The following is a 104189-nucleotide window of genomic DNA, read 5'->3' as shown; positions in this document are numbered from 1 at the left end:
TAAAACAAAACAAAGTCAAAAATACAACAGAAATACATATATATACAGTGTGTGCAAATGTAGCAAGTTATGGAGGTAAGGCAATAAATAGGCTATAGTGCAAAATAATTACAATTAGTATTAACACTGGAATGATAGATGTGCAAGAGATGATGTGCAAATAGAGATACTGGGGTACAAATGAGCAAAATAAATAACAATATAGGGATGAGGTAGTTGGGCGGGCTAATTTCAGATGGGCTGTGTACAGGTGCAGTGATCGGTAAGGTGCTCTGACAACTGATGCTTAAAGTTAGTGAGGGAGATAAGTGTCTCCAGCTTCAGAGATTTTTGCAATTTGTTCCAGTCATTGGCAGCAGAGAACTGGTCAAGAAACTACTACTACTACTAGAAAGGTCAAGTTAAAGCTGGGCAGGAAGTAGATCTGCAGGACAACCCAGATCCATCTGGGCGCCACAGTAACAACAGGGCAGCGAACCACAACAGGGCATGAATCACTGGGCGGAGCAACAGTGAAATGTGTCACCTTTTGCAGCAGATCAATGATAATTACCTCCCTGACACGAGTACAGTTATTACTTTACAGGATCAGGGACAGAGGGAGGGAGGGCTGGGGAGAGGACCACTGAGCTGGTCGATACTCTCTGAGATATGGCTCCTGCCGGCCCCCGGGCCTGGCCTTATAGCAGCTCAACAAGCCATTACTGCCTTACCTGGTCTGGTAGGAAAACAGTGTACCAACCGTGTGTGTGTGTGTATTTTGCATTTTAGTAATTTAGCAGACGCTATCCAGAGCGACTTACAGTTAGTGCATTCATCTTAAGATAGCTAGGTGGGACAATCACATATCTCAGTCATAAACCACGTTTCCATCCACAGTTTTTATGCGAGTAAAGTCATATTGTATAAAAGAAGATGGAAACAGGACGTTTCGGTGTAATTTTATAAATGCCGACAGATAATTTGTTCATTCGACATGGTGGGATCTTTTTGTGTCTGTAAAATGTATTATGCAGGAAATGTCGGTGGAAATGCCATTATGCGCAAATATGGGTACCGTGGGATTATTTAAAATACTTTTTGATGAGGTAGGGTTTCAGATGTTTTGGGGAATATGGGCAGGGACTCTGCTGGATTGCTCAGATCTGTAATGATCAGGTATTTACTTTACAGGAATAAGAGCGGTAGAGAAGGGAAGCCATGTAATGTCCTGCTGTGTACAGTAGGTGATATACAAGCATTATGTCACAGTTTCTCAGTGCCTAAATTTGACTTGAGGCTGTGTGTAACGCATAACACTTTAAAAAACCTTCCATTACTTCCTAATGATTAGTGCTATGGCTGTTACACATACGTGTGATACAATTTAGGAACAGATCCACTGTGGACCAGGGTCAGTCCTCCTTCTCCTGCCTCTTGTAGTAGCAGCCCAGACCAGGGCAAACTGGCTTCATCTCTCCACCTATCCTCTTGGGTGCTTTTCCCCTTGCCTTGTGTGAGAGAGAGAGAGCTGGGCGCTTGATGGTTGGTAGGCTGCATAGCGGAGGCTCTCGGTCTCCAAGACGGGATTTGGATTGTTCTGCACTGCTGTGAATCCGGGGGGGTTAGCGGAGAGAGGCGGTCTGGCCAATCAGAAGGCCCTCCTCTGTAGGGGATAGAGGTCAGAGGTAATATACATAGATCCACTACTGTTATTATGCTTTTATAGAGTATCTTTATACGGTAATGTCAATGAAAATTGCGTAGATACATAACCTCTTTTCCAAATCTAATGCAATTGTATATTGGACAACTTTGTGACAACTCAACTTGGACAAAGTTTTCTGTTCAATAGTAAACATACTTAATGACATTTAAAGTAAGTTTGATTTTAACTTTCATGGCTAGTTATATGGTTGTATATTATACAACTCTGTTGTCTCTTTAACTGTAGTTCAAATAAAGTGTTACCCGGCTAACAACCACTCCAACTGACAGTTTGTATGCATCTTAAATACTGGATACCAGTCTCTTTTGTTTTAGCATTTTATCTGCCACTTTTTTAGACTAATTTGCAATTCTGGCCAGGCTTATGGCTGCATCTTCTCTTATAACTTAAGAATATTTTGTTATTATCTGTTTCCATTTGGAAATCTTAAATTTTAAGACTTAAAACTCTAAGACTTGGCTGTGTTGGCCAACTCTGGGCTTAAGTTATTTTCTCTTAAAGTAGTTTAGTTTATTTTAATGTCCTACTAATTAAAATTGTCCATCTGTCTCATTCCATTATAATGCAATTGATAAAGGAAGTCATACCTTATCAAAACTTGATATACTTTTGGTGAATTTCAGACAAGAGAACCTAAATGGTATTCTGTACTGTAGTTAGCTATTTATAAAACTGCACACAGTTTGTTGTGTGTCTGAATATGACTATTGCCTGTGGTGTGCACATTTGACCGTAACACATACAATGTAAATTTATTTTACAGATGGGGGATCTGAAAATGAGCGCAGTTATCCATCTTGGAAAGTAAATCACATTTCCTCCTCTTCTGATACGGAGCTCAGTACTGGGGATTTTCCCACCTTCCCTCAGTACTGGGGATTTTCCTCACAAACACAGTCCCAGATCTTACTCTCCTTCTCTCTTCTCTCTATCCTGATCTCTGTCCCCTCTCTCTCCTCCACACTCGGCCCCTCTCTCACTTCATTAAATGGCCTGTCTGCCTGTGTATGCTATCTGTCCCTGGTGGCGCTGTATGCTAAATTCCATCATTAAAACCCATTACCCAGCTATCAAAACCCCCTTGTAATTCCAGCTAATGATCTAATTTCCCTAAGTGTCACCCGTGTCAGTCAGCAGCAGGGACGCTTGCGCTGGCAAACGTCCAAAGGGGTCCGGTCGGAGTACCTCATACCCCTCCCCACCATCCACCCCTCTCTCCTCCAAAAAATAGGTTAGAGAAATCAGTGGCCTACCAAAAATGACACAGCAAGGTGGCGAGGGACAGTGTGTGTGTGTGTGTGTGTGTGTGTGTGTGTGTGTGTGTGTGTGTGTGTGTGTGTGTGTGTGTGTGTGTGTGTGTGTGTGTGTGTGTGTGTGTCAAATATTCCACTTTAATAGCTAGGCCAGATCAACTAGCGGCCTGATTTCGGTACAATGAAAAGGCGGGAAAAAGAGCGAGCCAGGTAAGAGGGAGAAATGGCTGCTGTTTGACAAGAGGCCATTCTAAATCCCATACACATCCATCATAAGTGAAGGTTTATGTACTCTGAAGGGTTGATAATAGCATTTAGCATTTTAATAATATGCCATTTTCACACAGCTTCCTGTGGTCTGGATTTCAGTGGAGAGAAAGTGGGGTGAAGAAAGTGGAGTAGGGGACGCAGGTCGTTTCCTTTCCCTCCTTCCTCCTCCTCCTCCTCTTCCTCTTCCTCCTCTTCCTCCTCACAGTCTCCTTCCTCTCCTCTCCCACTCTTTGGGAAATGATTCCCTGAATTGGAAAAGGGGCCCTGGGGCCACCGGGGCGCCCAGTCACTCGTTTTTTCAGAGTGGATAATTGACTCCCTTCGCCTGGTAATTCATCGCCTGCATATGCCAGCTAATACATCAGTGGGAGAGAAGCTGCCGACCTCCCAACATTGTCTGCTCCCCCCTCAACACACACACACACACTCTAACCTCACACACACCAAGCACACGCACACACACACGCCAACCTCACACACCCCACTCTCCAACCTCACATACACATACACACACACACACATACACACACACAGGGCCAAGGCCGGGCCCCTCCTTACCAAAGAGCCAGGAGCTGGGAATGAGAAGAGGGTTCGAAGAGGCTGAGGAAAAACCTGAGATGATACATGGGGCGCATTGTGGCATTATGATGAATTATGCCTCCCAAATACCTTGAGCAGTGCAGACTGTAAGCCTGTATCTATACTAATCTGGGAGCAAATATGACTGTTTACACATTAAAGAGTGCAAAAGAACCAGCAACGGAATTAATTGAGCAATCAGGACATTAGAAAGAAATGTCGTACATGGCCTCTCTATTGCCGAGACCACATTTATCATCGCCGAGCTGGCGGTTCCATTCTTTTCTGTTTTCCCTCTCCTCTCACTTATTATTTTAATGTAACCCATCACCAAACAGATTAGGATTATTGCGACAAAACATTGGTATTTTATGTATTTTCGATAGTGGTGTCAACACCTGATGCATTTATCATGGGTGTTGCCAAGACCTTTTCTCTTCAACTTTCGCATCGTGCTCCATTTTTCTCTCAGTGTGGCACCATCTTGCCAATGGAGTGAATGGCGTTACAGTGTTTATAGTCATTTGATTATTGTTAGTGCCATACTTGATAAACTTATGTTGAGGTCATTTTTAGACTAATAAAAAGCATGAGCTGGCGCACACCCAGAGAATATCACTTAGTGTAGAGGTGCTGACTATCGGCGAATAAACTGTAAACTATAAAAACAAATAAACAGAGTCGCACTCTCTATGTATAAACTCCCAGTAATTTATTGGGTAAGAAACCACCAACGTTTCTTACCCAATAAATTACTGGGAGTTTATACATAGAGAGTGCGACTCTGTTTATTTATTTGTTTTTAGAGGTCATTTTTAGACACATATTCACAGATTTATAACAATTGATGAGCTTATTTTTATTCATTAAGACCTCAATTAATCGTTAATGTATTTGTTTATCTTTATGTAAGTATATTTATGAATGTGCTCATAAAGTATCAATTGAGCATGTCACCTTTCATTTGTTTTGTGCAGGCTGCTGTATATTTGAGAAATATTTGTTTTGTATTTTGTATTTTCCTTTACATTTCTATGTCATTCCTCAGCTACTAGTTAAAAAAGTGTATATTTTTATTTAGTTAAATCATTGGCTCTAAGTATATAATCTCCCTTACAGAACATTTTCAGTAGTAGTGTTAGCCTACAGATGTAGGATCTTAATTTGATCACCCTGTGACAGGCGAACTTTCCTACAATACAGGAAATGTAAAACTTGTAGTATATTTGAGGTTTAAAAAGGCTTCCGAAGTTTGTAATCAACACTCTAACATTTCAGACTTCATTTTCCCTTACGAAAAATTTATCAACCCCTACAAAAATGTCCATTAATTATAATCCACATAATAATTCACACTTCCTATTGCTGCAGGATTATTTTCCTGCTGTAGCAAACTGGCTCAAATTAAAATCCTACATCTGTACCACTAATATAACGCAAGTTGAGGTAGAAGTGGTGGCGGTCGTGCTGTACAATAGCGTGATTTATCATCTGATGGTCCTGTATGGAAGTACATTAGGCTCCCTCTCTCTGGTGTAGACTGGTGTAGGCTCCAGGCCACAGTGTTAACCTTGCCCTTGTTCCAGGCTGCGGGCTGGAGGAGAGACTAAAGTAAGAGGGGAGCTTTGAGCTTTTGCACATTACAAAAACTCCCTGAGGTTCATTAGACTCATAATAGCTTCTACTTTGATATAGCATGCAAGGGTTCCCTTCAGTAATTACATTCATATGACATACTCTCATATTTTGATTGTATGGATTTCCCATGTAAAGTAAGGGCTGCTCAATATCCCACAATAGTATACATAATAGACTGTATACACGACTCTAGGGTTTTCATTTTGACAATAGAAAATATCAAATTTCCATTGGGATGGTATTAGAAAATGTGTTATTATAAAATGTGTTATTATAGGTATAATACTATTCGCCTAAACAGTCTACTGGAGCTAGGAACACAAGCATTTCGCTACACCCGCAATAACATCTGCTAAACATGTTTATGTGAAAAATAACATTTGATTTGATGATTTGGTCATTTCCAAATAATGTATTTGTTTTAATAATTAATAATTACAATAGTAATGCGTAAATGTGTAACCAAAAGCCCACGGAAATGAAAGTATAGGTAGGCTTGAAGCGGTAAAGCTGGATATTCTCTGAGAAAAACGGATGGCATCAAAAGACCAAGATCAAAGTTGTTTTCGAGGACTGAGCTTCATGCTGCTGCTCTCTGATCAATGAAGCTCTAGCTCCCTCTAGTGTATAAAAAGGGACATTATAAAAAATTAATAAATAAATAAATTGGTCATTTAGCAGACGTAACGATGGACATTATATGAAAGGATCCAACTGTCAACGTCTATAAATGTGTAGGTCTACAAGACAAGACATTTAAACACTTAAACAAAATCTAAAAACTATCACAGAGCTGCCAACTCACGAATTGTCCGTGAGACACACGCATTTGACCCTCTTCTCACGCTCTCTAGTCACACCTCTTATACCTCACGCGTTGAAAAATACTGCTTTTGTTTTTCTAATTAGTCCATTGTATAGTCTGCGCGTTAACTTTTCAACTGTGCTTCAAATCGTTTTGAAATCGGAGCATCTGCGCCTGATATTGAACATCACGAACCTCTATCATTGTCCTGTCTTGCTACAGCACTGTGAACCGCGGCACATTGAAGCATATGATTGGTCTAGTTATGTAAAGGATCAAGGGGATTGGATGCATGTTTTAAAGAAACGCCCCTCAAGATTAGAGTGGAGATTAATAGAGAGACAACGTTCTCTGCTGAGTTTATATAACTGTAACATGCTATCTAAACCGAGCACGCGCGTGCTTCCTTGTACATCCACACCAGACGCGATCCAAGACACACAGGCTGAAACTCTGAACAAACTATATTAATTTGGGGACAGGTTGAAACACATGAAACATTCATGGACATGTTGTTAGCTAATTTGTCCTGAGATACAAACATTGGGTTGTTATTTTTTTCCCACGGGGGGGCAGTATGAAAATATAAAAAATAATGTATGCACTAACTGTAAGTCGCTCTGGATAAGAGCGTCTGCTAAATGTAAAATGTAGTAGTAGTCTTCTTCTGTGGACTTTATATGTCGGTTGGCAACCAACTGGACTGGAGTGTCAGCTTTCAATCACTCACGTGGGTATATGCTCCTAACAACCAATGAGGAGATGGGTGAGGCGGGACTTGCAGTGCATCAAGCGTCAAAAATAGTACCAAATTCTATTTTAGCGCCTGGGCTACGCAGACGCTCGTTGACGTGCACGAGCAGTTTAGATGAAATGATTGAATAACATCTATGTGTACATTTATTTTGCACGCAGCGTGAGCGGTGTGGTCAGCATGTGGTAGAAGAGCAGCACCATAACACTGTTTTATGTACAATGTTGTCAACAAAATGAGGTTGCTGTTGCTCCCGTCCCTATTGCAGAATGCAGCCTTTTGAAGTAGATTTAATCCACGCTTTAGCATTAGTCCCGTCGTTTGTTGATTGGCATTTAGGCTGTGACAACAAAAGGGCAGCAGACAGAAAGACCTACATTATGTTTTAGCAGGGAAGTTTGGTAGGGTGATCTGATTTGTAACTATGAAAATAATTTTGTCAAACAGATTGTGAACCCAAAAGTGTACATTTGAATCAAGAGGTGGGAGAATAAATTGAAAAATAATTTGGTTAGTGTGTAGGGGCAGATTTATGTAATGTCTTCAGGAGATTGTATCATCTATTTACTTGATTTAGTCTGATCAGTGGAACAATTCTCATTCGTAACGATGGGCTAAAATATTGGGTAATTACGGTGCTTGTCAGCAAGAACACGACTGTTATTCCCCACATTTATTGTATTATTCCACTTATTCCCAGTGTTGCCAGTGTAATCCCATATTTGAAATCTGATTTGCCTACCTGTGTCTGAACATTAATTATATGAGGTTATGTATTTTTGCAGCCAGTTTTGAATAAGTCATACAAATAAGCATTGGATATTAAATGCTCCAGGAATCAAACATAATTGTTGAAATTTTAGAATTGTCCACACGCTAGGCAGAGATGGGAGGGGGACTCACAGCTTATAAACACATCATATTTTGTCTATGTAGCGTAAGATGATGGCAAGGATCTTCAACTATTAGGCATAAACCACCTGAATATTGATATTCATTATATTTTTCTTGAAGGTTGGGTGATTTTGAGAAATTAATTGTTATAACAACAAGAACATTTTCAAACACCCAGCACTTGGGAAAAATAGTTCAGGGGTGGCCAGCCCTCCTGGAGAGCAAGCAGGATTTTCTTTCAGCCCTATTTTAAAGAGAGAGTTCACCCAAATTACAAAATACAAAATGTTTGTGTCCTTACCTTGAAAGCAGTCTATGGACAAGGAGACTGCAATCTATTATTTGATTACCCACTGCCATCAACCATTAATATTACAATTTCATGTGCAAAGCCTTGGTGTAGTGGTAACACTCCCCTGCACGTGCTGCATATAACTTTACACCTGAGAACAGGGCTCAATCCCTGCTTCCAACCTTCCCACTGTTTCTAGAATTTGACATGTCTCCCTATCTCAGTTCATTACTGTTTGAATAAAGTGTCAAACCACCTAAAAAATGTTTTTTTTTAAAGATTAGCATACTTTAAATTTCATCCCCCAGGTTTAAATTTGGTACCACCTGGACTCATTCTCCCAGGTATGCATTTGCATCAAATAGGCTGTCAAATTCAGACGACAAAAATACAAATGTGTAAAGATGACTATATAGGGGCAAAAGAGTGGGGTTTGAACCAGATAAAACAGGCATAATAGATTGCAATTCTTCACCTTTCCTGTTTGAAGATTGGACTCTAAAATGTAGGCCTTTATTAAAATTCTTAAACTGTATTAAGTGTATTTGATCGGATGTATTTCAACAGAGAAAAATAAAACAATCATATATTCATTGACCTTGACCCATATCTTTCTTCTTGCATGCATAGTTGTAGCATATCATTTACCTCACATGATTCTCATCCTTCTCGAGCCAATCTTTTGTAGGCTACTCTCTCCTCCAGGAGTCGCGGTTTCGCACGCTCTGCCGACTGTCCAATCAGAAACTGTTTGGTAGCGTCTCGTTGCTTTATCTTCACACGCGGCTCTTTCTCATGACAGATGGGTTTGCAGAATTTTCTTAGCAAAATATAGGTGAACAGAGCATCAGATGTAGACCATTTCAATTTTCAATAATACAATTGCTAAAATATTTGTTTCTTCTGGTTGATGAACTTGACTTCTTGACACGCGTCATCCTATGATGTTTAGCATTCAGAGTAGCCTAGTAGCCTCTTGATACCACGCTTTACTTTTCATCGTGTGTCATGTTCTTCACACCCTTTGGATACTACTATACGTGTTTGTGTATGTGGGCACATCATCTTTAGGTTACTGAAGCAAATGTGTTACTGAAGCAAATGTTCTCAGACCAGATATAGCACAAGTAGGCTGCTACATGCTTTCTTGTGTTCTTTTTCCAAATGCACAAATCAACACTGACAGATAGGAATGCAATAAAACATTTGCATTAAGCTAACTTTTTCAATATTTCTTTCGTTTATCTTGAATAACTAAATTATCCTTCACATTTTGACTGGTTTCGTAACATGCTTACACTACCTCAGATACAGTAGATGCAACAGCTGGAGGCAGACCGCGCCTCTCTAAAATAGTCTTCCAATCAGATTATCTCATTACTGTTGCTACCAGTGGTTGCTACTAATTTTACAGCCATTCCCTATTCGGAAAGGTCTTGGTAAATTAGCATGTGGCCAATGATCTTAAGTATGCAAATGTTTGACATTACTCCAAATTATTGCCAATAGTATCTGCGTGGACACCAGTTGAGTTGCTTCATTTTCAACAGCGAACGATAAGCGGAGTACACTATAAAAAATTCGCTAGCACAAAAAGTGACATATCAGCAAGCAATATCATTGTTTCTATTTGGATTTGATGTGCAAGATGACATTTGAGGAACTAAGTGGGGATTATTCTACAGAAAGGTAAACTATACTTTTAAGCGCTTTTACTTTTGTCAATGTCAGTACAATTTGCTAGTGAGTGACTATTCTGTCACTTCAACTTGTCAATCAAGCCATGCAATCATTCAAGTTTCGAAAAAGAATGCGCAAAACTTCAATGTATTTTTATTCAGATATTTAACTACAGTTAACTTTACCTAAACTTTGATATGGTTTGGTTAGTTAGCTAGCTAGCTAGGTAACATTAGCTAGCTAGCTTGGCTTGGTTGAGCTTTTTGCAGTATTCGAATATGTAACGTTAGCTAGTCAACGCCAGCTTTTCTGTTGAGCTCACGAGACACTGCAGTTTAGCCTACTGTAACGCCGGTGTCAGGTAATTTTAGGGAAGCACACCTTTGACCTGAACTAAAAGTTTCAGTGTATTTGACTATCATTGTACTCATCATACAATCGTATTTAGTCAATTATGGAGTGACATGCAACGAAAATCAAACGCGATTTGAGAGTTTCAACATGCAAATCACTTTTACTCGCAGCTAGCTCAAGGTACAGTAGCTACCTACAGTACTGTTAGCTAGCTAGCTAATGCTAGTATACCAAAGCCGGCTCCTGCGCTTGGCTGTAGTCTGCCAGGCTGACTGATTAGCCCTTGGCATTACCTCCTTTTGAAGAAGTTGAGCTTTGGCCATGAATATGTGAAAGTTGATGTGAGTTTGATGTTAATTCTAACAATTCGTTCCTTTCTCTGTTGTAGGATGGATACAGTGGCCAAAGCCTTGGAAGAGGTTCTCTCATCGGCATTACCCCAAGGATGCATAACAGTAGGGGTCTATGAAGCAGCAAAGTCATTGAATGTGTAAGTAGGCTACGCTTCTTTAAAACTGTAATGATGTAGTTGTTGTCTATGCATGCCTGTTTAGAATGTCTGCAATTCATGTGCTATTACTGTGTTACTAACCAAAGGTCTGTTACTTTCTTCACCAGAGATCCAGATAATGTGGTTCTGTGCATCCTGGCAACGGATGACGAGGATGTAAAGGACGTGGCCCTTCAGATCCACTTCACCCTTATCCAGGCATTCTGCTGTGAGAATGACATCAACATCCTGCGAGTGAACAACACCAGGCGTCTGGCAGAGATACTTGGCGGGGGAGGGAAACAAGGGGGAGAGCCCATGGACCTGCACTGTGTCCTGGTCACTGTAAGTATCCATTTCCACTCATATACACTAAAATATGTTAAATGTAGACTTCAAAGTGACTTTAAAACAGATCAGGGTTCTAAAAATGGCTCCAAAGTTATTTTAGTTTACTGATGCACTTGAGACACTCATGCTCTGAACTTGCCAGAACATGTCCACACCCAGTAATTACTCACTCCTTGTGTCCTGTAGTGCACCACATAGTCTTGCCATCTAGACTTGCCACTTGTGGAATTTTCATTTAGGCAAATAACTTAATTGCTCGTAGTCTTGAAACCCCCTGGTTTCTATCTATTCTATTGTCATATTAGGCCTATAGGCCTACAGGTCATAAAATCAGGCATTAGGATCCTTGTGCAATTATTGACTCATACTCTCTTTTTCTCTTGTCTTTGCAGAGCCCACACTCCTCGTCCTGGAAAGACCCGGCCCTGAGCAAAGTTAACCGCTTCTGCAGGGAGAGCCGTTGCATGGACCAGTGGGTGCCCATCATCAACCTCCCAGAGCGCTGAAGGGTCCCCCTTCCCCCCAACAGCAAGGCCTGCGAAGTACTCTCTCTGCACGGGAGTAGTGTGATCCCTGATGGACACACTACCCTGGGGAAATTCCTGATGGAGGAAAAAGAAGATAAACGACAACAAAATAAGGCATTTCGAGAAGAAAAAAAGATCAGACCCAGCCGTCTAGATGGGATAACAAGGGGAAGGATATCCACTGGGACTGGTGGAGTTGAACTCTCGGCTATGGCAGTCGAGGCGAGATGAGGCACATTTTGTGTTCGGTCACGAGACCGAAACCGACGTCTGTGCTTTTTAACAGAATATGGACACACTGTATAAAATCATGTATGGCTGAGCACTTCACCTCGTGGGGACTTGAAAGAGGGATAGCAACAAAAATAGGCACTGTTGTTAAGAGGACCAAGGCCTTGGACTCTCTCTGCAGAAACAGAGCACTTGTAGAAACACTGGACTTTTGCAATTTCATTTTTTATTCACACTGTTGATGTTGTCGTTACTTTTGTTTTGTAATTATTTAAAAAGGGAAGGGCTAAATATCCAATGAATATTCAAGATACTATGCAATCAGTCAGTGTTTCCAATGCCAACTGTTTTTTTACTCAAGTGAAAAGTTCTTTTTTTTTTTTTACAGTTAAGTTATTTCTTATGATATTTAAATGTATTTATGTTTGCAATTTTTTACCATTATCTATATGCAATTCTCAGCAAAAGCACAAATTTATTATTGTGGTCAATAAAAAGTATTTTTGGAGCCAGAACTCGATGGTCCCTCTCATTCATTTTTTTCTACATTTCTGGAAATGTGACAAAGTTAGTTGAACTTTGACCCCACAACACTTGTATAGGGAATCACGTGCAGATCATGGAGGTCACACTGGCCTCTATGCACTCAGTGACATCCTCGTGCCAGGTGACAATAGCCCCACCCCCACCACACTTTGTTCTGCTTGGGTCAGCATGATCGTGCTCATTCATCCGTATGGCTTCCCCTTTTCACCCGTCCTGATTTCAGCCCACGGTTTAGCTGAGAGCCCTTCCCGCATACCTCTTTGAATGCCTCACACCTACCTGCTGCCTCGCTAGGAAAAGTACTGCACATGTGCAAAGTGCACACACAGTGCTCACGTGCACATTTGATGATCCAGGTTTCTGCTCAGTACACATATGCTTTGATTGTTCACTTGCATGCAGAACTATCTATTGAACAAGACAATAGTGAGTGCTCAGGTGAATAAAGGTAGAATGGAAAATAAACAAAGTTCACTGCTTCAACTAATAGTGCATATCCAGGGGGAACATAGTACATATCATTTGCGTCATATAACAAACATATTACAAAACCTCTGCTGAGTGAGGTTATAGCGTAAACTATACCCCAGTTATCAAACACATGCTGCTTGCAAGGCTGTTTGAGCCGGTTTCTGTTTATTAGCCTTTGACACGGAAGGTGTGGTGGAGAGCGCATTACTTTACATCCTTGGAAAGTTTTGTAAGGGAGGCACTGCTGTGCATGTAGGTTGTATAACCCACTCTCCTCATTCCTTCCTTCACAAGCTATTGCTGGTATTGTGTGTGGATGATGTCAGAGCTGATGCAAAGCAGGCTTTCCCCTGGTTAATCATGATCACAAGAGCTTGTCACCTTTGTACAGGAAAACCCCGTTTCTGAGTGACCATCTGATATGAGGAGAATGAACCATTGCTCTCATGTGCTCATTGTAGATGAGTTTAAGAATCTTCTAGAATAGGTTTAATGATATAACAACTCATGATTTTATTGGTGTTTTTTAAAATAGTTGTCATATTTTTTCACTCAGACTGCAAAGTATTTTTTTTACATGGATTCTATGATATTTTCATCAATAATAATGTATATTATATATTAATAACACAGGACTGGATAGACCCTCCCAACAGCACTGTTAAAGGTTACCATGTCGTAACTAAGGTGTGTGACCGACCGGTTGAGGGTGTGACACTGATGTCATGTGGTATTGTGTTGGTGGTGTTGGGGGAAAGGTTATTTTTAGATAAAAGTAGGTGAGGTGTGATGTAAGGCTTTTGTTGGTACTGGAGGAGTCCAAGTCAGTCACAGGAGGAATTTTACATTCCCCAACCCTTAGTAACTACCCAAACGGCTCCTTGGGTACCCCTGTGCACTCAGGTTATTACCATCGACATACGCAGAAGGTTGTATAGGGGGTTTTAGAAGATTGTATGGGACAATAAAGACTCAGGTCATCAAAATAATCTGAATAATATTTTTCACTCAATGTAACTGTGCAGAATACATTTAGAGATTTTTATTTTCACTTACAGGTTACTCAACAGATTACACTCAATATGTTACACTTACTCAACAGATTACAATCAACATGTTATACTTACTCAACAGATTACACTCAATATGTTACACTTACTCAACAGATTACACTCAATATGTTACACTTACTCAACAGATTTCAATCAACATGTTATACTTACTCAACAGATTACAATCAACATGTTACACTTACTCAACAGATTACAATCAACATGTTATATTTACTCAACAGATTACACTCAACATGTTACATTTACTCAACAGATTACACTCAATATGTTACACTTACTCAACAGATTACACTCAATATGTTACACTTACTCAACATATTACACTCAACATGTTATACTTACTCAACAGATTACAATCAACATGTTATATTTACTCAACAGATTACAATCAACATGTTATACTTACTCAACAGATTACACTCAACATGTTATACTTACTCAACAGATTACACTCAACATGTTACACTTACTCAACAGATTACACTCAACATGTTACACTTACTCAACAGATTACAATCAACATGTTATATTTACTCAACAGATTACACTCAACATGTTATATTTACTCAACAGATTACAATCAACATGTTATACTTACTCAACAGATTACACTCAACATGTTATACTTACTCAACAGATTACACTCAACATGTTATACTTACTCAACGGATTACACTCAACATGTTATATTTACTCAACAGATTACAATCAACATGTTATACTTACTCAACAGATTACACTCAATATGTTACACTTACTCAACAGATTACACTCAATATGTTACACTTACTCAACATATTTCAATCAACATGTTATACTTACTCAACAGATTACAATCAACATGTTACACTTACTCAACAGATTACAATCAACATGTTATATTTACTCAACAGATTACACTCAACATGTTACATTTACTCAACAGATTACACTCAGTATGTTACACTTACTCAACAGATTACACTCAATATGTTACACTTACTCAACATATTACACTCAACATGTTATACTTACTCAACAGATTACAATCAACATGTTATATTTACTCAACCGATTACAATCAACATGTTATACTTACTCAACAGATTACACTCAACATGTTATACTTACTCAACAGATTACACTCAACATGTTACACTTACTCAACAGATTACACTCAACATGTTACACTTACTCAACAGATTACTATCAACATGTTATATTTACTCAACAGATTACACTCAACATGTTATATTCACTCAACAGATTACAATCAACATGTTATACTTACTCAACAGATTACACTCAACATGTTATACTTACTCAACAGATTACACTCAACATGTTATTCTTACTCAACAGATTACACTCAACATGTTATATTTACTCAACAGATTACACTCAATATGTTACACTTACTCAACAGATTACACTCAATATGTTACACTTACTCAACAGATTACACTCAACATGTTATATTTACTCAACAGATTACACTCAACATGTTATACTTACTCAACATATTACACTCAACATGTTATATTTACTCAACAGATTACACTCAATATGTTACACTTACTCAACAGATTACACTCAATATGTTACACTTACTCAACAGATTACACTCAACATGTTACACTTACTCAACAGTAACATGTTATATTTACTCAACAGATTACACTTAACATGTTACACTTACTCAACAGGAACATGTTATACTTACTCAACAGATTACACTCAACATGTTACACTTACTCAACAGATTACACTCAACATGTTACACTTACTCAACAGGAACATGTTATACTTACTCAACAGATTACACTCAACATGTTACACTTACTCAACAGATTACACTCAACATGTTACACTTACTCAACAGATTACACAAATAATACAAGAAATACTGCAGAATAACAGTGTAGATAGCTAGAGAAAATAACACGTCAAATACAAATGCTGAATAACTTGTGTAACAACAGTGTAACAATATCCTCGGGGTAGTAGACAGTAGATCAGATGTCATGGTTGGCATGGTCCACTGCACTGTTGAATGGGGTGAGTGAGTGGCTTGGCCTAACCGAGGGGCTGTGCGGGGGTGGGACCGTCAACAGTGCAGAGGACTGTGCTGGGATGGGTTCAACGCTGCCCCCCTCCCTCCCCGTCTCACCCACATCAGCACATTCCAACACACTGACACTGTAACTGCCAGGCTTTCACCAAGGGAGGCACGCGGTCAGTGGGCCTGCCAGGCCTTAGCAATGTGCCCACCAGGCTCGCCCTGGAACACAATGACATTGTGCTTACCAGGATTACATTGTATGCTTCACATCTGATACGCCTGCTTAGCACTGATATCAATACACTGCTACTGTGCAGCCAGGCTTCTGCAGGACACGGCGCCTAAAGGCATCCACAGTGACTGTACTTACTGTGGCTTTCCCAGCTGCAGAGATTAACCATGTGCAAGAGAGAACAATAGCTCAGATGTCTCTTTCGGTTACGATCCACCACTTTCCTCATAGTGAAAAAAACATGTTTACCCACCAGCTGCCCGAAGACAAGGTCAGAAAATCAAGGGGAACAAGCTTCAGGCTGACAAATCCTCAAAATAGCGCCTCCTCTCTCGATAAGTGGAAACCCGGGTTTCGGCACCTTCTATTTTTAGCTCTCTCCAGTTCCTTGGGCCCAGACGGACGTGGGCCGAGACCTATTCTAGTCTCACCATGGTAAGGTTTAAACACACACCCCACGTAATGAGAGGAAGCAAGGCTAGGCTATAGATAACTCTCAGTAGCTTTCTTTAGGCCACATGGCTGGAGTAGAACCAAACTGCTGAATGGGTAGGAATCCTATGGCTGAGCTTGGTCTGCATCCCCTTTGTACAGATGTAGAATCTTGTTGCAGGAGAACTTTCCTGCAATGCAAAACTTGTAGTGTATTTTAGTTAGTAATTTCCTCTTTGAAATTTCAGACTTGATTTTCCCTAACGAAAAATGTATCAACTGCTACAAAAAGATCCATTATAATCCACATAACCTGTCACTGCTGGATTATTTTCCTGCTGTAGCAAACTGCCTCAAATTAAGATCTGTATTTGTTAATTCTTTCCTTCATATATGAGTGACATTGAATGCTGCATTTTAATAATATGCTTCAATTCATTGTTAGATTGTCTTAACATAATGGGCACAATGGATTCTTGCACATGGTAGTAGAATTACATTTTAGTCATTTAACAGACGCTCTTATCCAGTGCATACATTTTACGTACTTTTTTGCAGTGGTCCCTCGTGGGAATCGAAACCACAACCCTGGCGTTGCAAGCGCTATGATCTACCAACTGAGCCACACGGGACCATAGTACCCATCATCAGACTAACAATTAAAAAATACTAGCATTTTAAAGTGAGAAAATAACAAAACTAAAGACTTCAAAGAAGCAGAGAAGACACAAGGTGCAATTATAAAGCCATGTTTAATAACAGCAGGAAAGACTGTACTGCAGCAGAGAGAGAGACAAAGGCTCCATCACTTGTTATAGAGCAAAACCACATACAGATGTCTTTAATACACCAGGTTCACACAGAGGGTCAGGGAAAGGTCACGTAAGAATCTCCTAAAGGTATATAAAGGCCATTGCTGGTATGCTGGTTGAATCAGAATTGTCTGGTGATGTCACACAAAGTAACAGTAGGCTGATTTAGCATATTGTACGTGTAAACCCACTGTTAGAGAGAAAAGTAGTCAAGATACAATTGTCATCGCTCAAGAATTCATAATGGATTACTGGGTCTCCCTGTCTCTGATTTCAAGACCTTTATGATGAATGAAGTACCTTTTGGAGGAAGCTAACACCAACAATACAAACAGTAGCACCAGGTAAGTACAATCAGACATGTTTTCTTTTCTCTTTTGCTAGTGACAAGGCATAGACAAAACAATGGCACGATTCAGTTAGAAATCACTGTAAATCAGCACAGAAAGATCCATTTAATTTAATGAATAAAAAAAAAAATCTTCACACCACAATGCAAACACTTGTAAGGCTTTGCGTATGCAAACATCATTTTACTTTCCTGCCTATCTGTGCTAACCACACCGATACAGCTGGGTCGTTTTATGTTCCCAACAGCTAACTGACAGGGCATACAGGACATTCAATTTTTTACTGTCCAATAGGACAGGGTTTCACAAACTGAGTTACAGTTCATAAAAGGAAATCAGTCAATTTAAATAAATTCATTAGGCCCTAATCTATGGATTTCACATGACTGGGCAGGGGCGCAGCCATGGATGGGAGGGCATAGGCCCACCCACTTGGGAGTCAGGCCGACCCATTGGGGAGCCAGGTCCAGCCAATCAGAATTAGTTTTTCCCCACAGACAGAAATACTCCCCCCAATCGTGTTGTGTGACAAAACTGCACGTTTTAGAGTTACTTTTTATTGTCCCCAGCACAAGGTGCACCTGTGTAATGACCATGCTGTTTAATCAGCTTCTTGATATGCCACACCTGTCAGGTGGATGGATTATCTTGACAAATGAGAAATGCTCACTAACAAGGACGTAAACAAATTTGTGCACAGAATTTGAGAGAAATACGTTATTTGTGCATAGGGAAACATTTCTGGGATCTTTTATTTCAGCTCATGAAACATGGGACCAGCACTTCACGTTGCGTTTATATTTTTCTTCAGTGTAATTTGAGTGTCCCGGATTTACGTTTACTATGTTACTTCTAGTCTATGAGACCAGGCTGTTCAAATACATGGTATAGTGCACATAGTTGGAGTGAAAATAATTTATTACACCATTAATAGCAACCCATGTGCCCAGCTGATGCCCCTTCTATGGTCTCGCCCAACAGAATACTTGTACCTGAAACCCCTCTTTAAAATACCAACCTATACATTGATTATATGATCACTATCGTAAATATGTTAAGGCGACTTGGCTCACAGTGTTCTGTTATGTAACACCTGGTTTAACTGGCTGGGTGGAGTGCTGTATACTGAGGTTGTGAATGACCTGTCTCAGCTGTACAATGCAGTTTCTCATCCGACAATTGGCATTGAGTTAAAATATCCTCAGCACTAACCAAACACTTCTGCTCTTTACATTAATAGAAGGTTGAGGGCTCTGATGATGTCTATGTTGGAAAATATTTGTCCCTGGGTCTACTTCCTCTATTGCTGAACCAGGAAGTTATTAATAAACAGCATGAAGCTGCGTTCACATGCTAGTCCGAACTAGGTTACTCTGACATTTTCGACTTGCTAACTGGTTGTAGTTATACACATGCCCTGTTCAACCAGTTAGCAAGTCGAACATTTCTGAGTTTCCTATTTCCGACTAGCACGTGAACGCGGCACGAGTCAATGGGAAGAAGACAATACAGCCACATGTCCCAACCATGACTCCAAAGCCTGAAATATATTAAATTAGGTCATTGTAATACAAATTACAGAAGATATGATTAAAACAGACTTGTTAAAGGGGTGGACGAAAACCACTGAGCTAAATCAGACACACATTAAAACTCACTGTCCCAAGGTATATTTGAACTATGTATTGTATCGATGCACTGTATGTTATGTCTGTAACTATGGCAAATTCAAAGTGAGTGATAAAATACAATGTTTTCATTAAAGGGCTTTAAGGCTTTAAGGCATGATGGGTGGATGAGTAGAAAAAAAGAAATACAGGAACATTAAAAAGCAGGTACATAAAGGGTACATAAAGGGGTCATTACAATATAGTGCAGGGCTTTTTGTCCTTGAAGGGGTTCTCTGAGGCAGGTATGCCCATGAGCAGAGGGTCGTACTTGGCATGTTCGCCACAGTAGTGCATGAGGTCCGCTGAGGCCTTGGATACCTACAGGAGATATGAGAGAGTGTGCATGAGTGTGTGGGTGAGAGGGTTCTGCTCACACGGGAGTCTGTATGCTCACACTCATACATGTATGCACACTATGCTTGGGTGGCATACCATATATACCATATACCGGGGTATTTGGAAATAGCCACAGGATGGTTTTTCAATACCATCAAAACGATTTATTTGTTTGTTTAAAAAAATTAAATAATAATAATATTTGTAGCTACCTTTTAAGTAAATACCTGCAGTCAACTTGTGCAATACGTTAGGAGATGAAGATTGTGTTCTTTATTTCACCTGTCAAATAATTTTTCATTATAAAGCTTACCGGTAGTCCCAAGTCAAGTGGTGTTTGTATACAAGCACACAATGATGAGAGACTGGAGCCTTGCGAGTCACTCACTGTTGTGCAGCATGCGCCAGGTGATCTAGTTACAGTATGGAATTCACAACTAAATGTTTGCCAGTTAGATATCTTATAATTATTAAGTTAACCTTCGAAAATGTTTTAAATGCTCTGCAGTTGTGCATTTGGTTTGGTAATTTAGTAGCTAGTTAGCTATTTAGCTAAGTGGTTAGCTTCTTCCAAAATCAAGCTTTGTTTGGTAACAGCAGAGATACCGCTCCTGGATCAAGAGCCTTCCTGTCTAATATTTGTTTTGTGCATGCAGTAAACTGTGGTTGCATTTTTTTGTTACTTGTATAGCTTTAGGAGCTGGGATGTCTGTCCTGCAAATACTTTAGGTCAGAGACTGTATAAAATGTTCGCATTGCGCTTGTTAGCTTTTAGTTAGCATTCCCTATGGGTTTGTACATGTACTTGTTAGCATTGCTAACCTTCGGATTACAGAGGATCAGTGGGGTTTGAAAAAAGTGGCCCTTGTATTCAGTGCCAGTATTACCGAATTTCCCGGTATTGCACAAGGTCAGTATGAAGGTATGACAATCTTGATACCGCCCAAGCCTAATGCAGACTCCCAAGCACACATACACGTGCATACACAGACACACACACACTAACAACAGATCATTGGGCTATCCTTAGTAGCAAGTCGGTGTGCATTTAGGGAGACATTTAGGTAAGGACCAGTAAAATCTACTTTGTTACTCAGCACTGCTTTCTACTTTCAGCATGCCGTACCTTTATCCTCTCAATACTGGCCTCTATCTTTAGCTGTTGTACTGTCCTCCTGGCCTGAGTTATGTTGTTAGAGCTTGGCATCTTCGATGACATCTTGGCCTCCACACCACTGCATGGAGGAAGTACACAAGAGAAAAGCTAATATTATAGAATTTGTCATGAAACACAACGATATGGCAAAGGTATAGCCATTCTATAGAACATTTTGACAACACTTACCGCGTCAAATATTTTGAAATCTTATGAAATCTGAAAGAAAACCTGCAAAATGAAATAACAGGGATTTTTAGAACAGGGACTGGGACAGAACATTCCACCCCTCAAACTTTCCCCAGACATACATCCTGCTATCTGACGGTAATTGTGTCAACAAAGTGTGATTTCAATCAGTTCTCCATTATGTCTTTGCTTGATATAACCATATGTTTTATTGGAGGCATGTACAGTGCATTCGGAAAGTATTCATACCCCTTGACTTTTTTCACATTTTGTTACGTTACAGCCTTGTTCTAAAATTGATGTTTTTTTTTATCCTCATCAATCTACACACAATACCCCATAATGACAAAGCAAAAACAGGTTTTAAACATTTTTGCACATTTACAAAAAATAAAAAACTGAAATATTACATTTACATAAGTATTCATAATCTTTATTCAGTACTTTGTTGAAGCACCTTTGGCAGCAATTACAGCCTTGAGTCTTCTTGGGTATGACGCTACAAGCTTGGCACACCTGTATTTGGGGAGTTTCTCCCATTCTTCTCTGCAGATCCTCTCAAGCTCTGTCAGGTTGGATGGGGAGCGTCGCTGCACAGTTATTTTCAGGTCTCTCCAGAGATGTTCGATCGGGTTCAAGTCCGGGCTCTGGCTGGGCCACTCAAGGACATTCAGAGACTTGTCCCGAAGCCACTCCTGCGTTGCCTTGGTTGTGTGCTTAGGGTCGTTGTCCTGTTGGACGGTGAACCTTTGCCCAGTCTGAAGTCCTGAGCGCTCTGGAGCAGGTTTTCATCAAGGATCTCTCTGTACCTTGCTCTGTTCATCTTTCCCTCGATCCTGACTAGTCTCCCAGTCCCTGCCGCTGAAAAACATCCCCACAGCATGATGCCGCCACCACCATGCTTCACCGTAGGGATGGTGCCAGGTTTCCTCCAGACGTGACACTTGGCATTCAGGCCAAAGAGTTTCTTGGTTTCATCAGACCAGAAAATCTTGTTTTTCATGGTCTGAGAGTCCTTTAGGTGCCTTTTGGCAAACTCCAAGCGGGCTGTCATGTGCCTTTTACTGAGGAGAGGCTTCCGTCTGGCCACTCTACCATAAAGGCCTGATTGGTGGAGTGCTGCAGAGATGGTTGTCGTTCTGGAAGGTTCTCCCATCTCCACAGAGGAACTCTGGAGCTCTGTCAGAGTGACCATTGGGTTCTTGGTCATCTCCCTGACCAAGGCCATTCTCCCCCGATTGCTCAGTTTGGCCGTGCAGGCCAGCTCTAGGAAGAGTCTTGGTGGTTCCAAACGTCTTCCATTTAAGAATGATGGAGGCCACTGTGTTCTTGGGGACCTTCAATGCTGCAGACATTTGTTGGTACCCTTCCCCAGATCTGTGCCTCATCACAATCCTGTCTCGGAGCTCTACGGACAATTCCTTCGACCTCATGGCTTGGTTTTTGCTCTGTCATGTACTGTCAACTGTGGGACCTTATATAGACAGGTGTGTGCCTTTCCAAATCATGTCCAATCAATTGAATTTACCACAGGTGGACTCCAATCAAGTTGTAGAAACATCTCAAGGATGATCAATGGAAACAGGATGCACCTGAGCTCAATTTCGAGTCTCATAGCGAAGGGTCTGAAAACGTATGTAAATAAGGTGTTTCTGTTTTTAATTTGTAATACATTTGCAACAATTTCTAAAAACCTGTTCTCTCTTTGTCATTATGGGGTATTGTGTGTAGTTTGATGAGGAAAAAAATGTATTTCATCAATTTTAGAATAAGGCTGTAACGTAACAAAATGTGGAAAAAGGGAAGAGGTCTGAATACTTTCCAAATACACTGTATACTTTAAGAGGCAGTACAGCTGGCTGCACTCAATGGTGGGAAAAATACCCAATTGTACTACTTGAGTAAAAGTAAAGATACCTTAATAAAAAATGACTCAAGTAAAAGTGAAAGTCACCCAGTAAAATAATACTTGAGTAAAAGTCTAAAAGTATTTGGTTTTAAATATACTTAAGTATCAAAAGTAAATGTAATTGCTAAAATATACTTAAGTATCAAAAGTAAAAGTACATGTATAAATAATTTCAAATTCCTTATATTAAGCAAAGCAGATGGCCACATTTTCTTGTTTTTTATTTTATTTACAGATAGCCAGGGGCTCAATCCAACACTCAGACATAATTTACAAACAAAGCATGTGTTTAGTGAGTCCCCCAAACAAGAGGCAGTAGGGATGACCAGGGATGACAGGTCCCCTGTAGCTCACTTGGTAGAGAATGGCACTTGCAACGCCAGGGTTGTGGGTTTGTTTCCCACGGGGGGCCAGTATGAAAAATGTATGCACTTGTAACCGGTGTGAAATGGCTAGCTAGTTAGCGGTGCGCGCTAGTAGCATTTCAATCGGTGACGTCACTCGCTCTGAGACCTTGAAGTAGTTGTTTCCCTTGCTCTGCAAGGGCCGCGGCTTTTGTGGAGCGACGGGTAACGGTGCTTTGAGGGTGACTGTTGTCGATGTGTGCAGAGGGTCCCTGGTTCAAGCCCAGGTAGGGGTGAGGAGAGGGACGGAAGCAACACTGTTACACACTCACTAACTGTAAGTCGCTCTGGATAAGAGCGTCTGCTAAATGACTAAAATGTAAATGTAATGTTCTCTTGATAAGTGTATGAATGAGACCATTTTCCTGTCCTGCTAAGCATTAAAAATGTAACGAGTGCTTTTGGGTGTCAGGGAAAATGTATGGAGTAAAAATTACATAATTTTCTCTAGGAATGTAGTGAAGTAAAAGTAAAAGTTGGCAAAAATATAAATAGTAAAGTAAAGTACAGATACCCAAAAAAACTACTTAAGTAGTACTTGAAAGTATTTTTACTTAAGTACTTTACACCACTGGTTGCACTTTGCAACAAGGGTAATCATTAAAAAAAAAATATATTATATATAGTTTATTTTTTTATATATATGTATTTTTTTTACACTCCATATACAAACATATAAATACGAACAACAACTTACAGACACACACAAACAATGACTACATCTCATCTGCCCAGACCCCCATGCTCACACTACCATCCCTAGTGCCTCAATTATTGTTTGCCACTTGGCCTTAAATTGTACCAATTTGTTTTTCTCGGTCGCCCATGCTATTTCAATATTTCAATAATAAATCATTGCAACAAGGATAATCATGAGTGTCAACAGCTTCCGCTCACACACTTCCTCTTCTTAGACTTTTTCCCATAAGTGTCACAAGGGTGTCCTCATCGTGCACAGTCACAAGATACTTGAGAAGGGTGAAATTGCGCAATTCGGGGCGTTCCTGCATGTGGCTATATCTGCAGGAACCCCTCTTTATACTTCTATTGGTCCATTTTTTAATTAGGGACAGGCGGGAGGCCGGGGCGCTCCAGTACAGTAGGTGGCGTTAATGCACAATAACGTTGGATGCCAGCCACAGATAAACCTCACAGAAGAAGGGCACTGCTTTCCCGCAGTTCTGTTAACGACGGCGGGGGCAGCTGTTTGGCTGGCGGGAGCGAAGGACACTGTGTGCTAGCTTAGCCAGCTAGTCCTAAGGAGGACACTGGTACACAGCAAGCGGGAGGCGGGGGCGACACCGTGTGCTAGCTAACTAGCAAGCTAGCTAGCACACTGTGTCACTAACTATCAAGCTAGCTAGTAGTCGTTGTCGCCCTAGCCTCCCGTCTACCATGCTAGCTAACAAGGAGGACTCCGGTAGGCGGGGGCGAAAAAACTCAGATAATACTTTTATTTCCCTTTTGACAGACATTCAAAAGTGTCACACAAGCATGAAGATGTAGTGTATTCATGCAGGAACCAATGGGGTGCTGGAGGAGGATGTGGGGGGGTGCACCAACATAGAGCAGAGAGTAGAGTCCTGAGTAAAGTAAAGTGGGATAAAGTTCACAGTCGTTTAGAGGAGACATTCCCTCTGAGCTCTAATTCCACTTCCTGGTAATCATTTACAGGGACGATGGGAACATGCCTGGACACATCCTCTCCTCTGCTTCCTGGGATCTCTGGTTTCGATGTCTTTTTCACTCCCTCTCTCTCACTCTCACACACACATACACACTTCATTTTTACTGCAAGAGACAGGAAGCTTTGAGCACTTTTTCTCAGAACATATTGTGTAATAAACAGAAACACCACATGTGCAACAACGAGGCCCACAATAAGGTCGGCCTGGTTTACCTTATTCCAAACTGTATAAGCTGAGAACATTCTTGTTGCTAAAATCTTCAACTAAGCCAATCAGCATCCAGTGTTAAAAGTCCTATGTTCATACACACTGCAGAGGAATTAAAGCAGAGTGAAATGTAAGAACTATTGTCTGCAATAAGTGAATGCTTGAGAATGTTCCAGGAGAGTTTGAAAAAAAAGAAATGGGTAGAATCAGTAAAGAATATGAATGCAATTACACACAACTTAATGATCAAAATACAGAAGTGTGCAGTGTGCACTGGACCAGAGCTAGGATTCAAATGATCCTGTTCCTCCATTAGAGTGATTGGGTTGTTTCGTTTGACCCCTGTGCCCAACAGGATGTGGTTCCGTCTAAAGTCTTTGATGCTACGACAGGAGTCCACTGTATCTCTCTTTGTGTCCAGGAAGGAGGGAAGACTCTCATTTCCTGGCCTTTGCTTTGGGATGACTGATTAAAGCACGACATTTCAGAGAAAAAATAGCTGGACAATGATGGCGCTGCAAAGCTTTGTTGCTGCATTTAGACCTGGGTCAAATACATATGTCAGATACTTTCAAATACTTTCTTGATTTAGCTTCCCCGGTACAATGCAACCAAAGGAAAAATCTGTGCCACAAGTACAATCTCTGCCTACCCTGCATTCCAGTCAAGCCAAATCAACCTGAATCCAAAAACCCCCAATGCAATTATGATTCAAAACTCTTCCAGAGACACTTCAAGCCAAGAGTTCTGAGAAAACACCCACCCATTTCCCACCATGTCAGGTTTTTGGTGGGTCAGTTCCTGGTGTTAAACTGACACAATGAGTCAAGCTAACAGAGCTGAACAGTCAATGACCTGAGGAAAAAAAGGATGTAACATCATCCTCAGACAGAACAGAAGCATGATAACTTCCAAGTGAATCGTAACAATATAATGAATAAATTAGAAAACTGATTTGTCCATCTTCTGGTAATACATCACTAGCTCTCTTAACTTCATAAATAGTAAAGACGTATGTAATATTGCAACTTTGCACCACGACCTTTACAGTCAACATGACAGAGAATGTTGTTAGGGTATCGCGGGCTAAAGTAAAGATCCCTCCTGGGAGCAGTAAACAGCAACCGGATATTTATTTTCTCTTCTTGGAAAGAAGGAAAGGTAGGCCTGAGGAGTTGAGCTAATGTGTTCTGCTGTTCCTAGCAAGAGGAAGAGAGTGCTGCATTAAAACCTGAGTCAAACGGGGCTCTTTGGGTTCTGATGGAGCTGCAGTCAGTTGATGTTGGCTGTCACTTGTCAATATTTATATTTTAAATTCAACCTGAAATTCTTAGAAGTTAGGGTTGAATAGAGTTCACAGTGCATGCTTACAAATAACAGAACATGGTTATCCAGCACCAGCTTACCAAATGACTGTGTGTAGCAGAGGTAAGCTGGTCCTGGATACCGTAGCCTCGTACAGCGATGGTAGGCCTGTATTAACTGTCGCCCCCGAACCATAGAAACTCTTCTGTGGCTTCGAAACACCAGTTCAACCAGTCTGCAGTGAAAGGGAGTTTTTCTGACCCGCTCAACATTAGTATTTTTTTAAACAGTCCAACCCAGGCTAGCAAGCCCTCTGATCTGATGCCAACCGCCACCACCATCCGAATTGACTTTGGGAGGGCACCCTCATCCCCCTGCAGTAACGCCAAGACGTGGGGCCACACAGCCACCATACTGTAGTTCTACCACCTAGGATCAGAGAGAGAGAGACCACCCCATAACATAGACCACCCCATAACATAGCCCACCCCATAACATAGCCCACCCCATCGCCCCCCACCACCACTCTCCAGCCCTCAACAGGACCACCAACAGTACTGAATACAGCAGGCCCACTACTGTATTGTACCCTACACACACTCACCCACACACTATTAATTAACATTACATTCGAAGCACAACGCTGGGGAGTCCTTTGTGAGTCACTAGAATGAATAGAGTTTTCTATGAATAGGCTGTGTTAATTAATCTGATATAGTCAGGCCACTGTGAATGCTATTGACGCTGACTAATCCATGTTAAGTGCATTGCAAGATAATGGACCGTGTCAACTGGTTGTGTGGTCCTTTAGTGTGAAAGTTAGCAAAAAGTAGGTAGCATGCAATAATACTTGACACCTCTGACAATAAATATCCCCCTATGGCTGCAGCTGTACAGCTTTGCCTGAAGCCAGGACTCATAAACAAACATTTTTGCAGGTCATATAACGTCAGCATGATTATATCTAAAGAAGGCTATGGCCTATTGAAATGTGTTCATATGGGTTGTCTATAGACATTGTCTGGGGCTATGGCCCACTGCCAGAAAAGAGGTGACGCCAAAGTCGCCACTCTTTTGCATGGAAACAGTGTAACGTGATATTTGGAGTCTAGACAGAGGTCTGCCTCTTTGAACTTTCCTGAGTTCAAAGCCCTGGGCTGCAAGCCAGAATTGATTTCTCTCTCACACACACACTCTACGCTTGCTGCAGGAGTTATTTTGTCTGCACCCGAAAGCTAAAAGTAGCTGTTCACACTGCTGGAGCCATGCTCTTTAGCCAGTATCAGCACTTTCCAGCTGAGTCTGTGAATAAAATAAAACAGTTTTCTACTACAAGACCCACATTGTGGCTATTTGAAGATCAGCCCTGCTGGTAACTTCTTGTTTACAGTAAACACTGAGTTGTGTTCACTTGGTTACCCAGTTTATCGAACCCCATAACAAAGACACCATTGGTTTTGCTGAGTAAAGTAGGATAACTTTATGAGTCGGTGAGAGAAATGGAGAAGCTGCTGATGGTGGGAGCTTGTCTTTGTTAAAGTGTGAGAAACATTGAGGCACTGAAGAACTAGAGAGGATGACATCATTCCAATCCCACCAGAAAACCTGCTCAGAGTTGTTCAGCCTTTACACTCTTATAAAAAAGGGTTCCAAAAGGGTTCTTCGGCTGTCCCCATAGGAGAACCCTGGTAGAAAGAACCCTTTTAGGTTCCATGTAGAACCCTCTGTGGTAAGGGTTCTACATGGAGCCCAAAAGAGTTCTACCTGGAACCAAAAAGGGTTATTTAAAGGGTTCTCCTATGGGGGCAGCCAAATAACCCTTTAAGGTTCTAGATGGCACCTTTTTTTCTAAGAGTGTAGCTTGCCAAGCAACTGTTGTCATGCACACTGGTTGGGACTGCATTGGTCCAGTCTTTCTGTTGAATATCTTTTGTAACCTAGGGCAATCAAACAGCCTAGACAACTCAAACAGAAGTCAGTGGATGTAGAAACTACAAACATTACATCACAAATATAACTCTTTGTTTTCAGTGCGGTGAGAGTTCAGTGACTTTATAAATCATGGTGGTTATCTGAGCTGTTCCAGTAGTAGGTAATTGACTACACGGGAGAAAGCTACAGGGGTGAGACATAGGTCACTTCAGTTCTGGGGTATGAGGAGAGTGAGAAAAGCACACCATCCAAAGAAGAGGGCATGCTAACAAAGATAACTTAGCTAGGGTGACCACACCCAGTCTGGTGTCAGCGTTGGTGTCAGACTGGAGAGTTGAATGCTAATTAATCATTAAGTAAAAATACAAATTAAATTATCCGCTTCAGGCCCCCTCATGCTCCGCTCGAGGCATTATAAAGAAATAATAATAAAAATCCCCATCAAAATCCGTCAGTTTAAGCTAGAGATATGTTTTTTTGCATGGGTTGCGTCTCAATCCATCGCATCTGCCGATGTCGTCCTTCCGCATCTGCGGTGGAAGGTGGCTAAGCTACAGCTGTGTTTGTCAGACCAGGGGATGTCCTAGAGCTGGCCGCCCGGCCAAACTGAGCAATCGGGGGAGAAGGGCCTTGGTCAGGGAGGTAACCAAGAGCCCGTTGGTCACTCTGAGAGAGCTCCAGAGTTCCTCTGTGGAGATGGGAGAACCTTCCAGAAGGACAACCATCTCTGCAGCACTCCACCAATCAGGCCTTTATGGTAGAGTGGCCAGACAGAAGCCACTCCTCAGTAAAAGGTACATGACAGCCTGCTTGGAGTTTGCTAAAAGGCACCTAAAGGACTCTCAGACCATGAAAAACAAGATTCTCTGGTCTGATGAAACCAAGATTGAACTCTTTGGCCTGAATGCCAAGCGTCACGTCTGGAGGAAACCTGGCACCACTACGGTGAAGCATGGTGGTGGCAGCATCATGCTGTGGGGATGTTTTTCAGCGGCAGGGACTGGGAGACTAGTCAGGATCGAAGGAAAGATGAACGGAGCAAAGTACAGAGAGATCCTTGATAAAAACCTGCTCCAGAGCGCTCAGGACTTCAGACTGGGCAAAGGTTCACCGTCCAACAGGACAACGACCCTAAGCACACAACCAAGACAACGCAGGAGTGGCTTCGCAACAAGTCTCTGAATGTCCTTGAGTGGCCCAGCCAGAGCCCGGACTTGAACCCGATCGAACATCTCTGGAGAGACCTGAAAATAACTGTGCAGCGACGCTCCCCATCCAACCTGACAGAGCTTGAGAGGATCTGCAGAGAAGATACCCAAGAAGACTCAAGGCTGTAATTGCTGCTAAAGGTGCTTCAACAAAGTACTGAGTAAAGGGTCTGAATACTTATGTAAATTTGATATTTCCGTTTTGTTATATAAATTTGCCAAAAATTCTAAAAACCTGTTTTTGCTTTGTCATTATGGGGTCTTGTGTGTAGATTGATGATTTTAAAAAATGTGGAAAAATTGTGGAAAAAGTGAAGGGGTCTGAATACTTTCTGAATGCACTGTATATATATATATATATATAGCAGTAAAGCCAAATTCAATGTTTCATCAAATCATTTTTATATATATATGTTTTTATACCTATCGGGGTCCTAATATTCAAAATCAAATATCTAAATGATCCTTGGTAAGACCATCTTAAAACAATTCCATATGTTAGCCTAGTGGTAACCCAGCCTTGGGCCGTCTAGGGGGATACAATACGCACTTCTGCAGTAAAAAGACAGCTGCTGCTGATAATCCTGCCATCATCATTGAGGCAGAGTACATGTACAGTGAGGGAAAAAAGTATTTGATCCCCTGCTGATTTTGTACATTTGCCCACTGTTTATTTGAACAGTGAGAGACAGAATAACAACAACAAAATCCAGAAAAACGCATGTCAAAAATGTTATAAATTGATTTGCATTTTAATGAGGGAAATAAGTATTTGACCCCCTCTCAATCAGAATGATTTCTGGCTCCCAGGTGTCTTTTATACAGGTGAGGAATCAGCCCAGAACTACACGGGAGGATCTTGTCAATGATCTCAAGGCAGCTGGGACCATAGTCACCAAGAAAATAATTGGTAACACACTACGCCGTGAAGGACTGAAATCCTGCAGCGCCTGCAAGGTCCCCCTGCTCATGAAAGCACATATACAGGGCCGTCTGAAGTTTGCCAATGAACATCTGAATGATTCAGAGGAGAACTGGGTGAAAGTGTTGTGGTCAGATGAGACCAAAATGGAGCTCTTTGGCATCAACTCAACTCGCCGTGTTTGGAGGAGGAGGACTGCTGCCTATGACCCCAAGAACACCATCCCCACCGTCAAACATGGAGGTGGAAACATTATGCTTTGGGGGTGTTTTTCTGCTAAGGGGACAGGACAACTTCACCGCATCAAAGGGACGATGGACGGGGCCATGTACCGTCAAATCTTGGGTGAGAACCTCCTTCCCTCAGCCAGGGCATTGAAAATGGTTCATGGATGGGTATACCAGCATGACAATGACCCAAAACACACGGCCAAGGCAACAAAGGAGTGGCTCAAGAAGAAGCACATTAAGGTCCTGGAGTGGCCTAGCCAGTCTCCAGACCTTAATCCCATAGAAAATCTGTGGAGGGAGCTGAAGGTTCGAGTTGCCAAACGTCAGCCTCAAAACCTTAATGACTTGGAGAAGATCTGCAAAGAGGAGTGGGACAAAATCCCTCCTGAGATGTGTGCAAACCTGGTGGCCAACTACAAGAAACGTCTGACCTCTGTGATTGCCAACAAGGGTTTTACCACCAAGTACTAAGTCATGTTTTGCAGAGGGGTCAAATACTTATTTCCCTCATTAAAATGCAAATCAATTCATAACATTTTTGACATGCGTTTTTCTGGATTTTTTTGTTGTTATTCTGTCTCTCACTGTTCAAATAAACCTACCATTAAAATTATAGACTGATCATGTCTTTGTCAGTGGGCAAACGTACAAAATCAGCAGGGGATCAAATACTTTTTTCCCTCACTGTATGTGTAGCCCATGTATCTGATGCTGTTTGGCCAAAAGGATTATGGCATGTCAGACAGCATCAGATACATGGGCTACATAAAGTAAGACAGAGGGGCGCTGTTTCGCTCGCTCGGATGCTTTCTCCGGTGAGATAGTTTCAGCCACTTGCAAATTGAAGGAAAGTTGGCGGGTGCAGAGTTCACTGTTTCGGATGCTGGAATTATTTTGGATGAACGTGCAAAGGTAACGTTTAAAAGATTGACGTTTCGAACTTCAATGGCCTTCTTCAGACTAATCACAAAGGGAATGGACAAGTTCATTTCATATTTCTGTTTTCTCACACAAAATACACTTTTCCAGTACTGTAAATGTACAGTCATTCCCTTGTCCACACATACCTTCAGACATGCAGTACATGCACACACACCGGCTTTATTGAAAATGGTCCTGTTGCTTATACAGGTTTCACTCTCTAAGCTCTGGTTCAGCAGCACAGCACAGCTCTGTCTAGACAGTCGCCTCTACACTGAACTCATTTCTGAGGAATCCACAAATCCCAAATTCCTATGTAATTACTATAGGCTCATTTCTAACCCGCTCCCCAACCCATGTTGATTCTATACTGACAGAGCAGCCATAGAGGTAGAATGCTAGCCTCTAGGTAGCATTGCTAGCCTGTTAGCTAGATTATTTATACATTCAGGAATGTCTGCATTCTACATGTTTGGCATGAAAATGTCTCATAGGCTAATGCATGAAAGACCGGCACCCGGTTCGTAAAACGCATTAGGAGTAAATCCAAACTTGTCTTGTTCTTGCTTCATATTCAACATGATAAAACTAGGTTTGATGTTCTCGCATGCGATTATACAAGCAACCCATGATTGTGTGAGTGCAACACCATGCTGTGCATCCAGTAGTAGTGGGTTAAGTAGGTACATAGTTGAAGAGCACAGAATGTGTTTGGAGTCTGACGGACTGACTGACTTGAAGAGATAACATGTGATAACACAGGGATATGTGGTATGTGTGGATTAAGCTGAATCCAGTCTGACTCATGACTTAGCCACGCATTAACAGTAACAGACTGGACTCTGCCCATTCCACCTCACACGCTTCTACTCTGACCACATACTGAGTAACATGTCCAGGCCCTGTTCATACACTTAAAATAAAAATGCATCATTTTTTACTTGATGTAGGCCGAAGCATCTGATAAAACAGTTTCCACCGTTTCAGCATTCCAACCAGTGATATCTTCAAGAAAAGAAGGAAGGATACATTGTTTAAAATATTCTAACAGGGCACCCGAGACTGTACACACAGTGTTGTCATGGTCTACTAGAATAACTACATTTCTGGGCAGAATCGTTTTCCCAGACTGTGGAAGAGGGGAGTTTTGGGCCTTTGAATCATTGAAATATAATTATTCTTCAGCATTGGGGATAAACAGTACGGAATTTTCCTATTGACCCATTCATGGAATTTAGTTATAAATAGCTTGTGTCAACTGACAGTTTCTTCTCCATGATCTAAGTGAAGGGGAATTCTGGCACCTGCCCCACATCACAAGACCACAATCACAAGGAGGAAGGGGGAGAGAGAGAGAGAGAGAGAGAGAGAGAGAGAGAGAGAGAGAGAGAGAGAGAGAGAGAGAGAGAGAGAGAGAGAGAGAGAGAGAGAGAGAGAGAGAGAGAGAGAGAGAGAGAGAGAGAGAGAGAGAGAGAGAGAGAGAGAGAGAGAGAGAGAGAGAGAGAGAGAGAGAGAGAGAACGAAAGAGAGAGAATGACTTTGGAAAAGGGATTTTGCTGTCTATTTTTATTGATGCAACTGTCATCTGAGTTGTTCACAATCTTTCCAAAGAACAGGCTAGGCACCACAGATTAGGCCTAGATGAAACAGAAACCTAGTACATGACGGTAAGGTCTCTTCAGTACACCAAATCTTCAGACACATCCCACAGCTTCACACACAGGACGTCAAGTGTCCTATTACACGGTGAAACACTGATACAAAACCCAGTGAACGCGATGACATCATGAGCACAAACAGCCCCATACAGCAGGTCCTAAAAATAGCCTGGCCAGTGGCTACCGTGGAGTAAGCAGGGAGCAGGGGGAGTTGCCAGCTGGGTAGGATCCAGATTGTAGACAGTGGGTCTTCCAGCCAAGAGCACAGGAGCCCTTATTCTCCAGTAATGGGGCCATTATCAGCCACTGGGCGGCCCAAAACAAACAGAGGCTTATGGGAGATAATATCCCTCAGACGTCACCGCAGACGCAAGGGGGTGGTGACATGCAGGAGCCAAGGCGGCCGAGTAGCACAGACAGTGCCTCAGCCCTTTGGAAAGCAGATGGTATTGTTGTTAGAACTTGGTGTATACAGAACTAGGCCTATATACTATATATACAGTGAGGGAAAAAAGTATTTGATCCCCTGCTGATTTTGTACGTTTGCCCACTGACAAAGAAATGATCAGTCTATAATTTTAATGGTAGGTTTATTTGTACAGTGAGAGACAGAATAACAACAACAAAATCCAGAAAAACCCATGTCAAAAATGTTATGAATTGATTTGCATTTTAATGAGGGAAATAAGTATTTGACCCCCTCTCAATCAGAATGATTTCTGGCTCCCAGGTGTCTTTTATACAGGTAACGAGCTGAGATTAAGAGCACACTCTTAAAGGGAGTGCTCCTAATCTCAGTTTGTTACCTGTATAAAAGACACCTGTCCACGGAAGCAATCAATCAATCAGATTCCAAACTCTCCACCATGGCCAAGAACAAAGAGCTCTCCAAGGATGTCAGGGACAAGATTGTAGACCTACACAAGGCTGGAATGGGCTACAAGACCATCGCCAAGCAGCTTGGTGAGAAGGTGACAACAGTTGGTGCGATTATTCGCAAATGGAAGAATCACAAAAGAACTGTCAATCTCCCTCGGCCTGGGGCTCCATGCAAGATCTCACCTCGTGGAGTTGCAATGATCATGAGAACGGTGAGGAATCAGCCCAGAACTACACGGGAGGATCTTGTCAATGTTCTCAAGGAAGCTGGGACCATAGTCACCAAGAAAACAATTGGTAACACACTACGCCGTGAAGGACTGAATATACAGGGCCGTCTGAAGTTTGCCAATGAACATCTGAATGATTCAGAGGAGAACTGGGTGAAAGTGTTGTGGTCAGATGAGACCAAAATCGAGCTCTTTGGCATCAACTCAACTCGCCGTGTTTGGAGGAGGAGGAATGCTGCCTATGACCCCAAGAACACCATCCCCACCGTCAAACATGGAGGTGGAAACATTATGCTTTGGGGATGTTTTTCTGCTAAGGGGACAGGACAACTTCACCGCATCAAAGGGACGATGGACGGGGCCATGTACCGTCAAATCTTGGGTGAGAACCTCCTTCCCTCAGCCAGGGCATTGAAAATGGGTCGTAGATGGGTATTCCAGCATGACAATGAGCCAAAACACACGGCCAAGGCAACAAAGGAGTGGCTCAAGAAAAAGCACATTAAGGTCCTGGAGTGGCCTAGCCAGTCTCCAGACCTTAATCCCATAGAAAATCTGTGGGGGGAGCTGAAGGTTTGAGTTGCCAAACGTCAGCCTCGAAACCTCAATGACTTGGAGAAGATCTGCAAAGAGGAGGGAAAGCATTCCTCCTCCTCCAAACACGGCGAGTTGAGTTGATGCCAAAGAGCTCGTTTTTGGTCTCGTCTGACCACAGCACTTTCACCCAGTTCTCCTCTGAATCATTCAGATGTTCATTGGCAAACTTCAGACGGACCTGTATATGTGCTTTCATGAGCAGGGGGACCTTGCGGGCGCTGCAGGATTTCAGTCCTTCACGGCGTAGTGTGTTACCAATTGTTTTCTTGGTGACTATGGTCCCAGCTTCCTTGAGAACATTGACAAGATCCTCCCGTGTAGTTCTGGGCTGATTCCTCACCGTTCTCATGATCATTGCAACTCCACGAGGTGAGATCTTGCATGGAGCCCCAGGCCGAGGGAGATTGACAGTTATTTTGTGTTTCTTCTATTTGCGAATAATCGCACCAACTGTTGTCACCTTCTCACCAAGCTGCTTGGCGATGGTAGCTGCTTGGCGATGGTAGCCCATTTCAGCCTTGTGTAGGTCTACAATCTTGTCCCTGACATCCTTGGAGAGCTCTTTGGTCTTGGCCATGGTGGAGAGTTTGGAATCTGATTGATTGATTGCTTCTGTGGACAGATGTATTTTATACAGGTAACAAACTGAGATTAGGAGCACTCCCTTTAAGAGTGTGCTCCTAATCTCAGCTCGTTACCTGTATAAAAGACACCTGGGAGCCAGAAATCTTTCTGATTGAGAGGGGGTCAAATACTTATTTCCCTCATTAAAATGCAAATCAATTTATAACATTTTTGACATGCGTTTTTCTGGATTTTGTTGTTGTTATTCTGTCTCTCACTGTTCAAATAAACCTACCATTAAAATTATAGACTGATCATTTCTTTGTCAGTGGGCAAACGTACAAAATCAGCAGGGGATCAAATACTTTTTTCCCTCACTGTATATACACTGCTCAAAAAAAGAAAGGGAACACTAAAATAACACATCCTAGTTCTGAATGAATGAAATAATCTTATTAAATACTTTTTTCTTTACATAGTTGAATGTGCTGACAACAACATCACACAAAAATTATCAATGGAAATCAAATTGATCAACTCATGGAGGTCTGGATTTGGAGTCACACTCAAAATTAAAGTGGAAAACCATACTACAGGCTGATCCAACTTTGATGTAATGTCCTTAAAACAAGTCAAAATGAGGCTCAGTAGTGTATGTGGCCTCCACGTGCCTGTATGACCTCCCTACAACGCCAGGGCATGCTCCTGATGAGGTGGCGGATGGTCTCCTGAGGGATCTCCTCCCAGACCTGGACTAAAGCATCCGCCAACTCCTGGACAGTCTGTGGTGCAACGTGGTGTTGGTGGATGGAGCGAGACATGATGTCCCAGATGTGCTCAATTGGATTCAGGTCTGGGGAACGGGCGGGCCAGTCCATAGCATCAATGCCTTCCTCTTGCAGGAACTGCTGACACACTCCAGCCACATGAGGTCTAGCATTGTCTTGCATTAGAAGGAACCAAGGGCCAACCGCACCAGCATATGGTCTCACAAGGGGTCTGAGGATCTCATCTCGGTACCTAATGGCAGTCAGGCTACCTCTGGCGAGCACATGGAGGGCTGTGCGGCCCCCCAAAGAAATGCCACCCCACACCATGACTGACCCACCGCCAAACCGGTCATGTTGGAGGATGTTGCAGGCAGCAGAACATTCTCTATGCCGTCTCCAGACTCTGTCACGTCTGTCACTTGTGCTCAGTGTGAACCTGCTTTCATCTGTGAAGAGCACAGGGTGCCAGTGGCGAATTTGCCAATCTTGGAGTTCTCTGGCAAATGCCAAACGTCCTGCACGGTGTTGGGCTGTAAGCACAACCCCCACCTGGGACGTCGGGCCCTCATACCACCCTCATGGAGTCTGCTTCTGACCGTTTGACCTGCTGGAGGTCATTTTGCAGGGCTCTGGCAGTGCTCCTCCTGCTCCTCCTTGCACAAAGGCGGAGGTAGCAGTCCTGCTGCTGGGTTGTTGCCCTCCTACGGCCTCCTCCACGTCTCCTGATGTACTGGCCTGTCTCCTGGTAGCGCCTCCATGCTCTGGACACTACGCTGACAGACACAGCAAACCTTCTTGCCACAGCTCGCATTGATGTGCCATCCTGGATGAGCTGCACTACCTGAGCCACTTGTGTGGGTTGTAGACTCCGTCTCATGCTACCACTAGAGTGAAAGCACCATCAGCATTCAAAAGTGACCAAACATCAGCCAGGAAGCATAGGAACTGAGAAGTGGTCTGTGGTCACCACCTGCAAAACCAGTCCTTTATTGGGGGTGTCTTGCTAATTGCCTATAATTTCCACCTGTTGTCTATTCCATTTGCACAACAGCATGTGAAATGTATTGTCAATCAGTGTTGCTTCCTAAGTGGACAGTTTGATTTCACAGAAGTGTGATTGACTTGGAGTTACATTGTGTTGTTTAAGTGTTCCCTTTATTTTTTTGAGCAGTGTATATATGGGCTCAGAGGAAAGAGTTGATCTGGAAATGGTCTTGGATGTGATGGGTTTTGTGTGAATATAGGGAAAGTTGTGAGGACCGGGGAAAGAAAGAGTGAGGGTTTTGAGGGATAAAAAGTGCAGGGGTGTGAGAGAACTAAATAGACTAGAGACACTGTGAAAATGTGTATAAGAGTGAACACATTACGCGAGAGAAGCAGAGAAAGAGAGAGGGAGCATTAGAAACAGAGGGGGCAGAAAGAGAGTTGAGTTGAGCTGGGGAAAGCATGCTCTGCAGCTGTGTGCGTGTTGCCATAGGCCCGTGCCAAAATCTGCTCCAGCAACAGTAGCACCATAAAACTTAAAGCTATTGTATCCTCTTGCTCTCGCCTCCCCTCTACTGAATACTGCTATTCATGATGCATGTCCATCTCTCGTCCTAACAGAGCCCTGCCTGTATTGAACAATAAACAATGTATTCTTTCTCTCCACTCCCAGAGCTAGTCCAGCTTCGTATACATTACTATGTTACTGTTTCCAGAGAGAGTAGGTGGCATTTATAAGGCTAAAGGTCCACGGTGCACCCTGCATTCCGCCCTCTTCCTCCTCTTCCATCCATCCGGGGCAGCACTAGGGGTGTGTCACGATCGTCATAATGATTGGACCAAGGCGCAGCGTGATATGCGTACATCTCTTTAATAGTGTACTAGCAACACGATACAAAAACAACAAAACGGTAGGTGAAGTCCTCGGTGTACAAGTGTACAACAGGCTGCCTAAGTATGGTTCCCAATCAGAGACAACAAGCAACAGCTGATTCTCGTTGCCTCTGATTGAGAACCACCCCGGCCAACCTAGAAAACACATGAACTAGAAACTGAACATAGAACACAAAACATAGACCCTACACACCCTGGCGGAGGACAACAAAGGGAGCGTCATAAAATCGAGGAAGAGGAAGCGAGGAAGAGAGGAAGTTGGCTTAGTAGAAAGGTGGAACAGGTTTGAGGGGGGAGGAGAACAGAGAGGAATACAGTAGGAGTTAGCCAACAAAGGACTTTGATGCACATCCGCATACCATATGGCTCCTGCTTTCTGATTGGCCAAGGAACATTCAAGCAGTGACAACATTCTGCCTGACAACACAACACCCAGCCATATTCATGATATACCACGGCATCTTGTGCATTATCATTTTAGCATAGGTTTATAAAGGAACTATTAAACCATTCATTGACAGATGGACACAAGAGAGAGAGAATACCTGAATACTGTGGCTGACAGAATACCTGACCACTGTGACTGACCCAAAATTAAGGAAAGATTTGACTATGTACAGACTCAGTGAGCATAGCCTTGCTATTGAGAAAGGCCGCCGTAGGCAGACCTGGCTCTCAAGAGAAGACAGGCTATGTGCACACCGCCCACAAAATGATGTGGAATCTGAGCTGCACTTCCTAACTTCCTGCCTCAGATTACACAGACCCACAAAACATTTGAAATCAAATCTAATTTTGATAAACTCCCATATCTATTGGGTGAAATAACCCAGTGTGTCATCACAGCAGCAATATTTGTGATCTGTTGCCACAAGAAAAGGGCAACCAGATAAAAAAGAAACACCAATGTAAATACAACCCATATTTATGTTTATTTATTTTCCCTTTTGTACTTTAACTATTTGCACATCGTTATAACACTGAACATAGCCATAATATGACATTTGAAAAGTTCCTTTGAAACTTTTGTGAGTGTAATGTTTGCTGTTCATTTTTTATAGTTTATTTTCCTTTTGTTTATTATCTATTTCACTTGCTTTGGCAACGTAAACATATATTTCCCATGCCAATAAAGCTCTTTGAATTTAATTGAATTGAGAGGAGATAGTGTGATGAGGTGTGAAAGAAGGAGTCAGGCGCAGGAGGTAAAATACCGAAGTCCAGAGTTTAACCGTTTGCATAAATCAAACGCCCCAAGCGTCAAACGACACTGTACAAGGGAAAACATCCACCTTGGCAATAACACAGTGAAATGTAGCTCAACCGAGCTACACACTCTCACAACAAAACAATCACTCACAAAGGGGAACAGAGGGAACACTTATACACATACTAATTAGGGGAATGAGCACCAGGTGTGTGTGATTGACAAGACATGACAAGTGGACGACGAATGCCGAAGCCTGCCCGAACCAGGAGGAGGGGCAACCTCAGCGGAAGTTGTGACAGTAACCCCCCTCCCCCCCCCCCCCCCCCAACGCGCGGCTCCAGCAGTGCGTCAACCCCGGCCTCGGGGACGGCCAGGAGGACGCGGAGCAGGGCAAGTCGGAGGGATCGAGGATGTCACGCCTTGGGACCCAGTACCGTTCCTCCGGACCGTACCCCTCCCACTCCACGAGATACTGAAGGCCCCCCACCTGACGCCTCGAATCCAGGATGGAACGGACCGAGTACGCCGGGGCCCCCTCAATGTCCAGAGGAGGTGGAGGAACCTCCCGTACCTCAGACTCCTGGAGCGGACCAGCTACCACCGGCCTGAGGAGAGACACATGAAACGAGGGGTTAATACAGTGATCAGGGGGGAGTAACAACCTGTATGTCACCTTGTTTATTCTCCTCAGGATTTTAAACGGCCCCAAAAACTGCGGGCTCAGCTTCTGGCAGGGCAGGCGGAGGGGCAGATTCCGGGTCGAGAGCCAGACCCGATCCCCCGGTACGAACACCGGGGCCTCCCTGAGGTGGCGGTCAGCGTTGGCCTTCTGACGATGCACGGCCCGCTGGAGGCGAACGTGGGCAGCGTCCCAAGTCTCCTCCGCACGCCGAAACCAGTCATCCACCGCGGGAGCCTCGGTCTGGCTCTGGTGCCACGGTGCCAGGACCGGTTGGTACCCCAAAACACATTGGAAGGGTGTTAGGGTAGTGGAGGAGTGACGGAGAGAGTTCTGAGCATATTCTGCCCATGACAGGAACACCGACCACTCACCCGGCCGGTCCTGACAGTAGGTCCGCAGGAACCTACCCACATCTTGATTCACCCTTTCCACCTGCCCATTGCTCTCAGGGTGAAAACCAGAGGTCAGGCTGACCAAGACCCCCAGACGTTCCATGAACGCCTTCCAGACTCTAGACGTAAACTGGGGACCTCGGTCGGACACTATATCCTCTGGTACCCCGTAGTGCCGGAAGACGTGAGTAAACAGAGCCTCCGCAGTTTGTAGGGCTGTGGGGAGACCGGGCAGAGGAAGGAGGTGGCAGGACTTTGAAAAGCGGTCCACAACGACCAGGATCGTGGTGTTACCTTGGGAGGGGGGAAGATCAGTGAGAAAATCAATACTCAGGGAAGACCATGGTCGTTGTGGAACTGGTAAAGGTTGTAGCTTACCCGCTGGGAGGTGTCTAGGTGCCTTACTCTGGGCGCTCACTGAGCATGAGGAAACATACACCCTCACGTCCTTAGCCAAGGTAGGCCACCAGTACTTCTCGGTCAGGCAGCGCATTGTAGGACCGATACCTGGATGACCAGAGGAGGGTGACGTGTGTGCCCAGTAGATCAGACGATCACGGATAAGCACAGGCACGTACTGCAGCCCAGCTGGACACTGCGGTGGAGATGTATCTGTGCGTAATGCCCGCGCTATATCTGCGTCCATCGCCCATACTACCGGCGCCACAATGCATGAGGCCAGGAGTATGGGGGTGTTGTCTCTGGGCCTCTCCTCTGTGTCATACAGCCGAGACAGTGCGTCTGCCTTCATGTTCTTCGTACTGTGATGTCACGAGAGGCTGTGTCCTGGAGGGACGTTACATCCCCCTGAGGTGGCTGCAAACCCAGACAGCTATGGCTCCATCTGCTGGTATGGTCGGGAACTCCACCCCTCTATGGCCAATCTTCCCACGCAGCTGAAACAAATGAGGAGCTGATGAGCTGAAGGAGGGAAGGGAAGAGACACAGTCTCCAACCTGGGCTCTCTGGAGGACAAGAGTGCTGCACGTCCACTTCCATGAGGAATATAAGGATTTGGAGATACTTACCTTTGGGAAATACTCACCGTTGGATATATGCACCTGTGGAAATACGTGAGAGACATTTGGAAGGACTTTTTGCTGGGTTGGCCACTAGCTGCAACGTGGACTACAGTAAGGCTGGGGAAAAGTTATCTGAGCGAGTGAGAATTATGACTTTGGATGTGGAAGAGACATCCCTGAACTGTTAACCCTTAAAGAGCCACAAGAGAACAGAATTTTGTTATATTTTCGTTAATTTCCCAAGACCTATAATAAAATCCTTGTTTTGTTTGAACCTTGTCTCCTTGCACTACTTGAGCAATCCCGCTGAAAGCTGTGTAGCCTCTCGTGACGTCGCAGATGGTGGAGAATACGGGCACGCTCAAGCGTTAATAGTGCATGTCAGAGGAGGATACCGAAGGTTTGATCACCCAGTTTTCCAAGTTGGCCGTAGGCTCCCCGCCGACTGAAATGGAGGACATATTGAAAGCCCTTGTTGCTGGCCAGCAAGCCCAGATGCAAGCAAACGTGGCTCTCTTGGAGGAGCAAAAGAAAGCCAACCTTCTGAAGGCAGAGGAATTGCAGTTGCAGAGACAGAGGGTGGTCCAAAATACCCGCCCAATAAAGGCAAGTGACTTTATATCTAAGATGGGAGCTACCGATGACATTGAGGCATACCTGCATGCATTTGAGGCCACGGCCACTAGGGAAGCCTGGCCCAAGCAACAGTGGGTTGGTCTGTTAGCCCCCTTTCTAATCGGGGAATCGCTGAATGCTGTCCGGGACCTGGGCCCTGACCAGGTTACTGACTATGATGCCCTGAAGTCTGAGATCCTCAGCAGATATGGACTCACAAAGTTTGGTATGGCCCAGCGCTTTCACAGCTGGACCTTCCAACCAGACCAACCTCCTCGGGCGCAGATGCATGAACTTGTCCGAATCGCAAGGAAATGGCTGGATCCGCAGAGGAATACAGCAGCGGCGGTGGTGGAGGCCGTTGTGGTGGATCGTTACCTACGCGCCCTGCCTTATGAGGCAAAACGGTTCATCAGTCAACAGGCCTTGACCACGGCTGATCTGACCGTGGAAGCTGTGGAAAAGTACCAGGCCACAGCGGAGATGCTGAATGCTTCCCGAAAAGACCCCAGGAGTGCGGCCCCACCACAAATGGGAAGAACCCGTCCAAAGGACCCCAAGGTCTCGAACCCAGCCACGTCAGGACTTATCCCGGCTCCAGGGGGAGCCAGAAACCAGGCGGGTCCAAGAAGAGTACACCAGGAGGGGGAAACTCGACAGTGTTACCGGTGTGGGGAGATGGGACATATCTCCTGGCAGTGTGGGAAACCAGCCGATGAACCTATGCCCACTGCGGAGTCCTCCAGCTCAGCACCCACACACCGTTTTGCCTCGCTCTTGGGAGTCGTAGATGGCGGCCCAGATCGACCCCCCCCCACCTGCCCGGTAACTGTGAATCACCATGATGTGGAGGCCTTACTGGATTCTGGTAGCCGGGCCACCCTGGTGCGTAAGGATTTGGTGGGCCCAACGTGTCTGACCCCGGGGAAAGTCCTCCCAGTTTCCTGTGTCCATGGGGACACCAGAGAATACCCCATTACTGAACTTACAATGACCAGCACACGGGGAACCATACACACGACGGCGGGGGTGGTTGATTCCCTCCCCGTCCCTGTCCTAATTGGACGAGACTGCCCAGCCTTTTACCCACTCTGGAGAGAGTCTCAGGAGAGGATAACCCGAGTACCTCGGAAACGGAGAGGCAAGACTCATCCTGGGAAGGCTCCGGTGCAATCCTCCGAGTTACTCACTCCCGCCCGGGCTCTGATAGGGATGGCAGGTGCCCAGACCGACACAGAGACGGAGCTACAGAATCTGGACAAAGAACTGTCTGGTCTGAAGGGGACCGCTGAGAGGTATCGTTTGTTAAAGCAACAGTTAGACATGAAGACAGAAGAGTTAGATATCCTCCAGGCTAAACTCCAACAGAGCTCCTTCCATAAGCAACAGGAGGAGCTGGAGAGGCTGCGCAGGACCATCGAGGAGTGTGAGGAGACCCTGCGCAGTAGTAAGGAGGTCCAGAAGAAGGCAGAGGAGAAGTACAAGGTGTTGGAGAACAAGATGAAGAATGCTGAGGCAGAGAGAGAGAAGGAACTGAAAGCTGCTCAACAGAAGCTAAACTCTGCTAAAACCAAGGCTGATGCGTTCAGTAAGAAACTCAAGGAGAGACAACAGGAGGCTGAGTCCCTGGTCCTAGAGTTGGAGGAGTTGAAGAGAGAGCAGTCTGGCAAGCACCACGGCAATGCGGACGCCCTCTCCCGGCGTGATGCCTTCTTCGCTGCCTTTACCCCGACGAGGACGTCGGTCCCGAGGAGGGGGATGTGTGATGTCACGAGAGGCTGTGTCCTGGAGGGACGTTACATCCCCCTGAGGTGGCTGCAAACCCAGACAGCTATGGCTCCATCTGCTGGTATGGTCGGGAACTCCACCCCTCTATGGCCAATCTTCCCACGCAGCTGAAACAAATGAGGAGCTGATGAGCTGAAGGAGGGAAGGGAAGAGACACAGTCTCCAACCTGGGCTCTCTGGAGGACAAGAGTGCTGCACGTCCACTTCCATGAGGAATATAAGGATTTGGAGATACTTACCTTTGGGAAATACTCACCGTTGGATATATGCACCTGTGGAAATACGTGAGAGACATTTGGAAGGACTTTTTGCTGGGTTGGCCACTAGCTGCAACGTGGACTACAGTAAGGCTGGGGAAAAGTTATCTGAGCGAGTGAGAATTATGACTTTGGATGTGGAAGAGACATCCCTGAACTGTTAACCCTTAAAGAGCCACAAGAGAACAGAATTTTGTTATATTTTCGTTAATTTCCCAAGACCTATAATAAAATCCTTGTTTTGTTTGAACCTTGTCTCCTTGCACTACTTGAGCAATCCCGCTGAAAGCTGTGTAGCCTCTCGTGACGTCACAGTACCCGGAATGTATGAGAGTGTGAAATCAAACCGGGTGAAGAAGAGGGCCCACCTGGCCTGGCGAGGATTCAGCCTCCTCGCTGCCCGAATGTACTCCAGGTTACGGTGGTCTGTCCAGACGAGGAAAGGGTGTTTCGCCCCTTCGAGCCAATGTCTCCACACCGTCAAAGCTCGGACAACAGCCAACAGCTCCCGATCACCAGCTCCTATCCCTACCTCGCATGCATCCACCTCCACTACGAACGGTAGTGATGGATCGGGGTGAGCCAGTACCGGGGCTGAGGTGAACAGACCCCGCAATATACTGAATGCCAAATTAGCCTCAGCAGACCAGCGGAGCCGGGATGGCCCACCCTTCAACAAGGAGGTAATGGGAGCTGCGACCTTGCCAAAACCCTGAATAAACCTTTGATAGTAGTTGGCAAAGCCAAGGAAGCGCTGCACCTCCTTTACCGTGGTTGGAGTCGGCCAATTACGCACGGCTGCAATGCGGTCTCCCTCCATCTCCACACCTGTGGTGGTAATGCGATATCCGAGGAAGGAGATTGACTGCTGGAAAAACTCACACTTCTCTGCCTTGACATAAAGATTATTTTCCAGCAGTCGGACCAGTACTTTGCGAACGAGGGACACATGCTCGGCGCGCGTAGCGGAATACACCAGGATGTCATCGATGTAGACCACCACACCACGACCAAGCATGTCCCGAAACACCTCGTTCACAAAGGACTGGAAAACGGATGGAGCATTCATCAAACCGTAGGGCATCACCAGGTATTCATAATGCCCCGAGGTTGTGCTGAATGCTGTTTTCCACTCATCCCCTTCCCGAATACGCACCAGGTTGTAGGCACTCCTGAGGTCTAATTTGGTGAAAAAACGTGCCCCCATGCATTGACTCAATCACTGAAGGAATGAGGGGAAGAGGATAACTAAATCGTACCGTCACATTATTCAGTGGTCGATAATCAATGCACAAAGAAGAAACTCGAGGAGGCAGGTGAAGTGGAGGGACGTATATACCCCTGGCGCAGGGACTCGGTGACGTATATTTCCATAGCCTCCGTTTCAGCCTGCGACAGGGGATACACATGACTCCTGGGAGGTACAGCGTCTACCCGAAGGTTTATCGCGCAATCCCCCTCCTGATGAGGTGGTAATTTAGTCGCTTGCGTCTTGGAAAACGCGAGCGCCAGATCATGGTATTCGGGGGGAATGCGCACAGTGTGGGTACCGTCTGGACTTTCCACCGTGGTCGCACCAACGGAAACACCTAGACACCTACCCGGACACTCACGCGACTACCCCGTAAGAACCCTCTGCGGCCATGAGAAATTGGGGTTGTGAAGGGCTAACCACGGGATACCCAAGACTACAGGGTAAGCAGGAGACTCAATAATCATAAAGGTGATCTGCTCAACATGTGTCTCCTGCGTAATCATGGTGACTGGTACAGTAACTTCCTTAACCAACCCGGACCCTAATGGTCGACTATCTAGTGCTCTGATGGGGAGTGGAATGGTTAGGGGAACCAGCGAAATGCCTTGACGGTATGCAAATGCCCTGTCCATAAAATTCCCAGCTGCGCCTGAATGGCCTAGCGCCTTACACTGGGAACCTACCAAGTGATCTGGAAAGGAGATAGATAAAGTACAGTGCGTCGCAAAGGGCTCTGAACACGTTTGGGTGTTCGTTACCTGGGGTGATGCGTGAGTACCCTGCCTACCGCCTCCAGACCCAAAAGAACGTTGACTGCGACGTGAGGTGGATTGTCCCTTCGTGCCACCAGAGTGGCACTGTCGCTGTCCTCCTGCGCTCTCTCGACCGGCGGCTTCCCCCAGCTCCATCTGCTCGGGGTCAGAGTTGTCCGGAGTGGGAACGGGCAGACCCAGCGTCCGGAACGGGTGTTAAGAAGCGCGGTTTGGCGGGTCATGTTTCGGAGGACGCATGACTCGACCTTTGCCTCTCCCTTGGCCGTTGGGGAGTTGCAGCGATGAGACAAGATTGTAATTGGATGGCAATTGGATATCACGAAAAAGGGGGTAAAATAAAAATTGAAAATAGAAAATAAAAACTCATTTTCTCCTGGCTCTCTCTTGTCCTTCTGCAGCAGACATATGGTTTGGAATATCGGATCGCAATAAAATCACAGTATCGAATCGCAATACATATATAATCGTGAGAATCGCAATATGTATCAGCACCTAAGTATCGTGATAATATCCCAGCACTACAATTTACAAGTTTGCAGAATGCGTGTGTGCCGTGTATGCATGTGTATGCGTGTGTGTGTGTGTGTGCATATGAACATGTGTATGTGAGCACCATATGCGTGTGTGTGAATGTGTGCACGTGTGTTATATACATCTAGACTAGAGCACTGCCACCATGATTTAAAGGCATCATTAAATGAAGGGACATTCGAGAAGCTGCACATACTACAGCAGTGTCAACTGGGTCAAGTGTCAATAGTCTGTTGACCTTTGGCTTACAGGTCAGAGTTCAACTCTCTCAGTGGACCAGACTGGATATCTGTTTCTGCCACCCGTCATGTTCTGACACTGCTAGATGTGGCAACGGTCAAAGGAGAATAGACACACTCTTCAACTAAACTGAACACTGGTTGAAAGTTGGTCAAAAGTTCTGTATATAAAGCTTCTTCCTAGTGCTAGCTTTAGAGGTGTGGAGTAAAACAGATGTATTGAGCAAGAGAGGATGCTTTCAACACACCTTCAAAAACAAGGAAAGTCTCTCCTACACTTTTACAACCAAAACTCACTTAATGACAAAAACCTGCTGGAAGAAAGGCGACAATTTGAGTTGATGATAATAGGCAGACAGGGTTTGGCTCTCTGTGCGTACTCAGATAGACAAGGACTGAAGTTAGACAAAGACTGAAGGTAGACGAGGACTTCAGATAGACAAGGTCTTCAGACAAAGACTTCGGATAGACAAAGACTTCGGATAGACAAGGACTGAATCATCCACCATTATCAGTGAGCTGTGACATTTCCAAGTGGGCCTGAACAAAAAACACAGCCATGCTGGGAATGAGAGGCATGCGGACACTGGAAAACATTCCACAAGTGATAGGAGCTGAGGAGGTTTCGTCTGCTATCCTTCCTCCACAACTCAATATCCTCTAACTAGCATTGGGGGAATATTTAAGGAGGATCCCATGACAGGAAAGCCAGTCAGGACTCAATCGTTTTTATTTATTTGTATTTAGAATTGCTGCTATGCTAAAGAAAATGTTCCAGATTGTATGATTTTATGACTGGTTCAATGGTTCAAGGACAAGGACTGTTTGAATCTGAGAGCAAGGAATGGGCAGGGTCAGGTCATGAGAGTCCAGCCCAATAACATCTGACGAAGGGAAAAAAGAAAGTGAAAGGAGAAGAACGTAGCAGAACAGGGCTGGGTTTCCCAAAAGCATCGTAGCACTAAGATTATCTTTCGTTCATTTAGTTTCAATGGAATATGATGATCTTTAGTGCTACAATGGTTTTGGGAAACCCAGCCCAGGAGTAGGCCTATAGGACTGCCAACCAATGAGCCATGACTTCAAGCCGTTACACCTCGATCACACCAACAGCATCATTGCATTTTGGTACACCAGAAGTACATTAGTGTCCAATGGAACGCTGCGTTTGCCTTATAGCATGCAGTTGCAGTGCGTTCTGTGTGGCGCATACGTTGGATTTATCGAATGTATGCGTCAAACTGTATGTGCAGACGGCTTGACAGAAACAGTAGCATAAGGTGAATGTTTAACTTTTGTTGCACACATATCCAGATGATGCTGCATACTATTTTGCGCAATGACCCTATCGGTGTGATCAAGGCGTTAGGGACTTCACATGAAGTTCCAAATAATGTTTCACCTGCTCAAAATCCCACAGATTTTACAGAATTATAGAAAGCACCATCATTCATGTCAAAGCTTTTGATTTGATTTTTCAGACATTGAGGTGGAGGATAAGAGCCACAGAGGAAGGAATTACCTACAACAACACGTCTGGTTTTGCTTTTCAGACACGAGACAGTGGTAAACAAAGAGAAAGAGAGACAAAAAGCATGAGCAAGACAAAGAAAGAGGGACAGGGGGAGAAAGCACCATGCTTTCCCTCTCTTGCATCAGAGGTAAATCCTTGACCCCTCTCACCCCTGGTTCAGCTGTAGATCCATCAGTATACAGCCAGCCACAGCCAGCCAGCCAGACACAGCCAGCCACAGCCAGCCAGCCAGACACAGCCAGCCACAGCCAGCCAGCCACAGCCAGCCAGCCAGCCAGACACAGCCAGCCAGCCAGACACAGCCAGCCACAGCCAGCCAGCCAGCAACAGCCAGCCACAGCCAGCCAGCCAGCCACAGCCAGCCAGCCAGCAACAGCCAGCCAGACACAGCCAGCCACAGCCAGCCAGCCAGCCACAGCCAGCCACAGCCAGCCACAGACAGACACATATGGGAAGACCAGGGTTTCCATTAGCCGGCAATAGCCGGCTTTAGGCCGTTTTTTTTTTTTTAAACGCAGATAAATAAAATTGCCACAGGCCAATTGTCCAGGAGAAGAAAACAAATCCCATTGCAAAATAATACTTTTCTGACTATTCATTGATGTAAATATCAGTTGATACATTTGACCGGTCATGCCTATCAGTCTATGGATTCATTTGCATATTGTGTGGAATCAAATTGGCGTATGTGTATATTCATTATGTATCTTATTTATCACCCACGCACAGCACACAGCTACAGAGGGGAAAATCTGTCAGACAGCACTTATAAACCCAATTATTGCGCAACCATTCTAAATGCAATTGTGTGCTAAAAATAGTTTTTGGGCCACGATTAAAAATAGCTAATATTTGTATTTCTTAACTGCTAATTGAAGTGCGCTTCCCATTCGCCATTCAAATGCATAGTCAACGGAAGGCAGGCTTCATCAGCACGTCAAGCGCCACTTTGAAATGAGCTGGAGGCAGTACGCCTCCAGCTCATTTAGCTACTTAGTTGTTGGAAATCTGAACGTTTTAACAACATATCCGACCATATCCGTGGAGGCAATTAGTTTATAAAGACTTCCATATGCCATTGAAACCAGTAGGCTATTTCTCTCATGTTCTATTGGTTTTAAAATGTATTTCATTGTCCAGTAGCCAAATGCACACTCACACGTAGCCTACTGCCTTGTGTGCATTGCTGTGCTAATAATGTTAAGAAATAATAGTTTATCAACATTGTATGCTAAACGTTCTGATCTGTTGCATCAGATTAATTGCTTTGTAATGTTTTTTTTCTATGTAGCCTAGGCCTACTGGTTGTATGATTTTGGGATCTATTGTCCCACAACTGTCCAGGAGTCTGTTTGGGCTATTTCTTTCTCGACAAGCTGACCAATAGAATAGGTAAACTTTTCTACCATGGGGGATAGTAGATTGACATAGGCTGATAGGTGGCGTGTCCATAAGGCTAGGGGAAGCTTTCCCTAAAGTAAATTGAATTCAACTGCCAAAATTATATAACCTAATTAGCTTACTCCTGTCTATACAAAAATAAATACAATCATTAAAAGTAGGCTACTAAAGCATTAGCTTCCCCTAGCCTTAAAAATATATAAGTTGTGTATTGTTTTAAATCGCATTGCCTACAGTCAGAAGGAAAGGCAGCATGCACAATTTGGGCAGCACGCTGCAAATACCAAATAGATGATTGTTGAGTTGTGGCTGTCAGTGAAAAGTAGAGACCCAGCCAGGCATATCGCAATTATTTCAAAATGTAATCGTGGGAAAACATAGTTTGGAAAGCAAATGGCTATTGCTGTAAAGAGATGACAATGAAAAAACTCTAATATGTATTTTAGTTATCAAAATTCTCAACTTACAACAACAGTAGGCCTATTGCCGATCTTATTAGCATAAGTAGAGAGCATTGGCCATATCCCCGGTGAGTGTGCACTGCGCATATTCACCCTTTATCATTGTTGGGTCAGTGCCACTAAAAAGTTTGTTTTTGGACAATAATTTCCTCCTCCAGTTTAGATGGACGACATGACATATTCCATTTGTGTCTCCCCTTCTCGTAGGCCTATTAAATGGACAACGTCGTATTTATTGATCTGTTTGTCAGTGTCAGCAAAGTAGGCTGGCTACCCTGTAATTTGTCGTATTAAAAAAGATTCTGCTGATGTCTCCAGTCATATAAAGTGTAGTAGAATTACATGAAATGGGGTTTTCCCGTGCAAAGAAAGAAGAAACGTATCTGATATAACCTATAGCCCAGGCCTCTACACGCACTCAGCCATGCATCGAACTGTCTTTTTAGCTAACAGTGATTGAGTTATATTATTGGCCTAAATTATGGCTAGCCAATCATCACATTATGAATCTTATATAAGTCTGCAAATGCGATGATGCATGGTATGCTTTATTATAAAGGTGCATTTTTATGGTGAAAATGTGATTCCCCAAACTTGAAACTCACGCTCCGCCTATGCATAGGCTAGTGATTTTGCTGTTCGTTACTCGTCTTGTTGGCTGTGGAAAAGTACATGTGGACAGTTATTCTAACATCTTCAAAGTGTGCGGTAAGGACACACGTCATTGCATCCTTGACATGCATGTTCTGTTAAGATTAATGACCATAATCTAAATGTGATTTCTGTCATTCTGAGCACCATGGGTGGACGCCCTAATCAGGTTACGCACCCAATGTAGGATCAAGTTAGATAGCTGAACTAGCCAATTGAGTTGTTTCAAATTTCATCCTGGCAGCTGAGTTGTTTAGAAATGCGTCCTGACAGCTGAAAAAAATATATTTTTCCAGATCACGGAAAATGAAAAAAAAACACTAGTTTCATAAGCATCCGTTACGTTGGATCCATTTGCATTAAATATATGTTATTTTATATTCTCAAACTAACAGCAGTGCCTATATGATGTCCTTCCATACAGGTGTGACATTCTGGAGTGATGCTTTTTTTTTTTTTTTTACAGATTGTTGATCAGTAGGCTAATAAAAGTCCCACATGGAAGGCAAACAGATTGTTTGTCATCTGTAGCACCATAGACTCCACTGATCAGCCAAAGTAAGCTCAATAGCTCAATGCATACACACACTCCTATTGAATATGCATTTACCTGTATTGTGAGTAGGCCTATGCCATCTTAATTTACCCAGTTTATCAAGAGCGATACCATTCAAATAAAATTATTACCATTATGTCGTTATGTAGTTAGGTTAGTCAAATGTATTGTTTGATTTAAAAATTCATGCCATAATGCATACATGCCATCTCTGGGAAATTTTGTCATCAACATTTCCTAATTTAATGATATTGAATATCGGCCTAAAATATTGGCCATTGGCCTCCTTGACCCGGCCAAAATCCTCATCTCCTAAAAAATCCATATAGTTTATTTTCTAAACCGGACACAGTCAGACAGACACACATGTAAGCAGCCAGCAAGCCAGACACACAGACAGACAGTGGGGTAGGGTAGGTAGGACCCAGGGGCCCAGATGAAAGGTTGTGTGGTTCTGTATCCGGCTCCTCTTCCTCCTCCTGCAGTAACTCCATCTGTCTGAGACGTCACAATCCAAGGGACAGGGGGCGGATACCACAGGGTCAAACTGAGGTCACTTCCTGGAGAAGCCACCCTGATATCTGTCAATTATCCTATACCCGTCTTTACATCCCCTCCCTTCAGATTTTCTCTCATGTCTTCTTTTCTCTGCACAAATACATGGGTCTGGGTCAGGGTTGGCCCATTCACGCTACCATAAAGATGTGTTGCCAGTTTTGTTTTGAGTTAAAGGTGGCGACCTTTACAGAAAATGAGATTGAGTGAGTGTCCAACACAAAGAGTTAGTTTACTAGCACACTTTCTCTTTTAAAAAAGGTTAGTTAAAGCAGCAGAATGGATTCTATTAGGCTGTACATTTTGGGTATTTTATTAGGATCCCCATTAGCTGTTGCGAAAGCAGCAGCTACTCTTCCTGGGGTCCACACAAAACATGAAACATGAAATAATACAGAACATTTATAGACAAGAACAGCTCACGGACAGAACTACATAAATGTAAAATGTCACACATAGCCTACATATCAGTACATACACACAATATCTCGGTCAAATAGGGGAGAGGCGTATCTGTTTTTTGAAACCAGGTTTGCTGTTCACTTGATCAATCTTTGATGGGTGGGAGTTCCATGCAGTCATGCCTCTATATAATACTGAACGTTTTCTTTCATTTGTTCTGGATTTGGGGACTGTGAAATGAGATGCAAATAAAGTTTTGTGCACTTTGAATGTGAATGCAGCACCTGAGTTTGGTGTAGGATGAGTTGGACAAAGAGTGTGTCTGTGCAGTTCTCTGACACCTGTGTGTGCCTCTTCAACACATTGGAACAAGAGACAAAAACGTTGGGGCCCAAGGAGCATAAAGGGTAGTGTCACTCCACACACACACACACACACACACACACACACACACACACACACACACACACACACACACACACACACACACACACACACACACACACACACAATCCTCCTCCACAGGTTTCCAGTTAATTTCTCACCACACAGACACTGAAAACTATCCCAAGACTGAACAAGGACCCACAAATTACCCACAATCCCTCCCTTTGTTTGGGTTGCCAGCCGACTTCCCTGAGGACTCTAAAGAAATGAAATAAATCAATCAAACCGACATCAGTTCTGAGCATTCGGAAGCCTGAGCTCGACAAAAAAGACAACAGTTAGCAGATTACAGAAGATGCCATTTGGACAGTGGTGGAAAAAGTACCCAATACTTAAGTAGTACTTTCAAGTATTTTTACTTATGTACTTTACACCACTGCATTTGGAAACACAAGAAACACATCTATTTCCTCTCCTTATTCTATCAAATAAAATGTTATTCGTCACATGCTTCGTAAACAACAGCTGTGGACTAACAGTGAAACGCTTACTTACGGGCCCTTCCCAACAATGCAGAGAGAAAGAAAATAGAGAAATAATAGAACATAAAACACATAATAATAAAAGTAATAATAGATAGACAATGAGTAACGATAACTTGGCTACATACAAGTGGTACCAGTACCGAGTCCATGTGCAGGGGTACGAGGTAGTTGAGGTAGATACAGTATGTACATATAACTAGGAACAAAGTGACAGTAAATAGTAGCAGCAGCATATGTGATGAATCAAAAAAGTTTGTGAAAAAAGGGTCAATGCAGATAGTCCGGGTAGCTATTTGGTTAACTATTTAACTAACTATTTAGCAGTCTTATGGCTTGGGATATAAGCTGTTCAGGGTCCTGTTGGTTCCAGACTTGGTGCATCGGTACCGCGCAGTAGCAGAGCGAACAGGCTATGACTTTTTAGGGCCTCCCTCTGAAACTGCCTGGTATAGAGGTCCTGGGTGGCAGGGAGCTCAGCCCCAGTGAAGCCAAGCAGTTGCCATACCAAGCGGTGATGCAGCCAGTCAAGATCAGTGGTGGAAAAAGTACCCAACTGTCATACTTCAGTAAAGGTAAAGATTCCTTAATAGAAAATGACTCAAGTAAAAGTGAAAGTCCAAAATCTAAAAGTATTTGGTTTAAAATATACTTAAGTATCAAAAGTAAATGTAATTGCTAAAATATATTTAAGAATCAAAAGTCAAATTGTGAATCATTTCAAATTCCTTATATTAAGCAAAGCAAACGGCACCATTTTCTTGTTTTTTTAATTTATGGAAAGCCAGGGGCTGCTATCATCATTCAGACATCATTTGCAAACTAAGCATGTGTGTTTAGTGAGTCTGCCAGATCAGAGGCAGTAGGGATGACCAGGGATGTTCGGTTGATAAGTGCGTGAATTTGACTATTTTCCTGTCCTGCTAAGCATTCAAAATGTAACGAGTACTTTTGGGTGTCAAGGAAAATGTATGGAGTAAAAAGTAAAATATTTTCTTAAGGAATGTAGTGAAGTAAAAGTAAAAGTTGTCAAAAATATAAATAGTAAACTAAAGTACAGAAACCCCCAAAAACTATGTTAGTAGAACTTTAAAATATTTTTACTTAAGTACTTTACACCACTGGTCAAGACGCTCTCAATTGTGCAGCTGTATTACTTTTGGAGAATCTGAGGACCCCAAATCTTTTCAGCCTCCTGAGGGGGAAGAGGCCTTGTCGTGCCCTCTTCACGACTGTGTTGGTGTGTTTGGACCATGATAGAGTGATGTGGACATCGAGGAACTTGAAGCTCTCGACCCGGTCCACTACAGCCCCGTCGATCACTTTCATCGCTAACGCTTTCATCGACTTGACTGTGTGTCATACACCTTGAGCTTCCTTTGGTTTTGAATGTGAGCTATAAAACATGCATTGTCATTGTTATTATTGATACCACTTCCTCCTGATCGGCTCCACCTAGAGGAAGTCATATCTATTGTATAACATCTACCTTTACCTGGGTTAGTGCTATCCAGAATCCTTGGGACATCCCTATTCTAAACCCTAACCTTAACCCGTACCCTTACTCTAACCTCAACCACAACCTTAACCTTAACCCTTTAAAATTTGATGTGATGTCAGAGTTGGGACATCCCAAGGATTCCGTTTCCCCTTTACCTGTCTGGCAGGAAATTTACGTGGGCTGGTGGAGCCTCCTCCCCTTAGGCGGGGGAAATGCCCATATAAGGACAGTATGGTTATGAAATGCTGTAGTGTATAGGTCAGGGTCGATATTAATATTGCTGCAGGTAAGAGAGTTGGCGTCTTTATGAAAGGTGTGTCTTCCTGTGTCGCCCTGACAGGAGTCTACATATCTCTTGGCCCAAAGACACACTCACAGGAAGCCTTTAATGCAACTCTGACACAGCTTACACTAAAGAGAACTATACCCCCCTCTAGGAGCTTGGGGAATCCTCTGCAAAAAAAAACACACACACACACACATATGACACTATAAACACTCCACACACTCTGTGGAGCTGCAAGAGGACACTTCAATGGGGCCAGGCCGCCCGTTAGACACAGACAGGGTAACTTTACCTCAGCGACCCAACTGTCGTTTGCATACAGACACACACACACACACACACACACACACACACACACACACACACACACACAGAGGAGATATACAATTGAAGTGAAAACAATATCAAAGGGCTGTGGATGAGTCTACTCACTAAAGGTTGTAGTTAGCCCACCTGGAAATGCCAAGCTGGCATAAGGGGGGGTCATTGTCAGGACACCTAAACCTTGTAGTAAAGCCCCTCGTCCCTGTCTCCATAGTAAGACGTGACGTGGGGTTAAGGAATTCCACAATGCATCACTTCCCATCCTGACTGAGTCATTACAGATTTAGTATCTAAATTTGAGCCAGTTTGCTACAGCAGGAAAATAATCCTGCAGCAACAGGAAATTTGAATTATTATGTGGATTATAATTAATGGACATTTTTGTAGGGATTGATACATTTTTTGTAAAGGATTATCAAGTCTGGAATTTCAAAGTGTAAATTACAAACTTCAGAAGCCTTTTTAAACCTGAAATACACTACAAGTTTAAAATGTCCTGCATTGCAGGAAAGTTCTCCTTCAATCTATAGCTAATGGGGAACTATAATTGCACCTGCAAGTGAGGACCCTATTACCCTACTGACCGAGTGCAGTGTAGTGTAGTAAAAGTAAAAGTTGTCAAAAATATAAATAGTAAACTAAAGTACAGAAACCCCCAAAAACTATGTTAGTAGAACTTACTTATGCACGCACGACTGTAAGTCGCTTTGGATAAAAGCGTCTGCTAAATGGCATATTAATATTAATTAATTACTAGCTAACGCACATTACCCTAACTTTGTCCTCTACCAAACAAAGCAGCCTTGTTTCAGGAATGGGGGTGTTGGAAACTTTTGCTCATTCAAGTATTTACTTCAGTATTTAGTCTAAGGTTGCGACTTAAGTATATTTACATTCTTTAAACCACATGTAGCACAATACATACTGCAATTTGAGATGATACTGCTCTGCCAAGGCGGCAAACCCTCACATACGCACAATATCAGAGTGACGTATGTATTTCAATATTTGGATATGTCATTGTTTGTAAGTAGCCCATTAAAAGCAGATACAAGTGTATGCTCTGCCGCAGGAAAGTTTCAGACCGGCTGACGCAAAGACAATGTGAGAGCTGGGAATGTAGTCTAGTCTAGTGCGCCACTTAGTGTCCATAAAGAGGAATTGCTACTTCTTTGAGCCATATGCCATGCCAACCCTAACCTAAACAATTCGGCGCCAATTTCAGCTGATTTTAAGAAAATAAAAAGTGGTCATTTCATTATTACCTATGTTTCTCCTAAGTTAATTTAATGTCTGGACAATGTTTAAATAATTAATAACTTTGAGTAAGTGGCCCTTTTGAGGGCTGTAAACAGATTAAATGTAACTGACAAAACCGTGGCAACCAAACATTATTTTATAATCTGAGACTCTACCAGCACAGCCACAACAAATATAAGACAAGTTTCAGCAACAAAGTTCCACAGTAAAATATAGCTTTTCCATGAGGAGCACAGAGACAGAAACAACCCCTAGCTAGCCCTCTGATAGGCCAAGTGGAATTTCTGCCATATATATATTTTTTCTATCCAATGTTTTCAGATCTAGCCTGGGGCCAGGGCTAGGGAAAGTTTCTAGACAGGGCCACCGTTTCAACCCATAGACTTTTGGTTTCAACAGAAAAATCCAAGTTGTGACAATGCCTGCATTCCCACCAGATCAGCAGCAGGGGACAGCAGAATATTCGATGTGTATCTATTTACATTTTTTGGGACGTGATACCATTATGAGCTCTGTGCACATACAGTAGACTACACACAAATGTGTTCTCTGCATTTCCATCAGTTACTACTATAGTTAATAATAGTAAGCATTAAACTGTCTTTAGTATCTCATTTCCAGTGGTGGAAAAAGTACCCAATTGTCACACTTGTGTAAAAGTAAAGACACCTTCATAGAAGATTACTCAAGTAAAAGTGAAAGTTACCCAGTAAAATACTACTTGAGTAAAAGTCTAAAAGTATTTGGTTTTAAATATACTTAAGTATCAAAAGTAAATGTAATTGCTAAAATATACTTAAGTATCAAAAGTAAAAGTATAAATAATTTCTAATTCCTTATATAAAGCAAACCAGATGGCCTCATTTTTTATTTATGGATAGTCAGGGGCATGCTCCAACACTCAGACATCATTTACAAACGAAGCATGTGTGTTTAGTGAGTCTGCCAGATCAGGGGCAGTAGGGATGACCAGGGATGTTCTCTTGATAAGTGTGTGAATTAGGCAATTTTCCTGTCCTGCTAAGCATTCAAAATGTAACGAGTACTTTTGGGTGTCAGGGAAAATGTATGGAGTAAAAAGTACATAATTTTATTTAGGAATGTAGTGAAGTAAAAGTAAAAATATAAATAGTAAAGTAAAATACAGATACACAAAAAAACTACTTAAGTAGTACTTTAAAGTATTTTTACTTAAGTACTTTACACCACTGCTAATTTCAAACATATTAAACAGCCACTGAACACACCGATTGGCACATATGTTTTTCTGTTGCTCATTAGAAAAACAAGATTTCAGTCTTGGAGGTGTGTTTCCTGACCGATTCCACGTTTGGTTAATGATGTTTGTCAAAAAAAAGTTTTTAAAAATGCACAACGTGTTGTTTTATGTCAACTGTCTCACTGTCTATGCTATTGGATTAAGAGCAATCACCGCAGCTGTTCACCCCATGTTAGTGGGCAAATGGACATCGTCAAATCAAAACCTTCATTTAACCATTGTGACGCATGGATGTTCCAAACTCATGATGATCATATTTACACTTTGTAGTCAATTTTGACATTAGAATAACCTTTTCTGACTCATATCGATGCCACATAGGCCGTTTTCAAAGGGATTTGTTGCTTTTTAAAGGCAGTGGCTCTTTAAGTAATTTAATACAATGAGTAACACATTGTATTACACACACATTTAATATTGCACATACAGTACATTACATTTGTTCACTGCATTTCTATGATTCAAACAATTACTAGTACTACTAGGCCAGGATTGGCGGCCCGGAAGTTAGTGGAGATCGCATTAATGGTAAACGCTAAATTTCAGCTCAAGCGTAAATTACCTTTAAAAGTCAAGAGCAATACGCTGCTCTATAACATGCCTTGGATTGAATTCCGGCCCTAGTCTTCCAACACGAAGACAAAGCATTAGAACAGTGACCAAGGACCCTTGTTGAAGTCAAGCCCAGAGCTCCATATCAACAACGGAAGGACGTTAATGTTAGCTTGACATTAGTCTGAGCCGCTCACCGGAGGAGAGACTCGACAGTTACAACAGGAACCTCAAATTAAAAAGCAAGGCCCTAGTCTTCCAACACGAAGACAAAGCATTAGAACAGTGACCAAGGACCCTTGTTGAAGTCAAGCCCAGAGCTCCATATCAACAACGGAAGGACGTTAACGTTAGTTTGACATTAGTCTGAGCCGCTCACCGGAGGAGAGACTCGACAGTTACAACAGGAACCTCAAATTAAAAAGCAATATTTTACCCCCCCCCCCCCGGACTGGTTCAACATGTCTGCCTTCAGGGAATAAACGTCACACTTCCTGAGCTCCCTGGTTTGGATTAGATTCACTGTATCAACCTCAGGGGTTCTAAATCACTACTATAGAAACACTGCCTGATATAGCTTACAGTCCATTTACTTACTGGACTATATCATGTCAAAGCCACCCTCTCCACTCTCTCAGCTACTACTAGTCCTATAACAATGCCACAACATGTATGGTGTCAGAGATAATGCTGTTCTGTCCTCAAGAACCACTTTGTCTTTCTAAATGGATAGGCCAGCTTGGCTGAGTTTTCAGTGCTTACTGTATCTTTGAATTTAATAACAGCAGCCTATGGGTTAACTAAGTCGATGGGCTAAAGAAGTGATCAAAAGCAGCTCAATACAGATGTAGGATCTTAACTGGATCACTTTTGTTGCTGAGATGTTTCCTGCATAACAGGATGTGCAAACTTGTAGTGTATTTGAGTTTTAAAAAGGGTTCTGAAGTTTGTAATTTCCACTTTGAAATTTCAGACTTGATTTGCCCTAATGAAAAGTGTATCAACCTCTACAAAACTTTCCATTAATTATAAACCACATAATAATTCACATTTACTGTTGCTGCAGGATTATTTTCCTGCTGTAGCAAACTGGCTCAAATTAATATCTGTAGTACTGTATTATAACTTCACTCTTAGAAAAAAAGGGTTCCAAAAGGGTTCTTCGGCTGTCCCCATAGGAGAACCCTTTTTGGTTTCTGGTAGAACCCTTTTGGTTCCAGGTAGAACCCTCTGTAGAAAGGGTTCTACCTGGAACCCAAAAGGGTTCTACCTGGAACCCAAAAGGGTTCTACCTGAAACCAAAAGGGTTTCTTAAAAGGGTTATTCTATGGGGACAGCCGAAGAACCCTTTAAGGTTCTAGATAGCACATTTTTCTAAGAGTGTATGATTTACATCCTCCCTTGGTTTGGACAAGCAATCAGTTATCGTTGGCATCACCTTCAGTATCCACAGCTGCTAACCTCACTGGGATGGATTCAAAAGGCCAGGCAATGAGTGCCTAGGGCTGGATTTGAGCTTCAGTGCATGTGTAAATTCATGAGAAAACAATTGCTTCACCATAAGAACACAAGTGTGTGTGCGTGCGTGCGTGCGTGTGTGTGTGTGTGTGTGTGTGTGTGTGTGTGTGTGTGTGCGTGTGTGTGTGTGTGAAAGAGAGAGAGAGAGAGTGCACTAGGTGGAAGACAAAGCTCGCCCACTGAAGAGGTCTCTGCATATGACAGCTTCTACATGGTAACAACTCACGTGGTCACGACGACGGCATGCGGCACAATGCTACCTGCATCCAAAAATAAACCATTGTCATATCCCTCCCTTCTTTATTGTCTTCTCATCTATCCTCTCTTCCTCCAATCCCCCCTACTAATGGACATCTTAGAATTCCTTTTGGAATTCTGCTCGTCATATGGGGAAATCTAGGAATGTTTTAAGGTTGATCGGAAAATCTGGAAATGTTTGGAGATTGACCCTCGATAACCTGAGAATGAGGATCTGTAGGCTGTTTGAACCACTTGATGGACTACTCAAGAATACAATGGCTATCTATCAATCTGATCCACAAACAAACACTATCCTCTACACTTCATCTGAATGGGAGCTTTTTCACTCCAGCAGGACAACAAAGATGTTGAATGAGCATCCAGGATGCATGACCAAAACAGAGTATTCACCGTGTAGCTGATTGAGATAGAGAGGGGTAGAGAGATAAATGGGTAGAAAGGAAGACTTTACACTAGTGTGTCACACAGGGCTTGTAAGGACGAAACACAACATGTTACACACCGCCTGAGTTTATGACTACACAAATTAGGTGGAAGTCCGCTTCCATCTCAGATAGTTGCTACGACAACCATTAAATTAGTGAAGCAAACATTTGGTCCCCATTCAAATCAGATTAAAATATTGGTCCTAACAGACAGGAAAGCAGAGGAAGAGGTGTTTATCTATTATATGTCATTTCCTGTGAAGTAATATCTAGCTCTTTATAAAAAAAAGTATTACTTTTTAGGGGAGTCTAAGAAGAAACAACTCCCAGGGCACAAAGGTTTAATAACCCAATTTTGTCTGTTAAATATCACCCTCTTGGTGCATTGTTTTGAAGTTCAATTCATCACATGATACCTAAGGCAAACCTATCGCTGAATCATCCTCTTTTGGGTGTGACTACTGTACATCGTTAATGTCAACACTCCTGCTGGGTCATCGATACTGAACAAAAATATAAGCGCAACGTGCAACAATTTCAAAGATTTTACTGAGTTACAGTTCATATAAGGAAATCAGTCAATTGCAATACATTCATTAGGCCCTAATCTATGGATTTCACATGACTGGGAATACAGATATGCATCTGTTGGTCACAGATACCTTACAAAAAATGGGCCTCACAATGATCTCGTCACTGTATTTTTGTGCATTCAAATTGCCAATCGATAAAATGCATTTGTGTTCGTTGTCCGTAGCTTATGCCTGCCCATACCATAACCCCACCACCATGGGGCTCTGTTCACAAAGTTGACATCAGCAAACCGCTCACCCACATGATGCCATACACATGGTCTGCGGTTGTGAGGCCGGTTGGACGTATTGCCAAATTCTCTAAAACGATGTTGGAGGCAGCTTATGGTGGAGAAATTAACATTCAATTCTCTGGCAACAGCTCTGGTACAGTCAGCATGCCAATTGCATGCACCCTCACAACTTGAGACATCTGTGGCATTATGTTGTGTGATTAAACTGCACATTTTAGAGTGGCCTTTTATTGTCCCCAGCACAAGGTGCAACTATGTAATGATTGTGCTGCATTTTTTTTTTTTTTCAGTGTACGTTCTTGGGTCAGGTAGACAAACTTTCCCAAGCGTACTGCTGCACCAACCACCACAAACAACAATACAAAACGTGACTGGATTTGCAAGCACTAATAAAGTCATTTTTGTTTGGTGGCACTTTAACTACACTGTAAAATGATTATTACACAGTTATACTCTATTTTTTGATTTATTGGGATTGTCTTTGGGATTCATTTTTAAACTCACCTCAGACCCCATTTTAGACTAGTGAAGTGCTAGTGAAGATGACAGTGTTATTGATGTTGCACTGTTTTGTCAATGCAATTTGTGTGCGATGAGAAAGGGCTAATTTCCACATTATGTCGACAATTAAGTTTTATGTTGTATTAGTGTATTATGATATTGTCTTGATGGATTTCATTAGGCTGTGGAGTGAGCAGTCATCCTCTGACTAATAGTAGCGCAAAGTGATAGAGGAGAGAGTTCATTACTGAGAAGGTTATTCAATCACCCACATAAACATGGACTAACTGGAAGAGAGGATGTGAGTGACTGTGTGTGTGTGTGTGTGTGTGTGTGTGTGTGTGTGTGTGTGTGTGTGTGTGTGTGTGTGTGTGTGTGTGTGTGTGTGTGTGTGTGTGTGTGTGTGTGTGTGTGTGTGTGTGCGCGCGCACATATTTTAATCACTGGCAAGACAGTTAGTATTAAACTGTATCAAGAACGACTTGAAGCCTCACAAGCAGAACACACAGAAACTCACAAGCAAAGATTGCATTGCGTCTAAGGTCTTCCTTCCTCAATAACAAACCTGAGAGTTTATTCAAGACTGTAGCAAGTTCTGCAGCATTCTCTTTCAAAGAAGACACTTGCTTCTGAAATCATTACAAGTTAGCTTCACCTGTGTATCCAAACAGGCCATTGACTCAAAAGTCAAACTGTGTGAGTACCCTGTGGGTTTATTGTTAAGTCAAGAATGTACAGCTTCCCAGTATTTATTATTATTATATCAGCCCAAAACAGGAGGAAGGAAGGAAGACAGAAGGAAGGAATAGCCTAAATTGAAACTACTACAGTTTCAACTACTAATCGTTTCCAAATTAAACTACCGGTACTACTACTACATTCATGTTAAGATGAATTCACTAACAGTAAGTCGCTCTTGATAAGAGCATCTGCTAAATGACTAAATGTAAATGTACAGTTTCTAAATAAAAGCTAGAACAAAAACAGATGGTTTATGTCGTCATAAAAAGCTGAAATTGGACGTTACCGGAAATTATTACAATGACAATTCATAGAATAATCCTTAGAATGAGAATGTTTTGCTTTAGCGGTAACTGTACCGATATCCCAAGAAACAGGCCGGGGAGCCTTATGACAAAACCACACGTTTTGACAAGACAGCCTTCCATTTTAATAGGCGTCGTAGAGTGAGGCTTTGATGAGGGTAAATAAGGGTACTAATGAGTTGGTCTAATCAATGCCGTGCCTGTGTTCACTCTGTGATGGGGCGAGAGATCCCAGGGCGGCTTATTGTCTGTGTATAAACGCCTTGGCCTAGGGCCTCCCTAGCTGGCCATAATTATGCTTCATCATCCATCTATCTCAGTCAGCGCTCTTGTTGATGATAATAATGTCAACTGTAGCACGCCACACGAGGGGAGGTCCTCGGGACATGTTAAGCACAGGTCTGCTAAATAAATGACAAACAGAGTTCCAAAGTGCCAAGGTTTATTAACATCGCGTAGCAATACAAAAGTTCATACAATTGGGAGTCACAGTATCCCACAGAAGCACACACACTGGCTGGGGCTATGGCTTAGAAGACGCACAATGAGTTCGCAGCAGGGCAAGAAATAATAACAAGTATTCACACTCTGTGAGACAGCACACTCATGATGAAACACTCTTAGTAAAATGATAACACACTTAATAATTAGCTAAACACGCACGCACGTGGATTAATAAGATTCGCTTCTGCTCTCTAACTAAATAGTTCCCTCCTAAGTAAAGCCAGCTGTGGATGTATCTAGGAACGTGGTGACCAAATAAACAGGTACTATAGACCAACAAACATAAAAATAAAATAAAAAACTAGTCCGCCCGCCAACGCAACCCCAAATATTTTGCCTGAAATACCAGCTCATTTGCTAGGGCGGACTAAACAAAATACCAAACCTTGCCTACCTAATGTAAGGAACTCAATAATACAGTTAGAGCAGTGAAAAGGCTTCTCCCAAGCTCTCTTTGAAGTTGGCAAGCCATGCTCTTTCCTGGCCTTCACAACCACAACACGGTATCAAAGCCGCTTCTCCCAACAGCATTGAACACATAACAAAACAAAATTTTGACTTCGACTTCTCCGTCATTATCTCCTCCGTGACCCGGAAACCAAGAAGTGGTCAAGGAGAGTACATTTGTTTGTATGCGAACTAAGGAGTCTGTTCCCATCCTCGATAACCTACTTCGGCAGAGGATGAACAAGAGTATCCTCGCAGTGTCTAGGCGGAAGTGTTTAACAATCCGCAACACCCCCTTTGAATCAGCTGTTGAGCTGTTGTTTTCTCGAAGGAGAAAAGCATGCACACATTTAAAAATGATAGGCTACTTATCCTTTTATCTATAAAATGTCTTGCACAACTAGCTAAATTAGTGTTTATCACTTCACACATTTATTTTGGGATTCAACCCCTATAAACACCATTTGCCTGATGACACACAAGTGGAGAAGGAGGTTCTCATTTCTTATAAGCCATTTCCCACTGGGCACAGACGTCAATTCCACATCTATTCAACGTTGGTTCCACGTCATTTCATTGAAATGGGAAACAACGTTGATTCAACCAGTGGGTGCCCAGTGAATTGTTACCACGTTTCCTTTCCTCCTGTCCTCGATTACTTTGACATTTTTCAAAAGGAGGAGAGGAGGCGAGCAAAACCATTTGAGATACTCCCACGGAGTGAACAGGGAATGTGCACTGTCCCTTGTCCTCCCGGGCGGAAACAACACTCTTTCCCTGAACGTTTCGCTTCAGGTATTTACGCAAATCGCACACCTCATCTCATAGCGGCCAGTAGGTGCCACTGGCTACAATAAGTTACACATTGTACAGAACTGAAGGCACAGGTGGGTCAAGCTGACCTTCAGGAGCCAAGAACATGCAATAATGCACTTTCTTCTATCGGGATAAAAATGTGGAATCTGGCCAGAGAGCTGTCATATGCCATGTAGCCTAATGGTTGCTCGACTTCTCATTGAAATAGTAGGAATAGAACATCCTCACTTTGTAACTGGTTTACTACAGTATTGCCATATTTGATTATCTACTGCATGCATGTGGGTAACAATGTTTATTCAGATAGAAAGGAAGGTTTCCATTAAAGGTGGTATTAAAAAAATATTCCCACTCCTCAAGCCCACTGTGTGTGCCTGGCCTGTCACATCTATATGTATGGAGAAGGATTGATATGAACAGGTAGCCTATGACTTGTTGCACGAACAAGTCGACCAGTCTCTGGAAGGCCTAACGATAAGTAGCCTACATGAATGGAAATACTGCCACTGTATGTTGTGCTTCAGCTGTTCCTATTTCACAATAGGCGTATTACAATTCGTTCTTGGTCAGACGGGTGATTACCGTCGACACCCAAAGGCATAGCCTGCAATTATCACGGTAATAACCACATAATGCACTTACGATATGCGCACAGCCTATCCCACGTTCTGTCCCAATGTAAGTAAAATTGGTAACAATGTCAATATTTTATGTTGTCGATATGGGTGCCACCGGAGTAGCCTACAAATACATACATTTGAATGGCAAGTTATCTTTCTGAACGTTTTGAAGAGCGTAAAAAGGTGAATGTGTTTTATAGGCCTATTGATTAACCCTTGTGACTTCCAAGGTACACTGACACGACACACTTACCTGGCGAGGGCAATACAGGCTGGTCTCCCCGTGTCGCCTGCTGTATCCGTCACCAACTAGGAGGAGACCTCACTCAATAACAGTTGACAGCTATGAAAAGCAGATCAAACGACGTTCTTTGGGACTGCCAACTGGTGCCACTTTCACTTTCTCACAGTGTTGGCTGTCGCTTATCGTTAGTATCGTTTATTTTTTATTTTCTCCACCTACTTGCCCGTATGACTAGGCTACACTCTCTCCTCCGCTTCGCGACGAAAACTAACGAACCCAGCCGGATAGAGAAGTGGAGTCACAGAACAGTGGGAACACTAGCGGGTGTTTTGAGAATGTGTTGTTTTGCAGTCTCTGCTCCTTCATTTCTTGGTGCCTCCCAGGCGCCCTCTGTCTGTGCAAAGCGTTTCTATACAGTATGTACTAGACCAGGGATCATCAACTAGATTAGGCTGCAGGACGATTTTTTCTTGAGCGGATTGGTCGGGGGGCCGGAACATAATTACAAATCATTTGGAGACGGCAAATTGACCGCAAGAAGCCCAAACAGATATGTGTGACTAAAACCTAATCATTTCAAACCTTGATTACATTTGGATACGATCACGATTCTCTCTATTATGCGTGGGAATACTTGTGAACAGATTTCTTAAATTAAAATCACTTGGAGCTGATTTTCTGGGGTTTTTTTGTCCATTATGTCCAAACTTCATAAGGCACTCGCATATCTGAGCTATCTTTTTTGCAGGTGCATGGTAACAGTTGAATATTTTTTTATTTTTTTTAAATATGAAACCCGCACACTGCTCTTTAATAAGCTTTACATATCGGCCTCAAGGCCTTCGTCAGAGCTTTTTTTTCTGTCTATTATGTCCAACATCCTTTTTTTTTTTTTACCAAATGTTTTTTTTTTGCTCGTTAACTTGGGGGGCCAAATAAAACCACCCGCGGGCCTCCAGTTGGGGGAACCCTGTACTAGGTTATACTTCATATTAGCCCAAAGACCGGCAGATGGCGATATTGAGTGGTTTCAATTTACCATCAAAAGGCAATGGGCTCGTTCGAGCGGATCACTTTTGTCAAGATGGTCACTGCCTTTCAAAGTCTGAGCCATTATGGGGATAAAAACTGTCAGATTTGCGCCTACATGTCGACTGCATGAACTTTCGAAAAACCATGTGATCAAAGGTAATAAATGATCGACTGCAATTTTCTGCTCTTGCTCCTTACCAGCTACAACTTGCAGCCGCCTGCATTGTGGGAGGCACTATTGTCAACCAATCATTAGGGTGCTTTTGTTTGACCAATGCGAACGTGACCAAAGATGCCCTTACGAAAAAAGATTGCAGTCAGAGTGCAGTTTAACTGCAGTTGGTGCGAGAGACTCAAATATCACATTAATTTCTACATATCCAATAAGAATTTGTTCTTAACTGACTTGCCTAGTTAAATAAAGGTTAAATAAAATAAATACAAATACATGAATGTGCAAAGTTGGTTCCTGTTTCAGTCACACCCTTACAAAAAAATATTTCAGTTTTGAAACTGCAGTAAGTGCTGTAACTGCAGTCAGACTGTGGTATTTTCTAAACCTCTCCAACACAGAGAAAACCCCGCCTCCATCTCCCCCAGAGAGCGGTCAGTGAGCTCTGTGGACCCTCACGATGGCATGCTACTGGCTGAGACCCCACGGCAGCAGCCCATCAGTGATGAGATGCTGACCACCGGTGGAAACACTATGCTCCTTCAACGGGAGACCAAGGAATCAGAGAAAGAACTGTCCTCCACCAGCCTCTCCACTGCTACAGGCGGGAAGAAGGCTGGAGGGACTGGCTGCTTCCGTGGAGCACTGAGGAGGCTGAGGAAAGGACAAGAAGCCTGGAAGCACTACTAGTCACTCCGTTCTACTTTTACTCTGTATTTCTATTCTGTAATATTGTAGCAACACAGAAGTTGAGGATAACGTTTTTTTCCCGTCTTCAGGCTCACTGATTTGCTAAGGCAGAAGATAAACTCCTGCAAGCAAAAGAGGAATGATTTCCATTTATTTAGGAACAGAAAAATGTTCAGTAAACTTGTAATTTCCTTGCAAATGAGTTGTTTCTCATTGAAACTAAGTACTGTCTAATAACAGTAAGCACATACAATAAGAAATAAAACAAACAAATAGCCTACAATAGAAATGCTAGTTAAGTTGCATTTTCTTAGACCACAAGTCAATTCCCTGCAACAACTTGTGAATCTACTTTGAAAATATTCCAAAACTAGACAAAGTAAATGTTTTATTTAAATTAGCATAAAAAGCACAAAACTACTACACTACCACGTCATACAGTCATCTTCGAATCTCAAAATTATTATTTTTTTGTTGCCAACAGAGAGTAAGTGATACAGCATATGCAAATCTTTCATACAGATGAAAATAAGCACTTTATAAAATATATATCTACATCGTAACATAATGAACTTGGTGTTTCCCAGAAAGGCCCTGTGGTTTGGAATTTCCCCCCCCCCACAATACAAAAAGGTATCCCCCACTTGGGAGAGTGATAGACAAGAGAACCCAGTAGTCTAAAAAGTTCCATGGATGTGTACTGGTGAACGTGAGTGTGGACAGAAGTGACAAAAAAGACAAAGATATTACTGACAACTTGCGGAGATATGCTTCCTTTTGACTGATCTTCTGAAAGTGGTCATCTTGGACCTTGTACCATGAAGCATCTACATACACTTATGTCCTACTGGTTATTTAAATCTAAAACTGCAGAGGTGGAGTGCCAAAAACAGCAGTCATCCAAATGTAGTTCTCTCTAAAGAACCAAGTAATGTTGTCTTCAGTGAGGCAACCAGTTACGCCACAATATAATGCCTTGAAAGCCCACAATGTTTTTCCTGTAGTTTGATGTCGTTGCCACTGGACACTGATCTATGTTCAGATTTGCACTTGACCCCTAATGGGTTTGTTTAGGATTTGAGGGATGACAACGTCTACCTGGAGTGTTTTGTTCCCTCCCCAACTACCTCTTATGACCACCAGATGGAGTGCTACGTCCTTCCACTCCTCCACCTCTAAGCAGCTTTTCACAACCTGGACTTCATAAGAGTACTGTTGTGCAACAACAACAGCAACATTACAAACACTGATAGTTAACAGACTGTCAAATGTCAAAAATGTATATACAATCTGGCCCCGTGTCTGCAATGAAATTAAAGGACCAAAGGGCTACAGATAAAGTTGCTTTTGAACTTTTGGGACAGCGAGGGGGACATTGGGAAATAGGGTTAAAGGAAGCACAGTCACTGTTTGAGGGAGGGGTGTTTGTAGGTGGTTTGAAGTCCAGGGAAAGGGAGGCTACTCTTGGGCCTCCTTGCCCATCATCTTGTAGATCTCGGTGGGTCCGTCCACGTGGGTGATGGTGGTGGTCAGCTGGATGTCCTCTCCACTGGCTCCTGCGTCTCCTGCACAGAGACCAACACAACATCAGTCCAGTATACACAGACAGCAGTCCAGTATACACAGACAGCAGTACATCTGGGTCATCTGCTTTGTGCTCATTAGGCACCAAATGGAAGGAAACTAAACTGAAACAGGGAGGGGCAGGGCCGGCTCTAGCCCTAAGTGAGATTTGGTTGTGGGGGCCGCCCACCTCGCAGCAAAATATTTTAGGTGTCCCCCCTCTTGACAGTGGTGAGAAATTGGTATTTTTAAAAGTTAATGTCCTGCTATTCTACACATTTTGCCATGGGGTTGACAGAAGACTTGGCAATTTAATATATTTATTTATAACACATTCCATGCAATTCTACCCATTTTGCCATGGGGTGGAGATACTTTTTTGCGGTTTTAAAACACATTTCCTGCAATTCTATAGCTTTTGTAATGACTTATGCCATGTTAATAAGATATCTGAGTGAGAATGACTAACAAAATCAATGGGGGCCCCTGGAGGTCAGGGCCCCTGGGAATGTGTCCCCGGTCGGTATTTGGCCATGATTACTACAAGTTTAGATAGCTGGCAATCAAAAAAATTGTTAGCTGACAGGGCTAATTGAGTAACTGTCAGTGACTGACATAAGAGAAAAACTGCTGAGGCACAACCAAATTTCGAAATTGCACCTGGTGTATTCTACTATTCTTACTCTCAATACTAAGTTGAGACCATAACGAGTTCCCCCCCTAAAAAATATATACAGTGCCTACAGAAATCATTCACACCCCTTTACTTTTTCCACATTTTGTTGTTACAGCCGGAATTTTAAAAATTGATTAAATTGAGATCTTTTGTCACTGGCCTACACATAATACCCCATATGGACCTGGTGCCGACGAAGATGGCGGCATCGCGACTAGCTCTTAGGAAACGTTGCAGTATTTTGTTTTCTTATGTATTCTTTTTTTACATTATTAGCTCAGAGTGTTTTGTATTTACATACAACCGGGGAAAACGATTGGATATCAGAGCGGCGGTAACTCAACAGCATTACAACTAGGAATACGACTTTCCCGAAGCAGTTCCTTCGTTTGCTCTCCCCAGGGCAACTGCACTGATTCCAGCGGCTGACCCAAAACATCGCCGGTGGAGGAGAGGCACTCGGAGCGGCATGCTGGTTCGACTTAGAAGGCGCGCACACCACCCACCACTTCCAAGTATACTACTCGCTAATGTTCAGTCTTTGGTTAACAAGATCGACGACCTCCGGGCAAGGATTTCTTTCCAGAGAGACATCAAGGCCTGTAACATACTTTGTTTCACGGAAACATGGCTCTCTTGGGATATTCTGTCGAAATCGGTCCAGCCAGAGGGGTTCTCAGTTCATCGCAGAGACAGGAATAAATATCTCTCCGGGTAGCAGAAGGGCGGAGGTGTGTGTTTTATGATTAACGACTCATGGTGTAATTGTAGTAACATACAGGAACTCGAGTCCTTTTGTTCACTCGACCTAGAATATCTCACAATCAAATGCCGACCGTATTATCTCCCAAGATAATTTTCTTTTGTTATATTCACGGCCGTGTATATCCCCCCTCAAGCCGATACCACAACGGCCCTCAAAGAACTTCACTGGAGTTTATGCAAACTGGAAACCACATATCCTGAGGCTGCATTTATTGTAGCCGGGGATTTTATCAAAGCAAATTTGAGGACTAGGCTGCCGAAGTTCTATCAACATATCGACTGTTGTACTCGCGCTGCCAAAATCCTCGACCATTGCTATTTGAACTTCCGGGATGGTTATAAGGCCCTCCCGCGCCCTCCTTTCGGCAAATCTGACCACAACTCCATTTTGCTCCTCCCTTCCTATAGGCAGAAACTCAAACAGGAAATACCCATGCTAAGGACTATTCAACGCTGGTCTGACCAATTGGAATCCACGCTTCAAGATTGTTTTGATCATGCGGACTGGGATATGTTCCGGGTAGCTTCCAAAAATAATATTGACGAATACACTGAAACGGTGACATAGTTTATCAGGAAATGTATAGGTGATGTTGTGCCCATTGTGACTATTAAAACCTACCCTAACCAGAAACAGTGGATAGATGGCAGCATTCGCGCCAATCTGAAAGTGCGAACCACCGCATTCAAACATGGCAAGGTGACTGGGAATATGGCTGAATACAAACAGTGTAGCTACTCACTCCACAAAGCAATTAAACTGGCAAAACATCAGTATAGAGACAAAGTGGAGTCGCAATTCAACAGCTCAGACACGAGAGGTATGTTGCAGGGTCTACAGACAATCACGGACTACAAAAAGAAAACCAGCCACGTTGCCGACACCAACGTCTTGCTTCCAGACAAGCTAAACACATTCTTTGCCCGCTTTGAGGAGAACACAGTGCCACTGACGAGGCCCACTACCAAGGACTGTGGCCTCTCCTTCTCCGTGGCCGACGTGATTAAGACATTTAAGCATGTTAACCCCCGCAAGGCTGCCGGCCCAGACGGCATCCTCAGAGCATGCGCAAACCAGCTGGCTGGTGTGTTTATGGACATATTCAATCTCTCCCTTTCCCAGTCTGCTGTTCGCACATGCTTCAAGATGGCCACCATTGTTCCTGTACCCAAGAAAGCAAAGGTAACTGAACTAAATGACTATCGCCCTGTAGCACTCACCTCTGTCATCATGAAGTGCTTTGAGAGACTAGTCAAGGATCATATGACCTCTACCTTACCTGTCACCCTAGACCCACTTCAATTTGCTTAACGCCCCAATAGATCCCCAGACGATGCAATCCACATCACACTGCACACTGCCTTATCCAATCTGGACAAGAGAAATACCTATGTGAGAATGCTGTTCATTGACTATAGCTCAGCATTCAACACCATAGTACCCTCCAAGTTCATCATCAAGCTCGAGGCCCTGTGCAACTGGGTCCTGGACTTCCTGACGGGCCGCCCCCAGGTGGTGAAGGTAGGAAACAACATCTCCACTTCGCTGATCCTCAACACAAGGGTGCATGCTCAGCCCCCTCCTGTACTCCCTGTTCACCCATGACTGTGTGGCCAAGCACGCCTCCAACTCAATCATCAAGTTGGCAGACGACACAACAGTAGTAGGCTTGATTACCAACAATGATGAGACCGCCTACAGGGAGGAGGTGTGGTGCCAGGAAAATAACCTCTCACTCAACGTCAACAAAACAAAGGAGATGATCGTGGACTTCAGGAAACAGCAGAGGGTGCACCCCCCCTATCCACATCGACGGGACCGCAGTGGAAAAGGTGGAAAGCTTCAAGTTCCTTGGCGTACACATCACCGACAAACTGAAATGGTCCACCCACGCAGACAGTGTGGTGAAGAAAGCGCAACAGAGCCTCTTCAACCTCAGGAGGCTGAAGAAATTCGTCTTGGCACCTAAAACCCACAAACTTTTACAGATGCACAATTAAGAGCATCCTGTCGGGCTGTATCACCACCTGGTACGGCAACTGCACCGCCCGCAACCGCAGGGCTCTCCAGAGGGTGGTGCGGTCTGCCGAACGCATTATCAGGGGCAAACTACCCGCCTCCAAGACACATACAGCACCCGATGTCAAAGGAAGTCTGTGTTACCCAGCGACAGCCCCAAAACATCACTGCTCTAGAGGAGATCTGCATGGAGGAATGGGCCAAAATACCAGCAACAGTGTGTGAAAACCTTGTGAAGACTTACAGAAAACGTTTGACCTGTGTCATTGCCAACAAAGGGTATATAACATAGCATTGAGAAACTTTTGCTATTGACCAAATCCTTATTTTCCACCATAATTTGCAAATAAATTCATTAAAAATCCTACAATGTGATTTTCTGGATTTTTTTTCTCAATTTGTCTATCATAGTTGACGTGTACCTATGATGAAAATTACAGGCCTCATCTTTTTAAGTGGGAGAACTTGCACAATTGGTGGCTGACTAAATACTTTTTTCCCCCACTGTATATACTGTATTCTATTCTATAATTTTCTACTGTATCTTAGTCCATGCCGCTCTGTCATTGCTTGTCCATATACAGTTGAAGTCAGAAGTTTACATACAGTGAGTGATTTTGTACGTTTGCCCACTGACAAAGAAATTATCAGTCTATAATTTTAATGGTAGGTTTGTTTGAACAGTGAGAGACAGAATAACAACAAAAAAATCCAGAAAAACGCATGTCAAAAATGTTATAAATTGATTTGCATTTTAAATGAGGGAAATAAGTATTTGACCCCCTCTCAATCAGAAAGATTTCTGGCTCCCAGGTGTCTTTTATACAGGTAACGAATTGAGATTAGGAGCACACTCTTAAAGGGAGTGCTCCTAATCTCAGCGTGTTACCTGTATAAAAGACACCTATCCACAGAATCAATCAATCAATCAGATTCCAAACTCTCCACCATGGCCAAGACCAAAGAGCTCTCCAAGGATGTCAGGGACAAGATTGTAGACCTACACAAGGCTACCATCGCCAAGCAGCTTGGTGAGAAGGTGACAACAGTTGGTGCGATTATTCGCAAATGGAAGAAAAACAAATCTCCCTCGGCCTGGGGCTCCATGCAAGATCTCACCTCGTGGAGTTGCAATGATCATGAGAACGGTGAGGAATCAGCCCAGAACTACACGGGAGGATCTTGTCAATGATCTCAAGGCAGCTGGGACCATAGTCACCAAGAAAACAATTGGTAACACACTACGCCGTGAAGGACTGAAATTCTGCAGCGCCCGCAAGGTCCCCCTGCTCAAGAAAGCACATATACAGGGCCGTCTGAAGTTTGCCAATGAACATCTGAATGATTCAGAGGAGAACTGGGTGAAAGTATTGTGGTCAGATGAGACCAAAATCGAGCTCTTTGGCATCAACTCAACTCGCCGTGTTTGGAGGAGGAGGAATGCTGCCTATGACCCCAAGAACACCATCCCCACCGTCAAACATGGAGGTGGAAACATTATGCTTTGGGGACGGGACAACTTCACCGCATCAAAGGGACGATGGACGGGGTCATGTACCATCAAATCTTGGGTGAGAACCTCCTTCCCTCAGCCAGGGCATTGAAAATGGGTCGTGGATGGGTATTCCAGCATGACAATGACCCAAAACACACAGCCAAGGCAACAAAGGAGTGGCTCAAGAAGAAGCACATTAAGGTCCTGGAGTGGCCTAGCCAGTCTCCAGACCTTAATCCCATAGAAAATCTGTGGAGGGAGCTGAAGGTTCGAGTTGCCAAACATCAGCCTCGAAACCTTAATGACTTGGAGAAGATCTGCAAAGAGGAGTGGAACAAAATCCCTCCTGAGATGTGTGCAAACCTGGTGGCCAACTACAAGAAACGTCTGACCTCTGTGATTGCCAACAAGGGATTTGCCACCAAGTACTAAGTCATGCTTTGCAGAGGGGTCAAATACTTATTTCCCTCATTAAAATGCAAATCCATTTATAAAATTTTTGACATGCGTTTTTCTGGATTTTTTTGTTGTTATTCTGTCTCTCACTGTTCAAATAAACCTACCATTAAAATTAGACTGATCATGTCTTTGTCAGTGGGCAAACGTACAAAATCAGCAGGGGATCAAATACTTTTTTCCCCTCACTGTACACCTTAGCCAAATACATTTAAACTCAGTTTTTCACAATTCCTGACATTTAATCCCAGTAAAAATTCCCTGTTTTAGGTCACTTTATTTTAGGTATGTGAAATGTCAGGATAATAGTAGAGAGAATTATTTATTTCAGCTTTTGTTTCTTTCATCACATTCCCAGTGGGTCAGAAGTTTATATACACTCAATTAGTATTTGGTAGCATTGCCTTTAAATTGTTTAACTTGGGTCAAACGTTTTGGGTAGCCTTCCACAAGCTTCCCACAATAAGTTGGGTGAATTTTGGCCCATTCCTCCTGACAGAGCTGGTGTAACTGAGTTAGGATTGTAGGCCTCCTTGCTCGCACACACTTTTTCAGTTCTGCCCACACATTTTCTATAGGATTGAGGTCAGGGCTTTGTGATGGCCATTCCAATACCTTGAATTTGTTGTCCTTAAGCCATTTTGCCACAACTTTGGAAGTATGCTTGGAGTCATTGTCCATTTGGAAGACCCATTTGCGACCAAGCTTTAACTTCCTGACTGATGTCTTGAGATGTTGCTTCAATATATCCACATAATTTTCCTTCCTCATGATGCAATCTATTTTTCCTGCAGCAAAGCACCCCCACAGCATGATGCTGCAAGGTCCTTTGCTGTTGTTCTGGGATTTATTTGCACTTTTCGCACCAAAGTACGTTCATCTCTAGGAGACAGAACGCGTCTCCTTCCTGAGTGGTATGACGGCTGTGTGGTCCCATGGTGTTTATACTTGCGTACTATTGTTTGTACAGATGAACGTGGTACCTTCAGGCGTTTGGAAATTGCTCCCAAGGATGAACCAGACTTGTGGAGGTCTACCATTTTTTTTCTTAGGTCTTGGCCGATTTATTTTGATTTTTCCATGATGTCAAGCAAAGAGGCACTGAGTTTGAAGGTAGGCCTTGAAATACATCCACAGGTACACCTCCAATTGACTCAAATGATGTAAATTAGCCTATCAGAAGCTTCTAAAGCCATGACATCATTTTGTTTAAAAGGCACAGTCAACTTAGTGTATGTAAACTTCTGAACCACTGGAATTGTGATACAGTGAATTATAAGTGAAATAATCTGTCTGTAAACAATTGTTGGAAAAATTACTTGTGTCATGCAGAAAGTAGATGTCCTAACTGACTTGCCAAAACTATAGTTTGTTAACAAGACATTTGTGGAGTGGTTGAAAAACGAGTTTTAATGACTCCAACCTAAGTGTATGTAAACTTCCGACTTCAACTAAATGTATATTTTCTTAAATTCCATTCCTTACTAGTTTTGTGTGTATTGGGTATATGTTGTGAAATTGTTAGATATTACTTGTTATATATTACTGCACTGTCGGAGCTAGAAGCACAAGCATTTTGCTACACCTGCTATTACATCTGCTAAATACGTGTATGTGACAAATAAAGTTTGATTTGATGTCAAAGTGGAATTATGTTTTTGACATTTTTAGAAATTAATTAAAAATGAAAGGCTGAAATGTCTTGAGTCAATAAGTATTCAACCCCTTTGTTATGGCAAGCCTAAATAAGTTCAGGAGTAAAAATGTGCTTAACAAGTCACATAATAAGTAGCATGGACTCACTCCATGTGCAATAATAGTGTTTAACATTATTTTTGAATGGCTACCTCATCTCTGTTCCCACACTTACAATTATCTGTAAGGTTCCTCAGTTGAGCAGTGAATTTCAACCACAAAGACCTGGGAGGTTTCCAATGCCTCGAAAAGAATGCCACCTATTGGTAGATGGGTAAAAATAAAAAAGCAGACATTTAATATCCCTTTGAGCATGGTGACGTTATTAATTACACTTTAGATGGTGTATCAATACACCCAGTCACTACAAAGATACAGGCTTCCTTCCTAACTCAGTTGCCGGAGAGGAAGGAAACCACTCAGGGAATTCACCATGAGGCCAATAGAGACTTTAAAACAGAGTTTAATTGCTGTGATAGGAGAAAGCCGAGGATGGATTAACAACATTGTAGTTACTCCACAATAATAACTTAATTGACAAAGTGAAAATAAGGAAGCCTGTACAGAATAAAAAATTACCAAAACATGCATCCTGTTTGCAACAAGGCAAATTAAAGTAATACTGCAAATGTGGCAAAGCAATTAACAGTTTGTCCTGAATACAAAGTGTTCTGTTTGGGGAAAATCCAATCCAACACAATATGGAGTACCACTCATGTTATTGGTATACTTCGTTAATCGTTAAGGACTGGGGAGTTTTTCAGGATAAAAAATAAAAGGAATGGAGCTAAGCACAGGCAAAATCCTGGAGGAAAACCTGGTTGCCTGCTTTCTACCAGACACTGGGAGATGAATTCACCTTTCAGCAGGACAATAACTTCAAACACAAGGCCAAATCTACACTGGAGTTGCTTACCAAGAAGTCAGTGAATGTTCCTGAGTGGCCGAATTACAGTTGACTTAAATCTGCTTGAAATTAAATAGCAAGACTTGAAAATGGTTGTCTAGAAATGATCAACAACCAATTTGACAGATCTTGAAGAATTTTGAAAATAAATGGCCAAATATTATACAATCCAGGTGTGCAAAGCTCTTAAGATTTACCCAGAAAGACACACAGCTGTAATCGCTGCCAAAGGTGATTCTAACATACAGTGGGGGAAAAAAGTATTTAGTCAGCCACCAATTGTGCAAGTTCTCCCACTTAAAAAGATGAGAGAGGCCTGTAATTTTCATCATAGGTACACGTCAACTATGACAGACAAATTTAGATTTTTTTTCTCCAGAAAATCACATTGTAGGATTTTTTTATGAATTTATTTGCAAATTATGGTGGAAAATAAGTATTTGGTCACCTACAAACAAGCAAGATTTCTGGCTCTCACAGACCTGTAACTTCTTCTTTAAGAGGCTCCTCTGTCCTCCACTCGTTACCTGTATTAATGCACCGGTTTGAACTTGTTATCAGTATAAAAGACACCTGTCCACAACCTCAAACAGTCACACTCCAAACTCCACTATGGCCAAGACCAAAGAGCTGTCAAAGGACACCAGAAACAAAATTGTAGACCTGCACCAGGCTGGGAAGACTGAATCTGCAATAGGTAAGCAGCTTGGTTTGAAGAAATCAACTGTGGGAGCAATTATTAGGAAATGGAAGACATACAAGACCACTGATAATCTCCCTCGATCTGGGGCTCTGCGCAAGATCTCACCCCGTTGGGTCAAAATGATCACAAGAACGGTGCGCAAAAATCCCAGAACCACACGGGGGGACCCTCCTCAGGTCCGGTTCTGAAGGCACTGTATCATTTTTTGGGGTCAAGGGCCCCCTAGCGGCCAGGGGCCCTAAGCGACCACTTATGTTGTTTATGCCTGGAACCGGCCCTGAGGAGGGGCAACCTGAACCTGAAGTCAATAAGAAAACCTTAATTTCTGTTTCTGTTGAAAAGCATTGACTTGGACTTATTTTGTCTGAGTTCCCCGCAATGTGCAAACTTTTTAAGACAGCTTTTATTGAACTTTTTCCTCATTTCATGCCTTCTGCTTCACGAAAGACGGCATACTTTATTACTTTGTCTTTTGAAACTGTGCAATGCAAAAAGGGAAATCTAAGCAAGCCTAATAAATATCTTACATTCTGTGATAAAATTAGTGTTTTATTTCTATTTTTTACTTACCATATATAAAGTCATTGGCAGATAATTTTGCTTAATTTAATCTAAAAAGGTTTATCTTATTTCAAGATACATTTAAAAATTACATAAAAATTAAAATGTAAGATATTTTACTTTTAGATATTTTAACTTAATCGTCACAAAAGGAGACACTGCTGTGTGTTATTATTTTCTCTGTACAGTAAAGTATATTGAGACTATTATGATGCACTTAAATAAAATGTTTGACCTACTGACAGAGTTGACCATTAGAGGCAGATGTTAGTTGTACTCACCGCTGGACTGCTCGTCTCCGTAGCGTTTGTGTGAGGGAGCATACAGGAACATGATGGCGAACACGTAGAGGTTCCACATGCCGTAGATCCCCGTGAAGAAGGCACTGTTCACCTGCACCGTGTAGTCTCCCCAGTGCCAGTGGCCCTCGTTCACCTAGACACCCACAATATGCGGTGTGTTCAGTAGGTACAAAACGTAAGCAAAAACACCATGAAACCCTGAACTTGTCCAATAAGAAACACTTGTTTTCATTTTTCCGGTTTAAAACATTTAGCTACGGAGTGCCCTAATGAACATGCTTAAAAACCTAATCCTCTCCAGAGGATTCTGGGATACCCCTGGAGTCACACTAAGACAGAACTTACCTGACTGATGATGAAGAAGATGACTGTCATGGCAGCACAGGTCAGAGTGACCAACATGAGGAACTTGAACCGGAAGATTAGGCCCTGAGAGAGGAAGATTAAAGTTACTATTACTTTCCATGAAAAAGGAAACACACACGTGAAATTTATTGAGAAGACACATATTTAGATACACCCGGTACACACGCACACAAATTTAGACAGGCAGAAAAAACACAACAAATATATGTATAAAAACGCACTTTTAGGTGCACAAATGTATACACACAAAAACAGACACACACCTCATAGTGTAGGCGTCTTGCCTTGGACATGGCGGGCAGGGAGGACCTCTTCCCACTGATGTTGCGGAACACTTGGAACACCATGAAGCACAGGAAGAGGAAGTACAGACAGGCACAGATCCCCGCCACGATGATGAACGCCATCTGTTATCAACCTCAGTCAAGGAGGGAACTAGCATGGTGATGCTAATAGAGCATAGCTTAATAAATCGTTACGATATTACTCAACAAACTGAAAGACTAACTGTAACAGAGAAACAGGACCGAACATAACTGAAGCGCCATCATTTGGGAATCGCTGCCCTTACTTTAGATATGGACGCCCAGCCTTAGCTCAACGTACATTTTCCAACAGACTGATAGAAACCAATGGCTGGCTTCGGACAGCTTAATTCTAGGAACACTAAGTAGAAAAAAATAGAAACCTCCTCGGCTGAAAGGTTCTAAAAGCTAGTGAATATGCCATGTTCTACTTCCAGGCTTGATAGAGATGGCTGTCTTTTCACAGGGCTTTCTTCTTCCACTGGACTGGAGAGTGAGCAAGAAAGAAAGAGAGTGGGAGAGAAAGAGGGAATGCTAGAGGGAGAGAGCAAGAGTGAAGGAGAGAGCGAGATGCACCAAGAGACTCTTGCTGCCACAAGTTATTGATGGGGGGGGGGGGGGAGGGGTGTACTGATGAATCTTGCATCAACTAGGCCTGTGGGTTTCCCTACTGCAGCTCTCCTCCACACACAGTGAGGAGGCAGAGGGGAGACCCAGGAGAGAGATGGCCCAAGGCAGGAGTAGGCACTGCCAGCAACACTGAATTATTCCTCCATCCTCACTGCAGCACAGAACACAGTGGAGAGGACCTCAGGGACAGCCTGTGACTGATGGAGGAGGCGTGCTCTGATTAATGTTAGTATGTCTCTGTCAAATATTGACATACAATCTGTCCCTATGTTACAATGAAATGAAAGAGAGATCAGATAAATTATAATTATAGGATACACTGGGAGCTTAAAATGGGGATATACAGTACAATGGCATGGACACATTCTTTTTCAGACTTACAAGGGATCATTCATCCCTAGTTTAGTCTCCCTTGGTCTGTCCACTTAAGGTAAGGAGTAATCAAAAGGATACAGCCAACTCAGTCCCCACGTCGGAAGCCCAAATACTGTAGAAAGGGTTCTTCAACTGGACTCCCCTGGTGGGAAAATCAAATATGTCAGAAATGGTCCCTGCAGAATTGTGGCGGTAACCTTTAAATACGTTTTATTTTGACAGTGTGACGAAGGAACTGTGTTGTGTGTGTGTTTCAGCCTCACCTCTCACACATGTCGAAGATGAAGAGGCAGAAGGAGCCGAAGACAATGGGTCCCACCTGCTTCCAGTAGATTGAGAAACGGTTCCTCTCCATCTGGTCCTGAGGAAGGAGTAATGATAAAGACAGAACAGAAAGACAAGAGAGGAGGGATGAAATGACAAAACAAATTAGAAAACGATCCTGGTCTAAACAAACCATGTATCTACATCAGAAAGTATTCACACCCCTTGACTTTTTCCACATGTTGTTATGTGACAGCCTTCATTTAAATGGATTACATTTCAATTTTTTTTCACTGGCCTACACAAAAAAAAACAATGTCAAAGTGGAAATACGTTTTTAGAATTTTTTTACAAATGAATTAAAAATGAAAAGCTGAAATGTCTTGAGTCAATAAGTATTCAACCCATTTGTTATGGCAAGCCTAAATACGTTCAACGGTAAAATAATAATGAGTTGCATGGACATGTGGGCAATAATAGTGTTTAATATGATGTTCGAATGACTACCTCATCTCTGTACCCCACACATACAATTATCTGTAAGGTCCCTCAGTCCAGCAGTGTATTTCAAACAGATTCAACCACAAAGACCAAGGAGACTTTCCAATGCCTCGCAAAGGGCACCTATTGGTAGATGAGAAGGAAGGAAACCGCTCAGGGAATTCACCATGAGGCCAATAGTGACTTTAAAACAGTTACAGAGTTCAATGGCTGTGACAGGAGAAAACTGAGGATGGATTAACAACATTGTAGTTATTCCACAATACTAACCTAATTGACAGAGTGAAAATAAGGAAGCCTGTACAGAATAAAAATGTTCCAAAGCATCCTGTTTGCAACAAGGCACTAACGTAACACTGCAAAAAACATTTTGTTCTGAATACAAAGTGTTATGTTTGGAGAAAATCCATTACAACACATTACTGTGTACCACTCTCCATATTTCAAGCATAGTGGTGGCTGCATCATGTTATGTGTATGCTTGAAATCGTTCAGGACTGGGGAGTTTTTCAGGATAGAAATAAACGGAATGGAGCTAAGCACAGGCAAAATCCTGGAGGAAAACCTGGTTCAGTCTGCTTTCTAACAGACACTGGAAAATGAATTCACCTTTCAGCAGGACAATAACCTAAAACACAAGGCCAAATCTACACTGGAGTTACTTACCAAGACAGTGAATGTTCCTGAGTGGCCGAGTTACAGTTTTGACTTTAATCTACTTGAAAGTCTATGGCAAGACCTAAAAATGGTTGTCTAGCAATGATCAACAACCAACTTGACAGAGCTTGAAGAATTTAGAAAATAATAAAATGGGCAAATGTCGCACAATCCAGGTGTGTAAAGCTCTTAGACTTACCCAGAAAGACTCACAGCTAATTTGGTGTTTACCACAAAGGTCACAATACCATGACAGACCTATCCTTCTATAACTTTTATTTATCATAGCAGATAGCCAGACACTAAGCAGCATAAAAGGTTTTAGGACTATGGATACAAAGTAATACGAAGTCATACTAAGTCCATGGATACTAATTCAAACCGCTCGCCCACGCGACGCCATACACGTGGTCTGCGATTGTTAGGCCGGTTGGACGTACTGCCAAATTCTCTGAAACGACATTGGTGGCGGCTTTCTGTATAAGCACTTTGTGACATCTGCTGATGTAAAAAGGGCTTTATAAATCAATTTGATTGATTGATTAATTATGGTAGAGAAATGAACATTCAATTCTCTGGCAACAGCTCTGGTGGACATTCCTGCAGTCAGCATGCCAATTGCACCCTCCCTCAAAACTTGAGACTCCTGTGGCATTGTGTTGTGTGACAAAACTGTACATTTTAGAGTGGCCTTTTATTGCCTCATGCACAAGGTGCACCTGTGTAATGATGATCATGCTGTTTAATCAGCTTCTTGATATGCCACACCTGTCAGGGGATGGATTGTCTTGTCAAGGAGAAAGGCTCACTAACAGAGATGTAAACAAATTTGGGCACAACATTTGAGAGAAATAAGCTTTTTGTGCACATGTAACATTTCTGGGATCTTTTATTTCAGCTCATGAAACCAGCACTTTACATGCTGCGTTTATATTTTTGTTCAGTGTATTTGACCCTGCTGGTCATCTATGAACGTTTGAACATCTTGAAGAACGATCTGGCCTTAATGGCCATGTACTTTTATACTGTAATCTCCACCCGGCACAGCCAGAAGAGGACTGGCCTCCCCTCAGAGCCTGGTTCCACTCTAGGTTTCTTCCCTGGTTCCTGTCTTTCTAGGGAGTTTTTCCTAGCCACCGTGCTTCTACATCTGCATTGCTTGCTGGTTGGGGTTTTAGGCTGGGTTTCTGTATAAGCACTTTGTGACATCTGCTGATGTAAAAATAACTTTATAAATACATTTGATTTGATAGGCAATGTTACCACTTTCGCGTAGACTGCATTCACGGTAAACGCTGCATATGTCAGCTCAATCGGAAATTACCTTTGAATGTCAACCGCGCTACAACGGTGATCTTCCGCACTACAGATTGAATCAAGCCCTAAGTCATACTAAGTCAATGGATACTAATTCAATGGATACTAATTCATACTAAGTCAATGGACACTAAGTCAATGGATACTAATGAATACTAAGTCAATGGATACTAATTCAATGCATACTAATTCAATGGATACTAAGTCAATGGAAACTAAGTCGCATTAACTCAATTGATACTAAGTAATTAGCTCGATGGATACTAAGTCATTAGCTAAATGGATACTAAGTCGGTGAGAAGAAAGGTGAAGAGACAGGCGACAGACCATGAGGTGCTCTCCACAGAAGATGATCCAGAAGGAGAGCAGCATGGCGTAGAAGATGCCCTGCCGGATGTCCCCGAACAGCAGCATCCAGGTCCAGTTGAAGCCCACAGAGAACCACTCCACCGGGATGTTGATGAAGGTCATGCACAAGCCCAGTGCAAAGATCACCCTGGAGGACACATCATCAACTCCATCATCATCATCAAAATCATTATTATCACCACTACCACCATCATGATCAACATGATCATCAACATAAAAACAAATATCAATCATCGTCATTAATAGCATACTTCATTAACATAATGCTCACAATCAATATAAATCACTATAGACATTACTTTTTTTTTTTTAATCAGCAGAATTGTTAAAAGGTTGGGCTCAGATACTTTAACACGTTCTTTCAACTCAACATAGCCAAACAAAAATCGGACAGAAATGTCACCGGAGAACTCATAACATGGGGTCAGACATAGGGGAGACCCATCTCATTAGACTGCTAAGGGAGACATAGTCGGGGGAGTCTCTCTGTGGAGACTCCATAGTCCAACTACCTAACCACTGGGGAGACTCCATAGCCACTAGGGAGACTCCATAGCCCACCTCCATAGCCACTAGGGAGACTCCATAGTCCACCTCCATAGCCACTAGGGAGACTCCATAGTCCACCTCCATAGCCACTGGGGAGACTCCATAGTCCACCTCCATAACAACTGGGGAGACTCCATAGTCCACCTCCATAACAACTGGGGAGACTCCATAGTCCATCTCCATAGCCACTAGGGAGACTCCATAGTCCACCTCCATAGCCACTAGGGAGACTCCATAGTCCACCTCCATAGCCACTGGGGAGACTCCATAGTCCACCTCCATAGCCACTGGGGAGACTCCATAGTCCACCTCCATAGCCACTGGGGAGACTCCATAGTCCACCTCCATAACAACTGGGGAGACTCCATAGTCACCTCCATAGCCACTGGGGAGACTCCATAGTCCACCTCCATAGCCACTGGGGAGACTCCATAGTCCACCTCCATAGCCACTGGGGAGACTCCATAGTCCACCTCCATAACAACTGGGGAGACTCCATAGTCCACCTCCATAACAACTGGGGAGACTCCATAGTCACCTCCATAGCCACTGGGGAGACTCCATAGTCCACCTCCATAGCCACTGGGGAGACTCCATAGTCCACCTCCATAGCCACTGGGGAGACTCCATAGTCCACCTCCATAACAACTGGGGAGACTCCACCTCCCTGACCACTGGACCACACTGCTGGCTTTGATAAATCACTGCGGGTAAAATAAATAAATATCAACCTAATAAGGCTTCTCTGTTCAATGGCTGCAAGTCCTTACATGCTGGGACAAGATGAAAGGATAATCACAAAGAGGATGGGAGGAAGGCAGGGGAGTGGGTGAGGGATAGAGAGGGGGGTGTAATGCAGGGAGCGGGTGAGGGATAGAGAGGGGGGTGTAATACAGGGAGCGGGTGAGGGATAGAGAGGGGGGTGTAATACAGGGAGCGGGTGAGGGATAGAGAGGGGGGTGTAATACAGGGAGCGGGAAGGGGGGTGCAGTGCGGGCTGAGAGTGGGGGAATTGTGTGTGTGTGTGTGTGGATGAGGGTTTGCAATTGACTCTAAAAACATTAATCACATTCCAGAAGAGTCGGCAGCGAGAACCGTTCCGGCATGTTCTACCGAGTGAACAGTGAGACCACATTGGGCTGGTATGCAGGGAATGTCCTGCGCTCTGCGACTATACAGTCGGGAGAGAGGAGGTGTATATAAAGAAGAGCACTTAAACTAAACAAGCTGCAGAGTTAGCTACATAACTCGTAAGAGAGGCCTCAACTTACAGCACACTTGAATGTTTGTGTAGTAAATTATTAGTTTTTTGTGCTCAAGTACTTTGAAAAACAATACAACACGATGACCACCACGCCTTAGGATACAGTTCTCTTTTAATAACTAAACTAAACAGAATAAAATATAGCTTTAGTGGAAACAGACTTCAGGCATAGATAAATTGATTCTTCAAGTACTTTATATTTTTCCAGGAAACCTTTCCAAGTAGTCCACCAGCAATTAATTGTGTTAAATACTGATAATGACAATGTACTTTCGGTTTGGAAAGAGAACCGTATCCTGAGGCATGGTGGTCATCGAGTTGTTTTGTTTTTCAAAGGTCTTGAGCACAAAAACCTAAATAATCCACTACACAAACATTCAAGTGCTTTTAACAAATCTGGTGTCAACCACCTTGCTCATTCAGTCAACTGACTTTTCTTACATAGACAATAATGTAACATTGGCCCAGTTCCCACGAATCCCACCATCAGAGACAGCAGGGAGCCTAAGTACCTATGAGAGGCATTTCCCCATTACATCTCTTGTTAGTTCTAAAATAAAAGTTATCCGATAAGACTTCCATCTCAACACCTCTAAGGAATAGCATGACGGCTTCACCAAAGCTTTTACAGCATGAACATTTTTTATCTCCTCTCCACAAATAGAGTTCGAGTGCCATTTCCTGAGAACTCTGCGGCCATTTGGGAATGAGGGCTCTGAGCCGAAGACCAAGGACAAGATGGAGAGAGTGAGGAAAGATTGAGGTGGACGTGTTAGTTGTGTGCTAGAAGACTGTGTTACACGCTTTACGCCTCAACGAACGTTCCTGTGGTGTTGAACGCAGAGACATACTGATACGCTCTCCCCTCACTGCAGGGGGTAAACTAAACTGAACCTTTAGCTCCCTGCACAGGGTATCATTCTACACTACATTGGTACATCATTGCAATCTGGTGTTAGTTATCATTTTAGCTAGAAAAAGCTACATTTGGTTCAAATTTTTATTAAACAGTGTAGCTGCTGCTCTAGGATCAGTTTAGCCTTTTAGATCATGGTGAATACGAGTGCATGCACAAAGGGGAGCTGATCCTAGACCAGCAATCCTACTCTGAGATGCTTTGTGAATACGGACCCAGGACACGGCGCACTGAGAAGATCTGACCTAGATGCACAGTTCATCCATAGTTAATCTAATGACATGTCTCTTCCTGTACTAATGTTACCATAAGCACTAGGCCTAACTGGTATCCACTGGGGTTACTGGGTTTTACCCTGGCTGAAGGTTTGACTTGTGTGTATAGCTAGGACAAGGACATCCATGCATTTTGGATTAGAGATACATTCTTGATTCACACAATCTACATGGTGCGCCAGCGCACAAAGCAACCAATGTCAATGGATGACTGAACTCTGTTTTGACGCCAAATTTGAATATAGAACAAAGAAACATCCCGTTTACAGTACAATAAACAATATGGCCGCCTTACTTTTCCAACAGCACAGGGGGTCGTGTCATCAGGGTGATGCGTCTCCAGTACCACACCATGATGATGAGGATGCTGGGTGTGAGGAAGGTCTTCATGGCGAACCACACCTTGGTGAAACCGCCGTTCTGATGGATACCCTGATAGGATAGGAAATTAAACGTTAGCCACAGTCTTTCACACAGTTCATCTCAACATCTTGTTTTGCCATTTTGACGATCAGTTTGGACAAAATCAAAAGCCGAACCAAAGTATTTTCACACTTTGGGCGTGTGAAGCCTCGATAGTAAAGAATATTTGATAATCAAGGATATATTATAGTCTCTCCCAACTGAGAGGAGACGGGGCGATATGGAAGAGATGTGTGGTAGAGAATGCTCACCACTAGGCGGATGTCCTTGATCTCACCGATGCCCACGTTGATCTTCTTGCGTTCGCTGACGGGCAGGCGGATGTTGAGCAGGTAGTACTTGTGGGCCACGTTGCCCAGCTCCATGAAGGGCAGCAGGTCACACTCATAGTAGCGGCCCTCATTCTCATACGTCTACAGGACACAAGAAGATAACGGTAAGAGATATCCAATTGGACAACAACTCAACTTATATGGATTTCTTCTTTTACACAAAAATAAATCTGATGAGCTGAAACGATGGGACTTTGAGAGACTGATTAATACCTGAAAAATCAAGTGTGAGCAATCAGATGGCAAAATTAAACAAAAGCCAGTAGCACAACAGATATTGAGGACTGGAAGTGTTGAGCACTCCACAAAGTGTTTACCTTGGTGGTGGTGAAGTTGCAGCTGAGCTTCCTCTGTTCTATGGAGTGGGCCATCTCTGTCCACTCGCTGAGCGTGTCATCCCTGTAGGCCAAACCCACGTCGATGGTGGCCAATGCTCCATCCTCTGTAGGGGGGAAATGTCAACATATCACACTTTAGGGTGATCTGAATGTTCAAAAGGTTCACAAATTGACCAACTACCAAACTTTATATAGATACCAGTTATGGAGACTTCATTACAATGACACATCTATCCTGTTTTTGATCTATGCAGGTCTGAACAAGCAGATCAGCATTTAAGGGGGAATTTGCAATTAATTAAATTCTCCATTTACACCTGCTCAACTTAAATTTGTAGCTTTGACATCAATACATCTGTGTAAACCAGCGATGACTGGGATGAAATAAGTCTCTGATGACAGAGAGACAGTCTTTTTGGTAAGAGGCTAGCTCTCAATTGACCAAAGGGGGCCCAAGGGGGCTTACAACGGTCCCCGTCTTGGCTTATCAGCTTTTGGCTTTTCAGCTGAACATATGGATTGCAGCTGGCTCCATGTGAACTACAATCCCCACGCTCGGTTTTAAAGTTTAGAAACATTAACAATCCTCGCTTGCGATACGGTTTTGGAAACATTTGGATTTTAACTTTCATACCAGCGAGAACTAATCTTTCAAATACAAAAGATACACTTACAATACACAGTTTAGCAAAGTAGCACCCGACTCTTTTCACACACTGCCTCCAGCCGAGGTAGGACACATACTCTCACCTTGTGCTCGCATTTCCATTGGACCATTCCATTCCACATTTACGGCTGGATCGCATGAGTTTCTCAAAATACAGCCGGATGCAACTTTGCTAAACTGGGTACAGTAAGTGTATATTTTGTATTAGAATAATAATTTCTCGCTTATAGAAAAGTTAAGTTCTAAATGTTTCCCAAACCATATAGCGTTGCGAGGCATATTTGCATTTAAACAGAGCATTTGGTTAGAGTCGGGCAGCGTCGGGACATTTGCCTCAGGCAGCATATAGCTATGTGGAATGACCCAATGGAATGCAATGGAACTGGAGTCATGATAAGGGGTAGGAAGAGGCCAGAGAGGGAGCAACGTCTGGACCTGTGAAAAGGATGCATATCTCTGCTAAACATAAGATCTGATAAGAGCAACACTGGGTAATTTTAAGGCTGTCAAATCACCCGACACATCATTTGCTTTCACTTAGTGTGAATGAAATGTTATCATTTCCCACGCATATGCATCAACATCCATTAAAGACAAAGAGTGCAAGTCTAAACTACTCCAAAGGCTACAAATGTGACACTGGGCTCATTGGGCTGATGAAAGGGATAGTTCAACCCACAAAAAGGGCTGTGCCTACAGATAGAGAGCTTTCGCCCTGCCCCTGCCCACACCTCCGGAAACCCCTTCCTTAAAGCTATGGATCTGGATCACGTTCTGCACTTTTGTTATTTTACGCACACATTAGTTTTACTAACGTAGCTGCTGGTCATACTCCGCCTCCCTTCACGTTTCGCTCTTCAAAGCCAATTAATGCTTGCTCAGGTAATGTGATCTGGAGGCTCCGTACAGAAGGTGTGACGCAATTGCGGAGCCACCAAAGGCGAGCTCCGTACCGCATCGCCGTGCACCTACCGTCAACCAACATTTTCATGAGGTCCTGTATAAACACAAACTCAATTACAACTTCCTTCACAACAGCTCTTCAATGTGTAGCGCAAGAAGTATGAATCCCCTTAATTCTGCAGTGGCCTTATCACAGTAAATGCTGTACGGCCACTGCAGATGTTGGATTGACCATGCAGTGGCCGTACAACCTCTTCTGAACCATGATGACGTAGCCTATGTCTCTGCCTCATATTTCTCAACAGCTGAAATAAAAAGCCTGAGGCAATTTGAATGAACATTCCAAAACATGTATACGAAGGCTACAACCTTCTCGGTCTGTCTGTTGTCATGTAGATTGCAGTTGACTGCCTGTCTGCCTCCTGTGCAGCATAGCCAATGTTTGCAATGATGATGAAAGAAAAAGAACATTCAATCACTAATTGTCTTGCTGCGTTCCACCTCTGGGCAGCCGAACGTTCTAGGCAGCCGGGCATGTATCCAGATCGATAAAAAAATTTAAAATATCTGACAATGGGCAAGTTCCATATTTCTGCCATATAGTGATATCTTGGAGAGAGTAAATAGCTGCATTTACCTCAGCAGCTAAGAATAACATGAAATTGGCTAGACTACCTGTTTGTGTCTTGCTTATGTTTGAAATACTGACAAAGTTTGTACGATCAAGTTGATAATGCATATTGTGTAAAATATGTAAATAGCCTACTACCCTCCTGCAAAAAAAGGACATGAAATCGCGCTTATGATTACCAAGGCATGTTATAACAGTTTTGTGGACGACATTAAGTTTGTAAGCTACACCAGTGACCAGAGGCGATCAAGGAGGGGGGAGCGGCAGCGGAGCACTCAGCAGCCGCTACGTAGGCAGCGGAGTGGGTACTCAACTACGTAAAAAAGAAATATCCTGCACATGCGCAGAAATATCCATATATTTTTTGCCTTAGGAAATTGGGATACAGAAACTCCATATCCGTAGCCACTCCATTTTATGTCCTTAAATGTGACTAATTTGATCGTTTGAGGTATGAAAACGTTGGAGAAACTTTCAAGTTGGGGTGAACTATCCCTTCAACCTTCAAAGTATGTAGGAAAGAAAGAAACCATGTCATCAAAAACACTATCAGAACAGATGCACCAAAACCTCTCAACTGCATGCCATGTTGATCCAAAAATAGTCCAAGGATGATCAATGATCTGAAACATTTCCCTGTAGCTTAAAGCTATTTTACGTACATGTACCTAAGGCCTTGAGTTCAGTCTACTACTACACAGTGGGTAATGATACTATAGGCCTGACTTGAAGGTGAAACCTTTCAGAGCTGAACCTCGTTTTAAGTGCTTTAAGAAACAAAATGGGAGTGAGCATGCCAAGACAGGCTTTAGATCACATTGCAAAGGCAAAGTGTTCTGTATTTCCCCCTTCCAAACAGACTCTTGTGCAGTTATGAAACAAGCTGGAGAGCACTGAAAGAAACCCGGTGGCCTGACCGGGAGAGGGGGAAGAGAGGAAAAGAGGGGGGGGTTATTGGCAGTCCTCTCTCCTCTACCGTCTCCCCGAACCCCTCTATCCCTCCCCTCTCAAGCGAACACTACCAAAGATCCTGAATGTCAGCTTACCGCACACAAACATTCCACCCCAGTCCAGCGCCCATCGCCACAGTGACTAAGCCTTCTCAACAGCTGTGTTATTGCTGGACCCCTGCCAGGGGTGATTGGAGCCGGGGTAGAGTGGGGTGGGGGAGGAAGAAAGGGGGTCAATTCATCTCAGGGACCAGCTTTATAACACCAAGTGGCCAAGGTGCTGTTGGGGGGCTTCTTTATACATTCCGCAATAGTCATATGACTGAGGAGTAGAATCCCCTTACCTTTGGCATGGTACTGTCTAACCCTTTGGCATGGTACTGTCTAACCCTTTGGCATGGTACTGTCTAACCCTTTGGCATGGTACTGTCTAACCCTTTGGCATGGTACTGTCTAACCCTTTGGCATGGTACTGTCTAACCCTTTGACATGGTACTGTCTAACCCTTTGGCATGGTACTGTCTAAAGAAAGTGGTTCTGGTTGAGTTATAGACAGAGGCCATTTTGTCAGACACTGAGAGCTCTGCTTCTTTGCTTACCTGTCAGCCAGAGAGATTTGGATGCCGTGAGAAAGTAATAACCTAGAGCGCTGTCAATAGACTGCTGGAACTCCTCAACCTAGAGCTGTCAATAGACTGCTGGAACTCCTCAACCTAGAGCTGTCAATAGACTGCTGGAACTCCTCAACCTAGAGCTGTCAATAGACTGCTGGAACTCCTCAACCTAGAGCTGTCAATAGACTGCTGGAACTCCTCAACCTAGAGCTGTCAATAGACTGGCTGGAACTCCTCAACCTAGAGCTGTCAATAGACTGGCTGGAACTCCTCAACCTAGAGCTGTCAATAGACTGCTGGAACTCCCTCAACCTAGAGCTGTCAATAGACTGCTGGAACTCCCTCAACCTAGAGCTGTCAATAGACTGCTGGAACTCCTCAACCTAGAGCTGTCAATAGACTGCTGGAACTCCTCAACCTAGAGCTGCCAATAGACTGCTGGAACTCCTCAACCTAGAGCTGTCAATAGACTGCTGGAACTCCTCAACCTAGAGCTGTCAATAGACTGCTGGAACTCCTCAACCTAGAGCTGTCAATAGACTGCTGGAACTCCTCAACCTAGAGCTCTGTCAATAGACTGCTGGAACTCCTCAACCTAGAGCTGTCAATAGACTGCTGGAACTCCTCAACCTAGAGCTGCCAATAGACTGCTGGAACTCCTCAACCTAGAGCTCTGTCAATAGACTGCTGGAACTCCTCAACCTAGAGCTGTCAATAGACTGCTGGAACTCCTCAACCTAGAGCTGCCAATAGACTGCTGGAAATCCTCTTCCTTGAACAAACTAGCGCTCCACTCCTTGTTAATGTAACAGTGGTTGTTTGCAGAGCTAGACTCGCATGAAGAGTATTCCTGCCTGAGACTATCTGACCTCTGTTGAGACCAAAAAGAGACCTAGAGTTCAGCGAGCTAATATGATCTTGAGTTGCAAGGACAACCTGGATTTGATTTGTGATCGGTTACATTACAGCTACACGTTTCAGCACTGAAGTTGAATATGTCGTTTGATATGCAGCTGCTTGCCATTTTCGTGCCGGATGTCTAGCTCTCCTCCGCGGCTCGGTCATTGGCAGCTGTTGGCATCAAGGTGATCATTAGGCCCTTGCCTCAGGGCCCGCGGCCAGGCACATTAACACTGCTGGCAAATGATCAGAGGTAGTCTGCCCGGCCCCGGCTGCCCCAGTGGCTCAGAGTGGGGTGGATAACAGTCCCATTCCACAGCATCTGTGTGGGTGGAATTCTGGGACGGAGTGGTGAATCACAGACTAATCTGGAAGCGCAAGCTGTAAACAACCCCAACAATTTCATGCTTGGGACAGGAACTTATTTCTTTTTTACGACTCGACACATTGACGAGTATACACTGAAACAGGACTTGGTTTATATGGGAATAAACCGTATAAACCTCACTCAAACAAGATAGAAAATATAAAATGTATGTTTTGTCGTAGTAAAATGCAACTTCACTGCTCACAAGCGTACTTCGCAACATATCTTTGGTGAGAGGAGGAAGTTACACAGTTCCCCAACTGGAGGCCCACAGGGGATTTTATTTGGCCAACCCAAGTTCTCTGAACAAAAAAGACAAGTTTTTATTGTTGGACATAACACCAGCAAATCATCTCCATTTGATTTTCATTTAGAAAATCTGTTCCAAACTACTCCCACGCATAATAGAGAGATATGTGTGATCATACACAAAATGTAAGCAAGGTTTGAAATTATTATGTTTTAGTCAAAAGTTATATCAGTTTGTGCTTCTTGTGGTCAATTTGCAGTCGACAAATTATTTGTAATTATGTTCCGGCCCCCTGACCATCCACTCAACAACAAAAAAATACGGCCCGCGGCTGAATGTAGTTGATGATCCCTGCTGTACAACCGCTGCTAAGCCAGCTATGAAATCTGTTACACAACATAAGAAGAAGTTGGGCTCTGCCTCCCTCCATCCAAATGGCTCCTGGAGCTTAAAAGAGTGTTCTGATCACATTCCCAGGCCGGCCCAGCCCACCAATCCCCCTTCATTAGACCTCTTCATTATACCTCTAATCCCTTCTTTCACAGCCCCAGACCTGGCGCAGCGCAAAGCGACGATCTGCCCAGTCAGTGCCGCCTCCTTCTTACCAACCACACACTCAAGAGACATTTCACTCGCTACAGTGCTACAGAAGGGAGAAGCAAGCCCAACATTCCATACTACCCTTCCCTTTATCCCAGGCCAGACGAGGGTTGCCTAGTCTTAATCCTTCTCTGAATGTGAGAACTGTGCACACTTCCAAATCAAACCCTCATCCCTACACCTAATATTTTCAGGTAGATCTGGAAGAACAGACTGGATTGATGTAAGAAAGATGGTGACCTTTTCCCATGTATAGTACCATTGGGTTCAGATTGGAATTGGGCACAGATCTGACTTATACCATGTTCAGATAAGGACGTGGCCAACCATTCCTGATCTGAACGTAAAAGAATGTTAAGAGGATACAGGGAGGTGCGGGATGTCTGCTTTGATGAGCAAAGGGATGGGGGAAAAACTAGCCTTCATCAGATCAGGCACAAGTTAATTGAGCAAACACCTGCTGCTGAAAATAACTCAATATTTCAGGGCTTTTGTGTTTGTTTTCAAATGTTACATTGACCTCTACAATGGAGAGGGAGACACTCATCCCTAACCCTCACTGAGTGACGTACCATATACCATGTTACAATTCGTCTTGTGGATAGCCAGGAGAAAATGTGACATATTTGCCCAGCAGTGTTATTCCACTGCATACTAGGGAATTCCAAAGCTATCAGCTTCCAAATTGAGACAGCCCACCACAGTTCGAGCCTCCCCCAACTACCTGTTCTATAGAGACTATTAGCCTCTGACATGGATCTCTGAGGCTTGTATCACTAGGGAGAACCAGCACATCCGTCATCGTTAGGCCTTCCTCTCAGCGTGAGAGAAATCCAATCTACTGGGGAGAGAAAAGGCACATTCCTCTGGAGGCTCATGGGACAAAAGCAGGCAACAGCCTGAGGTGACGTAGAGGGACACTAATATCAACAGTATCTATAGACACATCTGAATACTTTAGAATTGGATCCACAGAGAGTGTAAAAGATAAAGGACACACACTTCAGAGGTCATAGAGCTGCATGGACTGGTGAGTCCTCATGAGTCATGATACAACACAGACAGACAAACCAGACAAAGACTGACAGAAAGACTGCCAGACAATATACAAAGACAACAGACAGACAACACAAACACACAAAAACAGACAAAGATCAACAAGGTAAAAATGTCACGGACTCCTGAAATAACACAATTGATACACAATGAATCCTAACAAGAACTGTCGCTCACCTATCTGGTTGTACATCTTGAAAGCAATGTCAAACTGTAGGATGACCAGCATAAACTGGAACCAGGGGCTCATCTCCTTGTTGGGCAGGGGGATATGGACGGCAAACACAATGTTGTTGGCCTCAATCTTCTTGGCCATGGCCTCGTCAAAGTCCCGGATCTTGTCGCACTGGTTAGGGCCCCAGGGCATGAACCATTTGGTGCTCTGGTGGTGTTTGACCGTATCCACACATTTGGTGGCCAGGTAGTGGACCGCTGTGGTGGGGCTGGGAGCTACATGGAGAGGAAAAGAGACGTTAGCCTGGGTAATTGCTTGCTAGGTTACCGCCCGGTTACAGTGTTAGCTACCCTAGATACATAAGTAGTCCTATTCATCTGTCCTGAGGATGACACCTTTCGTGTAGAAAATAAATATATATATATTTGATGAAATGAGCGGTAAATGGTATTTTGGGGATTTAAAATTGTAATTTTTGGTGGCTGACCACATCGTTCCACAATTTTGTTGCGTTCTTATTTCAATGCTCTATGTGTATCCTTTTAGTATTGTGCTGAAAAGTGCAATCGTGTGGAATTTTGAAACAACTTTGTATTATATAACGTGTATGTGCCTCACAGTGTGTCTACTTTCAGTGAATTCATAGTTAGGCTAAAGGTGAAGTTAAAAACAATCAATTTCCAAACTCATAATCAAAGCTTTGTCCTGGAGTTTAAGATGTGTCAGACAGCTATCAAGCTCAACAAAGTAGGTATACATGAAGACGTTTTGCTATGGTTTTTGTTTATTGTCAAAAACAGTAAAATAAAATTTCACCCACAAAATGACCTAGCCAAATCCTGCATTAACAAAGTGCCAATTATTTCTAACCATGTTGACAGAACACCCTGTAGCAAGGCCCAATCCCTTTGAAACTAGCTGCCGGGAAAGGCCCCAGCACACAATACTGTAATGTATTGGTAATAGGTAAGAACAAGAGTCAGACCCTCAGGGCCAGGGCCAGACGTCAGCCATGGCCAAAAAAGCATGAGCGACTTTTCCCTTCATCAATATATCCCCCTAAATTCAGGGGTAATTAACAAATCCCTGCTAGGAATACATCAGTGCCACTATAATCAATGATTAGCTCAAAGGGAAGTAATTTGAGACACCAACAACAATCCACCGTTTCACATTAGTTACTTACGTGCTCAAATATCATACACCTTTTATGTTTTATCCACAGACGAAAACAGCTAAAACAAGGAAACATGTCCGATTGCGAGGCCCTGGTCTGTGCAGATGGTCTCCATTACCAGCTGATGTCGAGACAATTTATTTACTCTTAATAGAGTAACTGAAAAAACATACCACAACATAAAAGCACCCTTGAGGCTAGGCCTTTGGCACCCGCTCATAAAACTAATCAGGCCATCTTGAGAAGAGCATCAACTATCTCTCTCTCTGTGTGTGTGTGTGTGTGTGTGTGTGTGTGTGTGTGTGTCTTCTTAGCTAGGTGCGCCAGTGTCACCTCACAATGGACTTAGGCCTACTCAGGAACAAGCACACAGACACACCAAATTGAATTAAACCAGCTCTACGGAACCCCTCAGAGTTCAATTATCCTGTGACCCTAAGATTCCGGGCACACAACGCTCCTCCAGTTTCCACCTCAGTGTTTCCGCAATAACGTCCGCCTCTCTGCCCAGTGACCTCATGCCGTGTCGGAGTTGTCCAATAACAGGGGGAGATGAACGCCTTTCTACTCAATTACCCTGGCTTGCCCCGGCCACCAAGCAAATACAAAGGCATCCGGCTTCATTAAAACTATCTAAGGCAGGAGCGTCCTAAACAAGCTAATTTGTATCAGTAGCCATCCAGCTCTGGAGAGGAGACTGACTGAGTGGAGAAAGTTTTCCCACAAACTAACCAGATAGGAATCTGTAACAACAGGCCTTATAGGACTCAACTATTGTGACATTGAGCTTGTGTAGGAGTATCTGTGTGTGTGTGTGTGTAGGCACATGGGAAAAAAGCTGACAGCAACTCTGGTGTAGTCCTTGAGGCAGAACACCATTTTGACAGCGTGTGTGTGTGTGTGTGTGTGTGTGTGTCAGTGGAGAGTAGAGCCATGCAAATGGAACCAGCAGGAGAAGAGGAAATATGCAATGCTGAGAGGGGTTTGGGATTTGAGGGGGATGCAAGGGGGACTGCCTGCCTGGGGCCACGGAGGCAGACTTAATGAGGGGAAGGAGGAGAGCAGACATTCTGTGTTGAATCAAAGTTCAAGATAAACACCAATTCCTATGGTGTTTTACAGGAATAGAGGTTATTATTATTGGAAAAACAAACTCATTTGCCAATTAAAAGTGAATTAACTCGATACTTTACAATAAGTTTTATGAAATAGGGAAGTTGTTTGTGTATTATTAATGGAAATTTTACAATGTTTCAAGACCACATTAAACCACGCAACGTCAACACAGATGAAAAGATTGAGTTGGAGACGAATACGTTCTTTTTCTTAAAACTTTGACGAGTTCAAAACTTCGTTAAAGGCTACATTGTTAATAGTTACATAGGCAAAACTTTTACATGACAAGATGAAGCATGCTACTAAGGCAAGCCCTACAGTCGCCATACTGTTCCATTTTATAACAAAACATAGATGTTTTAAAAAATACAATCCTCTTTAAAATGATGTTGTCTAAAGAACTAAGTTGTTTTCATTATTTGATACCTAGAATATTCGATAATCTATAAATCGTGGTTATTCAACCGCGGATATCGCATAACAAAGCCAAAGGTTGCAACAAAAAGGAATACAATTGGAAAAACCATGCTTACCAATCAAGCCTCCGACCATAAAAGAAAACGCTTGGAATAAAAGCAGAATCACTCCCACGATCACCAACTTTTTGGTGCTCATGTTTTCAATAATTGCACCGGCCATCTTAAAAAGTTGAAGAAAATCACACCGAGTGAGAAATCGGGACGAAAGTCACCGCATCTAGCTAGTACTGCAGCGACCGAGATTGAGGAAGGCTGGCCCCGCACTGCCTTGCTTGCAATTCAACTTGGAAGAAGGACTAAACCTAGAATCACATGACGGAATAGCACCCCTGCCTATGCCTGCGGAACACTACACTGAAGGATCTGTGGAGCGCCGCCGCATTGCAATAGAGGTTCGTAATGCAGGTTACCGTGTCATTAAATGCCCGAATAATAATAGCCCCTATTGTGCCAGGGCTATGCAAAGGAATGTTTTCAGTGAAGCTTGAAAATTGTTCTGATCTTAACTTGATTTTTCCCTTCTTTGGAAATGTTAATAACTCTATTAGTTCATAAATGTCCATAGCCTTAATGTGTGATGTTTATGGATAAGCTTCCACAAAATGTTTCCTAAATGAAATGTATGAATATAGACTGTAGGAGGAAGATATTTCATCCAAATTAATTGAATGCAAAGTATGGACTCAAGTCCTTTATGCAAATATTAAAGTCTATGCACACTATACTGTTTTGTAGTGTGATCCCATCTCTGTCTGCGGTGCCCAAGATGATCTTGGCTACAACGCGACTATCCATTTTTTATATAGTACTGGAGGCGAGCTGCAGCGCGCGGGCAATGAGTGGGTGTATCTGGCAAGCGGTTTAAGGCCGAATTGACTGTGTCCCCATCCCATTTTGCTTGGTGAAAAGAGAAGCCTAGTCAAAGAAAGATATAGGCTACAGTGACAATGGTGCACAACCTGGTCTCGGAGCATTTCGTATTATTCTGTATGTAAATCCGAGACACTCCTGGGGTGCAAGTATAGCTATGTTTTTTTGTTGTTGCCAACTTTACACCTATGGATTTTGCGAGGTCTGAAGGATTCCTAGGCCTAGCTACTACAGTAGGATACATGCCATTCTAATATATTACATTTACGTAATTTATCAGACACTCTTATCCAGAGTGACTTACAGTTAGTGCATACATTTTCATACTGGCCCCCTGTGGGAATCAAACCCACAACCCTGGCGTTGCAAGCGCCATGCTCTACCAACCGAGCTACAAGGGACACATATTATTTTGGCGTACCCAGTGCTTGATTTGAGCCAGATCCTGCCGGATCCTGTTCCTCTCCGTTTTGGACGGTTTTGTTCCGGAACCTATTTGGCTGGTTCCGGTACCTCTCCTGGCATGATAAATTATTTTCACCTTTTGCTATGTAAAAATTATAACAAAAGCGATCAAAGTTCATTCAAGTTCCCTCTTCATTAATTATCCTGCCCCCACTAAAAAACGTAATGTGAAAAAGTTGATTTTCAGCCCAGGCCTAATATTCTAAGAGTTAATTCGGTTTGGGCTGGCCCGGGTTTATGGTTTACACAACATTGTAACCTTTGTATGAGCAGACCCCTTGACTTTTTCAAAATGTTGTTATGTTACAGCCTTATTCTAAAATTGATTAAATTAAAAAATTTCCTCACCAATCTACACACAATACCCCATAATGACAAAGCAAAAAACAGGTTTTTACAAATGTTTGCAAATTTATTTAAAAAACTAAAACAGAAAAACCTTATTTACATAAGTATTCAGACCCTTTTCTATGAGACTCGAAATTGAGCTCAGGTGCATCCTATTTCCAATGATCATCCTTGAGATGTTTCTACAACTTGATTGGAGTCCACCTGTGGTAAATTCAATTGATTGGACATGATTTGGAAAGGCACACACCTATCTATATAAGGTCCCACAGTTGACAGTGTATGTCAGAGCAAAAACCAAGCCATGAGACCGAAGGAATTGTCCGTAGAGCTCCGAGACAGGATTGTGTCGAGGCACAGATCTGGGGAAGGGTACCAAAACATTTCTGCAGCATTAAAGCACCATTCTTAAATGGAAGAAGTTTGGAACCACCAAGACTCGTCCTAGAGCTGGCCGCCCGGCCAAACTGAGCAATCGGGGGAGAAGGGCCTTGGTCAGAGATTTGACCAAGAACCTGATGGTCACTCTGACAGAGCTCCACAGTTTCTCTTTGGGAGATGGGAGAACCTTCCAGAAGGACAACCATCTCTGCAGCACTCCACCAATCAGGCCTTTATGGTAGAGTGGCCAGACGGAAGCCACTCCTCAGTAAAAGGCACGTGACAGCCCGCTTGGAGTTTGCCAAAAGGCACCTAAAGGACTCTCAGACCATGAGAAACAAGATTCTCTGGTTTGATGAAACTAAGATTGAACTCTTTGGTAGAATGCCAAGCGTCACGTCTGGAGGAAACCTGGCACCATCCCTACGGTGAAGCATGGTGGTGGCAGCATCATGCTTTGGGAATGTTTTTCAGCGGCAGGGAGACTAGTCAGGATCGAGGGAAAGATGAACAGAGCAAAGTACAGAGAGATCCTTGATGAAAACCTGCTCCAGAGCGCTCAGGACCTCAGACTGGGGCGAAGGTTAACCTTCCAACAGGACAACGACCCTAAGCACACAGTCAATACAACGCAGGAGTGGCTTCGGGACAAGTCTCTGAATGTCCTTGAGTGCCCCAACCATAGCCCGGACTTGGACCCGAACGAACATCTCTGGAGAGACCTGAAAATAGCTGTGCAGCGACGCTCCCCATCCAACCTGACAGATCTTTAGAGGATCTGCAGAGAAGAATGGGAGAAACTCCCCAAATACAGGTGTGCCAAGCTTGTAGCATCATACCCAAGAAGGCTCGAGGCTGTAATCGCTGCCAAAGGTACTTACATTTTAGTCATTTAGCAGACGCTCTTATCCAGAGCGACTTACAGTTAGTGCATACATAATTTTTTTATTTTTCAATCGAACCCACAACCCTGGCGTTGCAAACGCCATGCTCTACCAACTGAGCTACATCCCTGCCGGCCATTCCCTCCCCTACCCTGGACGATGCTGGGCCAATTGTGTGCCGCCCCATGGGTCTCCCGGTCGCGGCCATCTACTACAGAGCCTGGATTCGACACAGGATCTCTAGTGGCACAGCTAGCACTGCGATGCAGTGCCTTAGACCACTGCGCCACTCGGGAGGTACTTCAACAAAGTACTGAGTAAAGGGTCTGAATACTTATGTAAATGTGATATTTCCATTTTGTATATATATACATTTGCTAAAATGTCTAAAAACCTGTCTTTGCTTTGTCATTATGCGGTATTGTGTGTAGATTGATGAGGGGAAAAACAATTTAATCCATTTTAGAATATGGTTGTAACGTAACAAAATGTGGAAAAAGTCAAGGGGTCTGAATATTTTCCGAAGGCACTGTAACTAGAATGAGATTCACTTTATGTGATTTCTCTCCCTCTCTGCTCTGATAGACATGAGCCTGCAACTCTCCTCTCACCAGCATTGCATTTCGTCATTTATTTCCTTATAGAATCGCACGAAGGGTTCTGAAGGAACTGCACCCCTGATAAATTACATTTGCCAAAGTTATATAATTACTGCTGTCTGTTCAGAAAGAAATGAAATAATTCAGAATAGCCGACTACACCATGAGAAGGCCTATAATTTAGCCACAGAGGATCAATAGCTTCTTTTTACAAATAGCCTAGCTGTGGATTGTAGCGCAATAACAAGGAATAGCCTACAGTTGGGAACGCGAGGCAAATCTGTCAGTGAAAATACAGCATGCAGACAAAAGAGGCCTTTAGCAATATTTCAAATACAATTGAGGGAAAACACAGGTTGGAAGCAAATGGCTCCTGCTGAAAAGAGAAGACTCTATGCTGTAGGCTACCAAAATATTTGATAAACTTCCAAATATTGTTTTACAAAGTAAAACAAAAGAGAGATAGGCTTTTGGCACGAGCCCATTAGCCATCACCAGCGAGTGAGCTGCGTGTCATTGGGTGAGTCAGTGAAACTGGAAAGCATTTTTAGGACTCTAATTTCCTCCTCATATTGTAGCCTACAATATGTGCCTCCACATACCTAGGCCTAGGCTATTGATGGATTCAAGACAAGCTCGTTTTTATTGATCTCAGATTCTCAGTTTGTCAGTGTCAAAGTAGCCTGCCATTTCGATAATTTATTTGTGCGGTATTAAAAAAGATTCTGCCAAAGTCTCGAGTCATGTAAAATTATGTAGAAGTGCATGAAATTGATTTATAAAAGGCCACATTTTTCCGGGACCCTAGGCTACTAAAAATCTTCCCAATGTGTGCAACTTCTGTAAGTGCCTCAACTCTACTGCTCTATGCCACTTTCTTCTCATGCGTTCCAGTACCTCAAAACCTCAGAACTCCCCAGGTCACCCCCCTCTCAAGCTCACCTTTTGTTCTGGCACCTCCAGATTTACAAATTAAGCACTGGACGTACCTAAGATGAAAAGCCTACAATAACACATACTTAGGTGTAGGCGGCTAACCAAAAGCGTTCAGCCTATTAAAAGGCACTCCTGAATGTCTTACCTACATCAAATCAAATCACATTTTATTTGTCACATGCGCCAAATGCAACAGGTGTAGACCTTACAGTGAAATGCTTACTTACAAGCCCTTAACCAACAATGCAGTTTTAAGGGGCCTGCCATGGGTCAATCACTCACATAGGGCCTATAGGCCTAGTCCTCTCTTGCAGAAATACAGAAAGCTTTCATCTCTTGTTTCTCTATAAAAACCTTTCTCAGTTTCTGTTAAAGTCCCTGTGGGCCTGTCTATCTGTGAAAGCTAATGTATAGCCTAAGAAGCTGTCATGTCATTTTTTTTTTAGCCAAGAGGCAAAAACAACCCAGTTTCACTTCTGAAGAGTGGCTGTCAGAAATCCGCTGATGGCAGGGCCAGCAAACATTTAGGTGGGCCAAAATGTGGGCGCTCAAATCATCATAAAATGATGATATAAGCATAGCCTACCCTATACCCTACTGTAATTTATTGCACACAACAAACCATCTAACATGCGATTTCACATTACAGACCAAATAGCCTTGTAGGCCTATGTAAATCCATGACTCTTGCATTTAACATGCGACTCACACAGACTTACACATAATAAACCATAGGCCTGTAGTGAATAGACTATGAGACGGGAACATAATGCCCTGATATAACAGTAATAATCACAATAGGCTCGGCAACCTCTCACTGGCTCAGCTACCAGGAGATAGTAGGCTAGGCTCAGCTACCAGGAGATAGTAGGCTAGGCTCAGCTACCAGGAGATAGTAGGCTAGGCTCAGCTACCAGGAGATAGTAGGCTAGGCGGCCACAAATGTAACCTTTTAACATAATATAATAATAATATGCCATTTCGCAGACGCTTTTATCCAAAGCGACTTCCAGTCATGTGTGCATACATTTTTACGTATGGGTGGCCCCGGGGATCGAACCCACTACCCTGGCGTTACAAGCGCCATGCTCTATCAATTGAGCTACAGAGGACCACAAACAGCACAAGAGCCGAGAGCGTCATGTTGACTCAAAACAAATTTACTTTTTTAATTGCTCTGCCATTTTGAAAGTTATGTCCCCCCGTCCTTGACTTTCCCTAAATAAGTCTAACACACTATCATTGTTAGAATCTTAATATCACAAACAGAATTTCTGTTATAAGCAGTTTTAAGAGGACATGTCTTTTTTTGTTGTCTGTCAGGCTTGTGCAGCTGATGGCCCATCTAATCTACACCTAAACCAACATTAATTTCACACATATATTAGCCTAAAGACAAGATTACGTTGACAATAGTCTGATGGGTAAGAATATTATCAATTGTGAAATTGTATATGAAGAATCTAATGTGAACAGTGCAGCTTGTCCCGTGTGGCTCAGTTGGTAGCGCATGGCACTTGCAACGCCAGAGTTGTGGGTTCGATTCCCAAGGGGGACCAGTATGAAAAATGTATGCACTCACTACTGTAAATTGCTCTGGATAAGAGTGTCTGCTAAAAGACTAGAATGTACTGTAATTGACACAGAGGCAAAGAAACAGAGTGGTGTGCGTCTCTGAAAGCACAACTCGTTGGTCCTTGTCATCAATGGGCTAGTGCAGCAGACGACTTACATTGGTTTCCACTCCTATCAGTTAAGAAGAAGCAGTGCAAGTGGGCAAAAGATCACCAACAATTGAGGAGTG

At 43.1% G+C, this 104189-nt stretch overlaps 3 protein-coding genes across 4 annotated transcripts; 1 reads left to right on the top strand and 2 right to left on the bottom strand.

Annotated features, from left to right (window-relative positions):
* Window positions 1–9636: 9636 nt before the first annotated feature.
* Window positions 9637–11588, top strand: LOC121581455 (growth arrest and DNA damage-inducible protein GADD45 alpha-like). Its single transcript, XM_041896951.2, has 4 exons — window positions 9637–9882; window positions 10616–10717; window positions 10846–11062; window positions 11461–11588. The coding sequence occupies exons 1-4, from the start codon at window positions 9833–9835 to the stop codon at window positions 11572–11574; spliced, it is 483 nt and encodes a 160-aa protein (XP_041752885.1). The 5' UTR covers window positions 9637–9832; the 3' UTR covers window positions 11575–11588.
* A 7277-nt stretch (window positions 11589–18865) lies between these two features.
* Window positions 18866–66478, bottom strand: LOC121580743 (guanine nucleotide-binding protein G(I)/G(S)/G(O) subunit gamma-12). Its single transcript, XM_041895760.2, has 4 exons — window positions 66109–66478; window positions 21135–21176; window positions 20916–21024; window positions 18866–19771 (listed from the first exon to the last, which is right to left on the bottom strand). Exons 3-4 carry the CDS (start codon window positions 21006–21008, stop codon window positions 19646–19648), a joined length of 219 nt encoding a protein of 72 aa, XP_041751694.1. The 5' UTR covers window positions 21009–21024; window positions 21135–21176; window positions 66109–66478; the 3' UTR covers window positions 18866–19645.
* Window positions 66479–68127: 1649 nt separating this feature from the next.
* LOC121580742 (protein wntless homolog) lies at window positions 68128–98222 on the bottom strand. Of its 2 annotated transcripts, XM_041895758.2 has the most exons (13): window positions 97957–98222; window positions 95133–95405; window positions 87997–88121; window positions 87599–87760; window positions 87220–87356; window positions 83879–84047; window positions 81076–81173; window positions 80891–80954; window positions 79766–79909; window positions 79482–79565; window positions 79116–79269; window positions 76839–76923; window positions 69472–69558 (listed from the first exon to the last, which is right to left on the bottom strand). In XM_041895758.2, exons 1-12 carry the CDS (start codon window positions 98060–98062, stop codon window positions 76841–76843), a joined length of 1599 nt encoding a protein of 532 aa, XP_041751692.1. In that variant the 5' UTR covers window positions 98063–98222; the 3' UTR covers window positions 69472–69558; window positions 76839–76840. The 2 variants fall into 2 exon arrangements, with proteins under 2 accessions (XP_041751691.1, XP_041751692.1); XM_041895757.2 differs by lacking the exon at window positions 76839–76923 and having other exon boundaries at window positions 68128–69558; window positions 97957–98220.
* Window positions 98223–104189: the final 5967 nt, after the last annotated feature.

The sequence above is a fragment of the Coregonus clupeaformis genome, chromosome 14, assembly GCF_020615455.1.
Source record: "Coregonus clupeaformis isolate EN_2021a chromosome 14, ASM2061545v1, whole genome shotgun sequence".
NCBI classification, from domain to species: domain Eukaryota; kingdom Metazoa; phylum Chordata; class Actinopteri; order Salmoniformes; family Salmonidae; genus Coregonus; species Coregonus clupeaformis.
The sequence above is the reverse complement of the archived record's forward strand: the minus strand, read 5'-3'. Positions and strand labels throughout refer to the sequence as shown.

Bases quoted from the DNA above. Each gene is read 5' to 3' on its own strand.
- LOC121580742 (XM_041895757.2), bottom strand. From the start codon at position 98,062: ATGGCCGGTGCAATTATTGAAAACATGAGCACCAAAAAGTTGGTGATC. The intron at 84,048-87,219 runs GTAAGGCGGCCA...TGTGTCCTCCAG, and splicing joins CCCCCTGTGCTGTTGGAAAA to GGTGATCTTTGCACTGGGCT. The intron at 80,955-81,075 runs GTGAGGCTGAAA...TTTTCCCACCAG, and splicing joins ATCTTCGACATGTGTGAGAG to GGGAGTCCAGTTGAAGAACC.
- LOC121580743 (XM_041895760.2), bottom strand. From the start codon at position 21,008: ATGTCATCGAAGATGCCAAGCTCTAACAACATAACTCAGGCCAGGAGG. The intron at 19,772-20,915 runs GTACGGCATGCT...TATCTCCTGTAG, and splicing joins CCAGTATTGAGAGGATAAAG to GTATCCAAGGCCTCAGCGGA.
- LOC121581455 (XM_041896951.2), top strand. From the start codon at position 9,833: ATGTGCAAGATGACATTTGAGGAACTAAGTGGGGATTATTCTACAGAA. The intron at 9,883-10,615 runs GTAAACTATACT...TCTCTGTTGTAG, and splicing joins GGGGATTATTCTACAGAAAG to GATGGATACAGTGGCCAAAG. The intron at 10,718-10,845 runs GTAAGTAGGCTA...TTTCTTCACCAG, and splicing joins GCAGCAAAGTCATTGAATGT to AGATCCAGATAATGTGGTTC.